Here is a 144,179-nt window from a genome sequence, read left to right on the forward strand (position 1 = left end):
GTTACTTTTATCACTGTCATTACCAATTCTGTATTTTGTATTCTGTATTTTGTATCATTTTTGTATTTTGTCACTAATTATGTATCTTGTATATTGGTGTACACTATTGTCTGTATTATGTACCCCATGTTCGTTACTTACTTTGTACAGCGCCACGGAATATGTTGGCGCTTTATAAATCAATAATAATAATACAATAATAATAATAGATCACTAGAAAACTCACCTGTTGGTTCAGCAACAGAAATGTATTATCATATTTACGTTAGCTTTACATTGCCGTGTGTAGCCAGTGTAGAATGTGTTTGCAGACTAATATTTAGCGGATGGAATTGGCTTCAGCTATAGTCAGGGAAGAAAATGTTTATCCAGTGTTGATTTTTTACACAAAAATACAAAAGTTCCTCAGTTGAATCCTGAACTAAACTTTCTTCTACGTTATCCCATCTCTGTAATGTTCTATATGTTTAAATAACAGCTAGTACGCCTTGTCATCTAACCTTTAGGTTGGAAATGTAGATTTCCGATTCCACAGAAATTCCAGTTTCCGCCATTGTCAATTACCGATTCCACGGATTTCCGATCAGTTTCCGAGTTTGGATTTTCGAGTAGTGGTTTTTTATTTTTTTGCACTCTCTGATTGGCCAAATACTTCTGAGTTGACTCTGCAATGTCTGATTGGTCCAGTGCTTCCAAGTTCTGTGAGTGGGTAAAATTACAGAGTTGTGGTAATGTGGTATTTCTACAGAAATCCGATTTCTGAGTTCGTATTTCCGATTTCCGAATAGTGTTTTTTTTGTCTTCTTTTTTTTGCATTCTCTGATTGGCCAAATACTTCAGAGTTGTTTTTGCATTTTCTGATTAGTCCGCTTATTTTGAGTTCTGTGATTGGGCTAAATTTACCGAATTGCAATAAAGCAGTATTTCCGCAGAAATCTGATTTCCGAGTTCTGTTTCCTGATTTCTGATCGGAAATATGGATTTCTGATCAGAAACTCGGAAATCTCAATCCTGCGAAATCCGAAATGAGCATCCCTACTAACCTTTGTGCTCAGAGCTACAGAATTATTATTATCACAGTCTGTACTTCAGGAGGGCTACTATAGTGCGCTGGTTAACCTCTTGAGGACCATGGTGTTAACCCCCCTAGTGACCAAGCTATTTCCTGCTTAATTGGCCACTGCAGCTTTAAGGCCAAGCTGCAGGGCGGTACAACTCTGCACACAGGTGATTCCCCCCCCCCCTTTTCTCCCCACCAACAGAGCTCTCTGTTGGTGAGGTCTGATCGCGCCCCCCCCCCCCCCCCCCCCCCGTGTTTATTTTCCCAAACCCCCTCCCTCCCCCCAGCCGGCCAATCACGGCGATCGGCTGTCATAGGCTTCTGCCTATGAGAGCCGATCGCTCTCTTGTCCCCCAGGAGGACAGCCGTGTCACACGGCTGTCCCCAGTACAGCGCTGCTGCAGATCGCAGCGCTGTACATGTAAATACACGGCGGTTTCGCCATGTAACAGTCTTCCGAAGGCAGAGCTCTGCTCCGCCCACCAGGCAGGAGATGCGCGCGCAATCTCCTGCAAACTGCTGCCCCAGGACTTTAAGCCAATCGGCGTTAGCTGGTCCTGGGGCCGCGGCCACGCCCATCGGCGTGACGCGCTCGGTAAGCGGTTAAAGATGAACTTGAAAATAACATAATAAATAAAATTGCTAATTTTTTACAATATTCATTTATAAGTTATGTAGCTAATGTTTGTCCATTGTAAAATCTTTCCTCGCCCTGATTTACATTCTGAAATCTGTCACAGACATATTTAGCCTGCTAGGTGATATCTGCGGAAGGAGATACTGTTTACTAAGCAGTTGGAAAGAGTTGTTATTTCCCACAATGCAATGAGGTTCACAGGCAGCAAACTGTCAGGAGCACGGTCCTGACATCACACTGTGGGAAGGTTTTAACCACAAAATCAGCTACACAGATGTCCCTGATGATCTATTTGAGAAAAGGTAAATAGGAATAGCATCTTCCCTTGGGGCACATTTCATCTTGATGCTTTTCTGCCGAAGCAGCACTGGGGCAGGTAAATATTAAACTGCTCCATTGTGCTACTCTGCAGAAGGTGGAAGAGCTTGCGCTCCATATTCGCTTTAGTTATGCTACCCTGTAGCTTGAGACTGTTCAGTAAATGTTAAAACTTAACCTCCTTAGCAGTAATCCAGAGTCAGGCTCGGGATTGAAATCCGCAGCTCAGAGCGGTAATCCCGTGCCTGAGTGAGTTCTATGTAGGAGCTGTTGCAGATCTCTCTGTGGTATGCCTTTTTGTTGTTTTTAGGGTCTAAAAGCTTGTGAAAAAATTTCACTACATTTAGCCCCTAAATCTGAGATTAATCATAACACCAGGGAGGTTTTAATAAAAAATTTGGCCTGCAAATTAGCGGGGTTAAACATGTAACAAAAGAATCTTCCACATAGAAATAGCATGCACTCTCTCTCACCTATTCCCATCAATGTGCTTTAGTTACATACGTATGTCAGACTGCACTGCCCCGTGCTAGTCTCAAGTATGTGCGTAGTTAGCTCCTACAGAGTCATTTTCTATCCATTTGTCAAACAACATCCTCGTAAGATTTGCATCACGGAAAAAAAAGGCTTGTGTAAAGTACAATAGTGTCCGCGGCCAGCACTAGGCAATGCAAACATGTTTTGGGCTGTACCTGGTGGTAAGTAGAAGTAGAGAGCTTTTAGCAGGTTCTGCAGAGAATGGAATGGCTAGAGCTATTATCACTTTCACTGTGCATGCTAAAGCTGAGCAGCTAGTGACAGCGTCTAAGACAGGAAGTGAAACAATGTGCAAGCTTTGGACAGCCTGAGAGAAATGAAACTCTGGTATTTTTTCCAGCAAAGAGCAAGTCAAGTGAAGCTGACCTGACCTTTACTTTCAAAACAATTCTGTGAAGTGAAAAAAATACAGTGAGAAGTTTTTACAAACTTTTTCTCAGTATCTTCTGCAATTTACAAGTAAGCGTGGTTGACTTTCCTTGCTCAAGGCACGCCCCCACATGGGTTTCCTGCAGATGGATTGGGGCAGCTCTGCACCAGTCATAGCACGATCTCTCATGTGACATGTTTCATTTCTCAGGGGCATTTTCAGAGAAAAGCCATTTTATGATGACTGATATAAGTAATCTTTTATATGTATGAAAGTGTGGGGTAGTGTATAATTTCAGCTTACATTTTTCAGGAATTATTCATCATCAAAATTTTGATAATATGAGTACTGGCATTAGAGGAACACTGAAAGTAAGAATTACTAGCACTATAAGGACCTTCATAGTTTAAAAATAATTTGAGATTTAAAGCGTACCGGAAGCGAGTGGTATATGGAGGCAGCCATATTTATTTCCTTTTAACAATACCAGTTGCATGGCAGCCCTGCTATATACCTGTCGCTTCAGGATCCCTTTAAGACTGCATTCTAAACAGCAGCTATAACAGTCTGATGTAAAATCTGCGGCATACAGCTGCAAAACAAACAGAAGTAATGGCCCTTGGAACGTTATATCTCTGAAATGTTATTAGCAGTATTTCCATTGCCAGATAACACTGTTTAGCCTCCTATTTACTTTTCAGAATATCGGGCTGTAAGATTTTCAATTTAGATTCCCTTTAAAGTTTGTAAGAACACTTGTTTATTTGGCGTTTATGAACATGTAGCTTTTTCTTAATCAACTCTGCCATAATGAACTGAGCCCTACAGGAAAGCTCTTCACAAATTATGTTCTTTTTGTTGTTAATGAAAATTAATAAATCCTTGATGGCTTTCCAGGAGTATGTTTTTTTTTTCACCAGTGATCTCCAACTTGGAAGAACCTTAGTAAATTAGGCTAAAAAAAGAGATAAAGTGAGCGTACTCTCTTTTATATGCAGTATATCCTCAACTTTAAGACTACTACTATATAAAGCCCCTTTCATGCTTCAAGCATTGCACTAAAACCCTGTATCCCATCACAGAAGTAGTAATAGCCCTATTGGGCATTCACAGTGATCACACTGCGGTGGGTCCAGTCATGGTGACGCAAGAGCTGCAGTGCGTTGTGCACACTTAATCCAGAACTGTGGCATATAAAGAGTTTGTATGTTCTCTCCGTGTCTGCATGGGTTTCCTCCGGGCACTCCGGTTTCCTCCCACATTCCAAAAACATACGGATAAGTTAATTGGCTCCCCCTAAAAATTGGCCCTAGACTACAGTAATTACACTACATAATATAGACATATGGCAATGGTAGGGATTAGATTGTGAGCTCCTTTGAGGGACAGTTAGTGACAAGATATATATATACACTGTACAGCGCTGCGTAATATGTCGGCGCTATATAAATACTAAATAATAATAATAATATATACCTCACTGTATGGTCGCACAGCAGCGGTAACATGCTGTGCCACTTTTTGGGACCGTTGCGGAGAGACTGCAGAAGAACTGCACTGTAACGTATGAGAAGTGTGGAAGAGGCCTTATTTGACGCTCTTCAGCTGGAATTTTTAACTGACTCAAATATAAGTCGACCCAGGAAAGTTACAGGCAGCACTTAGGGACCATGAGAAGTTAATCGCTGCACATGGAGACCAGGAGGGGTTAATAGCTGCAATTGAGAAGTTGAACCAGGAGCAGTTAACAGCGGCATTACATTAAGTATTGCAGACACTAGCCCCTCTGGGTCCCCATGTACAGCTATTAACCCCTCCTGGTCCCCAATTGCAGCCATTAACTCCTTGTGGTCCCCAAATGTAACAAATTTACATTATACACATAGGTTATAATAAATCGCAAACCTTAATAACACTGCCTTCAGGCGTCTCCTTGCTATTATGCAGCCACAGATCCTCAGGGTCACAGCAGGTGGTTGGGGGGAGGACATGGGAAGCCTTCAGAGGATCTAGAAATTTCCCTCTACCAAGATAAGTTTCTAATTTTTACTGCTCTGGACATCACAGGTTTGTGTAAGGTCGATTTTACACCTGTGGCGAGCATTGAGGTACGATGCTCCGCCCCCTCGCATTGCACCTCAACAACGAAAAATCGATTCACATGACTCTGCTACAGTGTGCGACAAACTTCTTACAAGGAACAAGGAAAGCCTCCCCGCACTCACAATGATCCCAGGGATTCAAATGACACTGTGCTGATTGCCTTGCATGCGACTGTGCCTCCACATAGAGCATCAACAGTCAACCATTTGCTTCAACAGAAAACATGGGCACTAGCGCTTCAGCAATTCATGCGGTTTATTGCACTTCAGTTGTGTAAGAAAAGTATAGCAGCATTGCAAATGGTTATAAAATCATGATACTTCACCCGTCTGGTAGACCTATACTCGTGAGACCCTCCTCTGACAAATGTTTTGTGCCAGCCGGTGCTTGATCACGGATGGCAATGGCGTTGTGCTGTTCCAGCAACAGACTGCAGTGACAGGGTCGTATGCATAGCGCCCCTTCCCCCGCTTGCATGCCCCCTGCACGCCCTTCGCCACCCTTTACTCTGTAACTTATTCTCTGCCGGGCACTGGGATCCTCCATCGTATTTTCATCGTTCACAGATGCCGCCAATGTATTGAAGTTTCTGCATTGCCCATTGACTTACATGCATTTGGTCGCCAAGGAAGCCCCACAGTATTGCAAGGTTGACTTTGCGGCAGATCGGCGGCGGATCTGAAACTTACCGCGCAACGCGACGTACCGCAGTTAGTGTACTGGGCCCCATACACTTTCTTTGCTCTTGCGTTACCCTGCGGGCAGAAAGGTTAACACAACACAAAAAAGTGCCCAAGTGTAAAAGGGGTCTAAAGCTATTTTTGGCCACCCTAGTTTTCAGACAAATACACAGATAAGAGATCAGTTTAAATTATTTGCATTGTACACCCACCTTAACATTTTACAAACCTATAAAATTATATTTTTATTTCCAAGCATAATATGCTTTACCTAGTATTACACTTACCGTAATCACATTTTATTTTTCACTCTTACAGGATAGCATCAGTTGCCTAACACAGCTAATCACCTTGTCTCTTGTAATAAGCCACCGCATCCTGTTTTTTTCACTAAATAAACACAATATTAGATTTGTGCAGTAAATGAGATATTTCCATGAGGTCTTGGTATGCCCATTAGTTTGAATTTATGTTCCATTCCACTTGTGTGTAAAATTCTGGCTGATATGGCGCAGTGGGTTTACTATACGTTTCCTGTGTGATCTGACATCAAGGACGGTAACCAGCTTGCAGCAGACGTGAATAATCATACACAGGAAGCTGTGAGAGGAAGTATTCTCAACCACTGATCCTCTTCGCAGTGCAGGGACCTTGTTTTCTGCTAATAATGGAATATTCCGCCATACATTCTTTGTTTTGTTTTCTGAAAAATGCTTTTATCTATTAATAATATATTTTTTTCCTTGCTGGGGATTTTCTTTTTGATGAACATTTGTATACCCTAGCAGATGGGCCTTACTCATTCTACCAGCAGGGGGCAGTGCTAGGGCTAGAAGGACCAATGTGAGGTTGCATGATTAATGTTAGGTACACACGATGCAATTTCCCGTCAGATCCATGGTTCAGAACGATAATTTCCAACATGTCTGAAAGCTCCTGGTTGATAACGTTATCGATTTTCCGATTACTATTGAACAAAATCGATTCCCCATTAAATATTAATAGGAAGCAGATTGAACGTCTTAAATTATCATTTCGACTCATCGATCTGATGGGAAATTGCATTATGTGTACCTAGCATAGGATTCATGTAGGTCACTGGCCTGTCAAATTGTACCTGCTCAACTAAAGCCTCGTACACACCTTGATTTTTCCTAGCCATTCAGGGTCACCTTTGGCAAGAATCTTGCAAGTGTACAGTGACTCCCAACCACCCCTGATGTGTCAGCAAGAGATCCGGCCTGCCAGATCATCTCGTCTGAGCACAGGCTGCCACTATTTTCTTCCCTTCTATACCAAGTAAGGACCAGCATCTTTTTTTTTTTTTTACTTTTGCACTTTCATTTCACTGTGATTGGCTCACAGTGATCAGGCAGTCAGAAGCCAATGAAAATGGCTCCTGACCGATGCACGGAACTCCAGATCTGTGCATTGATGGAGACGTGCTATTGCGTTCTGTGGACGGGAGCTTGTGTTATTGTTAGTTACTAATGAGGTAAAATTAAGCCAGAAAAATCCTTAAAAATTGTTATATGCACTGAGAAATGTAGTGCATCAGCCCCTTTGCCAGAGGCGTATCTACAGGGGTGGAGGCATGGCATGTGCCAAGGGCGCCTTGTACTATGGGTGCTGCTCCATAGCATCCCTGGTGTTCTCCACACAGAGACAAGATTTTATCTGGGAGACGTTCTGCTGCCTGGTTAAATCTTTTAGGGAAACTAGCTGCCTAACCATTATTTGGGGGATATTTATAGGCTGACCTATTCCAATACTCCATTCTTATAAGCCATGCTTCACTTCACATGTTAAAATATTTGGAGGGCCCCCCTCCCTTCCACGGGGCTGATTTCAGTGTTTACCATAGGTGCAGTTTTCCCTATATACGCCTCTGCTCTTTGCCATATAATAAAAGTCTCCTTCTTAAGCATCTGAAGATTTTAGATGACGCTTGCTTGATTCCAGGGATTTTGTCTTGATCAATGTACAGTGTGTGTGAATGATCTGTTGGCCTGGAAATGTTTGGCCATCTTCCAGTTGCTCCCCGTTGTAAGTTCAGAGATAAACTCGCCTCCCAGATCAAAGCTTTTGTACGGATCATAAAATATGCAATGAAAAATTGGATGCTTTCGCACTTGTAGGCAGGATTACTGCTTTTGTCGATGGGCCCTTTTAGCCACGTTTGTGTGGCTGATCTGGACAAATGCAGAACTTTGAAGTTCAGGCTGGGGAAATATAGTTCAAACGGGGTCTGATGCTGCAGCTGGTGCACGACTGCACACAAAGCTTACACCAGCTTGCTCCAAAATGATAGATTGATTTCAAGTATCAACGCAGGGACCATAAAGAGGGTTATATGAGGTCAGCTGCTGTTTTTTAGTTTTCAGGGATGTTAGAAAAAAGTGTTCAATGTGCAAAGGTTCTTCTCAGATACTGGATTTCTTATTTTTTACCTCTAAAAGCTCCCCAGCAGATTGAGTCATTATTTTGTAAAAGGTGTGTGTGTGATGTTTTTCTCCCTGATCGCGCTGAAAACTCAAATTATCACCTTCTCTAAATCTCTGACTTTGCTTAATTAATGCAATTTAGCCCAGGGAGATTCTTTCTTCTGCTGCTGGTAACAGAGTTCTGAGAAGTTTGCAGAGTGGAAGCTTATCACTCTGCTGGGGCAGCATTCCAGGAAAAAAACAGGAGAGGTGAGCAGCTGTTTCTGCTAGAGTACCATTCACTTGAGTCCTTTTTCAAGTGCTTCCTCTAGCATTTACTCTTGGACTTTAGTATTTATTTCACCTGTGTATGTGGTGATAAGATTGAAATACACATTTGCTGCTTGTTTTGTAATGCAGGATATTGTTCTGTCTATATTCCACAAACAGGGGTGGCTGTGACCTCTGCTGTCTCAGGCAAGCTTTAAAATGCCCTTGCCCACGCATAGCACACACATACTGCGAATGGTACAAGTGAACCCAAGTACTACCAGTAGTAGATCTCTCACCCAAAACTAATTATTAATTGACCATGTAAATTATTCATACTGGCCTATGAAGCATTGATCACAATGAACCTTAAAACTTGCTCCCCCCGAACCCTATGTCCAGAGTATTGCACTCCTTGCCTCATGGATGAGTTGGCCCTGGCTACAATATACTGACCTGTTCTTGTTTATAGAAAAATAAGCTTAGAGCTCAGTGATGACATTTGGTGAGATGAATAGGTCATCAAGGTCACCATCAGGACTCATAAAATAATGTGGATCTCCACAAGGTATAATTTCGGGTTCCTTCTTGAGCCCTCTTTCAATGCAAAATTCTAGGCATTCCCCACTATGGTCTCTTTTGACCTTTTCGTCCGCCCTTACTGCCTAGGAACTGCCAAGATCTTTTTTTTTCTCGTAAATTGCTAGATGTAGGTACTAGAATGGTGACTAAGTAACACTCTCTGGTTGACATGCTACAGTTCCAGGTTTGAACCCCAGCCAGGACACTATGTACAAGCAATTTGTAGACCCACCCCCCGCAATGTTTGTGTGGATTCCACCCAAGTGCTTTAGGGCTGGTACACACCATGCAATTTTCCATCAGCTTGATGGGTCAAATCAATAATTTCCAATTGGGCCAATCAGCTTCTGACCAATAACGGGATTAATTTTGTGCAGTAATGGTCAAAAAATAAAACCCATTATCGATCAGGAGCCAATTGGACAAGCTGGAAATTATCAATTTGACTCATCGATCTGACGGGAAATTGCATGGTGTGTAACAGTCCTCATATTCCACTAAAAACATATTGGTATGTTGACTGGCTTTTATAAAATTAGTCCTAGACAGTGGAACAGACTTTATACCACACTGAAGGACACTGAGGGATTGTTTTACATTTGTATATAAAATTTACAAAATTATGTTCCAATATGCCAAACAATTTGTGTGTATTAATAAGCCCTGATAAAATCCCTGACTGAGCAGTCAGTCTGGCTTTGCTGAGGAATCACTATAGCTGAGTCATTATAGCAGAGCCAGAAGGGGGCAGGCTTGGGCTTAAAAAGACACCAGAGAAGACAGACTCGGCTATAATGATTCCTGAACAAAGCCAGACTGAATGCTCAGTCTGGGATTTTATTAGGGCTGATAACAAGCAGGCTGAGCAGTAAAGAATAAAACAAAGAGCAGGGTAGGTGTTTTCTCTAATGTCCCCACTGATATATATGGTAAAATACATGAGGGTGCTTCGTCTCTGGTTCACTTTAAATACTTGAAGGAGTGTGTAGAGATTCACACATGACCCTGGCCCCCATGATGCAGCTTTTGAATTGAGAACAAATAGTGATGTTTATGTAAGTTGATGTGATTTTCAGTCAGTGTTATGGTCATTGACAAATGCTGCGGTGACATTGTAAGTCTCATTCCTGGCTTAATCCTTCACTGACTTCCCTAGATGGTAGATGAAATTACTACTTGTTTTTAGCAATGCTGCAGGGAATTAAGCGGTATCTAGGTGAGCAGGGACATTTATAATTATGCAGCACTCGGGGGGCTAGTTAATTTTTCATTGGCCCAGCTAAGGCTCGTGTTTTAATGCATGTTCTCAGGAATGTATTTGCAATGCACAATGTTTTATGTATTGCACACAAATTATTTTTAATTGCATAGTTCTACTTCCTTTCTGTCTGGGTTTACAATGCTGCCTTCCTGTGTTTATGTCAGATACTGCTTGACTGCACTGAATGGTAGTATTTGTTCTGTCCAAACTCCTCCCCTTCTTCATCCATGACCCCCATGAAATAGTAAGGGAGGAGCTTGGAGGGGGTGCTAGCCAATCCTTTACTGTGGTCATAGAGCTGAACTTCCCTGCAGGAGGAAGCAGAGGGAGGAGATGGGCATAGATTGTTTGTTTTATGCTGGGGAAGCAACTGTCTTCTGATAGCTTTTTACTTTGTGTGAAGATCTATGGATCACGTGACTGACTTTTCCAAAGTGAATTTCTCTGAAACAGTTACAAATTGTGTTAGTAATACAGAGTAGCCTGTTCAACTTTACTATCAATCAAAACTTGGGGAAGGTAAAGTAGGGATTTAAGCAGTGCTGTAGCAATGGAGGATGCAGTGGTTGAGACTGCACTAAGGCACTTGGACCAGGGGGGCCCACTAGGGGCCCTCCCTTAACTGCAGTATTAGCACTTTAATGGTGCCATGCTTGTTATGATCACTTCTATATATGCTTTGAATAGTACAGTATAATTGTGTTATCGTAAACTCGGGTATAGTAAACTACCTCTCCAGGTCCAGGCCAATCTCCATTTGAAGTCTATGGGAGTAACGCCTGGTATAGTAAACTTGGATGTAATAAAACTTCGGGTATAGTAAATTTGTTTTTTGGCCACTTGTCTCTGGCTACAGTAGAAAGTGCGTCATACATCAGTGTGAGAGCATAAAATCAGGTTGCCTTTTCTGCTGCTCTCTTCATGCTGCTGCTAACAGGTGAGTCTGAGCATCCCTGCACCCACCATCAAAGCTTGTTTTACCCCTGCAACCGTTTCCTCAAAGAGAGCAAAGGTAACTTAGCCTTTAGCCATATAACAGGAAATGCCTGTATCTTCGGTCATACATCTTCTTATACTCCATCTTTATGTCATCTGTAAAAACATGTTTTCTTGCAGTGACGTCTAGGGTAGGTCTAATTGCTTAATGCGTGGTGCTTTCAATTGCCTGAAAAATACATGGAATTATCACTCTTCAAAATCATCTGTAAATAGCTTTCTCAAAAGAGACAGTAATACAGCAGAGTCATAGATGTGATATTTCTAGTAACTGAAGATTCAGATACAACACTTCAAGTTGGACTGGTTACTGGCTGAACCTAGCTAATCCCAGACATAGATGTGCCTAAATCTGCTGCATTGTAATGGCCTATTTAGTGATGAACCACAGAGAAGGGAAGATAAAGTGCAGCTATGACCTATGCCAGGTCCCTTTTCTTTCCAGAAGGTGCACGCTCTGTGCTGCCATCCTCCGGCTTCCGATCAGGTGACAGGAGACCTAATGTAGCGCTGGGGTAGGTAAATACACACTGCTTTGCTGTGCTTACTCTGCAAAGTGAGGAGGAGGTCCCCTACAGTTTCGGGGGCTACCGTTGCGCCAGTGGACCCAGAAGACCTGATGCATTAAATTCCACCCCTCAGCAGATGCCACAAAAGGAAATGGAATGGAAAGGAAGTGGCTGGCTGTACTCACTGTCCTGTTTCTTAGCTCTAGGCCGTACATGTCAAAACATGGCCTACAGAGCAATCTCATTTAACCCGCAAGTAGTTTCCCAACTTTGGATTATGTTTGGTCTTCTCTAAACCAATCAGAACCAGCGTTGTTGCACCAATGGGTTTGGCGTGCAGAGACCACCCCTGGAGTCACAGGGAATCCACAGCAATCATCAAAGGTCCGCACCATCCAATTTTCAAGTTTCAAGTTTCTTTATTTATAGCTCTTATAAAAAGACATGATTAAAAGCAAATCTGCATGATGATATCATCATGCAGATTTGCTTTTAATCATGTCTTTTTATAAGAGCTATAAATAAAGAAACTTGAAACTTGAAAATTGGATGGTGCGGACCTTTGATGATTGCTGGTCTTCTCTAAACCACCAGGAAACTATATTGGAGGTGCAGTACTAGATCACCATGGATCACCATATTAGGAAGGGAAGGGGGTGCACTAGACCAAAGAACCGTATAGTGGGGGTAGGGGGGTCACTAGACACCAGGGAATTATATAGGGAAGGGCAGGAGGGCATTAAACACCAAGGAACTGTATAGGGGAGGGAGGACCACTAGACACCAGAAAACTGCATAGGGGAAGAAGGGGGCCATTAGACACCAGGTAACTGTATAGGGGAAGGAGGAGTCATCAGACACTTAAGAAACCTATAGGGGAGGCAGGACAACTAAACACCAGGGGACTGTATAAGGGAGGGAGGACCACTAGACACCAGGGAACTGTATAGGGGAGGGAGGACCACTAGACACCAGGGAACTGTGTAGGGGAGGGAGGGGCCACTAGACATCAGAGACCTGTATAAGGGAAGAGGAGACATTAGACACTAGGGAACTGAATAGGGGAGGGAGGACCACTAGACACCAGGGAACTGTATAGGGGAGGGAGGGGGCCACTAGACATCAGGGACCTGTATAAGGGAGGAGGAGACATTAGACACCAGGGAACTGTATATGGGAGGGAGGCCATTAGACACCAGGGAACTTTATAAGGAAGGGAGTTGGCCACTAAAAATTGAGGTTGTCCCGCGACTTGGTCCCAGTGTTAAATTTTGGCCCACTTTGTATTTGAGTTTGGCCCCCCTGATCTAGGTGCAAGACTACTGTGTCAGTTGGAATTTGCAACACTAAGAACTATAAGAGGTTTGAAGGAGGGACAACTGATGTATAAATAAGGACCGCTTCAAAAGCAGGAACTATCGCCCTAAAAAAGAGATAGCCCAAGCATATGCACTGCTGTTGTGTTGATAAGGAGATGGAAGCAGTCTTCCCAAACTTTCCATTTGCATTCTCCCTACTGCATTGACAGACGCATGAATGTTTTGTAAAGCTAATCATCTATATTTATTGTGTTTCCTATAGGCTTTTTGTCTTTGGTCTGCCTTAGTACGTCTGCTCAACTTTGTATGTCTTTTGCCAAAGCTAACAGAACAGATCTATAAATGGCCCCTGAATGTAGGAAATATAATTTGATCCCTAATATGTTTCCTGCTACACTGTTTATCATTTCTAGTGTTGGTTTCTCCATTACATGACCATCACTTTCCTACTCCATAATGTTTGTCATCATCACGCCTGCCTCACGTCGGTTACCTGTGTGACAAACACGCCCTCAGGTCCTGGCTCTTTGTTGTGCTGCTGCTGTGCAGTCCTCAGACACGTGCTCAGGCACGGAAAATGGTACAGCATGTTTTATAGGCAGTAGCGTGACACAATTCATCCAAGGCATGCAGGCACAATAAGCGCACACTTGTTTACATTGTGGGTATATGACACATTACGGTAATAAGCATGTTATAAAGTCCGAGAAGCATCTTAAACCGGGAGCGTCTGAATCAAAGCTGGCTGCGGTGACCAGTGGCTGCCTGGCTTCAGGTAATGCTATGTCATGCAGTTATTCTGTGGCAAAGCATTACACCAAATCTGCAGACGGTTAATTATCTGCAAGCTGAGGAAACACGACCTGAGATGAACTTAGAGTCTCCTGAGTGTAAATTCAATTTCAATGCACTTTTTTTTTTTTACTAGATAAGAGCAACTTCTATGTATAATGCTGAAGGGCCAGTTAGTTCACACAAAACTGATATTTCATTGTTTTGTCAGTTGCTAACAAAATGTACCATTTGCTTTTCCTTTGATATCTTGCCAACACTTCAATGGGAAGACCTTCCTGGCTGCCATAGTTTACAGCATTTATTCCCTCTGCTTTAAAAGCATGACATCTACAGCTACAGCTAAGGAAACCACCCCATCTCCCTGCTTAGTGCAGAGTGTAAAGTACATTTCATTTCAGCAAGGGAAGTGAGACCGCATTGTAAAAGGTGCAGAACGTAAGCCTATTTACTATATATAGTAGTGCTAGGCACAGTAAGGGGACTGTTCAGCTTTCATTGTAGCCAGGCTAAAATTCAACAGCCTGTTGTTAATGTTAATGCTTGCACTCTGGGACATACCTCTGCAGCTGTTATAACTGAGAAAAGAGCAGGTCAGAAACCCCCCTCTCCTCGCTCATTGTGATTTTTGTTTACATGGCAGCCTCCATGCTCTTCTCACTTCAGTTGTCCTTTAAAGTGAAAATAAACTAATGAGATAAATAATTGTATGTATCCCCTACTCCTAAAAATGACCTTTTTTCGTTTTACAATGGTTTTATTTTATATTTAAACATCTACAAAGTAGATTGAATGTTTTCTTGACTCTGCTCAGTGGCAGCCTATTAAGTGTTCCTGAATGAAAATGCACGAGCTATTGACCTTTTTCCAGCTCCCTCTGCTCTCAAAAGTTGTATTCTGCCAGGAAAAATTTTATGGCTGTGATTTGCATTATTAGTGATGTTTACTATATTCCACAAGGTACTGACAAGACAGAAGCTGTCACTTCCATGCCTAAAATTAACTCTTTCAGGCAGCAAAATATAAGCAGTTGTGTGTTTGCAGATTTATGTGTTTTCAAAACATTTTATTAGAAGGTATAGCACTTTATAATGTTATGCAATAAACTGTAGGGTATCACAAAACCTTCAATTTTCAATAAAGTATATAACCATCGAATGATAATACAGTGTGCTCTACTCACCCAACTTAATACTACGGTGAGCAGCACAGACTACACCATCATATTAGAAAGCAAATTAACATAAAACAGGTAAAATAATGAATAAAAGAAATAGAATATAAAAGAAAACTAAATTGGCCTTATTAGGCCAAACAACCAGTATAGAACAGAAATAATCAACATGACCATTACTCTTTAGGTTCTGAAATTATGACAATATTCAATTACTCTATTCTTATCCACTTATCACCTTATTGATATTAAATTATAACAAATCCTCCTTTCTGTAGTCCCATAATTCCCAATGAAGGTCAAATCTGACAGATAAATCATGAAGTTTGGCAAACATTCGTTCATATGCTTGATTAGTGTGGATAATCTGGATTACCTCTTTCAGGGAAGGGGTTTTAGGAATGAAACCAAAAAATAATACTCAGGTGGTATTATACCCCACATAAGTTATCTTTGCTCTTTCCCACACAATCCAACCGATGTTGGAGAAACTGCCAATCTGTAGGAACCATAATCCATATATGGTGGGATTGTCCATTCATTAGAATGTGGAGAAAATGCGCTAGATTGATTGAGCTAATCTTGGGATATAATCAGTGGCGTAGCTACAAACCTCTGGGCCCCGATGCGGAATCTGGATGTGGCCCCCCCCTCCGGCAACAACAGCCCCCCCTCCCCCGGCAACACCCGACGCACACACATATCCGCATCCCTATAGACAGCTATAGGTCCCCCCAGTATAGGTAGCCAGGCAAAGGTAAGCCAGTATCGTTGCCCCCGGTATAGGTTAGCCAGGTAGGTGCCTCCAGTATAGGTAGCCAGTATAGTTGCCCCCAGTATAGGTTAGATAGGCAGGCGCCGCCGGTATAAGTTAGATAAGTTAGATAGATAGGTGCCCCCAGTACAGGTTAGCTAGGTGGGTGCCTCTAATATAGGTAGCCAGAATAGTTGCCCCCAGCATAGGTTAGATAGGTAGGTGCCCCCAGTATAGGTTAGTTAGGTAGGTGCCTCCAATATAGGTAGCCAGTATAGTTGCCACCTGTATAGGCTAGCTAGGTGCCCCGAATACAGGTTAGATAAGTAAGTGCCCCCAGAATAGGTTAGATAGGTAGGTGCCCCACAGTATAGGTTAGATTAGGTAGCTGCCCCCCCAGGATAGGTTAGGTAAGTAGCTGCCCCCCCCCCCGGATAGATTAGGTAGCTGCCCCCCCCAGGATAGGTTAGGTAGGTAGCTGCCCCCCAGGATAGGTTAAGTAGGTAGCTGCCCCCCAGGATAGGTTAGGTAGGTAGCTGCCCCCCAGGATAGGTTAGGTAGGTAGCTGCCCCCCCAGGATAGGTTAGGTAGGTAGCTGCCCCCCAGGATAGGGAGGGTAGGTAGGTAGGTGCCCCCCCCCCCCCATAATGGAGGGGGGAGCCGCAGCCGCGAGGAGGGCAGCCCGACCTCTCCCTCCCTTCCTCTCCCCGGGGCCCCCCCCTCAGATGCAGAGTGAGCGCGCACGGAAGCGCTGTAGGCTTAACTCACCTCCCTGCGTTCCAATCGCCGCTGATCTCCTCTCTGCATAGACGCTGAATGATACACACGCTGCTTCCTATTTAGCCGGAAGCAGCGTGTATCACTCAGCGTCTATGCAGAGAGGAGAACAGCGGCGATTGGAACGCAGGGAGGTGAGTTCAGCCTACAGCGCTTCCGTACGCGCTCACTCTGCATCTGCATCTGAGCCTCTTTAGGAGCCGGGCCCGTTGCGACCGCGGGCCCTACGCCACTGGATATAATATCAGACTGGATCCCGGGATTGATTCTTTTTAATCTAGGGGCTTGATTCACAAAGCCGTGATAACTGTTCTCGCGGTCGCGCTAGCTTTTTGCACGTGCTATAACACGTGTAACGGCCTTTGCGCACAATCACTAATTTTCACGTGCTAATGCGAATTTTTGTGTGAAAAACGAGCGCATTTTCACGTGAAAATTTGCAGTAGCGCGCAAAAAACGTTACGCCCCTTATAGCGCACACAAAATGCTAGCGCGATCATGGGGAGAGTTATCATGGCTTTGTGAATCAAGCCCTAGGAGCCGAATCTCTACCCCCAAATCAAAGGTTTCTTCTAGCTTGTCTTACTTTGCAGATTTATGTGAACAAACTTTTTTCTTTCCACTGAACTTAGGTTTTCTGAATTTGACAACTGCATTTCTTAGCTATGATCTGATATCACCCAGTGTTTAGTTAATCCAGGCCAGATGTGCTGGATCACTTGATATCCTGATTGGAGATCTCTGAAGAAGAAGATGCATTTAGTGAATCAGGCCCAGAGTACAGAAGCTGAGATTAGTAAGGTGACCGTTAACTATAATGTGACCCCTGCATGTAGCTGTTTTCTTCATTAAATGACTGTGGCAGCGCCGACACTCCTATGCTTTTTCTTGGCTCTGAAATGAAAGCTTGATATAACTGTTTTCTGTTATAGCAAAAATATCAGGTGGTCTGGTACCACTAATTCAACTTGCAATCACTTCTCCAGAAATAAACATTCTTCAAGAAGGACAGCTGTAAGTTTTAGCTGATAATTAAAAGGCGTCTCATACTGTCAATATTTCTTTTTGCTTGATAGTGTGCAAAAAAACAGAAACCACATCCTCTGGTCCCAGATGTCCCGGCTCTGACCCTGCAAAGGTGATGTGCTAATGGGAAAATATTTTCTCCATGTTTGGGTACATTTCCTCTTGGCAGTTAATATTTCTTTCTTGGCCAATCTACTGATTTTAGTTTTCTACAACCTCTGATTTAACAGCGTGAGCAGGATCTCAGCTTCACAATCTTTTTGTTCTTGTTTTTTTTTTTCTATTCTCTACAAACAGTTTATGCATGGGGAAGATGACTTTTTACCTTTTTACTGCAGCTTATACCTGAGCTTCCTACAGTTGCTGCCTGTAGTATTGTTTATCCTACAGTGACCACTTCTACCAGTGTAAGCACCCCCCCCCTCCCCCCATTGCCAGGGCTGGTGTAAGCCACGCGGGGGACCCGAGGCAAAAGTAACTTGGGGGGGAGGGGTCACCCACCTTACCACCCACCTTACCACCCACCTTACCACCCTCCTTACCACCCTCCTAAGCAAAATTAGCTCCCTGGCCACTGAAACCCCCTAGTTGTCTACCAGTGACTGCTCATAGTTAAGCTTAATCACAGGAGCAGAGGGATCCGGGCACCAGCCTGATTTCCAAATGTCACCTTTATTATGTCTTCATACCAACCGACGTCACAGGGCTCAGATAGAAGCCTAACAGCTGTTTTGCAGGGAAACCCTGCTTCCTCAGAGGCAATGAGTTCCTCAGAGGCAGTGAGTATGTAACTCACTGCCTCTGAGGAAGCAGGGTTTCCCTGCGAAACAGCTGTTAGGCTTCTATTTGAGCCCTGTGATGTCAGTTGGTATGAGGACATAATAAAGGTGACATTTGGAAAGCAGGCTGGTGCCCAGATCTCTCTGCTCTTGTAATTACGATTGGAATTGTTTCTTCTGGCGGCACAGCCTTTTGCACCAATAGTTCCTCAGATTGCCAGTCAGACTTCTAGTGCTGGTTCTTTTCTTTTTTTCATTTTATAGCTGAGCTGCCTTGTAGTAACTCACCTGTCCGGGTGGCTGCTCTGTTCCAATCTTTGTCTTCAGCCATGCTGCCTGCATCTTCTCCATCTGTCTGGCGGCCCTTGGGCCCCTGGAGTAGTCGGGCCCTGGGGCAATTGCTCCCTTGCCTCAATGGCAGCACCGGCCCTCCCCATTGCGTTCCCGCTTCTTGTGCCTGCACAGTAGTACTGGGGGTAGTATGAATCAGCTGTACATGCATGACTGTGTCTACTACCCAGGGCCAGTTGTAGACTTTTTGCTGCTTGAGGCAAACTTGTGAGTATGCGCCAACCCCTCCTCCAATTTGCAATGATTGCACAGCAACTGACAATTTACTCTGCTTCATTTAATGTTCTCACAAGCTGCAGCCCAACACAATAGCACACTGGCTGCACAGCTGGCTGTGAGTCTGTGACAAACTTCCCACTCTCAGTCACTCCATTTCTCTTCAGTCAGGACAGCAGTGCCACCACCTCCCTTCTGCTGTGAAAGTCAAATGAAACACTGCTGCTCTCCTGCCTCCCCCCTCCTCACACACGATCAGACTCCTCACACAGCACAACAAGCTGCTTTTCCCCAATGATGACCTTTTTCACCTTGCTCTCCTCTTGACTGCATGCTGTTAGTGTAAACGCAGTACAAACACGCTGCCCCTGCGATCTCTGCGTGTGATGCAAATGTTTCACCTTGCTTCATGAGAGCACCGGCCCTGCTACTACCCATGAGAATGGGCACATTGCATGGTAAACCAGTGAGCAGGTAGGTAACAGGCAGCAGAACCAGTCCTCCTGCTATTTGTGAGCGATCACCTAGCTTACTAAGTGAATCAACTGGTAATATTTTCCTTTCACTGATGGTAGGTTTGTAAACTGAACTTTAAAAATATCAGTGTAATGACATATTTTGATTTCTTAAAAAGATTCTGAAAAGGAAGTAGGAAATAAGTGTTTCTGATGTTTTTATGGCAATGTTTCTTGAAAATAAAAAATAAAATCTTAACTTTCTTGAGAACTCACATGAGGAACCTGCATGCTGTTTGAATTTTTTTGACCCACTTAAGATATCTCCTGTGCATCAGTGCAAGGCTATAGAAGACTCTGAGACCACAGATGAAAGGTGTAAATCAGGGCATGTCACTGAAACGTGAGATATTTTTCTTCTATGTGTGTCAGTTCTAGTCACTATGGTTGGAAGCGCTCTGGGTACTTACATACATGGTTATATATGTGCAAAGGTGGATCAGAGCATCACCAGGCCGCCTCCGAATGGCCACCAATCAGAGGTGCGCTGAGCCCCCCCAAGAAACTACAAACGCACCTTGAAACCAAAAAGAATCTCTGCATAAACATCAATAAGCAATGCTATTACATGGGGGCAGCTGACCAAAGTTACTTACATTTGTACATGGCGAGGAAAGGAACAGCGCTACATAAAAACAGACTGCATCCTTATGACTACCTGCTTGAGAGTGCAAGCCCCACTAGTGGGATAAAATACACACCCAGCATTCAAATAAAATGCACCTGTCTACCATTGGAGGATGTTGGTTTCTGTAACAGCTTGCATGCAGCTTATTAAGTACTCGTCCCTCCCACTGCGAAGAAGTCATCCCCCATGGGAGGGGCCCTAACACTAGCTAATCCTAAATTATGCATATGCATAGCCTGGGTGTGCTACTAAGTAAAAAAAATTGCGCAAAGGTGGATCAGCGCATCACCAGGCCGCCTCCGAAAGGCCACCAATCAGAGGTGCACTGAGCCCCCCCAAGAAACTACAAACGCACCTTGAAACCAAACAGAAGCTCTGCATAAACATCAATAAGCAATGCTATTAAATGGGAGCAGCTGATCCACCTTTGCGCAATTTTGAATTTTTACTTGGTAGCGCATCCAGGCTATGCATATGCATAATTTAGGATTAGTTAGTGTTAGGGCCCCTCCCATGGGGGATGACTTCTTTGCAGTGGGAGGGACGAGTACTTAATAAGTCGCATGCAAGCTATTACGGAAACCAACATCCTCCAATGGTAGACAGATGCTATCTGTTTTTAAGCAGCACTGTTCCTTTCATCACCATGGTTATATGTGTATCTGCACGTTTACCAGAAATGGATTAAGATGTAATGGGGCTGTAGGCAAGGTAGTAGATTTGGGGCCTCCTTGTGGTCCTTTTGGTAAGCTGAAGTGAGTAGAGGTCAGAGAAGGTGGCTGGTGGGTCCCAGTACTAGCTGTACAGGCACAAAACACTCCTGGTAATGGGAGTGTATCACAGCCGTGTACAGGTGGTGAACCGCAACTGGACGCAACTGAGATATATACCTGGGGACACAGCATAGGAACGGAGGGGTTCAGGAGAACAGCGATGGAGCCCTCAGCAGGCATGGGGCAGGAGAGAGCCCCAGGTATGTATTAAAGCTGCTTATTTCATCATCTCTGGTTTCCTTTAATATAGCCATGGATTGTAAGAATACACCAGTACTTTATGTAACATTTTTAATTGGGTAGCTAAATATATTTTCATAAGCAAACTTGAGAACACTCAGTTCACTTTGTCAGGCATGGTTTTTTGAAAAATGTTGGTAGTTATGTCTATTGCAGTCACTGTTCCCTGTTGCTCGACTTCCTTCTGAAATTGCCCACAACTATCTTGAGAGCGTGATCCAGAAGAATTCTAATTGATTTATCTGTCCCACCACTGTTCCATACTGTTATGTATTAAATAGGTTTAATTATTGTCCTCAATCCTGTCCCTCCACTGGCTTTTATCAGTACAGGTTTAGTTAGAGCTGACAATTTATGGCCCAGGCCAACAACTCGGCCTAGCTAGGTGGCTATGTTCCTATCCTCAGCTGGTAATTTTATCTGCTACTGCTATATTAAAAATCAAATTGAAAATACCTCTTTTTGAAAATGTTAAGGAGGAACTGCAGTGAAAATAATTAATGAAAAAAACTGCTTAATTTTTACAATCATAAATTATAAATAATTTAGTCAGTGTTTGCCCATTGTAAAAAAATGTTTTCCCTGATTTACATTCTGATATGTATCACGTGACAACATTTTTACATTTTGACTGCTGTTATTTCCCACAATGCAACAAGGTTCCCAAAACATATATGCGTTTTTGTATGCATTTTTGATATGCATTTTATGAAAGACAAAAAGCATTTAAAAAGCATTCAAACACAATACATCTGCGTCACCATAGACATTAATTATGTGCGTTTTTGATGCGTTTTGGAAAAATATGCAGCAAGACCTGCGTTTTTAAAAACGCACACAGCAGAACGCGAATATATGTGTTTTTTCATGCATCCCATTCACTTGCATTATGTGCGGTTTCGCTGTGTTTCCTGCAATGCTAGCGTTTCTGCGTAGTGTGTTCCTACCCTGAAAGGGGACCAATCGAATTCTGCCAAGGTGGTACTCAATTGGCCCTTTTTCAAGCTGCACACATTTGCATACAAAGTCACCTCTGAATTATTTGCATGTCATTGACCAGCGTTTACTACTGAAGTTCTGTTTACTGCAAAGGGTGGAAGGAAGTGCTGCACTGATTCCTGTATAACTAAAATACCTAGGCTAATCATATTTACAACCAACTTTATGGCTAGGTTCACTATTGGCATTGCGTTTCCCATAAAAGCAGAAACACAGTGCAGCGTAATGGTAAAGTTGCGCTACACATTATCCGCGTGTTGCAGTGAAGCATACAGCCGATGAAAAGTATGCTTCACCATCATGGAGCTTGCAGGAACCCACAGCAATGGGATGCCACACACCGTGAATGTTGAATAGGTGATGCATTGCAGAATGAGATTATGCATTACAAATCTACTGTTATGTTGCACCACAACACCCCACTGTGAACCTAGTCTGTGGGTCCATTCACACTCGGGCGCTCTGTGCCTCTCATCCATGCTTTGCTGATCACCGCCGATCAGCAAAGCACTGCTGCACCTAGAGTTGAGCCGAAATTTTCGTAATTTCGCATTACTATAATTACGCATGCGAAATTTGCGATTACGATGCGAAATTAGCGTAGCGAAATTGCCATTAAAATCGTAATTGAAAATACCGTAAGCGTAATTTTCAACGCGAAATTTCGCGTTTCGTTCATGCCGTAATTTCGCATTAAACGCTACCGTAATTTCGCATTAAACCGTAACGCTCCGTATAATATAAAAAAGCCGCCGATTTTAAGGGTTAATAGCAAAGCCCCCTTAAATGCTAAGAGCCTCAAATTTGGAGAATATATTAAGGAGATCAGGAGGAATAAGAGGAAAATTTTTTTTTGCAAAAAGACCTTATAGTTTTTGAGAAAATCGATGTTAAAGTTTCAAAGTAAAAATGTATACATTTAAAAACCCGCCGACTTTAACGGTTAATAGCAAAGCCTGCTTAAAGTTTAGGAACACCAAATTCCTAGGGTATATTAAGGGGATCAGTGGGAATAAGAGGAAAAAATTTTTTTTTCAAAAAGACCTTATAGTTTTTGAGAAAATCGATTTTTAAATTTCAAGGGCAAAAATGTCTTTTAAATGCGGAAAATGTCAGTTTTTTTTGCACAGGTAACAATAGTGTATTATTTTCATAGATTCCCCCAAGTGGGAAGAGTTTTACTTACTTCGTTCTGAGTGTGGGAAATATAAAAAAAAAACGACGTGGGGTCCCCCCTCCCAGACCTCTTTAACCCCTTGTCCCCCATGCAGGCTGGGATAGCCAGAATGCGGAGCACCGGCCGCGTGGGGCTCCGCACCCTGACTATACCAGCCCGCATGGTCCATGGATTGGGGGGTCTCGGAAGGGGAGGGGCAGCCAAGCTTTCCCCTCCCCCTCCGAGCCCTTGTCCAATCCAAGGACAAGGGGCTCTTCTCCACCTCCGATGGGCGGTGGAGGTGGAGGCCGCGATTTCCTGGGTGGGGGGTTCATGGTGGAATCTGGGAGTCCCCTTTAAAAAGGGGTCCCCCAGATGCCCACCCCCCCTCCCAGGAGAAATGAGTATAGAGGTACTTGTACTCCTTACCCATTTCCTTTAAGAGTTAAAAGTAAATAAACACACAAACACATAGAAAAAGTATTTTAATTGAACAAAAAACATAACCACGAAAAAAGTCCTTTAATATTCTTAATTAACCATTAATACTTACCTGTCCCTTTAAATAAATGATCCCACGCAATATCCTCGGAAATGTTCTATCAGTTACAATGTAACAAAGTTATTACAATGTAACAACTTTGTTACATTGTAACTACGCCGCACCCGACGTCACTCGCCGCACGGACCCGACAGAGCTCTGAGCTATATAGCTCAGAGCTCTCTAAGCATCTTTGTATTTGGGCTCCAAGGAGCCCCATTGGTCCTTAGCAGACCAATGGGGTTCCTTCTGATTTGAAGGAACCCCATTGGTCTGCTAAGGACCAATGGGGCTCCTTGGAGCCAAAATACAAAGATGCTTCTCAGAGCTCTGAGCTATATAGCTCAGAGCTCTGTCGGGTCCGTGCAGGACGCTAAGTCCCCGCCGGCTCCGCTGCCCTCCCCGCCTCTCCCACATGTCACCCACATGTCACCCACATGTGGGTGACATGTGGGTGACAGATGTGGGCGGGGTGGACAGCGGGAGCCGGCGGGGACTTAGCGTCCTGCAAGGACGCGTAAGTGTATGCGGCGGGTGAGCGGCGAGTGACGTCGGGTGCGGCGTAGTTACAATGTAACAAAGTTGTTACATTGTAATAACTTTGTTACATTGTAACTGATAGAACATTTCCGAGGATATTGCGTGGGATCATTTATTTAAAGGGACAGGTAAGTATTAATGGTTAATTAAGAATATTAAAGGACTTTTTTCGTGGTTATGTTTTTTGTTCAATTAAAATACTTTTTCAATGTGTTTGTGTGTTTATTTACTTTTAACTCTTAAAGGAAATGGGTAAGGGGTACAAGTACCTCTATACTCATTTCTCCTGGGAGGGGGGTGGGCATCTGGGGGACCCCTTTTTAAAGGGGACTCACAGATTCCACCATGAACCCCCCACCCAGGAAATCGCGGCCTCCACCTCCACCGCCCATCGGAGGTGGAGAAGAGCCCCTTGTCCTTGGATTGGACAAGGGCTCAGAGGGGGAGGGGAAAGCTTGGCTGCCCCTCCCCTTCCGAGACCCCCAATCCATGGACCATGCGGGCTGGTATAGTCAGGGTGCGGAGCCCCACGCGGCCGGTGCTCCGCATTCTGGCTATCCCAGCCTGCATGGGGACAAGGGGTTAAAGAGGTCTGGGAGGGGGGACCCCACGTCGTTTTTTTTTATATTTCCCACACTCAGAACGAAGTAAGTAAAACTCTTCCCACTTGGGGGAATCTATGAAAATAATACACTATTGTTACCTGTGCAAAAAAAACTGACATTTTCCGCATTTAAAAGACATTTTTGCCCTTGAAACTTAAAAATCGATTTTCTCAAAAACTATAAGGTCTTTTTGAAAAAAAAAAATTTCCTCTTATTCCCACTGATCCCCTTAATACACCCTAGGAATTTGGTGTTCCTAAACTTTAAGCAGGCTTTGCTATTAACCGTTAAAGTCGGCGGGTTTTTAAATGTATACATTTTTACTTTGAAACTTTAACATCGATTTTCTCAAAAACTATAAGGTCTTTTTTAAAAAAAAAAATGTTCCTCTTATTCCTCCTGATCTCCTTAATATATTCTCCAAATTTGAGGCTCTTAGCATTTAAGGGGGCTTTGCTATTAACCCTTAAAGTCGGCGGCTTTTTTATATTATACGGAGCGTTACGGTTTAACGCGAAATTACGGTAGCGTTTAATGCGAAATTACGGCATGAACAAATACCCATTGTAATGCGAAAATTACACGAAAATTACGCTTACGCGAAATTTCGCGAAATCCTTCTTCATTACGATTATGTACTTACGGCCATAATCGTAATTACACTAATTACGCGAAATTTCGCGAAATCGTAATTAGGTCATTACGCTCATCTCTAGCTGCACCAGCACTGCACAAGTAATTCTATGCGATTACTCTCAATGCAGTAATTGCAGCGACTGAACCGATCACAAACACGCCACATGCAGCATTTTCTAGTCGGTTGCATTGCGATTCTCATTCACTGGAAAATGTGTTCTGTTTTGTGTACATGGTGAAATATATAGCACACAGTGGCTATATATATATATATATATATATATATATATATATATATACTGTCCATCCTCTGATTAAAGGACATCACTTCCTCTCTCTGAAAAGTTCAGGTCTTACGACATTGCAGGCTGTTGATTTAGTGGACCTCTCACAATGCAATAACGTGACTGCCAAGCGAGAGATATAAATAACACTCGTGTTCTTTTTATAACTCGTAGCTGGGCTAAATATAGCCTTCTCTTACTATTCTGCTTCAGTGGACAAAATAAATAGATTAAAAGGAGTTTTTCTGAATGATCAGAGTCACCAACGCTGACAGCACTGGAAGTTCAAACATCTGTGTCTACCGTCTGACATGCTGCTGACTCCCTTCAAACGCTAACGTTCTCGAAAACAAGAAAATTGCAAGTGATTTTATTTTCTACAAGCTGGCACTTCTTCACAAATCTCCCTCCCACATGAGAGAGCGATTAGACCTGTGGTTGCTCCAAAGACTATTTTTTTTTCTTTTTTGGGCTGTTTTTTTGTTTAGTTGTCTGAGTGTGTTTGTTCTTTTAAAGTCTGAGGGTTGTTTTTACAGCTCTGCTCAATGCAGGTGTTTAGAAGCAGTGCACACAAGTGCCAGCACTTTCATGTTTCCTTGTATTTCTGATGAAAGGGGAATTAGGAATCTCGTCCTGACAGCAGCTATTTCTGTTTTAAAATAGAATGAAAGAGTTCAAAAGATGGAAGGGAAGACATGAAAGTAAGGTAGTAGTCAGCCCAGGTGTCCGCGTCGTATAAACTTATAAGACTTGCACATTTTTGTCACATGTATAAATTTCAAATTAATGAAAACACTGTGTTTATAGGTGCAGGTGTATCCAGTGTTATTACACGCTCACACGATACTGTGTTCCAGCTAGCAGACTGCACGAGACACAGGAGGAGACCTGCACAGCTCACATAGCTGAAGATAACCGCATACTGCAAGACTGGAAAAAGTGGGTGATATGAGGCAGATACCTAAATAAACAACTGTGAAAAGGGGTGCAGTGAAAAATGGCGTGGGATAAATAAGGGCGCACGGAGAGGCCGATAAAGTTATTTAAAACGCTATTTACCGTTTTAATCAAAGTGCGCTGCAGCTTACCCCTGCTTCTATTGAAGCCCCGTCATAGAACCGGCAGACTTTTGTGGATGATCGGCTCAGGCAAGTGCCTGCAGCCGCGATGATTGCAGAGGCAGGACTGTGCGCTGATGGCCCTACAGTTCCGGATAGTGATGGGTCATTCGCGAACGTGCTGCGAACGACAAGAGCCGGTTCTCGGGTTTGAAAGAGCCGATGCCTCAGCCACCCCACACAGCTCTGATTTGCTGTGTAATAAAGGGCGCTGAGGCATGCTGGGAGATGTAGTCCTCCTCTTGCAGCTTGTAGGAGTGTATGGGGCGGAGCAGAGCAGTAGCAGGAGGGATTGCCCCAGTCAGAGAAGCAGTCTGGAGTTGTCATGGAGACGGGGGCGGGGCTTTTACTCTGATTCTGAGTGGTGTACAGTGATATTTAATGAAGAGCCGATTCAGAGCCATAAGAGCCGGCTCTTTAATGGGAGCCGATTCAGAAGAGCCGATTCTCCGAGAAGAGCCGGAATTCCCATCACTAGTTCCGGAGCTGTGACCGCTCCTCTGCCTAACCAGCTTGCACTGTGCTCCATGATTTTTGGTCAGGCAGAGGAGCGGTCACAGCTCCGGAACTGTGGGGCTATCAGCCACTGTCCTGCCTCTGAAATCATCGCGGCTGCAGGCACTTGCCTGTGCCGATCATCCACAAAAGTCTGCCGGTTCTATGATGGGGCTTCAATAGAAGCAGGGGTAAGCTGCAGCGCACTTTGATTAAACTGGTAAATAGCGTTTTAAATAACCTGCGCCAATTTTTAACCGTTAAAACGCTAAATAGCGTTTTATAATGTAACTTAATGTGGCGCCATTATTGTACCGGCTGTGCTGTGCGCCGTTATTATCTGCTCCGGTGAAAAGTATATGTGACATGTCTTTCCAGGGAAAAAATAATAATTTTACCCACCTGTATGAAAATTAATAAGCCAGCATTACTGGTTTTACTAAACAGAAATTTGACTTCTTGAAACAGAAAATATTTGCGATGATCCAGGTTGGAGTGTGCATATGAGGTGTCCCACAATGCATCACTGCTCAATATGCAAATGATCCCATTGTTGTATTTATGCTCACTCCAACCTGAATAATCGCAAATGCCTTCTGTTTTAAGAAGACACATTTCTGTTTTGCATATAATTTTGGTCCCTTTCAGCTCCTTACACACTACTAGGAGTTCTGGTTCACCATGAGCTTGCTGGGCAATCTGTATTACTCGTTCTGTGACTCAACTTTACTCTGCTTTCTAACTCAGAAATACAGCCTGGGCACAGCCCCTCCCACAGCCTAAAAAAATTCAATCTGACTCAGCAGATGTGCCACTCAAGTATTATTACTAAGAAAAAAAAGTTGAAAAAGAAGTGCCTGAAATGCTTAGAAACACCCCTGGTTAGTGTGCCAGCCCAAGTGTAAATATAACCCCAACCACCCCCTCCCACCCCCCACTTTGCGCACCTGTACGTTTTGCTGGCCAGGCCTACTTACACCGCTGCTAAATTCATGTACATTTGGCTCCACCCATGGACATACCCACATCCTCGCCCATTTTCAGCGCTGGATCCTAGCAATGCCCCTGGTGTAAAGAACAGATACGGGTATAGTGTACAATTTATAAGGGCCAGTGCACACCAAAAAACACTAGCGTAAAAGCAAACGCTTAGCGCTTTTTGAAGTGATTTTTTTAAGGAGATTCTAGGCATGTGCCTATCAATTTTCTAAGCATGCCTAGCGTTTTTTGGAGCATTTTGATGTAACGTTTTTTATATTTTGTTACAGTAGTGCTGTAACTGAACAGCTTCGGTAACAAAAATGCTTGGAAAATCGGTCGGATCTAGCGCTTTTCAGAGCGATTTTTCACCTCCCTATACTTAACATTGAGGCTGAATTGCCTCAGAAATCAGCAAAAATGCTGCAGGACTCGAGTTTGTGTTTGGGGAAAAAACGAATCGCTCTGGTGTGCAACATCCCATTGCAATACATTAGCCAAGAGGTTTTCAAAGTGCAAGCGTTTTTAAAAACGCTCAGTACCGCTCTTGGTGTGCACCAGATGCAACCTCCCGACACTCTATGGTGTCCCTCATAACACCTGCAGAAGCAGAAATAGTGTATGACACCTGAATCTCCTCTCTGATCCTCTCAAGCCTGTATGGGAGGGAAGGGGGGCTTTATTCATCTGTCTGTCCTGGCTGTTGACTTGGTCACCTTTAGGCCTGGAACCCACTGCAAAACGCTATCGCTAATCGCAAGCGCTAGTATTTTGTATGAGCAGTTGGTCAGCGGTTTTATGAGCGTTTTAGGAAGTGATTTTACAAAGTGTATCAATTTGCCAGCGATTGTGTAGCGATTAGTGATTAGCGTTTTAAAGGGAAGGTTCAGGGTGGCTCTTAAAAAAATAAAAATGCCCATCAACTTACCTGGGGCTTCCTCCAGCCGTGGGCAGCCAGGACGTGCCCTCGGCGCCGCTCCGCAGGCTCCCGGTCCCCTCCGGTGGCCGACCCGACCTGGCCAGGCCGGCTGCCAGGTCGGGCTCTTCTGCGTTTCAAAATGCGCCTCACGGGGGCGCGCTGACGTCATCGGACGTCCTCCGGGCTGTACTGCGTCGGCCACCGGAGGGGACCGGGAGCCTGCGGAGCGGCGCCGAGGGCACGTCCTGGCTGCCCACGGCTGGAAGAAGCCCCAGGTAAGTGGATGGGCATTTTTATTTTTTTAAGAGCCACCCTGAACCTTCCCTTTAAAGTCTGGTTGGTCATTTCAATTAATTTTAATTTTGTTACAGTGTGTGGTAACGTTAAAACGTTAGAAAAATCGCTCCATGCAGGTTTTGATGAGCGATTATGCCAGCGTTTATATACTTTACATTGAAGCGCTAACGCTCCCAAAATGCTGCATGTCCTGCGTTTGCGATTTGAGGAATCGCAAACGCTCCAGTGGAAGTTGCCCCATCCATTTACATTAGCTGAGTGTTTTGGCAAAACGCTAGCGTTCTGTAACGCTCCAAAAATGCTCTCAAAATCGCCCTTGTGGGTTCCAGCCCTCATGGTTTGAACCCAAATGTCTTTTCTGAATAAAAACAAGCTGCATGCTTTCCTTTCTTTCCTTTCATGCATGCTGCATGCTTTCCTCTGAAACAGCACTATGTCCACGTAGCTCCCAACTGTCCCTTTATTGGACAGACAGTCCCTCTTTGGGAACCCAGTCCCTCTGTCCCTCTTTCTTCCTTATTGTCCCTCTTTCAGGACTGATGTACAGATCTATGTAAATATATAACATGTTCTACTAAAAAAATGTGTTTTAACTGACTCTAAACTTTATTTCCATCATCTAAATGGATATATTTCTTATTTTTAAATGTTATAATGAAGAAAAACTGTATTTTCATTTATTCATATTAGTCTATTATAACTTCTGTGGACTGTGCTGCCAGTGTGGAATTTTATTTTTACACTTTTGGTCCGCTTTAAAGGGACCCTGAGCAGTGATCTAAAATGGGGCTTCCTTCAGCCCCTCGTAGTCCGTGAGGTGCCCCGGGCCCCCTCTGTTCTTCCAACGGTGGCTCCATTAGAGTGGTGACTTCAGCCATAGTCTTACACACCTGCCCATGTGCCCGTCTTGCTCATGTGCTTGTCGGCGTGAGCGCTCTGCGCATGCACTGTTCATTATTTCAAAACCATGCGTGTGCAGAACACTCACGCCAATGTGCACACGAGCGAGATGGGTGCACAGAGGGGCCGCGTATGCACAGTTGCACACGACTTTGGCTGAAATCACTGCTCTAAGGGAGCCACCGTGAGAAGAACGGAGGGAGCCCAGAGGGCGCTGGGGGACCTCATGGTCTATGAGGGGCTGGAGGAAGCCCCAGGTAAGTTAATTTGCCCATTTTAGATCCCTGCTCAGGGTCCATTTAAGGTGCAATATTATAGATAGGGTTATCAAGGATAGTGGTTAGAAAGGGGTTAAGGTCAAGGATAGGCATTAGGTACAGGACAGATGGGAAGTGCCAGGGTGACTACGCCATGCAGAGAGACATAGGATGCCAGGACATGTTGTTTTCGGTACTTAAAATGATATCCTGTTAAGCAATGCTTGGTGCCAAATGCCTATGTACATAGCACTGGGGTAAATATTACAAATATACCCTCAAACTCCTATCCCATCATAAACTAGGTGGTTAACATTGATTTAATCAATTTTTGCTAAATACTGTGATGAAACGCGGAAAAGCCGCTGTCTCTCAAGGCGAGGTGGCTGTTTCCGCGTCCAGCATGGCGTCACAACGCGGAAAAAACGCCGCATGCCGCTTAGGCAGAGCGGCGGAATCCGCATTGGGAACGGCGGAATCTGCATTGGAGGCGGCTCCCGCACTCAGTTCACTGGATACATTGCAAAACAGTACTGGTGTGGCTGGGACTGATAGTCCACCAAGATTCAGACTTACACGCGCGCGAGCACAGAGGCAGAGTTTAAATAGCAGTTAGAAGGGTGTCGGCTGACCAGCTGGGTCAGCTGACAAATTCCACTGCTCCCATTGGACCAGCAATTAGGGAGGTCCTGGAAAGGTCCTAGAGTATATATACTGCTGGTTGTTCACTTGCTCGTTGTCTGGCGTGCGATCACACATGTGGGAGCACCCAGATCCGTAGTCAGATCCGCAAGTGTGCCGGGACCAGCTGGAGCTGTAATCCTACACTTAGCTAGATTCTGTTGATAGCTAAAGTACTAGTTTGATTGTGATTATTTGTTATGACTTTTGCCTGCCTTGACTATCCTCCTGAACTCTGATCTTGCACCTCGATATTTCTGATACTCTGTTGCCGAACCCCGGCTCATTCCTTGACTCTGCTTCTGCCTCCTGATTTTGTACCCTGATATTTCTGATGCCCCGTTGCTGAACCCTGCCTGTACTTTGACTCCGCCTTTGCCTTCTGATCTTGTACTTTATCTGTCCGTGTGTGTACGACCTGGCTTGTCCGACCTCGAGAACCGACCTTACTGTTAGAGGCGGTTCCTCGCTCTGTTAGTGATCCTTCCTCCTGAAGGTTACTTTCAGTCTGTCCTTCCTACTGTCAGTCTGACTCCTCCCGTCTTGGAGAGCTCAGGTCTGCGGAAGGAATCTGTGCAGTACTCCTTGCTGCACTGAGGCCTAGTCCTCAAAGTGTTCCTGTTACACCAAACACTACACTCTACTCAGGTGAACAGAGGTTAGCTAGTATATCGGATTATCAGTGATACTGCAGATCACGTATAATCTGGTATACATCTGTATTTCCAGTGATTCTGCAGATCACTGGTAATCAGGTCCTCTCTGTGCTTCACCGATCGTTACAAATACAAACACAAGTTCAGCTTCAGGGGAGAAAACAGAAAATAAAGCTATTGTTTAAAGATCCTCTGCCAGCATAGGCAAATTCTGCAAGAGTTGCTATATTCCCATCCCACCAGGAGAGAACAACTTTTATTTATTGTAACATGTTAAACATGCCTTTATGTTTTGTGGGCTGTGCTGGAGCCGAGTTCCCATAAAGAGATCGGTTATGTGCAACGTTACAACGGTCTTGTGCACTCAGCCTTACCTTTGTCCTAACAGCTCTCACCTCAGGTAACCTTGCCCTGCAAGTCAACACAGCTTAATCCCGTGGCTGTGTCTTCCAAGAGAGTGCATAATCAGCCACTGTCTGTTTATGAGACCTACAACAGCCACTTACAAGAGAGAAAATACTTGCATAAAATGTGTTGTGGGAGCTACAAGCTTATCACATCCACTTACTCAGCGCTGCATGGAATAAACACACAAACCACATATTTGGCAACATCTCTGTGGAATAAAGGGACTTAAAAGACTCATCACAATTAGAGCCAGAAATCATTCCCACCAGAAACAGCTGATTGTATTTTTGTGTCACATTAGATAGATGATTTAGTGAGCTTAATGTGGGAGAGTCTCAGGATGGGAAAAAGCTGTGAAATCTAGTTAAATATACGTGTGGAAGAAGGAAAACTCATCTTTCAATGCCGCTCATTCTTTTGGTGTTTTCTTCACTGGATATATTGTATGCTGCATAGGCCACATAGATCATGGCCTAGGACAGTAAGACTACAAGAGGATGGTAACCTGGTGACCCTGGCATTACATAACTTTGCTAGGGCCTCTGCCCACTGGCAAATGCAATAGGTTCAAAGGAATTCAGCATGCACTGTGTCTGAAATTCAGCAGGAATAGTATCACACTAGTGCACAAAGCAAGGTCCATAAAGACATGAATGCGCAAGTTTGGTGTGGAGGAACTTGAATGGCCAGCAGAGACCTCAACCCATCAGAGCCGAGGGATGAATCAGTGTGGAGACTGCCAGCCAGGCCTTCTCATCCAATAGCTGTGCCTGACCTCACAAATGCTCTTCTGGAGATTGGACAAAAATACTTATTAGCACATTCCTAAATCTTGTGAAAAGCCTTCCCAGAAGAGCTGAAGATGTTTTAGCTGCAAATGATTGGCAACTCCATATTAAGGAGAACCCAAGGTGGGCAATGCTGTAAAAAAATAAATAAAAAAAATGCTACCTGATCCGGGAGGCTAGCTGGATCAGGTAGCCTCAAATCCTTCTCTGCCGCTCCTGTGGCCAGCAATCCTCTACTTTCTGTTTCCATGACCCCTGGGGTGACGACCCTGCAAGCTCTGCTGTCTCATCACAGAGCAGAGTGCAGGGAGGCGGGGAGAGGCAGAGCTGCCCAATGAGAGCTGGAAATGGTGTGTTAGGAACACCCCCAGTGGGTGATTTGCAGAAGTGCCTCACCTTGCAATGGAGACCCCTTTCCCTTGAGATTGCTGACAAGCTGCATGTCGACAATATTGTGGGTGACGGGAAGGAGGGAGGGGGGGGGGGGGGGCTTTCAGGAGCAGTGTACAGGGGAAACAGATAAGAGGCATATCATGGACCAGGAAGCTGAGCCGGGACAAGGTCCTTCAGCACCCAAGGCTGAGACACCAAAGTGCACCCCTCCATCCCTCCCTCCCCAGCCGTCACACACTGATTGCTATTAGACTAAGAGGCGCCCCAGGGCCCCCAACACTCCAAACACCAAAATCTCTAGTTATCTGGCTTGCAGTCACTGCCATGTATCCCCTTTTCTTATTTCTCTCTGCTTCAAATACAGTAGAGGAATGATAGATGAGTGAGTTGCGCGCCCCCTCCTACACTGCTCCCTGAGGCTGGAGCCTCTCTCGCCTCTGCCTCGGCCCGGCCCTGCCAGGAAGCATGCCTCTGTGTCCGATCTGTGTCCCATCTCCCCCCTCTGCGCTACCTCGGGTAGTTTAAAGCCTATAAAGACCAGGCCATGTTTTACCTAATTGACCACTGCAGCTTTAACCTTCCTTTAACCTAGCACTTTGCTAGCTGCGTCAGCACACCGATCGCCGCCGCCCCGCGCTCGATCGCCACTATCCGCCGCGCCGCCCCCCCCCCCCCAGACCCCGTGCGCTGCCTGGCCAATCAGTGCCAGGCAGCGCTGAGGGGTGGATCGGGACTCCCAATGACGTCACGACGTGGGAAGACGGGGGAAGCCCTCCAAGAAATCCTGTTCTTTGAGCGGGCGGGGGGATGCCGCTGAGCAGCGGCTATCATGTAGCGAGCCCTGGGCTCGCTACATGATTTAAAAAATAAATAAAAACTGCTGCGCTCCCTCCTGGCGAAATGAATTAGACCGCCAGGAGGGTTAAGGAATAGTTGCAAGGTCACACAACTCGGCACACAAGTGATTCCCCCCCCCCCCCCCTTTTCTCCAAACCAACAGAGCTTCCTTTTGGTGGGGTGTGAATCCCCCCCCCCCAATCCCGCCCCCCCTGCCCCGTGTATTTTTTCTTTCTACACAAATATTTACATTGTTTTTTTATTAATACATTTTGCTTGTATTACTTTTTTTTTCCTAAAACCCCTCCCTCCCCCCAGCCAGCCAATCCAGGTGATCGGCTGTCATAGGCTTCAGCCTATGAGAGCCGATCGCTCTCCTGTGTCCCAGGGGGACAGCCGCGTCGCACGGCTGTCCCCAGTACAGCGCTGCTGCAGATCGCAGTGCTGTACTTAGTCAAAAGACGTCTAACAGTCTCCCAAGCGGCTCGGAGACTGAAGGGGGGGCGGAGCTCCGCCCCCCAAGCAGGAGATGTGATCTCCTGCAGTAGCCGGCCCCAGGACTTGAGGCCAATTGGCGTTAGGTGGTCCTGGGGCTGCCGCCGCGGTCACACCTGTTGGCTTGACTCGGTCGTTACGTAGTTAAAGAGGAAGTCCAGTGAAAATAATGTAATAAAAAAATGCTTCATTTTTAAAATAACTATGTATAAATGATTTAGTCAGTGTTTGCCCATTATAAAATATTTTAAATCCCTGATTTATATTCTGACATTTATCACGTGGTGACATTTTTACTGCTGGCAAGTGATGTAGCTGCTGCTTGCTGTTTTGGCAGTTGGAAACAGCTGTAAACAGCTATTTCCCACAATGCAACAGGGTTCACAGTCAAGGAAACTGCCAAGAGTACGTACTCAGAATTTCTTTGTGGGAGGGGTTTCACCACAATATCAGCCATACCTGATGGTCTGTTTGTGAAAAGGAATAGATTTCTCATGTAAAAGGGGTATCAGCTACTGATTGGGATAAAGTTGAATTCTTGGTCGGAGTTTCTCTTTAAGCAGCTAAAATAAAATAAGAGTGCTTTTGTTATTTAGTGCCGACTTTTAACCAACACTCACTGGCTGCACTGTTATGTACCACTGTAGGTCCTGGCAACCTGCTCATACTTGTCTCCAGTCATAATCGTATAGTGTTAAAAACGATTTCACAAAAATTAGCATAATTTTTTTAATTATGATTACAATCAGAATAGAGAATCGTGATTGTGAAATAAGGTTATTTTCGTGATAGCTAATTTGTAATTCACAATATTTTCACATAATTATGAAAAATTAAGATTTCTTTTTTCATATTTTTTTGTAATTATGCAAAATTAAGATTAACACGAAAATTAAACACAAACTTATGACTTAACATGAAATTACTACATGACATGAATTATGACGTAATTACGACTTTTCTGAAAATGACGAATTATGATTTTGAGTTGTAATTACAAATTACAAATTTGCAAATGTGAAATTTAGGGCTCAATCTCTATAGAGCAGAACAGGCTACTCAGTATAAATCTGAACAATATGTTTGTATAGCAAGTCCATGTAAAATAATCAGGAATGAAACAGTTAATAATTTTCCTAAAAGAACAGATATCCTTTTAGCTCTTCCCCCACAGCAATTTAGTCCTTCCCCTTTTATAGGCTTCCGTATCTGATTGTCAGATGGGAATATTTCTTGCATGATGTATGTTGTAGCAGGCCACCAGTGTAAAACGATGACTGCACAATATAACAAGCTCAGGACAAAACATTGCTGCCATGCTGTCTCCGTTCCAGGCGTCTTTTTGAAGAAACATACATTCTCCGCGGAGGTTCCTGCACATGTTTTAGTCTCACACACAGCCAATTCAGACATATTATTTAATGCCTCCCTGCCAGCTATCTGGGTGTCCTGCTATACACTGGACCACAATTACCACCCACTTAGAGTAAACTCTGCTACTTGAAAGTTCTCCTTTAAAGTTTTATCAAGTCTCTTCTGTAAAAGGGGATAAAGAAGTTAAAAAGTCTTTTTTATTAAAATAGTATGCCAGAGCAAATTAGTTCAACTTCAAGCACTAATTCATGTTAACCCTTTTCTGGTGATGTTCACACTGGACACATCAAAAACTGATCCAAGAAACATCAGTTTTTGATCCGTGACCCGCCATCAATGCGACAAACGCTTCTATCCGCAAAAATTACTGCAGACTCAAACAGATCCGTTCTAATGGAGCAATTAGAACAGATCCTATTGGTTAATATAGGATCTGTTCATCTCAATAAGGATCTGGTTCGTTTAGCCCTGCTAACAGACCATTTTTAAGGTCAATATGAACCGGCCTTAAACAACCTTGCTGGACAGAGTGTTAGATGTACCTGAACCTATGTAGGTATGTTTTGAATTTTGAGGCCCAGTGTGGTGCCATATCTACAGCCTTACATCAAGTTTACTATAATTTTCCCAGCAATTGTATCCTTACTTGTTCATTGGTCACTCCCCCTCATTTCTGTAATCCATTAACCCCTCTTTAGCTTCCAGAAGATCGCCCATTCCCAGAACGTGGGAATCTGACTACTATTCCAATATTCCAGAATTAGAGCTCTAGGTGTTGCCATACTCACCTGTTTAATAAGTATTACTTCATTGTTATCTTTTATATTAGAGGTACCAAAGATTGCAAATTCTGCTGTAAAGTAGTCTTTCATCGCCTAGTGGAGGATCCAGACAGCCTGGGAGGACGGCGAGGGACCGATCATCCTGAGGCCTCTTGTACACTACATGCAATCCCGATTTTTTTATACGATCCAATTTTTTATTCCAATTAAAAAACGTAGCAGCATGTAGTACTTTTTTTTATCAGAATCAAAAATTGGATTGTATAAATTGTAGTGTGCAAGAGGCCTCAAGGGGGCTGTAGGAAGCCCCAGGTATGTATATTCACCTGACAACTGACTGTTAGCAGCTGACTGCCTGACCTCCCAACTGACTGTTAGCAGCTGACTGCCTGACCTCCCAACTGACTGTTAGCAGCAGACTGCCTGACCTCCCAACTGACTGTTAGCAGCTGACTGCCTGACCTCCCAACTGACTGTTAGCAGCAGACTGCCTGACCTCCCAACTGACTGTTAGCAGCAGACTGCCTGACCTCCCAACTGACTGTTAGCAGCAGACTGCCTGACCTCCCAACTGACTGTTAGCAGCAGACTGCCTGACCTCCCAACTGACTGTTAGCAGCTGACTGCCTGACCTCCCAACTGACTGTTAGCAGCAGACTGCCTGACCTCCCAACTGACTGTTAGCAGCAGACTGCCTGACCTCCCAACTGACTGTTAGCAGCAGACTGCCTGACCTCCCAGCTGACTGTTAGCAGCAGACTGCCTGACCTCCCAACTGACTGTTAGCAGCTGACTGCCTGACCTCCCAACTGACTGTTAGCAGCAGACTGCCGGACCTCCCAACTGACTGTTAGCAGCTGACTGCCTGACCTCCCAACTGACTGTTAGCAGCAAACTACCTGACCTCCCAACTGACTGTTAGCAGCAGACTGCCTGGCCTCCCAACTGAGTGTTAGCAGCTGACTGCCGGACCTCCCAACTGACTGTTAGCAGCTGACTGCCTGACCTCCCAACTGACTGTTAGCAGCTGACTGCCTGACCTCCCAACTGACTGTTAGCAGCAGACTGCCTGACCTCCCAACTGACTGTTAGCAGCAGACTGCCTGACCTCCCAACTGACTGTTAGCAGCTGACTGCCGGACCTCCCAACTGACTGTTAGCAGCAGACTGCCTGACCTCCCAACTGACTGTTAGCAGCTGACTGCCGGACCTCCCAACTGACTGTTAGCAGCAGACTGCCTGACCTCCCAACTGACTGTTAGCAGCTGACTGCCGGACCTCCCAACTGACTGTTAGCAGCAGACTGCCTGACCTCCCAACTGACTGTTAGCAGCTGACTGCCTGACCTCCCAACTGACTGTTAGCAGCTGACTGCCTGACCTCCCAACTGACTGTTAGCAGCTGACTGCCTGACCTCCCAACTGACTGTTAGCAGCTGACTGCCTGACCTCCCAACTGACTGTTAGCAGCAGACTGCCTGACCTCCCAACTGACTGTTAGCAGCTGACTGCCTGACCTCCCAACTGACTGTTAGCAGCAGACTGCCTGACCTCCCAACTGACTGTTAGCAGCAGACTGCCTGACCTCCCAACTGACTGCTAGCAGCAGACTGCCTGACCTCCCAACTGACTGTTAGCAGCTGGCTGACTGCCGGACCTCCCAACTGACTGTTAGCAGCAGACTGCCTGACCTCCCAACTGACTGTTAGCAGCAGACTGCCTGACCTCCCAACTGACTGTTAGCAGCAGACTGCCTGACCTCCCAACTGACTGTTAGCAGCTGACTGCCTGACCTCCCAACTGACTGTTAGCAGCAGACTGCCTGACCTCCCAACTGACTGTTAGCAGCAGACTGCCTGACCTCCCAACTGACTGTTAGCAGCTGACTGCCTGACCTCCCAACTGACTGTTAGCAGCAAACTGCCTGACCTCCCAACTGACTGTTAGCAGCTGACTGCCGGACCTCCCAACTGACTGTTAGCAGCTGACTGCCTGACCTCCCAACTGACTGTTATCAGCAGACTACCTGACCCCCCAACTGACTGTTAGCAGCAGACTGCCTGACCTCCCAACTGACTGTTAGCAGTAGACTGCCTGACCTCCCAACTGACTGTTAGCAGCAGACTGCCGGACCTCCCAACTGACTGTTAGCAGCTGACTGCCGGACCTCCCAACTGACTGTTAGCAGCAGACTGCCTGACCTCCCAACTGACTGTTAGCAGCTGACTGCCGGACCTCCCAACTGACTGTTAGCAGCTGACTGCCTGACCTCCCAACTGACTGTTAGCAGCAGACTACCTGACCTCCCAACTGACTGTTAGCAGCAGACTGCCTGACCTCCCAACTGACTGTTAGCAGCAGACTGCCTGACCTCCCAACTGACTGTTAGCAGCTGACTGCCGGACCTCCCAACTGACTGTTAGCAGCTGACTGCCTGACCTCCCAACTGACTGTTAGCAGCAGACTGCCTGACCTCCCAACTGACTGTTAGCAGCAGACTGCCTGGCCTCCCAACTGACTGTTAGCAGCTGACTGCCAGACCTCCCAACTGACTGTTAGCAGCTGACTGCCTGACCTCCCAACTGACTGTTAGCAGCTGACTGCCTGACCTCCCAACTGACTGTTAGCAGCAGACTGCCTGACCTTCCAACTGACTGTTAGCAGCAGACTGCCTGACCTCCCAACTGACTGTTAGCAGCAGACTGCCTGACCTCCCAACTGACTGTTAGCAGCTGACTGCCGGACCTCCCAACTGACTGTTAGCAGCTGACTGCCGGACCTCCCAACTGACTGTTAGCAGCTGACTGCCTGACCTCCCAACTGACTGTTAGCAGCAGACTGCCTGACCTCCCAACTGACTGTTAGCAGCAGACTGCCTGACCTCCCAACTGACTGTTAGCAGCAGACTGCCTGACCTCCCAACTGACTGTTAGCAGCTGACTGCCGGACCTCCCAACTGACTGTTAGCAGCTGACTGCCGGACCTCCCAACTGACTGTTAGCAGCAGACTGCCTGACCTCCCAACTGACTGTTAGCAGCTGACTGCCGGACCTCCCAACTGACTGTTAGCAGCTGACTGCCTGACCTCCCAACTCACTGTTAGCAGCTGACTGCCTGACCTCCCAACTGACTGTTAGCAGTTGACTGCCGGACCTCCCAACTGACTGTTAGCAGCTGACTGCCGGACCTCCCAACTGACTGTTAGCAGCAGACTGCCTGACCTCCCAACTGACTGTTAGCAGCTGACTGCCGGACCTCCCAACTGACTGTTAGCAGCTGACTGCCTGAGCTCCTAACTGACTGTTAGCAGCTGACTGCCTGACCTCCCAACTGACTGTTAGCAGCTGACTGCCTGACCTCCCAACTGACTGTTAGCAGCTGACTGCCTGACCTCCCAACTGACTGTTAGCAGCTGACTGCCTGACCTCCCAACTGACTGTTAGCAGCTGACTGCCGGACCTCCCAACTGACTGTTAGCAGCTGACTGCCTGACCTCCCAACTGACTGTTAGCAGCAGACTGCCTGACCTCCCAACTGACTGTTAGCAGCTGACTGCCTGACCTCCCAACTGACTGTTAGCAGCAGACTGCCTGACCTCCCAACTGACTGTTAGCAGCTGACTGCCTGACCTCCCAACTGACTGTTAGCAGCTGACTGCCTGACCTCCCAACTGACTGTTAGCAGCTGATTGCCTGACCTTCCAACTGACTGTTAGCAGCAGACTGCCTGACCTCCCAACTGACTGTTAGCAGCAGACTGCCTGACCTCCCAACTGACTGTTAGCAGCAGACTGCCTGACCTCCCAACTGACTGTTTAGCAGCAGACTGCCTGACCTCCCAACTGACTGTTTAGCAGCAGACTGCCTGACCTCCCAACTGACTGTTAGCAGCAGACTGCCTGACCTCCCAACTGACTGTTAGCTGCAGCAGACTGCCTGACCTCCCAACTGGCTGTTAGCAGCAGACTGCTTGAACTCCAAACTGACTGTTAGCAGCAGACTGCCTGACCTCCCAACTGACTGTTAGCAGCAGATAGAGTTGGGCCGAACCTCCGATTTTAGGTTCGCGAACCGGGTTCGCGAACTTCCGCGGAAGGTTCGGTTCGCGTTAAAGTTCGCGAACCGCAATAGACTTCAATGGGGATGCGAACTTTGAAAAAAAAAAATTATGCTGGCCACAAAAGTGATGGAAAAGATGTTTCAAGGGGTCTAACACCTGGAGGGGGGCATGGCGGAGTGGGATACACGCCAAAAGTCCCCAGGAAAAATCTGGATTTGACGCAAAGCAGCGTTTTAAGGACAGAAATCATATTGAATGCTAAATGACAGGCCTAAAGTGCTTTAAAACATCTTGCATGTGTATACATCAATCAGGTAGTGTAATTAAGGTACTGCTTCACACTGACACACCAAACTGTTCACTGAACAGAACAGGTATGCAGTGGCGGGTTCACTAAACAGGTATACAGTGGCGGGTCCACTGAACAGAACAGGTATGCAGTGGCGGGTCCACTGAACAGAACAGGTATGCAGTGGTGGGTTCACAGAACAGGTATGCAGTGGTGGGTTTACAGAACAGGTATGCAGTGGCAGGATCACTGAACAGGTATGCAGTGGTGGGTGGGTTCACAGAACAGGTATGCAGTGGCAGGATCACTGAACAGGTATGCAGTGGTGGGTGGGTTCACAGAACAGGTATGCAGTGGTGGGTTCACAGAACAGGTATGCAGTGGCAGGATCACTGAACAGGTATGCAGTGGTGGGTGGGTTCACAGAACAGGTATGCAGTGGCAGGATCACTGAACAGGTATGCAGTGGTGGGTGGGTTCACAGAACAGGTATGCAGTGGCAGGATCACTGAACAGGTATGCAGTGGTGGGTGGGTTCACAGAACAGGTATGCAGTGGCAGGATCACTGAACAGGTATGCAGTGGTGGGTGGGTTCACAGAACAGGTATGCAGTGGTGGGTTCACAGAACAGGTATGCAGTGGCAGGATCACTGAACAGGTATGCAGTGGTGGGTGGGTTCACAGAACAGGTATGCAGTGGCAGGATCACTGAACAGGTATGCAGTGGTGGGTGGGTTCACAGAACAGGTATGCAGTGGCAGGATCACTGAACAGGTATGCAGTGGTGGGTGGGTTCACAGAACAGGTATGCAGTGGTGGGTTCACAGAACAGGTATGCAGTAGCAGGATCACTGAACAGGTATGCAGTGGTGGGTGGGTTCACAGAACAGGAATGCAGTGGCAGGATCACTGAACAGGTATGCAGTGGTGGGTGGGTTCACAGAACAGGTATGCAGTGGCAGGATCACTGAACAGGTATGCAGCCAGGAAAAGCTAAGCCTAACTAATCTTTCCCTATGAGAGACAGACAGCAGCTCGCCCTACTCTCTCTAATGCAGGCACACGAGTGGCCGTAATGGCCGCCGCTGCCTGCCTTATATAAGGGGGGTGGGGCTCCAGGGGCTAGTGTAGCCTAATTGGCTACACTGGGCCTGCTGACTGTGATGCAGAGGGTCAAAGTTGACCCTCATAGTGCATTGTGGGGCGAACCGAACTTCCGGAAACGTTCGCCTGCGGGAGGCGAACGCGAACCACCGAAGTTCGCCGGGAACCGTTCGCCGGCGAACCGTTCGGCCCATCTCTAGCAGCAGACTGCCTGAACTTCCAACTGACTGTTAGCAGCAGACTGCCTGACCTCCCAACTGACTATTGGCAGCAGACTGCCTGACCTCCCAGCTGACTGTTAGCAGCAGACTGCCTGACCTCCCAACTGACTGTTAGCAGCAGACTGTCTGACCTCTGAACTGACTTAGCAGCAGACTGCCTGACCTCTGAACTGAATGTTAGCAGCAGACTGCCTGACCTCCCAACTGACTGTTTGCAGCAGACTGCATGTGTAACCCGTATGAAACCGCTTGTCCCAGGCTCCGGCTGAGTAGAATCCACCAGACACTGATTCAGATGAAATTATCAAAGATTTATTCGCAACCGAACAGTGGTCACGGAAATTATTATCAGCCAAAACACTTCAATGTCAAAACACTCCTCCCTTGCACATCAAAGGACAAAAATACACAATGGGCTCGATTCACAAAGCGGTGCTAGCCCAGTTAGAGACTGTAGGCGTGATAACCATTGCACCACGCTGGTGAAAAGCCAGTTTAGGCGTGATAAGTTTAGGCATGATAAGTTTAGGCATGCTAAGTTTAGATAAGTTTAGATCGCGCGCAAAGCAGCGCCATTCAACTCTATGCGAAGTGCACCAGACTTTGCTAGCGCAAAACTTTTGATCAGCTGTGCATTGCGGTGCTAAACCAGTTGGTGATTAAACTTATCACACCTAAACTTATCACACCTAAACTTATCATGCCTAAACTGAGTTTAGGCATGATAAAGGGCTTTTCACCACCGTGCTAACTGTTAGCACCGCTTTGTGAATCAGGCCCAATATCTAGTCTTCACTGCCGGTGCACCGGTAAAACTTGCGGAAAGAAACGGTTAGTTACACAGAAATTATAGTGAGCTACAATCGGTCTTCTTGTACAACAATCAACCACTTTACAGCATATACAAATCACAGTATCGATGTTGGGCGCGGGCTGGGGAAAGGGTTGGTCTACTGAGCAATTCAGTCCAGTACCTAATCAGTTCTCAGTCCCTTGCAACCAAGTCCAAGCTATATTGCTCAGCAACACCTTGGGGGAAACTCGTGACAGTTCGCAATATGGTACTGAATAGATGACAGTTAGTTGGTCCAATCAGGACATTCACCTTTCTCCAAGATCTTTTAGACTCTTTAGGTTGTATTTGTAGCACTCAATACACTTTACTCTTAGGCCCCGTTCACACTGCACGCGTTTCCAGTCGCGTTTTGGAAACGCGTGCAGGTGGTCGACACGCACAACATCAGATATTGCATAGAGTGCAATGTCTGATGTTCACACTGCATGCGTTCTGGACCTGTGCGGTCCGGGAACGCATGCTGCACACATTTTTTGTAAAAACGCGTGGCTGTCCCATTCACTTTCAGTGAATGGGATCAGCCACGCAATGCACAGAGACGCACATGACGTGCGTTCCTGTGCGTTGTGTTCTGAACGGAACGTGCCTGCGTTCTGTGGTGTGAACGGGGCCTTACTACCTCCCCACTGGATTGGGCTCCCCAAAACCACAAACAAAATAAAATATAAATCAAATAATCAAAAAGGGTTAAAGCAAAATAAAGATAAATTAAATAAAATATAAAGTGACCGATACACCCCTCTATACCATCAACACCAGCCTCCTACAATACAACTTTCTATAAAGTGACACTTAAGCCAGGAAAAAAAATGAGTTTTACTCACCTGGAGCTTCTACTAGCCTCCTGCAGCAGTCCTGTGCCCTCGCAGCCACTCACTAATCCTCTGGTCCCCCGCTGCCAGCTAGTTTCGTTTTTGCCGACAGGACTAGCCACGCGTAGCTTTCTCCGCATTCCCGACTGTAATTAGCGCTATTGCGGGCCGCAATGCATACCTCCCAACATTTTAAACTAAGAAACTGGGACACTGACCACACCCCTAACCACACCCCCAAGACACCCCCAAGACACGCTTACCATCGTTTTTTGAAGATTTTTTTTTTTTATTAATATTTATGCCCTTATTCTTTTTTTTACTAAATATACCCTCATACACCCTGCCCGTGGGTGTGGAGGAGGGTAAGGGTGCCCGTGGGTGGGGAGGAGGGTGAGGATGGGTGCCAAAAAAATGATCGAGGCGCCAGCCGTGCCTAAGTGGGATGCGGGATGCCGGCCATAGCATTACTACCTCCCTCCCTCCTTTCCTTGAGATCTACCCCCCTGTGTCCCCCATTAGCAGAGTGCGCAGCGAGCGGAGCGGGCTGTCATTACCTGCGTCCATGCACGAGTACCGTGTCTTCATCCAGCTTCCTGCTTCCTGTGACGTCACAGGAAGCAGAGTGAAGCCGTACATCGGTACTCGTGCATGGACGCAGGTAATGACAGCCCGCTCCGCTCGCTGCGCACTCTGCTAACGGGGGACACAGGGGGGTAGATCTCAAGGGAAGGAGGGAGGGAGGTAGTAATGCTATGGCCGGCATCCCACATCCCACTTAGGCGCGGCTGGCGCCTCGATCATTTTTTTTTTACTGCTGCCCACTGCCGCCGGGACTTGGGGGGCTCATACCGTGATAGCCCCCCCAAATCGTGACAGTCCCGACGAGATCGGGGCGGTTGGGCCCTCTGCGCAACGTGTACAAAGCAGGGCTGTGTCAGCTCAGTGACAGTAGGGCCTGGACTTTTTATAAGCAATAGCAACTTGTCTCACTTTAGATCAGCAGCTTTCTTCTGCATAAATAACTGTATTCTCAGCACAAAGTCTCTGTGACTGTACAGCACTCTTACATAGGCAGTCTTTAACAATACCACTCAGGGATACAATCTGGGCCTCTCCAGGTTCTAGTTTGCTATCATCAGCAAGTGACGCTGGACACTGGCTACTAACTGTACAAACTTTATGGCTTAGATGTGGCTCTCAGGCCTATACTCATCTGACTGCAAATGTCTTTAGGTCAAGGTTTATCCGGGTCTGCCGCCTCCGGCCTCCGGGTAGTGTCCGGCCGACTGCCACTGTCCTTACTGTATGGCCGCCGGGTCCCCCTAGCTTCCGGGCGACTGCTACGGCCTTTCTCTGCGCTAGTCTGGGCTCCCACCCTTCTCCACACCGCTCGCTCCTGCTCAAGTCCTCACTCCTTCCACACTCTCTCCAACTCTCCAAGTGACTCTAACTAGTTCCCGCCGGCTACTCCATTCTAGACTCTGCCCCCTGCGCCTGCGCTGTATCCCTCTGACAGGCCATGCGGGGCTCGGGAAAATCCCAGCAAATTCCCCTAGTTTGCATACTGTGGTTGCTTGGCAACAGTCTATGTGACCTCTCCTTCGCTTACTGGCCTTTCTCATGCGCCGTTTTGGTTCTAGCAGCATGAAACTTAGTCTTAAAGGCTCCACACACATAGAAATGCTTAAGTAATCTGTAACCCTCTTGGGGGGGGGGGGGGGGGGGGGGTTTACACATGTCCTTCCAAATGATTGTAAGCAGAAGACTTCCTGACTTCCTAACTGACTGTTAGCAGCAGACTGCCTGACCTCCCGACTGACTGTAAGCAGCAGACTGCCTGACCTCCCAACTGACTGTTAGCAGCAGACTGCCTGACCTCCCGACTGACTGTTTGCAGCAGACTGCCTGACCTCCCGACTGACTGTTAGCAGCAGACTGCCTGACCTCCCGACTGACTGTTAGCAGTAGACTGCCTGACCTCCCGACTGACTGTAAGCAGCAGACTGCCTGACCTCCCAACTGACTGTTAGCAGCAGACTGCCGGACCTCCCGACTGACTGTAAGCAGCAGACTGCCTGACCTCCCAACTGACTGTTAGCAGCAGACTGCCTGACCTCCCGACTGACTGTTAGCAGCAGACTGCCTGACCTCCCGACTGACTGTTAGCAGTAGACTGCCTGACCTCCCGACTGACTGTAAGCAGCAGACTGCCTGACCTCCCGACTGACTGTTAGCACTTGAGTGCCTGATCCCCAGACTGACTATTAGCACCTGACTGCCTGAAATCCCAGCTGACTGTTAGCAGCAGACTGCCTGACCTCCCGACAGACTGTTACCCATGGGCGTAGCAATCACCCCTGCGACCACTGCCATCGCACGGGGGCCCACAGGCTTTTGAGGGTCCCTCCTCCTCCCTCTCCTCAACCGCATATGCAGCCAATTAGCAAAACAACCTCACAAAACCCATGTGCAGGAGCAAGTGTAATGTTTTCCTGCTTCCAGGCGATGCTTCACAGCAGAGCACACTCTGTTGCCATTCGCTGGCTCCTGATCAAGTGACCAGCATGGGGTTCGGGGACCAAGGAGGCCCCATACTATCATTTTCGCAGGGGGGCCCTATTAAGTCTCGTTACTCCCCTGCCTGCTGTTAATCTTAGCAGCAGTGTGCCTGACCTCCCAACTGACTGTTTGCATCCGACTGCTTCAACTGACTGTTAACACCAGACTGCCTGACCTCCTAACTGACTTCTAGACTGCAGTCAGAGGAATGAGGAACTATCAAAGTTAACTAAAATTCTAAATGCCACATGTTTCCAGTAATTACTAGCAAACAGCAATACAAGGGCTTTCTTTTCATCTTTTCATGTTTTATATGAAGAAAATGACATTTACAGAGTACAGTTCTCACTGTGATTTGGAATTGGAACTCATGCGTTTGGCCAATGAAGCAGTTATTAACAGAAATCGCAATGTCCCCACAATACAATTCAATATTATCATAGATGCAAATGCTGCATTTTCCTACTTTTGTGTTTTGGTAAGCAAAAAAGTGCGTACCAAATGCAGTGCTATTACATTTTCTTGGGAAACAAAACAAATTGTTGGAGAAATGCAAACATTGTTGCACCATGGTATTTTAAAAACTGCATGGAACTGCACTGAAAAAGACATGATAAAATCTGGAGAAATCACGATCATATTGCAGTGTGTGCGATCTACATTTTTAGAGAGGGAAAAGTTCCTTAGACATGAAATACTTAATTACTGTAATTATATGAAAACACATTATTATTTTTTTTCTAATGCTACAAATGTATAAGTAACAAGCAGTTTAACCACTTGAGGACCCACCCTTTACCCCCCCTTAAGGACCAGCGCTGTTTGTTTGGATCGGTGCTGGGTGGGCTCTGCAGCCCCCAGCACAGATCCGCGGCCACACAGAGCGATCAGATCGCCCCCCTTTTTCCCCCACTAGGGGGATGATGTGCAGGGGGGGTCTGATCGCTCCTACCTGCAGGCATGTTGCGGGGGGGGGGGGGCACCTCAAAGCCCCCCCCCGCGGCGACATTCTCCCCCCTCTCTCTCCTACCTGCTCCCCCGGGAGATCTGGGCTGCACAGGACGCTATCCGTCCTGTGCAGCCAGTGACAGGCTGTCTTCTGTCACATGGCGGCGATCCCCGGCCGCTGATTGGCCGGGGATCGCCGATCTGCCTTACGGCGCTGCTGCGCAGCAGCGCCGTACAAATGTAAACAAAGCGGATTATTTCCGCTTGTGTTTACATTTAGCCTGCGAGCCGCCATCGGCGGCCCGCAGGCTATTCACGGAGCCCCCCGCCGTGAATTGACAGGAAGCAGCCGCTCGCACGAGCGGCTGCTTCCTGATTAATCAGCCTGCAGCTGGCGCGTCGCTGGTCCTGCAGCTGCCACTTTGCCGACGCACGGTATAAGCGTGCGGTCGGCAAGTGGTTAAAGGAGCTGTAGTGTTCACAAATGTGTTTAACCAACAAGGACATCTATATTTCCTTTAATTACCAAATAAGGCATAAAATATCTTGATTCACAAAAACACAGTGAATTAAAGACTAACTTCCTCAGGAAAAGTTATAGGGCTCGATTCACAAAGCGGTGCTAACCCAGTAAAAGACTTTAGGCATGATAACCATTGCACCACGTTGGTGAAAAGCCAGTTTAGGTGTGATAAGTTTAGGCGTGATAAGTTTAGGCGTGATAAGTTTAGGCGTGATAAGTTTAGGTGTGAAAAGTTTAGATAAGTTTAGATCTCTAAAGTCTCGCGCGCAAAGCAGCGCCATTAAACTCTATGCAAAGTGCACCAGACTTTGCTGGCGCAAAACTTTTGATCAGCTGTGCACTGCGGTGCTAACCCAGTTGGTGCTATAGTTATCATGCCTAAACTTCTCACGCCTAAATTGAGTTTAGGCATGATAAAGGGCTTTTCACCAGGGTGCTAACTGTTAGCACCGCTTTGTGAATCAAGCCTATAGAATGCTCTTGAGGACTGGAAGTGAACAAATGAGTGATGAAACATGTCTAACTCTAGGGGAAATAACTGATTGCCCGCTTGAGTGCCCACAAAGGTTACTAACCTCAATATAGGGGTATATATAGGGATCACATCCTGCTTTTGCGCATGATCATAAATAGCAAATCAGTGCCTTGCTTATCTATCACCTGACCAAACTGATCACATGCTTCTCCATCAGTTCTAGACATGACCAGCACTACCCGTCACATCAGGCCTGCTGACCAGAGATCGTTGATGATATGCAAAGAATTTCTGCTTGCATGAAAATTCAATGCAAATTGCATGCAGCTTGGGAGTGGGCCAAGCAAATGTACTTTCCCTTGATTTTGATAGGTCTGATTCCAAGCTGCATGTCATTCACATTAAATACAGAGGCAAGCTGTAATTATTTGCATCTCATTGACCATCTCTACTGCCTTCGTGGACAGTATTTTGTACTGTAGCTCCAATATGCATGTGATGGAGCCCTAGCAAGGCAAACCACCAAACTGCAATCTACAGCCACGTGAAGGTCAGAGCTGTTTATTTTACTTATTACACCGCACAGAAAAATATTATTATACTCCATGCACACCTTTGAAATGTGACTGCTGTATGAAACTGAAAAAAACAAAATAGCTAAACCTTCAGGCAGACAGTAAACATATGTTAGGAATTGAAGGAATGTGGATGAGATCAAGCATTCTTTCTTTTCCAGTTAATTTGTAAAAAAAAGCGGTGTTACTGGCACCCACACACTATCAGGCAGATCTGCATATTTGGGAAGTCCAAAGAGGAATGCTGGACTCTGGCCAGTACCGTGGAATTTGCATTAGGCAGCCTTAAGAGTCTATGTAGTGACACAGAGGATAAAACATTCCGACCTTGCCTCTTCCAAAGGCATATTTGCTCATTCGTGTTTACTGTAGTGGGCTCAACTATGGCAGAGAGGAGCTCCAATACACACACACACACACACACACACACACACACACACACACACACACACACACACACACACACACACACAGTGACACACACTCACACCACACATACACACTTACAGAAAGTTACACACACACACCACACATACAGTTACACACACTTGCATCATACATACAGTCACATACACATACACACCACACATACACACTTACAGACACTTACAAACACTTGCACTACGCATACAGTGACACACACTCACACCACACATACACACTTACAGACAGTTACACACACCACACATACACTTACAGTTACACACACACACATACACTTACACACACACACCACACACACACCACACATACACTTACAGTTACACACACACACACCACACATACACTTACAGTTACACACACTTGCACCACACATACAGTCACATACACTCACACCACACATACACACTTACAGACAGTTACACACATACACACACACCACACATACACTTACAGTTACACACACACACTTACAGTTACACACACACACCACACATACACACTTACCTACAGTTACACACACACACACCACACATACACTTACAGTTACACACACTTGCACCACACACACAGTCACATACACTCACACCACACATAAACACTTTCAGACACTTACACACACTTGCACCACACATACAGTCACACACACTCACACAACACATACACACAGACACACACAACACATGTACAGTGAAATACACAGACACGTGCACTACACATACAGACACATAGACACACACACACACACTCTTAAAAAACACACACCACAAATACAGTAAGAGACGCACGCACGCACGCACGCACGCACGCACGCACGCACACACACACACACACACACACTTGACTATGTATGTTGTGGATTGCAGAAGCTGTCATTAATAATCTATATGAGTGATTTTGCATTCATGATACTCTGTGAATCGAATTCCAATCTAATTCACAGTACTTTGTGACTGGCTTATCTCATACAGCATAAATTGGATGAATGCCAATAAAATGGATAAGATCAAACAACAAGAACTATATACTGGTAGTTTAAATGTAATAAAAACTCCTGTATATAGTTAAGATGTACTATTTTATAGCATAAATACTGTATATGTATTATGAGGAACAAATTGGTAACGTCACGTGTCTTCATTCTTACACTATTCACAGTGGGATTACACAGCACAGTGCTTGCACCTGCACTAATATGCACCTGCCATGCAGTCCTGTAGTCATTCCAAACCATTATTAATCTAAAATATATTACAAGTGTTGTTTACAGTATAAGTGCTATTAACCAGTTCACACCCAAGGGTTTTTACTGTAATGGACCAGAGCAATTTTTACTTGTCAGTGCTCCTCCCTTTTATTCCCTAATAACTTTATTACTACTTACGTATCACAAGAAAATGATCTCTACCTCGTTTTTTTTCGCCACCAATTAGGCTTTCTGTGGGTAGTACATTTTGCTAAGAATTTTTTTTATCATAAATGCGTTTTAATGGGAAAAAAATGAAAAAAAATAATTATTTTTTCGTTTTCAGCCATTATAGTTTTAAAATTAAACATTCTCGTGTGGTTAAAACAAACACATTTTATTTGCCCAGTTGTCCCGATTATTAAACCATTTAAATTATGTCCATATCACAATGTATGGCGACAATATATTATTTTGAAATATAGGTGTTATTTTTCTGTTTTGTTTTGTTTTTGTTCTGGCCATAATTACAAGCCCCTATATAATAAATTAAATTTAATTTTCCCCCATAAAATATAGATTAAAAAAAGCTGAGTCCCTAAGGCATCTATTTATTTATTTATTTTAAGCTCATTTTTATTTACAAGTGTTTTTGTTGGGGGGGGGGGGGGGGTTGGAAGTGTAATTGTATTAATTTTATTAATAGTGTGTATGTACTTGTATATGTATGTGTAATATACTTTTTGGCCACAAGGAAGTGATCACTTTTTTTTTTTTTTTACATTTTACTAAACTGTAACAGTTCCTGTTTTTATGAATGGACGCGGCCGCTGTTTGCGGTCGCGTCCATTCACTCCAGGCAGTGCAATTGGGTAGAGGACCGCTCGTTCCTCTTCCCCAATCACTCAGCACGGGATCCCGACGGTAATGGCGGCGGTAGCGGCGCACACGTGCGGAGCGGCGGCGGGAACGCGCGAGGTATTAAAACGTCATGTTGCCATTAACAGGCAAAAGCATGACGTTTTAATACAATACATTGCCGTTAAATGGTTAATCAATCTGCTATGTATGTGTCAACATGTGTACTAGTATTGACTGATACAGGTCTATGCTACTAGGGCTGGTGCACACCAGAGCGATTCTGGAGCGTTTTTAAAAATGCTAGCTGAAAACCGCTTGGGTAATGTATGTGAATCAGATGGTGCACACCAGAGCAAACTCGAGAGGCTGCAGCATTTTCTAGATTTCTGAGGCGTTTCTACCTCAATGTTAAAGTATAGGAAAGTGGAAAACTGTGTTCAGTAATAGTATTGGGCGAACAGTGTTCGCCACTGTTCGGGTTCTGCAGAACATCACCCTGTTCGGGTGATGTTCGGGTTCGGCCGAACACCTGATGGTGTTCGGCCAAACTGTTCGGCCATATGGCCGAACTAACAGCGCATGGCCGAACGTTACCCGAACGTTCGGCTAGCGCTGTGATTGGCCGAACGGGTCACGTGTAGTGTTGGGCGAACATCTAGATGTTCGGGTTCGGGCCGAACATGGCCGAACTCCGAACATAATGGAAGTCAATGGGGACCCGAACTTTCGTGCTTTGTAAAGCCTCCTTACATGCTACATACCCCAAATTTACAGGGTATGTGCACCTTGGGAGCAGGGCCGGGCCGAGGCATAGGCTGGAGAGGCTCCAGCCTCAGGGCGCAGTGTAGGAGGGGGCGCACAATTCATTCAGCTGTCATTCCTAATTGTGTTTGAAGCAGAAAGAAATAAGAAAAGGGGATACATAGCAGTGACTGCAAGCCAGATAACTAGATATTAAGGTGTTGGGGAGGTTGTGGGCCCTGTGGCACCTCTTAGTGTAATAGCAATCAGTGTGTGACGGCTGGGGTGGTAGGGATGGAGGGGCGCACTTTGGTGTCTCAGCCTTGGGTGCTGGAGGACCTTGTCCCGCCTCTGCTTGGGAGTGGGTACAAGAGGAAAAATTTTTTAGCAAAAAGAGCTTATAGTTTTTGAGAAAATCGATTTTAAAGTTTCAAAGGGAAAACTGTCTTTTAAATGCGGGAAATGTCTGTTTTCTTTGCACAGGTAACATGCTTTTTGTCGGCATGCAGTCATAAATGTAATACATATAAGAGGTTCCAGGAAAAGGGACCGGTAACGCTAACCCAGCAGCAGCACACGTGATGGAACAGGAGGAGAGTGGCGCAGGAGGAGAAGGCCACGCTTTGAGACACAACAACTCAGGCCTTGCATGAGGACAAGAAGCGTGCGGATAGCAATTTGCATTTTGTCGCCATGCAGTCATAAATGTAATACAGATGAGAGGTTCAATAAACAGGGACCGGAAACGCTAACCCATCACAGATGTTCATTGTTCATGTTACTTGGTTGGGGTCCGGGAGTGTTGCGTAGTCGTTTCCAATCCAGGATTGATTCATTTTAATTTGAGTCAGACCGTCTGCATTTTCTGTGGAGAGGCGGATACGCCGCCGATCTGTGACGATGCCTCCGGCAGCACTGAAACAGCATTCCGACATAACGCTGGCTGCCGGGCAAGCCAGCACCTCTATTGCGTACATTGCCAGTTTGTGCCAGGTGTCTAGCTTCGATACCCAATAGTTGAAGGGTGCAGATGGATTGTTCAACACAGCTACGCCATCTGACATGTAGTCCTTGACCATCTTCTCCAGGCGATCGGTGTTGGAGGTGGATCTGCACGCTTGCTGTTCTGTGTGCTGCTGCATGGGTGTCAGAAAATTTTCCCACTCCAAGGACACTGCCGATACCATTCCCTTTTGGGCACTAGCTGCGGCTTGTGTTGTTTGCTGCCCTCCTGGTCGTCCTGGGTTTGCGGAAGTCAGTCTGTCGGCGTACAACTGGCTAGAGGAGGGGGAGGATGTCAATCTCCTCTCTAAAGTCTCCACAAGGGCCTGCTGGTATTCTTCCATTTTGACCTGTCTGGCTCTTTCTTCAAGCAGTTTTGGAACATTGTGTTTGTACCGTGGATCCAGAAGGGTATAAACCCAGTAATTGGTGTTGTCCAGAATGCGCACAATGCGTGGGTCGCGTTCAATGCAGTCCTAGGCCGAAGAGGTCATAGCCTAGGGTCACAAAACCTGTTTATTTGGGCAATTTCAATGGTGGCGAGTCTGACGTACATAAATCGCAGCAATGGCCGTTAGCAACGTCTGAATCTCACGAAATGTCTCATGCAGGTAGAAGACATATTGTTAGACTTGGGCTCCAAAGATGGGTTCCCTACATCTCTGCAAACCAGAGTTACAGGGCTCCAAATTTGGTAAAATCACCCATAGGCTTTCATTGGGCCTCCTATTTACAGTTCCAAAATCTCACATCTTTTCAAAGGGCAATTACTCAGCAGTGGCAAATTTTCTAGCATTGTAGGGACCCTTAGGGGGAACATGACTGGTGAGTTTCGGGCCCCTAGGCCAAAGAGGTCATAGCCTAGGGTCACAAAAACCTGTTTATTTGGGCTATTTCAATGGTAGTGATGGTGACGTACATAAATCGCAGCAATGGCCGTTAGCAAAGTCTGAATCTCACGAAATGTCTCATGCAGGTAGAAGACATATTGTTAGACTTGGATTCCAAAGATGGGGTCCCTACATCTCTGCAAACCAGAGTTACAGGGGTCCAAAATTGGTAAAATCCCCCATAGGATTTCATTGCCTCCCTATTTCACTTTCCAAAATCTCACATCTTTTCAAAGGGCAATGGCTCAGCAGTACCAAATTTTCTAGCATTGTAGGGACCCTTAGGGGGAACATGACTGGTGAGTTTCGGGCCCCTAGGCCGAAGAGGTCATAGCCTAGGGTCACAAAAACCTGTTTATTTGGGCTATTTCAATGGTAGTGATGGTGACGTACATAAATCGCAGCAATGGCCGTTAGCAACGTCTGAATCTCACGAAATGTCTCATGCAGGTAGAAGACATATTGTTAGACTTGGATTCCAAAGATGGGGTCCCTACATCTTTGCAAACCAGAGTTACAGGGGTCCAAAATTGGTAAAATCCCCCATAGGATTTCATTGCCTCCCTATTTCACTTTCCAAAATCTCACATCTTTTCAAAGGGCAATGGCTCAGCAGTACCAAATTTTCTAGCATTGTAGGGACCCTTAGGGGGAACATGACTGGTGAGTTTCGGGCCCCTAGGCCGAAGAGGTCATAGCCTAGGGTCACAAAAACCTGTTTATTTGGGCTATTTCAATGGTAGTGATGGTGACGTACATAAATCGCAGCAATGGCCGTTAGCAACGTCTGAATCTCACGAAATGTCTCATGCAGGTAAAAGACATATTGTTAGACTTGGATTCCAAAGATGGGGTCCCTACATCTCTGCAAACCAGAGTTACAGGGGTCCAAAATTGGTAAAATCCCCCATAGGATTTCATTGGGCCTCCTATTTACCGTTCCAAAATCTCACACCATTTCAAAGGGCAATGGCTCAGATTGAATCAATCCTGGATTGGAAACGACTACGCAACACTCCCGGACCCCAACCAAGTAACATGAACAATGAACATCTGTGATGGGTTAGCGTTTCCGGTCCCTGTGCACATACCCTGTAAATTTGGGGTATGTAGCATGTAAGGAGGCTTTACAAAGCACAAAAGTTCGGGTCCCCATTGACTTCCATTATGTTCGGAGTTCGGGTCGAACACCCGAACATCGCGGCCGTGTTCGGCCTGTTCGGCCCGAACCCGAACATCTAGATGTTCGCCCAACACTATTCAGTAACAGCTCTACTGTAAAAATATATGAAATCTGCTGCACAAAAACGCTCCAAAAACACTAGGCATGTTTAGAAAATCTCTCTAAACATGCCTAGAATTGCTCTGAAAATCTGCTTCAAAAACCTTTAGCGTTTTGCAGATCTGCTAGAAGTTTTTGGTGTGCACTGGCCCTTAATGTCGTATCCTAACTCATTCAGTAACCAAATGTCAGAAAATTACCGACTCAAGTTTGACCATGTCCACATTCACAATATTCTCTGCCTGAAATTACCGTTTGTGGAAAAGTGGGGTAAAAAAAATGATCAACGTGTGTTAAAATGTCAGAACAAAAATTATTTTAGACTTAAAAATGAGATTCATAATGAAAAAAGAGCGCATTGTTTCATTGTTAATTACAGATTTTTCACTATTTCACTATTTTTCACTTCACATCCAATTACATGTAGTCTAGAGCCTTTTAAGCTGTGTTTGCTGGACAATTTTGTTCCTTAGAAAGCTTTTCTGCAGTTATTCTGCATTTTTAATGAACGCTTAATAACATTTTTTTCACTATTACAGCCTTTACAGACTTTTACTAACATTCAGAAACTTTTTTCTGAATGCGGAAAAAAAGATAATTACCGCTGTTATTTTTCGTTACAAATGTCTTTACCGCACATATACTGTATTATAAATGGAGGCCAATCAGAAGCAGGCAGGGTTCCCATACCTGGTTTATTCTTTGGAAGCAATGTGGTTGATTTGAGCACTGCTCTCAATAATTGGCATTGGATTGTCCTGCATGAAGGTTGCCTAGGAGGCAGCAATGAGTAGTTCTGATCAGGGACAAAACTATATGTAAATGTATGCGGTACATAGCAAAATTTTGATGTGGCACCCAAGCTTTATCTTAGCTTTCTAGTTCCTTCCATGATGTAGCCTAGATTTCTAGTGTATGATTTAGCTTTCCATCTCCTCTCATAGGGGTGTAGTCACTTAACTTTGGTTTCAACCAACAGAAGGGAAGAGGGAGGGGTGTGGCTATAGTGCAGTGATGCAGCGGAGGGTACAGTGGGTGGATCAGTGATGGGGTTTCCAGGTTGTTAGAAGGCCCGTCACTGAAACGCCATCTCATTGTCTCCTATGGGAGGGACATTAGGATTAGAGACAGGGGTGGCACTGGTATGATGCAAGTAAATGATCAAGACTACATTTCCTTCAATTCTTGGGTCAGTACAGATTTGCACATTGGAAACATTTTTTTTCCCAACTCTAGCAAGGATCACATGCAATGGCGTAGCTACAAATCATTGGCCTTCCCATTGTTCACGCCCTTTCCCTTAGTGGCCCATCTTTCAAGGGCCATAAAACAAGTGTGGACATCATAACCTTCACACCCACAGTGTAACCACAAAAACACACGATCTGAAATACTTACCCCTTTATTGGAGGTAGCGAAGTAGTAGTCTGGGCCCCCTTACTGCTCTGGGCCCCCCTACAGGCGCTGCTCCTTTCTAGTTACGCCCCTGATCACATGACCTGATATTACTGCAAACTTGTAGTGGGATTTGAATGCTGCCATCTTTATATACCTCAGAAATGCAAATTTCCCACTTTCCTGGCTTTTGTGCTGATCCTCTGACTCACTGATTATATATCCACATATAAAGTGTTCTAACTCAAGTCTGACCCCATGGGCAGCATGCTTTCTGCAGATGTGTGTGCTTCTTAGACTACTTAAAGGGCAACCAAAGTGAGAGGGATATGGGGGCTGCCATATTTATTTCCTTTTAAGAAATACCAGTTGCCTGGCTAACTTGTTGATCCTCTGCCTCTACTACTTTCACCCATAGACCCTTCACAAGCATGCTGTAGATCAGGAGTTTCTGACATTATTGTCAGATCTGACCAGATTAGCTGCATGCTTGTTTCTAGTGTTATTCAAACACTACTGCAGCCAAATAGATCGGCAGAGCTGCCAGGCAACTGGTACTGTTTAAAAGGAAATAAATATGGCAGTCTCCATATTCTTTTCTCTTCAGTTCTCCTTTAAGACATAGGGCCTGATTCACAAAGCGGTGCTAACAGTTAGCACGCTGGTGACAAGCCCTTTATCATGCCTAAACTCAGTTTAGGCATGATAAGTTTAGGTGTGATAAGTTTAGGTGTGATAAGTTTAGGCGTGATAAGTTTAAGCACCAACTGGGTTAGCACCGCAGTGCACAGCTGATCAAAAGTTTTGCACTAGCAAAGTCTGGTGCACTTCGCATAGAGTTTAATGGCGCTGCTTTGCGTGCGGGACTTTGCGTGCGATCTAAACTTATCTAAATTTAGCATGCCTAAACTTGTCATGCCTAAACTTATCACACCTAAACTTATCATGCCTAAACTGGCTTTTCACCAGTGTGGTGCAAAGGTTATCACGCCTAAAGTCTTTTAGGCGTGATAACTGAGTTATCACCGCTTTGTGAATCAGGCCCATTGTGCTGCACGTTAGCCAGACAGCTGTCATTTTAAAAGAGAATTAATTTAAAAAAATATTTGTTTCCTTCAAGTCAAACATCTGGTCTGTATGCTTGTTCAGGATCCATGATTAAAAGTATTAGCGACAGACGATCAGCAGGACAGCCAGCCATGTGCATTGTTTAAAAGGAAATAATATGGCGGCCTCCATGTCCCTCTCATTACAGTTGTCCTTTAACTGACCATATTACTGATTGAAATGGCAGTTATAATATTTCCCTTTTTATTAGCTTTAGGGGCAGGTAGGAGAATAAAGGAAATATTCTTCTTATTTTATTGTTCATTTTGATAAGTTTGGTCAAAGTATGAAGATCACTGAAGGAAAGTGATTTATGCATTTTGCTGTATGGTTACATTTAAAATACACAAGACTAAAAATTCCTTTTAAAGTTGTGCAAAAAAATAGTTTCCGCCTACTCGTAATTCTTTGAATGCTTGACAAACCATGTTCTTTAAACCAAGGACCAAAAATAATCTTAAGGTACAAATAGCAGAGAAGTTTCCAAATGTGAGAGTCACTCTGTAGTTGTGTGCCCACCTATTACCATCTGCAGGACTAACATTTATCATCAAAAATAGCAGCTTCAAAGCACAAACAGGGGACAGACATGCTCCTCCATGGCAGCAGCTCACTGCTGTAGGAGGATCACATATTTGCAGGGCTGGATTCAAATCCAGGTTTCCTACAGCAAAACCTTGGCATGTGGTATTTTTATATCTGCCAAAGCTAAGGCATTTTAATAAATATATTGAAGCTAAAAAAATAAATATAAAAAAAACGTATGAGGCTAGATTCACAGTGGGACGTTGCATTTTGATGCCACGTTAAAGTCGCACCGCAAGCTTACAACGCAACGCGCCCAAAAAGTGGCAACGCAGCGTTACCGTCACATACAGCAGATACAGTAAAATATACAGGCAATGAAAAGTATGCTTGCAAGTCATTACTGAGCATGTGCAAACAGTCCAACGCAGCTAATAACGTGTATAACGCACTGCATGCATTACTTTTACTTAAAGAGAACCCGAGGTGGGAATTACTTTTACTATTGGGGCACAGAGGCTGGTTGTGCGCACTAAGACCAGCCTCTGTTGCCCCATCGTGTGCCTCCATGTCCCCCCTGCTCGCCGCTATACCCCCCGCATTGCTGGCTGTGTCGCCAGCTCAATGTTTACCTTTCGCTGTCAGTCAGCGCCGCTCCCCCGCCTCCTCCGCATCGGCGCCACCCGCCGCGTCACTTCCCTCCTATCAGCGGGAGGGAAGGGACACGGGCGGGTGCGCCGATGCGGAGGAGGCAGGGGAGCAGCGCTGACTGACAGCGAAAGGTAAACATTGAGCTGGCGACACGCTGCGTGTCGCCAGCAATGCGGGGGGTATAGCGGCGAGCAGGGGGGACATGGAGACACACGATGGGGCAACAGAGGCTGGTCTTAGTGCGCACAACCAGCCTCTGTGCCCCAATAGTAAAAGTAATTCCCACCTCGGGTTCTCTTTAACGTGCAGCGTTAGACACCAACGCAACGTGTGCACTGTGAACAGGGCATTGATTTTTCATTGCAGTGAGTTATTCTGCATTAAATGTTGTTTTAACGCGCGACTTTAACCACTTAAGCCCAACTGGACGAGATTTCTCGTCCAGTTGGGCTGCGCGCACTCCCGCGGGTCGCGCGTGCTCCCGCGGGCCCCCCCGTGCGCGCCCCCGCTGCTGGCCGCTAGATTACCGATCAGTGAAAGGGATTATAAATCCCTTTCGCTGATCGGACCCTCCCCGGAGAAAAGCCGACAGCGTCTCTTCAGATGCTGCGGCTTTTCTGAGCTCTGGGCTCCTTTCTTCTGCCTGGGAGCGAGATCGATCGCTCCCAGGACTTTTTGATTCTGGCCATCTTGTGGCCAAATAGCAAATTACACCTGTAAAAAAAAAAAATTCAAATTAAACATATAAATATATAAGAAAAAAACCTGTTTACCTCCCACACCAAAAAATACCCACATACAAGTTTAAATTAAAAAAAAAAAAAAATTACAATAATAAAAAAAAAAAAAAAAACATAAATAGTTACCTAAGGGTCTGAACTTTTTAAATATGCATGTCAAAGGAGTATATCAATATGATTTAATAAATTATGGGCTTCTAAACAGTGATGGATGCAAAACGGAAAAAATGCACCTTTATTTCCAAATAAAATATTGTCGCCATACATTGTGATAGGGACATAATTTTAACGGTGAAATACCCGGGGCATATGGGCAAATACAATACGTGAGTTTTAATTATGGAGGCATGTATTATTTTAAAACTATAATGGCTGAAAACTGAGAAATAATGAATTTTTTCCATTTTTTTCTTATTCTTCCTGTTAAAATGCATTTACAGTAAAGTGGCTCTTAGCAAAATGTACCACCCACAGAAAGCCTAATTGGTGGCGGAAAAAACAAGATATAGATCAATTAATTGTGATGAGTAGTGATAAAGTTATTGGCAAATGAATTGGGGGTGAAAGTTGCTCGGATGTAAAAAAATGTCAACCCTTCGGGCTTAAGTGGTTAACGTCCCACTGTGAACTTAGCCTAAAAGATTAGCAGTGCAGTTAGTCCCTGACTTATGAACAACCCGCGAAGATCTCGCTGCGTGGCCCCCTCCTGCGCCCCCAGAAACACAACTCCCCATGCAGACTAGTGGGAACACAGCCACGTCTGTGCTTTAACTCACCTCCCCGCTGGAGTAAAATGCTGTCCATCCATCTCTTCACCGCTCACCTCTCTCCCTAGTGGAGGAACAAGGGGACACATGGAGGCACAAGGGGAACAAGGGGAGGCACGATTTGGACACATGGAGGCACAAGTGGGACATATGATGGCACAGGCGGACACATGGAGGCACAAGGAGACACAGGGAGGCACGATTTGGACACATTGAAGCACAAGGGGGACATATGATGGCACAGGGGGACACATGGAGGCACAAGGGGGACGAATGATGGCACAGGCGGACACATGGAGGCACAAGTGGGATATATGGCACAGGAGGAACCATGGAGGCACAGAGGGACTCACGATGGCACATGGGGGCATATGATGGCACTGGGGGACACATGGAGGCATAAGGGGGACATAAGGAGACAAGGAGGCACAGAGGGGTGCAGAGGAGGCACATCAGAACAGAGGTGACACAGAGGAGGACACTGGAGGCAAAGGGGACAGAGATGGCAAAGAGTTCTGACTTAAGAAACAATCCCAACCAATTAAGTCCCCCCAACATAAAAAACGATTCCCCCTCTGTGACGCAACCCAAACCCTTCTACTGCATTCCTCGCCAAAATAATTGATTGGCATCAACATTCTGCATCTGTGTCTTAACCACTCCCCTTTAGCACCTAACCCTAAATTTCCCCTCACCCAAAACAAAAAGAAACCATACTGAACTATAAGGGAAGTCCTGGGCAGAAAATACCCAGTGGTGTTATGTATGCACATAGGGCCATATTCACTAACCAGAGGCAAACTCCCTGCACATGGCAATTTTTTCCAGTACTTATGTTGACTATGTAGCATGCATTGCACAATTATCATGACCTGAATTACCTAGGTAATGCCACACATACAGCGTAATGTGTTACAATAGCAATGCAGGCTTTACCTAGCTAATATGGGTCATGCTAATTGCACATTAAGAACCAGAAAAAAAAGAGGAGCCACACAGCCTCAGCCTATATCTAATTAGATGCCTTGATTTCTGACTTGAAGCTTTGCCGTTCACAAACCACTGAGGTTCCCTCATTAGCCTGCTCATACTGGTTATCGGTTATGAACAGGTTTAACCAGGAGGCTTGCCATGCCACCGTTGCTTAATATGCATTTGTTTATGTGCAGACTAATCCTATATGATTGATGATTGGAGACAGTGATCTCTTGCTGGCCTGCTAGGGTTGACCCATAGTTTTTTCCATTGGGGTTTCAGGTTTTCCCTAATTGCATATCTGGTACAGTGGCGTAGCAATAGGGGGTGCAGAGGTAGCGACCGCACTGGGGCCCTTGGGCCAGAGGGGCCCCGAAGGGTCCACCCTCTATCACAGTATTAGCTCTCTATTGGTCCTGTGGTTGTAATAATCACTTCTATAGATGCTTTGAATAATAATAATCATTAACAAGCTGTTCCCCATCCCCTTCTTGCACCTCTAACACTGTGGTTGTCTTTGGCAGGTTTTGGTGCACCGTATCAATTGTTATCTACAGAGTGCTTGGGGGGGGGGGGGGGGGCATGTAAAACTTACACCGGGAGCCCACAGCTCCTTAGCTACGCCACTGATTTAGTGGTTGTCCTCAGTATAGCTTATAAGTATATCAAAAGAATCATGTTGTTTGTGACTAATGGGAGAATTCAAGGTATTCACCACAATAACTGTCTGTATGGTGTACTGGTTAAAGGCTCTGCCATTGACATGGGAGGGTACGAATCCTGGCTAGGGTCAGTACCTATTCAGTTAGAAGTCCTTGGGCAAGACGTCCTAACACTGCAGGGTGGCCCCTTGAGCCCCCCTTAGTGGCTGCAGGTCTTGAGCACTTTGAGTCCAACAGGAAAAAAGCGCTTTACAAATGTTAGGATTAGGAACTCAATGCTACTAGTATACCAAAAATAATCATTAAAATCTGAGGACACCAGTGGTGCTCACCATTTTGACGCATTCCGCCTCGGACACGCTAAGCCGTGAATAGATTTTCAACCACGAAAATCTGCTTCGGCTTCGCGTGAATGCGGACAGAAATCCGCATTCACGCTCGTGAAACCCGGCGCTGAACTTAGCTTAGTGGTTAGCGGAAATGCGTCAAACTATGTGGAAGTGACACATTGCAGGCCAATCAGAGGGCCCCAGCCAGGCCCTAGCAACCAATCACAGGAGGGGAGCTATGCCCTTCCCTCCTGAATATAAAGCGGCGGCCATGATGGAAAAGCTCTGTCCTTGCTAGACTGTGGTGCTGAGAGGATTATCTCCAGGCCGTTGTTGTTTGAGCAAGTGCATTTATTGTGTTAAAAACAAAGCGGTTTTTTTTGCTAACACTGCTCTTATACTGTACACAGTTAGCTAGTCAGTGAGTGATTGCTGTAGTTAGTTGTAGTCAGTGTAGTGTAGTGGGAGTGTGGGAGTCTAGTGATTATTTAATTGTGTGTAGTGCAGGCAGGTTCAGTGCTGCAGTGTAGTCAGTGTAGTGGGAGTGGGGATTATCTGTGTGTAGTGCAGGCAGGCAGGTTAGTGCAGCTGCAGTGTTCACTTGTATATTCCAGTGACAGTTATACACTTGTACTATTTGCAGGCAGCCAGTCACACCGCCGGCGCCGCCACTCTCTGCCAGCGCTGTTCATTCATTCTGTCAGTGACCTTGTGCCGTGCCCAGTGCCCACTGCTCGCTCGCTGGCATATAAGCATCTCATTACACACTTGTATATTATTTCAGTGACAGTTATACACTTCACTTGTACTATTTGCAGGCAGCCAGTCACACCGCCGGCACCGCCACTCTCTGCCAGCGCTGTTCATTCATTCTGTCAGTGACCTTGTGCCGTGCCCAGTGCCCACTGCTCGCTCCCTGGCATATAAGCATCTCATTACACAGTGTGACATCCTTGTGTGCCCACTGCATCCTTCAGTGACCTAGTTGTATATCCAGTGCCCACTGCTGTGCCCACTGCATCCTTCAGTGCTACTACTACTACCACCAGTATGTTGCCATGGTCCTTCTGTGCTGCTGAACTGACCGCCCGCATTGTCCTCCTCCTCCTGACTCAATCGCTTCCACCAATGTACTCTGTCTGCGTTCACACTGCCCGGGTCACCGGGTGCATTTAATTTTTTGGCCAGCCCTATGACGCTGTGCTGCTACTACTACCACCAGTATGTTGCCATGGTCCTTCTGTGCTGCTGAATTGACCGCCCGCATTGTCCTCCTCCTCCTGACTCACTCGCTTCCACCAATGTACTCTGTCTGCGTTCACACTGCCCGGGTCACCGGGTGCATTTAATTTTTTGGCCAGCACTATGACGCTGTGCTGCTACTACTACTACCAGTATGTTGCCGTGGTCCTTCTGCGCTGCTGAACTGACCTCCCGCATAGTCCTTCTCCTGACTCAGTCGCTACCACCACTGCACTCTGCGTTCACACTGCCCGTGTCCACTGACAACTCTGCTGCGATGTCATTGCTAATTGCTGCAAAAAACCAAAAAAAAACAAAAACAAATTACAAAAACCTCTCTGGGGCCTTTTTGGCGTCAGCCACTCATCCTCCTCCAGCGGTACCTTCGCCGCCAAGTGCCATTGGAACTCGCCTTCACCTCTTTGATTGCTTAACGCGTATATCCCTTTTTAAAACCACGTATTACCAATTAATAGCCCCATTTACAGTGGTGATTTGTCTTTAAAAGCCATTAAAAAAAAAAAAAAATTTTGAAGTTATGTTGCCCCTTATCACCTCGATAATCCATGCAATTTGGGGGATTGTAGCATGTATGGGGGCTTTGTTATTAACGTTAAAAGAAAATCCGCCTCCGGGCGGGAATCCACGCGTGGTTACGCCATTCACGGCAGAAAATCCGCGTGGTTGCGTGGACGAAAATCTGCATGCGGCGGGGCCGAATGCGGATTTTTTTTTTGCAACCACGCGGATTGCCGAATTCGTGGATGAGGCACATCCGAGCATCCCTAGAGGACACTATTAATAAAGTTAAAATACAAGGACTCAAACTAATAACCTCTCCAATCACTAAGGCCCCGTTCACACTACATACGTTGCTGTCCAGATTTCAGCAACACGTGCAGGAGGCAGACACGCACGAACATCAGAAGTGCATAGACTGCACTGTCTGATGTTCACACTGCATGCGTTGTGGACCAGTGCGGTCCGAAAACGCATATGGCACGCATTTTTTGCGCAATACGCAGCTGACCCGTTCATTAAAAGTGAATGAGATCAGCCACGCAACACATACAAACGCAGATTGCGTGCGACCGTATGCATTGCGCTCCGATCGCACGGCCATCTGTGGGTTTTTATGTGAACGAGGCCTTAACCTATTAGGTGGCAAATCCATATTTCACAGCTGTTAGAAACATAAAACTGGTACAGTAGAAGACCCAAACACAGTTTGGTAATTGCTCAAAAATAGGTCATTCCACTTTGTATCCAGCAAACACGTGTAATGATGACTCAGTAAATTTGTGGATCCCGGCTTCAGCAAAAGTAGGTCTAGTCACAGTCTATAAACATGTGTCCTAAACTAGCACTACTCACAAATTTTCATCCTGTGCAAGAGCTGCTGCCACCAAGGAAGGAAGATCACGTATTGCCCATATCACAGTGGACTAGCATCACCTGCACTGAAAGCACTCTCTAAACCTAAAAAATATTTAGAGGCCATGTTAGATGAGGGCAGGGGTGCCCATAGCTAATGAATTTACCACTACACACTTCACCCAAACACTTTAGGACCTGTTTCCACTACATGCAGATTGGATGCTGACTCCAATGAAAGCTTATCGCCTGTTTACACTTAGGGCCTGTTTCCACTACACGCAGATTGGATGCAGAATGGATTCCGAAAAACGGACTCCAATGAATGCCTATTTGCCTGTTTCCAGTAAACGCGATTTTTCTGATGCAGATTTTCCCATAGGCATTCAATGGAGTACGTTTTTCTGCATCCATTCTGCATCCAATCTACGCGTAGTGGAAACAGGCCCTAAGGCTAGGTTCCCACTTGAGCTGGACTCCCAACAGCCAGCAGGATTAGACCGTGTAATTTCTGCTCTGATGGTCCCTTTGTGGTCTGGTTGGAGCTTGGGGGCAGATGCGTCTCCACCATTGGCTATATGAGGAATGCATGGCGCTTGTCCTGAAAAACTGCAGACCGTACAAAAATGCATTCCGTTGTGTGATTCTTTCCATTACGCAAGTGTGAACAAATCGTATTTATAAAATAGGATCTGTTCACTGTCAGTGTTCCGACGCGGTAATACTGACAAAAAATGTTGGTTTTCCGCTATAGTGGGAACCGAGGCTCATGCATATTCAGAACAATTTTCAGGATATGGTAGCACTGCTCTATTACATACCATTATGTATAAAATTAATTACCTCTTCCTAAAAGTACTTTTAGCAAAGTGTACATAAACTGTAGCAAGCAGATGATATTGGCATTTGGCACCAACAGATCCAGTAGCAGTGATTGTTTAATTGTAGAAAGTTTTTGTAAGTAAAACATGACTGATCCCAGTGTTTTATATTAAGACAGGTACATGGTCTTTATTAAAACCATTTTAAATCTGTAGTCGATAAACAGGATGTTTTAACGTTTGACGTTGTGTCTGTGAGAAATGTATACCCTTCTTATTCATTGATTTTCCCACAGAATCCCAGGAGCCTTCTACTTTATTTTTCTCTTATTTCAAATGCAAGCTGAGCAGTTGTGCTGGGTTTGACGTTCATTTCGGAATTCGGATTGTTTTGAACTCAGTTGTTGGTTGGTTGGCTGCCGGCTCAGGCTAAATGTAATTAGAGTGCAATGCCCACACATTGTGATCACTTGCATTTGCGCTGTGACTGTACTGTGCTTGAATACATGCAAACCCCTAGGCTGCTCGTTGTTTTGTGCATATTCGATGAATGCTTATTTATGATTCCCTCTTCAAGATTATTTTGTAGCCCAGAACACCACAAAAAGTTCCCAGTGCAAAGATGTAAACACATTTCTGTATTGGTAGCATCTTCCTTACTTACCTTTGTCCTGAAGACAGCCAGCAAATTCCCCTATGACCTGCACGCATTAGTACATGTCAGAAGAAATAATCTTTTAGCCATAAAATAATAGACTGTGCCATTTTCTTAGAACTGTTTGTGACTGTAGCTTCAGCGATGTCATTTATGGCATTTACAGTGATAAGGAAACGCACATCAATATGCACTAATACGTAATATGCAAATATGAGTGCGTAGTAGAGGATTTTTATGTATGCAAGCTGAAATGACATAATTAATTCAATTCTCTGTATATCTTTTCCCACGATATTCCCTTGAAAACTGTAATGTAAAGCAGATGTTTGATTTAACACTTTATTTCAAGCAGTTGTAGTCCTTAAATCTCCCTTTGAAGCAAACCCAACAGCAGCTGTCAGTGTGTGTATTCCTGAAAGATCTGTAAAATTGCCATGTGCTCCTTGCTCTTCTTACCTGAATATACACACACCAGTTATGATAAGGGAAGCCAACTGTAGCACTGAAGAGGGTCGACTACTTGTTCCACTCCTGCTATACAGTATATGCAAACTGCTTAAAACAACACTGACATCGGACACTGCTGTAAGGAAAACTTACTAGCTGCTGCACTTCTGAGGAGAGTTACATGATCAGCCAAGCAGCCCAAGATAGGTAGGGGTGGGACCTTTACCTCAGGAAGTAGAAGCTGAGATGAAGTAGTGGGAGGAGTAAATGGGCCTGGCTGTTGCATTCATGATGGCAATGTGGTTCAGAGGGAGGTCTGACAGGAGGGTGTTGCAGTAGACCAGGCGGGAGATAAGCGCATGGACGAGAAGTTTGGCAGTGTCCAGGGTAAGGAAGGGTCGGATCTTGGAGATGTTGCCTAAATGGAAATTGTTGGCCTTAGTAATGGTCTGGATCTGGGTGTGATTGAGAGGGTGGAGTCCATGGTGACATCCAGGCAGAGGGCCTGTGAGGTCGGGCGGATGATTGTACAGTTGACAGTGACATAGATGTCAACAGGGGGTGAGATTGCGCAGGGTGGGAAAATGAGTTATTTTTTTTTCCCAAGTTTATCTTCAGGAACTTGGCAGACTTCCAGGATGAGATGGTTGAGTGGCAGGAGAATACCTTATTCATGGTGCTGGAGAGGTCCTTGGTATGATGGTAGATCTGAGTGTCATCTGCGTATAGGTGACAGTTGAAGCCCAGGGAAGAGATGAGTTTGTTGAAAAACTGTTACACCTCATTAACTACTTTCCTTTGCCACACAGCAAATTAATGTTTTTGCAGCACTTACCTCGCACTGTCAGCAGCCCCAGCATTCAGAGAGTGACCAAATACCAATAAGTATGGGCTCCCTTTATGTTCCTTTTACAAGACTGTGGTATGTTAATCCATAAGGAGTTAAGGAGCAGCCCCAATCATAGGGGCAGGCAGACTGGGCGACTGCCCAGAATGCCGCGGGATGGGACGCAGCGGCGGGGGACAGTGGGCATAGTGCAGTAATGAACACACCTTCCGGAATCCCCGAAGCCTCTTTCTTCTTCCTCTCCCAGGCGTCTGTCGTGTTGGTAACAGCACCCCCTGTGAGGACATAACCACATGTACTCACAGGGGGCACTGTTATCAATGCCACAGATGCCTGGGAAAAGAAGAAAATGGAGGCTGCAGGATCCTGGAAGGTGAGTTGTTACTGTGCTATGCCCGCTCTCTTCGGCTTCGCCTATGCCTGGCTCCCTATACTGGAGGCACCTGCCTGGCTAACCTATACTGGGGCAAATATACTGGGCTGGCTACCTATACTGGAGGCACCTTCCTAGCTAACCTATACTGGGGGCAACTATACAGGCTACCTATACTGGAGGCACGTACCTGGTTAGCCTATATTGTGGGCAACTATACTGCTACCTATACTGGAGACACCTACCTGGCTAACCTATATTGTGGGCAACTATACTGGCTACCTATACTGGAGACACCTACCTGGCTAACCTACACTGAGGGCAACTACACTGGCTACCTATACTGGAGGCACCTACCTGGCTAACTTATACTGGGGGCAACTATACTGGCTACCTACACTGGAAATACTGGAGGCACCTACCTGGCTAACCTATACTGAGGGCAACTATACTGGCTACCTACACTGGAGTCACCTACTGGGCTAGCCTATACTGGGGGCAACTATACTGGCTACCTATACTGGGGCACCTGCACAATTTAGCCTAGAAACTGCCCTGTTGAGGATATATATATATATATCCTTCCACAGTATTTCTAATTAATGTGAGCTTTGTTTGCATTCTACCACTTTTTTCCTGTAGTTTTGTGTGCACACGTCCATGCACCTGGGGGCACTGAGGATATTTGACACACGCATATAAATACAGTATATACATAGAACACTAAACTCTTTATGACCAAGATATAGTCTATCTTGTAGAAATGTCAGAAGAATATCAGCACTCACAATTACTCCAGCTGTCAGCAATGTTTATTAACTAGTGAATAGGGATGTGCAATATAATGTAGAGAGTATTAGAGCACAATGGGTTTCGTTTGGGTGTTAATTAACAGAGCTAAAATTTATCTGAAATAAAAGTCAGTGCTAAATTTAGGAACAGGTAAATATATCACTAAAATAAATTGATAATTCTAATGACCGATAGACACGATAGTCATCAGTGTTTATAATGCTCCTGCAGCCAACACACTCACTGCTGCTTGTAGCTATCATATAGTATGGTCATACATGCCTGCTTCAAAGGCTGAAGAGAATGTATACAACTGTATACATGCTAGACAATCCACAGCCAAGATAGTTGTTCAGCACCACCATGGTTGAGAATTTAGCTTATATACAGCTCCCCCCCCCCCCCATGTTTATTGACAACCAATGAATAAAGATGGAATGAGCGCACTTTTCCTCTACTTACCGCCCCCTGGAAGCCTATCGCTTATGCAACACCCTGTTGTGCCTCCTCCCCTCTCTATTAAACAATCATTCTGCATAGTGCTCATGCCAGATCTGTCGCTCTAATGATTTATGCATGATCATTTAGGGCAACAGTTATTTTGCGTGTCTACACACTTATGCCTAAAGTAGAAGCCCTTGCTCTGAAAAACATTTTCCCTCTTAATGTGGTCTCTGGTCATGACTTTTAAAGGACACCCGAGGTGACATGTGACATGATGACATATGTACGTACAGTGCCAAGCACACAAAAGCTATGCTGTGTTCCTTTTTTACTTTCTCTGCCTGAAAATGTTCAAAATCAGGTATGCAAGTGGCAGTTTCTGTCTGGGATGGGACCGGGTCAGACTATAGTGTAACCCTCGATGATAAGGAATTACAGCCATAAAACATTTTCCTAGCAGAAAATGACTGAGAGCAGAAAAGAGATACAGAGGCAATAGTTCATAGATTTTAGCTCTTAGTACCAACTACGTAGCAATCTGCATTACTTAGGCAATGTTAATGTTGCTAGGGTAACATGCCTAACGCTACTTGCATGGCACACGTTACCCTAGTAATGCAGGTTGTGCTAATTGCACCATGCATGCTATGTAGTGGGCTTAAGAAACAGCAAGGTTGATTTACTAAGCTGTGTTGCTCAGGGGCATAACTAGAAGTTACCGGGCCCCCCTGCAAGAATTTGAGTGCCCCTCCCCCCTGGGTCCCGCTCATGGCCGTTTTGGGGGGCAGGTGGGGTCGCAGCATGAGGGGAAAGCATTGCACATCAGCGGGGAGGGGGGACAGTCCCAACCCCTCCCTCACCTCGGGCTCTACCCTCTGGGCTCCCCTTCCTGCATCTATCTTAGTGGCAGCAGCGGCGGCAGCTATAATTACCTCCATTCACCACCGGAGGTCTCCGATCTGCAAGGGCTTCACATTACTTCCTGTTTTAACAGAAAGTAATGTGAAGCCCTTGCAGATCGGAGAAGGAAATAATGTGAAGCCCTTGCAGATCGGAGAAGCCCTTGCAGATAGGCGACCTTCGTGGTTAATGGAGGCAATTATAGCTGCTGCCGCTGCTGCTGCCACTTAGATAGATGCAGGAGGGGGAGCGCAGAGGGGAGAGCCCGAGGTGAAGGAGGGGGGGACTGTCCCCCCTCCCCGCTGATGTGCAAAGCTCTTCCTTCATGCTGCGACCCCTCCTGCCTCCCCAAAGGGTCATGAACGGGCCCCAGGGGGGCCCCGAGCCCCCTCGCGGGGGCAGGGGCTGCTTCCCCTATTGTTACGCCAGTGGTGTTGCTACAGCAGAGCAGCTTAATGACAGCAGAGAGCGTTGCAATTCCCTGAGCACGCTATGCAACCATAGTGTGCACAGTTAAATTACGCTGGGCTCAAATACTTTAAAAAATGCTTTGTTATACTTAACGAGCTCTCCACTCCAGTAGCTTCAAAGTACGATATACTTTGATTGGCCCAATAGCCTGACTGTCACTTGATAGTCAGGCTATTGGGCCAATCAAAGTGCAGGAATATCGTACTTTGAAGGTACTGGACCCGCCAGGCTCCAGGCGGGTTCAGTGGAGCGCTCGTTAAGTTAAGCCGAATACACTGCATGCACCGCCTCACCGCTGCCCCCTGTTGTATAAATGCGGGTTTCATTGCGTTCGGCACTCGTTCCAATATCCCTCACCGTTACTGCTGTACACCCGATCGACCACAATGGCCTGTCAGGTCTGACATTTTGTAGAATGTCCGATCGATAAATGTGACCAATTTCAGCCCGAAATTGGTTGCATCCTCGATTGGTCTCTACCGATTTTCATCTGATTCAATAATAATTATGGAATCGGATGGTTGATCGGCTGCCAAGTCGAGAGATGTATGGCCACCTTAATTTAAAAATGGGATAAAAGGGTGAATTTTTATTGTTTTATCTTCAGCCTCTTGCAGGCTCCTGCATGTGGAAGCATCACAACCATAATTTCAGGGGAAAGATGCATCAGGAAGAGTCCACAAGAGTCCAACAGCAAAAACACACAAAACAAAAACAAACAGAATCATAATGAAAATGTTACATTCAGCTGGCCTTCGAGAGCATGTTTGCGGAGACAGTTCCCAAACACTGAGATCAGCTACACGTACAGATCATTCTGAAATGAAAACAAGGGTTAAGAGGTAAGCCTGTGTATTCTGCAGCTTTTGTGTCGTGTCTTATGTCAGCAGCGGAAAGGTAATACAATGTTTAGTGAAAGTTAATGTCTCACACTCAGCAAGCATGTGAGAGCAATACTGTTACATAAGAGTCAGCGGGGCTGCGTGTACTGTGCAGAGCCAGGCCTTCCCACTGCCTGCCTTTTATCTAAGGCCTCCCAGGTTAGCTAATTAGTAAAGTGGATACTGCATAACTGTCACATTTTTGCTTCATGGCTAGCTGGAGAGCTGGGGATAAAAACATGTCTGCAAATTGTGCTGATACTTTCATTTTTAGTGTTATGATTTTTACTATTACATGGCCCAGCTATAAGATTGCTCAGAGCGAGAGTGAAAAAAAAAATCATTTTACAACACATAATCAGCTTGCCAGAATATTTCCAATGTGAATAACTTTAATGGCAAGCGTTAAGGTAGAACTCTGGGCATTGGTGACGAATAAGCATACTCACCTCTCCTGATAGACCCTCTATTCACCTGTCCTCCTGACCAATGAAAAAAGTAATATTCTCTGTCGCAGGAGGATTCCTATTTTTTTTTATTTTATTTTTTTTACAAATTAACAGGAAGCACTATGCTTCCTGGCTACCGTGACCAGCGGGGACGGGATGAGCCTGGATAGCAGTGCAGAATTTTGTCAGGAAAGGTAGTGTTTTTCTTGCGGCGAGCTTACATTGCGTCCGATTTGAGTTTGTGGCTGGCATTTTGCATTGCAGCTGTGGAGAAATGCAGGTCGGCATTTTGCATTTGCAATCTGGCAAACGCATTTTGCAGTTGTGTTCCATTTCACATTGTAAATGCATCCTGCTAATAACAAGAAACCAAGATCAGCAGCACCACTCTTGAAGAAATAGCTCTTTATTCAGACACATAATTAAAATCACATGCCAAAAAATGGCCCCAGTGTTAGACCAAGCACTCCAATAGAGATAGGAGTGTGCTAAAGCTGATATGACCCTGATGCCCAAGGGTCGCAGATTCAAGATACCAAGATCAGCAGCACCACTCTTGAAGAAATAGCTCTTTATTCGGACACGTAATTAACATCACATGCCAAAAAAATGGGCCCATTTTTTTGTCATGTGATGTTAATTACGTCTCTGAATAAAGAGCTATTTCTTCAAGAGTGGTGCTGCTGATCTTGGTATCTTGAATAGGCGACCCTTGGGCATCAGGGTCATATCAGCTTTAGCACACTCCCATCTCTATTGGAGTGCTTGGTCTAACACTGTGTGATCCAACTACTAACATGCAATTTCATGTATCTGTAAACGTGGCATTTTCTCCTGCAGTGTGAATGGGCCCGAAGCGTTAAGCATTAGGTGGTGGTGGTGGTGCTGGGGGAGGAGGATGGGAGGGTTCATGTGATAATGATGGCCAGGTTAGTCTGTAGTAAAATATTGGTAATGTAAATTCCAGATATTTTTATTGGTGGTGGTGGCACCATCCGGCGCCCAACTCAAATGGTGATGGTTGGGCGCCAATGTTTTTATGGACTGTGTGAATTTCTATTGGTACACTGTCGCCATCTGGCCACTGCAAAGGCTGTACAGGAAAATGTCTATTCTGGGGCAGGCCACACTTGGATGTGTGCTGCCGCTGGTCTAGCACTCAGGCAATCAGTTTTCCTTTCCCAATGTCAAAATTCCAATTAGATGCTCTTTATAATTGGTTGTGCAATCAGATCATTCTGTATTACTATTTCTACACCTATAGGTACCCACCCACCGTTTGAAGTGCCATTTGGGCTTTGATCAGTAAATAATATCAGTAAATATTATACAGTGGGTTGCAAAAGTATTCGGCCCCCATGAAGTTTTCCACTTTTTGTCATATTACTGCCACAAACATGAATCAATTTTATTGGAATTCAAACATTTTTTACAAATAAATAACTGCAAAGTGGTGTGTGCATAATTATTCGTCCCCCTTTGATCTGAGTGCAGTCAGTTGCCTATAGACATTGCCTGATGAGTGCTAATGACTAAATAGAGTGCACCTGTGTGTAATCTAATGTCAGTACAAATACAGCTGCTCTGTCAGGGCCTCAGAGGTTGTCTAAGAGAATATTGGGAGCAACAACACCGTGAAGTCCAAAGAACACTCAAGACAGGTCAGGGATCAAGTTATTGAGAAATTTAAAGCAGGCTTAGGCTACAAAAAGATTTCCAAAGCCTTGAACATCCTACGGAGCACTGTTCAAGCGATCATTCAGAAATGGAAGGAGTATGGCACAACTGTAAACCTACCAAGACAAGGCCATCCACCTAAACTCACAGGCCGAACAAGGAGAGCGCTGATCAGAAATGCAGTCAAGAGGCCCACGGTGACTCTGGACGAGCTGCAGAGATCTACAGCTCAGGTGGGAGACTCTGTCCATAGGACAACTATTGGTCATGCACTGTACAAAGTTGGCCTTTATGGAAGAGTGGCAAGAAGAAAGGCATTGATAACAGAAAGCATAAGAAGTCCCGTTTGCCGTTTGCCACAAGCCATGTAGGGGACACAGCAACCATGTGGAAGAAGGTGCTCTGGTCAGATGAGACCAAAATGGAACTTTTTGGCCAAAATGCAAAACGCTATGTGTGGCAGAAAACTAACACTGCACATCACTCTGAACACACCATCCCCACTGTCAAATATAGTGGTGGCAGCATCATGCTCGGGGGGTGCATCTCTTCAGCAAGGACAGGGAAGCTGGTCAGAGTTGATGGGAAGATGGATGGAGCCAAATACAGGGCAATCTTGGAAGAAAACCTCTTGGAGACTGCAAAAGACTTGAGACTGGGGCGGATGTTCACCTTCCAGCAGGACAATGACCCTAAACATAAAGCCAGGGCAAGATCTGAAAACTGCTGTTCACAAACGCTGTCCATCTAATCTGACTGAGCTGGAGCTGTTTTGCAAAGAAGAATGGGCAAGGATTTCAGTCTCTAGATGTGCAAAGCTGGTAGAGACATACCCTAAAAGACTGGCAGCTGTAATTGCAGCAAAAGGTGGTTCTACAAAGTATTGACTCAGGGGGCTGAATAATTACGCACACCACACGTTGCAGTTATTTATTTGTAAAAAATGTTTGGAATCCTGTATGATTTTCCTTCCACTTCTCACGTGTACACCACTTTGTATTGGTCTTTCACGTGGAATTCCAATAAAATTGATGCATGTTTGTGGCAGTAATGTGACAAAATGTGGAAAACTTCAAGGGGGCCGAATACTTTTGCAACCCACTGTATTTTGAAATGGGGTAGACCTCAGTAGCTCCCCCCTTGAATGTGGTGATGAAGGGTTAAATGCACACTGTTCACCTTTGCATAACTATTTCTGGGAGCGATGTGGGCAGATTACATATACAGTATACCTTAAGTATTTCAGCATTTCTGCTAGTTTCATTCTGTTTACATTAACTTCAGGTCTGCTTTATAGGTGACTGCTCTAGTATCAGCTTTCTCAAAACCACAACTCTGAATTTGGGTACATTTGAAAAAACGTACAACAGTAAAGACAGTGATTTGCATTTGATGTAAATAACTTATCTTTCCATTTCATTCACCAGCCATCCATGATACAGCACAATGGGCAGTGGAGTGAAGCCCCTCATACCTTTCTGCATGCCTGCTTGTCTCCAGCTGAGAGTCAAGCCCACTGTAATAACTTTAGTTGGAGTCTGCTGTGAGTATGCTGCACTCATACATGGTGAGTTTTTTAAGTTTTCTGCACAAATGGCTAACCTATTTTAAATGTATAATCCAAACCCATTTATATACCTTACGGTGGCCATAAATCTAGTGATGAGGGGCAGATTCGACCATGAGACAGATCTCTCTCCAATTGAATCTGATTGGAGAAAGATCTGTCAGCTGCCAATGCGCCGCGGGCCTATTCCCAATCAATTTCTCCATGACATCTTGCAGGAATGGGCTTAGTGATGCTGCCTTGTCACCTCATACCCCCTGCTCTGCCCCCCCAGTGTAAAATGTGCCCCATGCATGAATACTTTACCTGTTGGTGGCTGACGCTGGCTCTGTCTCCGCACTCTTCCTCACCCCATGTGGTTGCCAGCATAATGTGGGCGTGTGTGTGATGTCACATGCAATACACTGGCAACCATGTGGGGCGTGTGTATGTGAGGAAGAGAACGGAGACAGAACAGTAGCCACTAACAGGTAAAGTTTTCATGCACGGGGGGTGGGGCGGGGGGGACATGAAGGGGCAGTTTCATCACATTCATCCCGATATTGCATGCCGTTACTGCCACCCACCCAATCGAGCACGCTGGCCCGACATCTTGCAGCATGTCTGATCGATACATGCAACAATTTCAGCCAGAAATTGGACCCATCGTCGATCGGGCATGCTCTTGGTCACACCAATTTTTTTATCCAATTCGATTATAATAATCAATTCGGGTGGTTGATCACCTGCAAGTCACCTGACGAATGGCCATCTTTAGGCTGGAAAGTAAACAACACAATTTTGTTTGTGAGTGGCGTATTCTAAGAATTGTACTTGTAAAACGTGCAAAAAATACAGCAGATTTTGTTTTGATATGGCTGGAAATAAATCTGATGTATGGCACCTGATATAATATTATCAAGGTTAATATTATCAAGGTTCAAGATGAAACACTAAATCTATATGATAATTTTAAAGCACATGCTGGCACACTGGCAGCATGTTTAGAAAACACTGTTACATGTAGGATGAAGCACATGCTGGCACACTGGCAGCATACATGAGTAAACGTCTGCCCCCGACACAAAGCACTATATTATTATTCATGTGATATATGCAACAAAGGGAGCTAAGAGGCTGGGCTGCTCGAGACCTGCAATAATCATTATGTATTACAAACTCTGATGAAATAATATCTTGTTTCAATAACACTGGATTACTGTTCTTACTCCAGTTCACGGATATCATTTCACAGAAACAGCACATGTCGGAATCACAACTGAAGCTCAGCTGTAGCCAGCAGGTAATATTCAGGGAGATCTCCCTGTAACATAACTCCGCTTGCAAAGTTCTTTTTTTTTTCTTTCGTTATTTACATTATAAAGCAGAAGCTATCCAGCTGTAGAAAAACAAATGTCTGGGTTCATATCATTCCCTAGTTTTTGGTGGAATGCTATGTTATACGATTGTAAATACAGTAGATTTATGCTGATTTTGTAGGGCTAGTTCACAGTGCTCAGTTGTGTTGCAGAAGAATTCTGCATGTCAACTCCCTGCCCATACAATCCTGTGGGCCTGTTCACAGTACTGCATTGTAATGGATCATGTTATTCTAACTCTCTGCATACAGGCTTTGTATTAAAGTCTATGTACAGTGTCCACTGCAGTTCACACTCATTATAACGCTGCCCCCTTTCCCCCTTTTTTATGGTTAGCTGCATACAAGTCACATTTGCAAGCAAGTTCCCAAATCTTTCGGGGATATTGAACTTAGGTTAGGGTGGGTACATATGAGAAGCCTGCATAAGGCGTCCCCAGGGCTGGATTTCTGGAAAGGCCGAAAGGCTTGGACCTTGGGCGGCTGCAGCCCAAGGGGGCTCCTGGACATGAAAAAGGAGTTGCTACATATGAAAGAGGAGGATGACAATGGGGAGCAACACATGAAAAGGGGAAACTGATGCCCAAGGAAGCTGTTCCTGAAAGAGAGGGGCTACAAGTACATGGATGATACACATGGAAAAGGAGGGACACTGCTGCACATGGAAGGCCATCCACAACATACTTGGCCTAGGGACACAAAAAGTATAAATCCGGCCTTGGGCATTCCTGCTAAACATGCATTGCAACCTGTCTGCAACTGATGTTTCTCTTAAAAAGTGAAAGAAGAGGTCCCCGATAATAAGTTGTATTAGTTAGTTTTCAGCACCTGCTGCCTGCTTCAGCTGTATTAAGCACAGTTGGGCCTTGAAGGCCATACAAGGTGACATATAAAATCCATCTTTGCTTACCGGGGCTTCTTCCAGCCCCTCAAAGTTTTCTGGGTCCCTTGCTGCAGCTCTGATGCTCCCCAGTGTCCCACTTGCTGCCAGTAAGGCTTCTGCGCATGTGCAGATGGCCACTCATGCACAAACGTCACTGGTCGCCTGCGCAGGTGCAGTACTAGGAATGCTCATTCGGATTCCGCAGAAATGCAATTTCCGAAATTCCGATCGGAAATTGCATTTCCGCATCGGAATGCGGAAATCGGTAATGCAAGTGCTGTAGGCGGATTACCACCGGAAATCGCAGAAATTTCCGCCGGAAATCGCGGAAATTCCACCTGACTTTAACATCGATTTTCTCAAAAACTATAAGGTCTTTTTGAAAACTTTTTTTTGCATCTTGTTCGGTTTAATAAACCCTGAAAATTTGGTGTTTCTAGGACTTAAGGGGGCTTTGCTATTAACCGGTAAAGTCTGCGTATTTTTTACTGTAATGTAAAATGTAGAGAATCTGCATCTGCCTATTTTCTGCATTTTACATTACAGTAAAAATCTGCCAACTTTAGCGGTTAATAGCAAAGCCCCCGTAAGTCCTAGAAACACCAAAATTTCAGGTTTTATTAAACAGAATCTTCTGAACAAGATGCAAAAAAAAGTTTTCAAAAAGATCTTATAGTTTTTGAGAAAAATCGATGTTAAAGTCGGGCGGAATTTCCGTGATTTCCGGCGGAAATTCCGCATTGGAATGCGGAAATTGGTAGCTGAATCGGTATTTGGCAATGACGGAATGCGGATTTACCGCAGAATCGGAAATTGGCATTCCGACCATCCCTATGCAGTACTCACCCGATGACGCCAACCCTTACAGGCAACCAGCGGGACACCGGAGAACATCCGTAGCTGTGGCGAGGGACCCAGAAGACATCCAGGGGCTGGAAGAAGCCCCAGGTAAGTAAAGATGAATTTCATGTGTCACCTCACATTCATGTGTCACCTCACATTTTATGCAGCCCCAGGCAGCCAGTGTCAGTCAGGTGCAGCTTTGTTTAACCACTTCGCTGCCCGGGTACAGCTCCTTTGGACTTCAGTTCCCCGCCCGGAGCGTAGATATACGCACCCCCCGCAGCTGCCGCTGCTGTCCACGCTCCCGCTCGCATGTGCGCGCGCTGATGCACGCCACCGGCCGCTCGCTGGGAGATCAATGAATGGGAATATCCATTCCCGTTCGTTGATCTCTGCCCCCCAGCAATGATCGGCTGCTTCTATGAGAAGCAACGCGATCATTGTGAGAAAAAAAAAAGTTTCCCAGCCTCCCCGAGGCTTCCGACGCTTACAGGACGCATTCACAAAAATGTACTGTGGCCATCTTGTGGCCAAAATGTAAAACTACACCCAAAAACATTTTTCACATACAAATACATTATTTTACAATATAAATTAACTCATTAACTCCCACACTCCCCAATTGTTACCATTTTTTTTTTTTTTGTAATAAAAAAATAAATAAATAAAAATTACAATAAAAAAACATAAATAGTTACCTTAGGGACTGAAATCTTTAAATATTTATATCAAGAGGGTATAACATTGTTAGTTTATAAATTATGAGCTTGTAATTAGGGATGGACGCAAAACTGAAAAAAATGCACCTTTATTTGCAAATAAAATATTGGTGCCAAACATTGGGATAGGGATATAATTTAAATGGTGTAATAACCGGGACAAGTGGGCAAATAAGTTACATGGATTTTAATTACAGTAGCATGCATTATTTAAAAACTATAATGGCCGAAAACTGAAAAATAATGATTTTTTTCCAAATGTTTTCCTATTTTCCTATTAAAACATATTTAGAATAAAATAATTCTTGGCATAATGCCCCACCTAAAGAAAGCCTAATTGGTGGTGAAAAAAACAAGATATAGTTAATTTCATTGCGATAAGTAATGATAAAGTTATAGGCGAATGAATGAGCGCTGAAAGGTGAAAATTGCTCGGATGCTGAAGGGGTAAAACCCCTCAGTTGTGAAGCGGTTAAGATTCGCTGCCATTTATTTTCTACTGTATACACACTTATTATAACTGGGTTATGCAACTGACCACTGTAAACCTAGCCTTAGGCTGGATTCACAGTGGTGGGTTGCATAACGCGCATGTGTGAACTGCAGTGGAGACTGGCCATGGACTATAATACAAAGCCTAAGGGCCGGTTCACACTTGCGGTTCTCTGCCAAACGGACCGGATGACCTGACCGGATCCGGACCGGATCCGGATCGGAACCGTACGGTTCTGATCCGGATCCGATCCGGATCCGGTCAGGTTGCATCAGGTGTTCATCAGGATGCGATCCGGATCCGTTTGGCAAAAGATAGTAGAAACCGAATAAAAATGTTGGGGTCTGGGAGGTCAGCAGAAGGTGGACCTGTGGAATCAGGCCCTCCGCTGTTTAGCACTCACCTCCACCTCCGACATACTGCCAACATCTCCAGCACGTTTAAAGTCACTGCTGCTCCACTCCAAAATGCTTGCCCATGTGTCCCCATCCAAAATCGCCGCTACAATACGCATAGGAAGTGGGGTAGAACATCCGAATTTTTAGCCAGTGTGTTGTGCGCTCTCCGGTTCTCATTGGTTTGTATTGGCCTGGATGGTGCAGTCCGGCTCCGCTCCGGATACGGCTGCCGGAGGAGCCGGACCAAAAAATAGCGCATGTTGGGTCTTATGCCGGAGTCCGGATCCGGTCTGGACGAAACGGACGCATGTGAACGGACGCATAGGCTTTCATTGCTATGCCGTGCTTCCGTTCCGTCCGTTCTGCATGCGGTCCGGCTCCGGCACGGCGATTCCGGACGGCGACCGCTAATGTGAACCGGGCCTAAGCCTGCATGCAACGAGTTTACTAATATTATTACGCTGTCAGAAAAACACTTATTTTGACCTTCATTCGAAATTTAGATCACCTTTTCTTAAGTAATATGTAATGGGCTGCTTAAAGTTATAAGTGTGGCAATGCAATAATTAGCACCTGGTCTTAGCTGTGTTTTTCATGGCATAAATACCATTGCAGGTCACTGCTAAGCCCCAAGTGATTAATAAATACAAGATTTTCATTTGTCCACTGGAAAAACAAACCATGTTTTTGCAACCTCCGTATCACCCTGGACACTTTAGCCATGTCATGTAACTCCTCCAGATGTCACAATGCCAATTCACTATGCTAAATGCTGACAAGACAAGGAGACCTCACAAACTGGTGTATTGTAAGAGGAAGGTCACAATAACTTCATCCACAGAGATCCCAGGGACACTGCAGATTCCTTCCACAAGATAAATTAACCTAATACAAGTGGGGGTGGGGGAATGCGAAACAATGCAGTTGTCCTGCGGGTACAAGAATAAATATATGCAGTAGAATCTAGTTTAGTAAACTCTCATATGGTATACCTCTAGGTGTAATAAACCCAGTCCCCAGATCCAGGTCTCGACCATGCACCTGTATGAATATACAATGTATGACGAATCCTGTATAGTAAACGTCTGATATGGTGTAAACTACTTGGCCTTGCACTTGGAATTTACTATAAAGGGATTTTACTGTATATATTTACACGCACACACGCATACACACACACACACACACACACACACACACACACACACACACACACACACACACACACACACACACACACACACACACACACACACACACACACTCTTTGGGAGCCCTGTCCCTCTGTCTTCCTCATTTGTCCCTCTTTCAGGACTTTGTCCCTCTTTCTATGTATATATATGTATTTCTCTACTTAAAATGCGTTTGATTGACTCTAAACTTTATCCCCATCCTTTAAATTGATATATTTCTAATTTTCAAATGTTAATATGAAGGAAAATGAACCAGGACAACATATTTTTCTTATGAAATCTTTATGGTGTTCATGACTAGGGGTGTGCCAGGGGTGTAATCAGGGGTGTGGCACGGGTACTGCTTAAGTGTCCTCTTTCTCATCTCAAAAAGTTGAGAGATATGTGTATATAGTCGAGTATAAGCCGACCAGAGTATAGGTCAACGCCCTAACTTTTACCTTAAAAACCAGGAAAAATTGGTTGTTTCGCGTATAAGCTGGGGGCAGGAAATGCCACAACTATAACACCACTCAAAACCATGACTGGCCACGATCATACACGGGAAAAGCAGCATAAAGTTAGCAGATAGCAATAATAGGTTTACAAAATGAATGATAAAAGTAAGACCATACATTTAATGGGTTAACTGTAAAGGTTATAACCATAGCAACTAAACAAAAGCAAATAAAGCAAATTACCACAGTGACCATCACCTCAGAATCACAGGTTACAGCACAAAATACCATGCTGGCAGGTTACCTCACACCACAAAAAACTCTTCACCTCAGCACTGCTATCACAATATGCCATATGACATCCTGAATGCCCTCTCCACCATATACTGGTGAAATTATGGTTCAACTGATTTTTTTTTTCCCTGACAAGTCCCTCTCTCCCGCCCAGAGCACGCAGAACATATGTGCCCCAGAGTGCCTCCTTGTCCCCTGCATGTGTATCCTGCCATATGCAGGATGAATAATGGTGCAGCCACAATTTAAGGGTATGTGAGCGGTTCCCCCCAGACTCCCCCGCCAATGTCCCCCGACAGGGCTGGGCCGAGGCATAGGCTGGAGAGGCTCCAGCCTCAGGGCGCAGTGTAGGAGGGGGTGCACAATTCATTTAGCTGTCATTATTAATTGTGTATGAATCAGAAAGAAATAAGAAAAGGGGATACATAGCAGTGACTGCAAGCCAGATAACTAGATATTAAGGTGTTGGGGAGGTTCTGGGCCCTGTGGCCCTCTTAGTCTAATAGCAATCAGTGTGTGACAGCTGGGGTGGGAGGGATGGAGGGGCGCACTTTGGTGTCTCAGCCTTGGGTGCTGGAGGACCTTGTCCCTGCTCTGTCCCCCGACCATAGGCTAACGCAGGGGGGGATTACAGCTGTCCAGAATCCCCCCTCAGACCAGGGCCGGTGCAGTGTCTGGGGACAAGCAGCTGAGACACCAGAATATCTGCAGGTATCCTACAGCACACAGCGCTGCCCCCTTTCTTTCCCTGCTACAGTTGACTTTGGATGGAGCAGCAGCGTGTGTAGAGCATGGAGCAGCCCCGGGGAACTTAACAGAGCACAGAGCCAGGTATGAGCAGAGCCCTGGGCCCCTGCTAGGTGAATGCTTCACTTTCCCCTTCGTTACCAATGTCAGCAGTCCTCATTATTATCTGTATACAAACTGCTCCTGATTGATCCCATTGTTGATCGGGAGCAGATCAGACATTTAGGAAATAATAGTCAGATCCTATCAGTCGGACATGAAATTGCATTATGTGTACCCAGCATGATATCCAACCATATTACTATACTGTATTGTGCGTGGCTGAGGGAGACCTTTCAGGAATCCCCCCCGTTGAAAATCCTGAGTTTGCCAACATACACATGCTAAATAATAATGCTGCTACAATTTAACAGAATGTGATTGGCTCTCACCCCTCCCCCTGAGTCTCTTACCCCTAAGAAAGCGATGTGACGGTTCCTGGACGGTAATATACAGAGCGGTACTCGGAGTTCAATCATCGGACCACGCTGCCTGAAAGACTCTCCGCACTATGACGTCCTGCAGCAGTGCATGTAATTAAAGGCGCCACTAAGGGGCGTCATAGAGCAGAGACTCCTTCCGGCAGCGTGTTCCAATGAATGAACATTGAGTACCGCTGTGCATATTACTGTTCCGGAACCGACACATCACTCTCCAGTGGGGGTAAGAGACTCAGGGGGAGGGGGAGAGCCGATCACATTCTGTTAAATTGTAACAGTATCATTATTTAGCATGTGAATGGTGGGGGACACTGGCAGGGGAGTTGGGGGAACCGTTCACATACCCTTGAATTGTAGCAGCACCATTATTTATCCCACATATGGCGGAGGGCACAGGCGAGGTACGAGGAGGCACTTGGGAGCACATATGTCCTGCACTAGACTCGAGTATAAGCCGAGCCCCCCACATACACACACACACGTGAGCGCCCGCTACGCAATACCACAATTTGTATTTCCTCAACCCCGCCGGCCCAATGATGGTATCGGGCGCTGACATTGAGTATTTCTTTCGCTAATCAGGCACCTCCCAGTGCCCAATTTTACCTTTTTAGCCACATATCCTGGCTTTGCAAATGAGGGGGGTGTTGATGTTTAGGAGGGGTGGTAGAGTTAGGCGGTGGTGGGGGGTCTTACGGTTGGACACTAGGGCTGAGCTCTCAGATTCCGAATTTCGAGTTTGCCATCGGAATTTGGCAGTTCCGAGTAAGCACTCGAAACTCGAAAATTCTGCAATTCCGAGTACCGAATTCGTGTTTACATTGAAGTCAATTGTGCTAAATTCCGTGGTGAATTGTGAAGCCCACTTACATGCTATCAGCACCAAATTTGGCATGTATATTAAGCAGATGAGTAGGAACATGGTAAAAAATTTTTTTGTGAAAAGAGCTTATAGTTTTTGAAATAAACGATTTTAAAGTTTCATAGGAAAAATGATTTTTAAAATGTGTAAAATGACACTGCTGCAGAGCAGGTTACTGCATTCCGAATTCTGTATACATATTGTATACATTTCATGAAAACAGAAAGCGTGGGGTCCCCCCTCCCAAGCCTCCTTAACCCCTTGTCCCCCATGCAGGCTGGGATAGCCAGAATGCGGAGCCCCGGCCATGTGGGGCTTCGCACCCTGAGCTATACCAGCCCGCATGGTCCATGGTATGGGGGGGCTCTGGAGGAGAGGGGCGGCCAACCTCTCCCTCTCCCCCAGAGCCCTTGTCCAATCCATGGACAAGGGGCTCTTCCCCACCTCCGGTGCCCCAGGAGGAGGTGGGGGCCGCCGACGTCCTGGGGGGTTCATGGTGCCATCCGGGGTTCCCCTTTAACAAGCGGACCCCGGAAGCCGCCCCCTCCCCAGGAGAAATGAGTATAGGGGTACACGGTACCCCTTACCCATTTCAGCAGAGTTAAAAAAAGAAATAAAAACACGACAACGAAAAAAGTCCTTTATTGTTCTAAATTAACCAGGGATACTTACCTTGGGATAATCTCACGCCAGTAACCTCAGGAGTGGTCCCACGCCAGTATCCTCTTATGACATCCCACCTCCTTCCCACACTGGCGAACTCCCACCACTGAATGGTCACAGTCAGCCTCTGCATCTGTATAGCAGAGGCTGAGAACACGAAAATTTTGCCTTTAAAACAAGAAATTTCGGCAAACAGTGATGCAATCAAAATGGCCACTGGGAAATCCCCGATCGCTGGAGGCCACACTAGAGTGGCGAAACCAGTGATTTTTCACATAGATGGTGGGTCCAGGTGACCAGAGCAGGAGGGGCCCTAATCCCCTGGACCCACCATCTATGTGAAATAACGCATATTCTGACACTCTGAGGTGGCCTCCGGGGAACGGGGATTCCCCAGCAGCCATTTTGTTTATGACACTGTTTGCCGAAAATTCTTGTTTTAGCAAACAATTTTCGTGTTTCTAGTTTATGCAATACAGATTGCAGAGGCTGTCTACAGCCATTCATCCCCAGGAGTTCTGCAGGATCGACAGGTGCGCGGGACCTTCTAAGAGAATAGAGGGGGGCACAGCGCAGGAAGGTGGGAAAGTGGGCACAGAGCGGCGGGGAGGGGGGGGAAGCCTCCCCTCCCTCACCTAGGGCCCCCCCTTGCGCACTCCCCCCCACCTCCAGAATTTCAGCCAGCCAGCGGTCTGGTATTCTGCACTGACACTGTCCAATCACGCTCTCGCAGTACTTCCTGTGAGAGCGTAATTGGACAATGCAATGCAGGAGACCAGACCAGCAGCGGCACACAGAGCTCTTCTCTCGGTAAGTGATTCCCGCTCGCTGCCGCTGCTGGCTGCAATTTTGGAGGGGGAGCACGGAAGGTTGACCCTAGGTGAGGGAGGGGGGAAGGCTTCCACTCCTCCCCGCCACTCTGTGCCCACTGCCCCCCCTTCCAGCATGGGGGCCCCCACTAACTGGTAACCTGCCTACCTGAACTGGGGACACCTATAGACCTGGGTATATCTATACTGGGGACACCTATATACCTGCCTACCTAAACTTGGAAACTTGGCAGCGAGCGGGAATCACTTACCGAGAGAAGAGCTCTGTGTGCCGCTGCTGGTCTGGTCTCCTGCATTCCATTGTCCAATTACGCTCTCACAGGAAGTACTGCGAGAGCGTGATTGGACAGTGTCAGTGCAGAATACCAGACCAGCGGCACACAGAGATATCGCTCTCGGTAAGCCGCTCTGCTGGCTGGCTGGAATTCTGGAGGTGGGGGGGAGTGCGCAAGGGGGAGCCCTAGGTGAGGGAGGGGAGGCTTCCCCCCCTCCCCGCCGCTCTGTGCCCACTTCCCCACCTTCCTGCGCTGTGCCCCCCTCTATTCTCTTAGGAGGTCCCGCGCACCTGCCGATCCTGCAGAACTGGGGATGAATGGCTGTAGACAGCCTCTGCAATCTGTATTGCATAAGCTAGAAACACGAAAATTGTTTGCTAAAACAAGAATTTTTGGCAAACAGTGTCATAAACAAAATGGCTGCTGGGGAATCCCCGTTCCCCGGAGGCCACCTCAGAGTGTCAGAATACGTGTTATTTCACATGAATGGGTGGGTCCAGGGGATTAGGGCACCTCCTGCTCTGGTCACCTGGACCCACCATCTATGTGAAAAATCACTGGTTTCGCCACTCTAGTGTGGCCTCCAGCGATCGGGGATTTCCCAGTGGCCATTTTGATTGCATCACTGTTTGCCGAAATTTCTTGTTTTAAAGGCAAAATTTTCGTGTTCTCAGCCTCTGGTATACAGATGCAGAGGCTGACTGTGACCATTCAGTGGTGGGAGTTCGCCAGTGTGGGAGGGAGGTGGGATGTTATAAGAGGATACTGGCGTGGGACCACTCCTGAGGTTACTGGCGTGAGATTATTGCAAGGTAAGTATTCCTGGTTAATTTAGAACAATAAAGGACTTTTTTCGTTGTCGTGTTTTTATTTCTTTTTTTAACTCTGCTGAAATGGGTAAGGGGTACCGTGTACCCCTATACTCATTTCTCCTGGGGAGGGGGCGGCTTCCGGGGTCCGCTTGTTAAAAGGGAACCCCGGATGGCACCATGAACCCCCCAGGAAGTCGGCAGCCCCCACCTCCTCCTGGGGCACCGGAGGTGGGGAAGAGCCCCTTGTCCATGAATTGGACAAGGGATCTGGGGGAGAGGGGGAGGTTGGCCGCCCCTCTCCTCCAGAGCCCCCCCATACCATGGACCATGCGGGCTGGTATAGCTCAGGGTGCGAAGCCCCACGTGGCCGGGACTCGGCATTCTGGCTATCCCAGCCTGCATGGGGGACAAGGGGTTAAGGAGGCTTGGGAGGGGGGACCCCACGCTTTCTGTTTTCATGAAATGTATACAATATGTATACAGAACTCGGAATGCAGTAACCTGCTCTGCAGCAGTGTCATTTTACACAGTTTAAAAAACATTTTTCTTATGAAACTTTGAAATCGATTTGCTCAAAAACTATAAGCTCTTTTCACAAAAAAAATTTTTTACCATGTTCCTACTCATCTGCTTAACATACATGCCAAATTTGGTGATGATAGCATGTACGGGGGCTTTACAATTAACCGCAGAAGTTAACACTATTTAATTCAATAGAAATGCACTCGGTACACGAAATTTTGACGAAATCGGAATTCAGCTGTTCCGATCAGCCCTATTGGACACCACCGGCGGGGTTCTTAGGATTAATTGTAGTGATATTCTGCTAGCGACAATCCCCTGTGGCCTTTTTTCCAGGCGACTTTTTCATGTATGCCAGATGCCCTTTTGGGGCAATTTACTAACAGTAAGACTGTTACCTATCTTATTCCACTAGAGTAGCACATTATGCGATAAGCAAAACTCACAGTACATGGGGAATGCTTGAATCGTTATACCTGCAAATAACTTTATGCATATTCTCATTGAGAACACAGAAAAATATAATTTTGTACAAAAAAACGCATGAAATTTGAAAGTTAGTGAGATGTTTTTCATGCAACTTCATTGGTATTTCTTTACATACAAACCTATTTCAAATTCTCAAAATTACCAACCAAAACTTCATATGAAAAAGAATAGAAAAATTGCAAATGCTGAATCATGCATGCAAAAAATGACATGCTTTTTTCTGCAAGGACAAGTGTAATAAAGCAGGTCATCTTGGCGCATGGACGCGAGCGTGTAGGGCCTAATATGGGTGCTGCTATAGCTGCAATGCTTTAGTCTGCAGCCTGCACATGTGTAATCCAGGTGTCGGCAATATCCAGACCCCGAATTATGTGTCCCCCCCCCCCAGTTGCAATGATTTAGAGGTGGGAATAGTATTTTATGCCACCAGGAATTTCGGCTGTAGTAGGGTCAGCTGGCATTCAGCTCACCTTGCGCCCAACTCGCCAGCGGCGATACAATACATACGCCACATATAAACCTTCCCTTACCATAAAGTTTAATTTTTGCACATTTCGATGTGATTGTTTAATACTATGCACATAAACTCATGATTATGCATTTGTTCACATTTCCATATACAGAGAACAATAAACGTTGTGTAGGTGATACCTTTAATGAATAACTGTACAAAATTTATTTGCAAGCTTTTGAAACTTTAAGTTGCTTCTTCAGGCATTATACAGAACTGTATCAGAACCATAAGAACCATGGGTCTAATCCAGCTCTGAAACATGCCTGAAGAAGAAAAGGTGTATATTGTGGCCATTTCTACATAATTGTACATAAAATTGCAATACTGTTATCAAAACTTATGATATTGTGCACATTTCCACTTAATTCTGCGTCACTCACATATATCCCCCGCCCCCTTCCCCTCCCCCCCAAAAAAATCTCTTGCACATCCATAGTCAAGAAGTGTTCTTGATTGGCCCAAGTCTGAGCCACATGAAAATTGCATCAAACTTACACGATTGCCACAATCAGTAGCATCCTATTTGCCTCCTGCACTAGGATGTCCTCCATGTATATAAACCACAAGTGATGGGAAAGGTGTCGGCAATGTGTTGCAGGTATCAGAAATTAAATTGAATTTTCATTTTACAATTTTTGGCGCATACCAATGAAGGTAATTTATACAAAAAGTACATCTTCTTAACCAAAATTTGCATACAAATATTTGTGCAAAACGCTATCTTTCTTCATCTCTTTTTACTTGCAGTGAAAAAAAAAGTCATACATTGCGCACAAAAATAAAGCATCTGATCTGCCATTCCAGTTTTAAATACAGAGAAATCACAAAATGCAACTCGCATATAAATACACAAAAATGATGAAGCTTTTGAAATACAACACATGTACAGCAATCACATTTATGGAGAATCACAAATAACACATGGTTTTCTTAACAAGTGTGACCCCTGCCTCATGTGATTTTCAGAAAACGCTACCAATGCACTAGTAATTTATTTCAATGGCATTGCACTTTTTGTGCAATCATATGCAATTTTTCTGCATTTAAAATTCAGACGACAGGTCTGCTTTTTTCTCGAGCAATGTGCTATTTTTGTTTCAGTGTAAGGCAAATGGAATGCAGAAAAATTGCATTTTGCACACAAAAAATTGCTTGAGATTTTTGTTTTGTTTTTCGCAAAAAAATGAAAATCACAAAATAACATTTTTTGAATACAAATGCCTAGACAAATTGCACAAATGCACACAAAAATGATACTGGAAAACACCCGAAAAATCAAACACCCGAAAAATCGTGAATGCAGATTTGTGAATGCGGAAAATTGCATGCAGAAAAGCTAGGACAAATGTGATTTACCTGATAAATGGTTATTTTTTTTTTTACTTCATCCATAGATGGAGGGCCTGTTTCCACTACACGCAGATTGGATGCAGAATGGATGCAGAAAAACTGACTCCAATGAATGCCTATGGGCCTGTTTCCACTAAACGCGATTTTTATGATGCAGATTTTCCCATAGGCATTCATTGGAGTCAGTTTTTCTGCATCCATTCTGCATCCAATCTGCATGTAGTGGAAACCGGCCCGGAGTCAGATTCTCATGCATACCTCTGCCACACGTGTGCGACTTGCAAATGAATCCTTTCATTTAAAAAAATAACAAGGGTCAAACCTTAGGAGAAGTGGAAGTCCGTATTTTTGTGTGTATTTACATGTAATGTTAAAATTAGACAACTGGTCAGTAAAATGAAGACAGACTCTCCTGATGTGAAACACTGAAGTGTTGCTCACTGAGAATGTGTCATTGTAGCAGGAGGATGACTGACAGGGCATGTTATGACTCTGGCATGCAGTGACTCAAGCTATCAGCCCAGGGCTATAGAGCCCAGGAGAACCAGGAAAGTGGGTTGAACAGACAGGAAAGTTAAAGGAATATCCCAGTAAAAACATTGTCGCTTAAACTTGGTATTTAGTCTGGAAACCTATTTTGGCTCTTGACCTTTTCACACAATAGCAGCAGTGATGTTTCCAGCAAGTTATTTCTAACCTGTGGGTTATTCCAAGTCTCTGTCTAGTGAGCAGACAGCAAAGTGTTGTCTAGCAGGACAGATTGCTCACAGACAGTAGTCAGTCATCGCAGGGTCAGGAGCACAATGGCTTTGCATTGCTTGCTCCTGACTGAGGTAAGCGTTTTCCACTCTCCTGAAAGGGAAACTGTTGCCGTTCTGTAGGGCTTTCCCTGCTGAGTCAGACACGGACTCCTCTTTGTAAATTCGGGACTCATTGAATTCATAAAAGTAAAAATATGCATAGCCAGCAAGACTGTAATTGGGTACTTGTCTCCAAGAGGTAAAAATCACCTTTTTGTATTGTAAATAAATAGAATACATCTATGGACAGTGGTGTAGGGATCACCATAGCAGCCATGTGTCAGAATGTACACAAAGACAAATGTTATTTTATGTCACCTTTTGGTGGAGCCAAAATGGTCTATACACACAGATAGGCCACCAGTATAACAAGTTAGAACTCTTTACGGAAGAAAAACATGCAGGGATAAATCATACCACCATACCACTACCAGAGGCGTAGCTATGGGTGGGCAAGAAGGACATATGTCCTCAGGTGCAGCACTGTAAGGGCGCTCAGCACAGCTGCTGAACATCCATGCATGTGAGAGGCGGTGCGCTGGCTGCCCGAAGTGCCCCTTCTTCTCCCCCTCCCTCTGCAGAGAAGTGCAGAAACGTAACGGCAGCAGAGCTGGCACATCTGTCTATATAAACAGGAGGAAGGGGAGTAAATCTGACTATATAAACAGGAGGAAGGGGGGCACATCTGGCTATTTAAAGTGTGCACATCTTGCTATGGGGGAAGAGGGCACATGTGGCTATCTAAACAGCATGTGTCCATCTATCTCCACCCTTGACAACGCCCATGTTCTGATGCATGTCCACGCCCATTTTGCCCGGGTGTGTGGGCGAGGGGACGATGCAAAAATTGTCTTTGTCTCCATGTAACGATTGTGGAACTTTCTCCGTGATCAGCGCACAACGCGTGCGCTGATACGGCGGAAATCCTCCACAAGCGCATATTTGCAGGCACCCAGCAAAAGGTGCTACGCACCCGTAGAGGGAAAATTCCTGTTGGCAGATGGCGCTGGGGAGTGCAGAGGAACCAATCCTCTGTACCTCCACAAATGCCAGACAGGAATTTGTACGAAGCGCAGAACGCAATCGCAAGAGAGGCGATTGCGAATGAGAACGAGCAAAGGGACAGGTTGTATGTGTGTGCGCCAATCCAGTCGCCACCCCGCGACCGCGCACACACAACAGCAGATATGAAATAGGAACGCGATCGCGAGAGGTGCGATCACCAGACGTGACACAAGGCAGATCAGGACAGAATACGAGGGTAGCAAAGGCACAGTAAATAATACAATGAGAAGATACGGAAAATAACAAACGCTAGCTAACCGCGAACACCGCACTCATTCGCAACAGTGCACGCGGTTATGCGCGGTCTCCACGTGATAAGCACAATAGAGACAAGCGCGCCTAACTAACCATTAACAGACAAACATGAAACAGAGGACGCGAGCGCTTGCTTAACGGTTACCTCACTGAGCCTCCAGCAAGCGTAGCAGACAAAACAGACACACGAAAACAGGGACAAGCGAGAGATAGGATCCACAGCACTAGCGAAAAGTGGCTAGCGCGATCCAAGTACAGAGTAGCAGAACAGAAGGATCCCCAGCGCTAGCAAAAAGTGGCTAGCGCGATCCCAGAAGACAGAACAGAAGGATCCCCAGCGCTAGCGAAAAGTAGCTAGCGCGATCCCAGGAGACAGAACAGAAGGATCCCCAGCGCTAGCGAAAGGTAGCTAGCGCGATCCCAGGAGACAGAACAGAAGAGATAGCTGGTAGCAACCGCTGCACCAGCTATACTCCAAGAACAGAGATCAGAACCATTTCCTGTCAACCACCATAGGGACAGGACAATGGCAACAGGCAAGACAAGACAGAACAGGCAATACAGATAATACAATCCTAACTGCACTAGGGAAATCTGCCTAGCGCAGATTCAGGAATTACTCTAAGCTGATGTTCAAACAGAGAGCAAGGCTGACACCCCACCAGGAGTGTTACATAGGACAAAATCCTTATGACCAGCGAAGCATTGTGGGAAAGACATAGTACTTATAGTACACGCCTCCAATGAATGTGGGCAGGCAATTTGCATGACAACGTATGCAAATTCCTCTGCAAGCACAAGCTGCAAAACTGACAGAAGCTCTTCTTTCCAGAGTCCTGCAGCATGCAAACCTACACAATGGTCAAAGGGCTGCCTGCCTGCACAGGCAGCTGAACAAATCATCACACTCCGGGTGCTGAAAACCATAGCTACGCCTCTGCACACCTTCATTAGGTAAAGCAACATACTTAGAATGGAGAGGGACACAGAGTGAATACAGGAAATCACAATACTACACAGATCTTTACATCATTCTACAGACAGTAACATCTTGTGGTTGCTTTACAATACTGCAGTTTAGGTAATAATGTTAAACCTCTTACACATTTTCTATACTGTCTAACCCTGTGTAATTTTGGCAGTTTGTACAACTGACTGAGCAGTTTGCCACTCTGTATTTTGTTTATGTGCTAATGATCTGATGCTTATAATGAAGACAGCAGCACAACTTCCTCTTTTTAATTGCACTTCATTAATAACACACCTCCTTTCATGGTTTGGCATTCATGACAGCACATCATTTCATTTGGCACAGCTGTAGAGAATTAATCTTCATTTCTTTTTTTTCTTTTTACCAAACTTGATTAATCGTATTGCTCCAGGCTGGATGTGTGTGACATCAAATCTATGATGCACTGTATTTAGGCAAATGTGTGAAATATTTACTAGACTTGTTCTTTAAAGTGAAAAATCTGCAAAAACACTTTGTTTACCTTTTAGGTCGCATTCACAGTGGGACGTTCTGTCAGCAATGGCCTAATGATAAGTGAGGTGCTTATCATTAGGCCAGAACTACTGCGGTTGCGCAGTACGCTCCGAACCACGTGGCGGTGATTGACAGTGCCTCCAGGTCGGCCTGACGTCATCGCCGGGGATCGGGAAGCTTCACAGGCGAATGGCTCACTGTGGAGCTGCAGCGAGGGACATGCTGGGAGCTTGGGGCTGGACGAAGCCCTGGATAAGTAGCACTTATTGTTCTAGAAAACCCCTGATGACTCCTTTAAATCTCCAACCCAGGGAAGGGAAGAAGGAAAAATGTAACCATCTAAAGTCTTTGGCTGGCAGTTAATCAACCAGTTTCTAATCAATACATCAGTAGCTAGTTTTGTTTTCTCTCTGGGTCAGTGTACAGGGCCGAATTTGGACTCTTTACCGCCCAAGGCCACTGTCACAAGCTGCCCCCTTTTGTATAGGTAGCGAGCTGACCCCTCCCCCTTCCCTCCAGTATAGGTAGCCAGATGACTCCCTTAATCTCTCCTTTTTCCACCCCCTTCAGTATAGGTAGCTAGCTCGACTCCCCACCGCAGCAGCCGTCAGTGTCATTCACATCTCCGTTCATCTCCAGCACAGAAGTTTCCTCTTCCTTTCTGTCTCAAATTCTGTCCAATTTACATTTCCAATCTTGCCCAAGTCCATAGCCGCTAGCCACAATGCAAATGTGCACAGAGAGCAAGGTGGCTGCGCTGCACAGGCCGCTGGCAGCAGAGCACCGCGGTTCAGGTGCTCGCCTGATCTCCCTGCATTGCAGCATTTGCAAGCTTGCACCAGTTTAGCCTGCTACTTTGGTGCCCTTGCTCCTGTGGGGCCCTAGGCCATGGCCTAGGTGGCCTTTCCCTAAATCCGGCCCTGTCAGTGTACATTTGGAAATTTGCATGGACAGTCTTCTGCTCTTCACACCAGTAAAGACCAGCCGTTTTTCTAACACTTGTCTCAGGGTGCAGGAAGTAAACAGACCGGCCCCCCTGCAGAGATCTGTCAGCTGCCCAAGAGCTGAATTTCTAGAAAAGTCATAAAGGCCCGGGCCTTGGGCAGCTACAGGCCAAGGGGGCACCTGGACTTTAAATGTGGTTGCTACATATGAAAGAAAAAGCTGCAAATGGGATGCAACACATAAAAAAGGGGATGCTAGTGCTCAAGAGACGTGTGCATAAAAGAGAAGGGCTGCATACATGGATGATACACATAGAAGAGGGGGCTGCACATAATGGGAGGTGCACTGCTATATATGGAGTGGGGGTTGCCCCAACATACTTGGCCCCACCATCACAGGGGTGCACTGGGGTTAGGGGTGCCCAGTCCTATACACAATGCAGAGTAACAGCAGAGCTTTATACATTACCTAGGGGCGATACAGAACCCTTTTCCCTTCTTCCTTTGCAAGTGCTGTGCAGTCAGCCAGTCACCATGTGGCTTTAGTCCCATGTCATGTGACAGAAATGGAAGCCACATGGTGATTGGCTGGCAGCACGGCACTTGTAAATTGAAGAGGAAGTAAAGATGAGCTGTATCACCACTGGGAGCAGGTAGTGTATAACCCTCGGGTGCCGTTCTGTACAGGCCCATCCAGTGGCTTAGCAATAGGGGGTGCAGAGGTTACAAATGCACTGGGGCCCCTGGACCAGATGGGCCCTCCTTCATACATCTTATTAGCTTTTCATTGCTGCTATTCTGGAAATAAACACCTCTGTATCTGCATTGCATAGTGGTTATCCTTAATAAACGGTTTCCTTTCCTTAAATACAACCTCAGATACTGCAGGTGTACTTAATAGGTTTTGGTCCTCCTTGTGAATAGAGTACTTGGGTGCCACATGTAAAACTTGAACCAGGGCCCTAAGCTCCTAAGTTACACCACTGTGCCCATCCCCCATGGCTCCCCCCACCCTGCGCCCTGCAATGGCGGAGGGGCTTTTGTTATGCCCCTTCTGACAGAGAGTACAGTATAAAGCTGACTATAGACGTAAAAGTATTAGGCTGGCACCCAGGTACAGCCTCCTCTGTCTGCACATTAACCCACAGATGTTTTCAGCTCTCTGTGACAGCAGATGGTCAACATCTAACTGAAGTATTAGGTTTATGGGCACATTTACTGTTACCAGGCTTTTCAGAGCACTAAATGTTTTGAAAAGAGGTTACATTTTAAAATGTCTATGAAATATGCATTTGTGAAATGTCCAGTGTTCACTTTAGTTTGTAACTTGACAGACAGGCGGGATCGGGGTATGCTGGAAAGTGAGTTCTGTGCTGCTGTGTTGACATGAGGTCATTAAAGTGTCTAGTCGTCCAGAATAAGACGGCTGGGAATACTGCTGTGTATGTGTCTGACTGCATTCAGATGACTAAGACTTTTAGAGCAGGAAGGTAACTGCGAATTTCTCGAAGACTTGTCATCATCGTATAACACCTGTCTGGAAGCTGGGGTGGCTGACAAATAGCAGAATGACTCTTACTCCAAGAACTAATTACTCTCCGTAGTGTCTGTATTTCTGTCTGTGCAACTTTCCCTGGATGTTTCACATACCATCAACCTTTGTTAATCATGTTTCTCACACAGCGCTTCATAGTTCATGCCCTGAAGCTGAGCTCATTCCAAGACCCTCTTTATAGCGGGAACTTTCTGTCAATGTGACAAATAAACTCATCCTGCCATTATTATCAGTAATATTAATTATGTAATGCATCTAGTTATTATGCACCGCCACGCAATAGACAATTGATAATAGCTAGGAAAGTGATCAGATGCGAAATAACGCAAACAATGATGATGAAGTAGTGCTGCTGAAAGCCTTGTCAGCCTTTAGCAATTTATGTTGTACATAGTTATGAAAGTCTGACAGGCTCATTTTCTTTTTAATGCATATAGGGCCTGAAGCAGGTGGGTTTGGCTCACAAGGCACCGCTATATCAGTAATACTATAGTGCGCAGGGCACGTTGCTGCAACTCGGAGGGGGAATAGTATTTAACACTGCCGGGAATTTGAGTGGTAGCAGGGTGAGCTGTCATAGGGCCACATTCATTCACCAGCGGTAAAGTCGCCATGCGCATGTAGAGGTAGCGCATTGCAATTTTAACAGTACTTGTTGCACAGTTGGCGTGAACCGTGTTACCTGTGTAACGTCCGCTCTTGCTAGAGTGAAACACACTATATACATAGCATGACTTGGATTGCATTGGCAAAGTCAGTGTTACTGAATTAATTCGGGTCGCATGGTGAGCACGGTGTATTAGCGTAAGTACTGGTAAAATTCCCATGCGCTCCATGCTCTTAGTACAGTAAATATGTTCAGAGGTCGCCTGCTTCTTGTGGTCTAGTGTGGGTCGGATTGCAGGGAAACGGAGCCTGGCGGGGGCAAACGGGGGCAGCGATCCTGGTGCCTCTTTTCGGGCACTTTGTTTTAACTCGGGTGTATTAAAGATCTGGCATGCTGATCTGAAATCTCCATATGAACTTGGCAGACACTTGTATCGAGTGGTTGCCTTGGTTTGGTTGAAGAGATTCATTTGTATGTAAACTAACATTATTGGTATTCACAGAAAAGTTGTGTACAAACTCATAAAAAAATCAAAAAACACACACAAAAGTTTGCACAAAAAAACAATATAAAAATTACAATCACATTATCATATATGTGGAAAATAGCATGCATAAAATGCTAATACATAGCAAATTATCCCTAAGGGCCCTGGCCTGATAGAGCGCTTTTAGCCACATTTCAGAATTGCCGGTAATTCCAGAAAGTTAGGCTAATAAAAAGTTAATGTAGGTGAGCCTACAGGAGCCATTGCGATTTTCCAAAACCACAATCGCCTTGCATGCAGCATTTTTTGGAGTGAATTAATAGGGGAAAACAGGGCCCAAAATTCCTTTCCTATAAATCACTATGGTAATCACGCCACTTTTAAGTGGAAAAATCAAACTCAGCCTTCTGAGAGCGATTGGAAAATTCAAATGGGCACCTGCCCTATAAGAAGAGATGATGTGAAGCAAAACCTAGAGCTCCACTTTAAATGATCTAAATTAACTTCATTTGTACTTGCGAAAAAATCATGATATGAAAGTTTGCATAGAAATGCAAACAAAAATCAGAAATATGCGCATAAAAGTTTGTACAAAAAGACTCCAAAAAATTGCAAAACGCAGATTCGTGCAGTGCATGAGACACACATGCAGAAAACGCTAGGACAAGTGTTAATGTCTCGTTATGTTGGGGTCACATTTACATATGCAGAAAACGTTGCCGTCTTCCGTGGATGATTTTACGCATCTAGTGCACATTTTAATGCCTGCTTCAGTCACCTTAGACCTCAGGCACATGCCTCAGTCTATGGTAATCATGGGTGCTTTGCAATTGTATGCAATGGACACTTTTTTAAATGTGCAGGAATCACGATAGAAAGAAACATGGAGAAACGCGCATAGCCATTGAAAAATAACGTGTGATTTTGCATTTTAGGCAAGTGTGATCCCAGCATTAGTGTTTTGGTAATGCATGTGTGCCATCATCATTGTGGAGGTTAAAGTGTACCCTTCTTCCAGCCCCCTGCAGCCTGTCAGCTCCCATTAGGCCCGGATTTACACCATAGGAGCCTATAGGCACAGATGTCCTGACACCCTAAATTTTGCCCTCTGGGAACCCAAAAACCCCCGCCGAACTGCACCACAAGTGGGCTGGCTGGCCCAGCTGTCACTTCTCCCTTGCCCATCATAGGTAGCTACAGGTGTCCCCTAGCATTAGGTAACCAGAGGTAGCCTCAGTATTAAGTAGCTAGTGGTGCCCTCGACTGAAGGGAGATCTCATCACTGGAATGTCGAGAGCTGGATGAGCAACCTCTCATTTATGCTCAGCTTGGGACTCAGTATAGGGAAGGAGGGAGGTGCTAGGGGAGTGGAATGAGCTCACTTTCCATCATCAGGCGCCTGTAGGCACGTGCCTACAGTGCCTTATGGTATATCCGGCCCTGGCTCCCATGGTGTCTTCCTGATCCGATCCATTCTCCTGCTGTCAACCAAATTAAACTCTGCAACCCCTCTGAACTGCAAGCTTCTCCGCATGTGCTGTCCTGGCTGCGCTCCTCCCCAGAGGCACTCCAGAGTCCGGGAGCTTTCTGCACATGTGCAGTTCATACAGACTTGTAACTATGCAGAACATTCCTGGCCATGTGAGCAGGATCAAGGAGACTGCAGCCCGGAACAGCGCATATAGATTAGCACCTGGGTCGTGCATATAAATTTGGGAAGGGACCGGGAGCCATGGTGAGGGAGCTGACAGACTACAGGGGCTGGAAGATGCCTAGTGAAATCCTCATGTCATCCCGTCCTTAAGTGGGCCCAAGTGATCATGCAGGTCAGGAAAATAGGCATTTCTAACTGCCATTAGTTATAAAGTAGGCAGAATCAATAGTGCTAGCTATGTGGATTATGGATTATATAAATAAGAGCTTCTTTTTAGAACTTTTTATTCAGAAAATTATAATACCTAGAACTACTGACTAAATACCAACTCATTACCTCAAAAAAGGGATTTCTAAAGACTTTTATGTCATATGTGAAGGAACTCCCACCTACTCCTTGCAGGGAAAAGGCTAAATAGTACTAAGTGACTAGTATATCATCCTTTGATGTTAATTTAACAAGTTAAGTGAGTGAGTAATTTGAAGTGAATTTCTGTTAAGGTTTGAATAATGAAAGTCTCACATCAGTGACAAATCTCCTCACAAAGGGAAAATTTCCAGAAGCAGAAAATGGACTGAGATACAGATGAGTTTTGTTTCTTCCTGTTTCAGAAAGGGTATATGCAGAAGCCCCCTCACACTGGCTGCACTTATCAGTAGCTCACGAGTTAGTTATGTATGTCCGTGACTGATGACATCAGGACTTGCAGCTAAGAGGATCTTGTGACTTGTCCCCTTGCCAGAGAAGGCATGTGCCCTGTATTTTGCAGCTGCAGTCACCGACCAGAGGCAGAATGTGGCCTTTGTCTGCCATTCCCGGTATGTGTGACTAAGCTGGATTATCATTGTCAGTGTGCTGCTGTCACATGCTGGAGACACCAAGTCAAATTAGCTAATGAATTTCTTTATTTTTAGAATGCTGTTTTTGGCTTTCCGTCAAGCGTTTGCAAATTTGGTGTGTCCATTTATAGTTCTACTTTCTGCAATTCATTAATTACATGCAATAAATATATAATATGTATAGCCAAACTATATCATAAGCAAGCGAACAATGTGTTCATTAAAAGAAACGCCTTGTAACCAGCCAGTAATAATCTTTAACTATGTACACGTGGCGGATTAACCTCTGCCAAGGGAGCCAGTAAGGGCCACCTCGGCCGAGAATCTAGCTGGTGTACAGAACCCCTCCACCTAAAGATCCGACGTGCTGGATTTTTATCAATGTCCGGCTCTCGAACAAGTCCTGAGTACAGGGCAGTTTCAAGGCTTAATAGCTCTCAGGGCAAAATTGAAAAAATTCTACTCCCTCACATTCAAGCACACTGTTGTGATGTGGTAGCCAGAGGGAGCCCCCAGTACAGGTAGCCAGATGTGCCCCGAGTATTGAGTAACCAGAATGGGCTCCCACCGGTATAGTTAACCATAGAGTGGCGCCGTATAAGTAGCCTGAGAGCATCCCCCACCCCATATAAGTAACCAGAGAACCCCCAGTATAGCTAGCCAGGGAACCCCTCCAGTATATGTAGTAAAAGTGCGGAAGCAACGTATCTCTCTGGGATCCACATATCCACATGCGACCCATCTTCTTCTTACTAGAAATCCCATCTCATTGCTTGCAGCCCTTCCTGTGATCATATACGCGTTATGTGATCAGTGTTCGGTTTTTGTGATTATTCAATCAAGTGGCAAAAACTATCAAAAATTGAAATGTGTTTGGCCACCTTTTGATTGGCCAATAACTAGCCAATTTTACCACCATCATGTAGTGTGCAGGCCAACAGATTTTGAATATTATAAACAGATTGTGTAGGTAAGATTGTGTCGATACGCTCGCATACTAAGGTGGCAAAATTGGTCAGTTATTGGCCAATCAAAATTGAAAGTGTGTACCAGGCTTTAATTTTCTGCTCATACAATCTGTCTGATTTAAAAAAAATGATGATTGATTGGTTTACCATTGCATCTTGTGTGTGGCCATCATTACACATGATAGGTGGTTTCTTTTGTTTTTAACACTATGTGGGTAATTCATCATTAACGCAGGTGTAAATAAACCAGAACAAAAGTGGCACAATCTTTATACAGTTGAACAGATGAAACCTTTTAGTTGCCCTAGGCAACCACTCCATTTTGCTCCAGTTTTCTTTGCGTCTTCCTTGATAAAGTGAGACTCATGTCAGTAAGGTTCGGTTCCCACTTGAGCGGATGCAAAATGGACATGGTAAGCTCCATCCATTTTGCATCCGCTCCATGACTTCACATCCAAAGCGTTTGCTGATCACGTATCCCACTGCCGGTTACTCAATCACTCTCTGTACCCAGCCCAGTGGCCAGCAGGAGCATGGGGCTCTCCATAGGCTGCATTAGACCAAATCTCCCTAGCAACAGGAAGAATTTTCCTTTGACCACTATGAACCAATGAGAATTCTTCCTGTTGCTGAGGATTCCCATTGATGTTTTGCAGCCCAATGGAGATCCCCATGCTTCTTTTCTGAGTACAGGGAGTGATCGGCGGGCGGGACGTGTAAATCAGGGCAGATGCGTTACCCCCATAGGCTATATGGGCACTGCGTCCACCTGCCCAGGATTATCCCGGCCAGCTTACTACAACAGATCTTGCAGATTTGTTGCAGCGAGACAAGTGTGAACAGCTCCTATTTATAAAATAGGAGCAGTTCACTGTCAGTTTAGCGATGAAAAATGTCCGATCTCTGCTCAGGTAGGAACACGGCCTAAATCATACAGAAATGACAAACAGCTGTGTAACAGGAAAATACAGTAAACCCATTTGTAGAATAAAGCCTTGTTCACATCATTTAGCGCAGATGGATGTGCGATCGGATCGGAACGCAACGCGTCCGATCGCACGCCATCTGCGCTACTATGCGCTGCGCTGCGCTGCAGATCCCATTCATTACAATGAATGGGATCTGCGCTGCGATTACCAAAAATGCGTGCAGCACGCGATAGCGCAATCGCGCTGCCACGCAGCGCATATGATGGGAATGGTAGAAGGGCTGTCTATGCCCTTCTACCGTTCTTGCGCGTCGCACACTATACGCGCTGCCAAAATGCGCACGACAGCGTGTATAGTCTGAACGAGGCCTTAAGGTGGCCACACACGATACAATAAAATGATCCAATTTTACGGTAATTCGATAAAAACGATCGGATCTCCCGAAAAAATCGAAAGCTTTTTTTTCATTCGACTGAAAAATCCGATCGAATTTCCCGTTTTCTTCGATTTTAATCGATCCGGACTGCCAGATATTTTTCTTCAATCTTTCTAAAGATTGTATGGTGTGTGTTGGATTGTCAATTTATTAATATACACATCTTAGCAATTTTTTCAGAGTTTCCAATCATTTTTATGATAATTGGGGGAAAAATTGAACATACGTGTGTGGTACATTGGTCATATTTTTGAAATGTTGCAATCAGTCAGAAAAATTGATTGCAATTCTTAAATTGAACAGATATTTAAATAATTGTATGGTGTGTGGCCACCTTTAGAGATACATAGGATAATGTTATTAAATAAATCAAATACATAGTTACAAGAAAAGTAACACTAAACAAAAAAAGATATGGCTTCTTTGTCCCAATTATTATTTCACAGTTATCTATTGCTATTCTACAATGTATCCTTCTGTAGCTTAGGAGATAGCACTAGCAAATAATAATTTGCAGAATGTATGGTAATGGCCATATTATAATTTCTCACTCCAACAATAACTCTAAAATAAATTCTGTGGAATAGCTACCAAATTAATAGTTTTTTCCCCCTTCTGTAGGGAAGCTCATTGGCGTCTGTGGTAATAAATCTAGTCTAGCGATACTACCATAGATCTCACTGTATTTCTTACCGCTGGGAATATGCATGATCAGGGTTTATTTCCTCTTCACATGAGGTCATCACTGTAACATAAAAGACATATGCTGCACAGATTGTTCTCTCTCCAGCCTCGCTCCCCACCCTCTCCTGAATTCTCATGGCTGGGTTTCCGTACTTTATCTAAAAAGATTCACGGGAATTTTTTTTCTTAAAACCAGCCATGCCTCTTATTTTTCTAATTAAAGTATTGTACCTTCAAAGGAAAACTGTAAATTTTTTGCTATGTGGGATTTTAAACCAAACACATATTCAGCTCTGAAATGACTTTTTACATTTTCTAGTTTTATAATCAGGTCTATCTGAAATATTATCAATAAATATTTTATATATAACACACAAAGCCAATTTTTTAATTATTATTTACAGTGAACTCAAGGCATTGCTAAAATAAAAAAAGTATACTTACCTAAGAAAAGACAAGACTCTTTTTTTTCTCCAGCGGCTTCCCATGTCCTCCTAGAGACCACTGCCTCTGCAGTCGCACTTGTGCATGAGCGCGGCTGTACTGCATCTATGTGAGTATGGCCACATCCGTGCAGTAGCACAAAGCCGTTCATGGGTGAGAGGCTGCGGCTTACTGTGCAGGCACAGTCGTAATTGCCATGAGAACATATTCGACAAGAGTTTGTTGGATATGTTTAGAGGGTCAGCGTGTGGCAGTGGTGGGGGGGCTCGACTATCCAGAAGCTTCCCTCTACCTAGGTAAGTATTTTTTTCCAAACCACCTTAGGTACACTTTAAGGCAATTTATTAAAAGATGAATTAAAAAAACAGCATCCCCCAATCTTTTTAACATTTATCCAAGGCGGATTCGGTGGGGGGGGGGGGGGGGGGGGGGGGGAGTAGGGGGGGGGGGGCGCAAATGGGACACAGAGGCATGTTCCCATGTAAATTGCTCTGTGCCGCTCTCTGCCCCTCTGGTCCACTCTGGGGCTCCCCAAATCTACAGCCAACTTGTTGGTAGACTAACGGGGAGGATCAGAGCAGGGACAAGGTCCGCCAGCACCCAAGGCTGAGACACCAAAGTGCGCCCCTCCATCCCTCCCACCTCAACTGTCACACACGGATTGCTATTAGACTAAGAGGTGCCACAGGGCCCACAACCTCCCCAACACCTTAATATATAGTTATCTGGCTTGCAGTCACTGCTATGTATCCCCTTTTCTTATTTCTTTCTGCTTCATACACAATTAGGAATGACAGCTGAATGAATTGTGCGCCCCCTCCTACACTGCGCCCTGAGGCTGGAGCCTCTCCAGCCTATGCCTCGGCCCGGCCCTGGGGAGGATTGTCCATTGCAAGAGAGGCACTCCTGCAGAATCCCCCTTCCCCACTGCTTCCCTGCCTCTCCTCACCCCTCTTCTCTGAGCTCTGCGCTCTGAGGAGAGGCACAGAGCTCTCTGCAGCATCGTGACTCTGGGGTTGCCGCCATTTTTATTTTTCTTTTAAATGGAACATGGTGCTAAGATTATGCAGGAGCAGGGAGGAACAGCTGTAAGAGGCTTTACCTAATCTGGCCAGCCTCCCCGAACAAGTAGTATGTTTTTTTTCACTTTCACTTTAACCCCTTATCCCATGCAGGCTGGTTCTGCCAGAACGGATAACCTCAAAAGTGTGGGGCTCTGCTGCCGGAATATTACCAGCCCACATGGTTCTTAGCAGGGGTGGGGCAATTCTGCAAGAGGAGGGGCATAAATCTTCCTCTCCTCTTGCAAAGCACATTTGCACAATGCCATACAAACTTGCCCTACCCCATTCTACCTAATATGATGGCACAAAGCTTCCCCCCTCTTTATAGCGGTTATTCTTGTATCACTGGGTAAACACTAACAAATGAAATTTAGCTAAAAGCTATATAAAAGATGTGTGGTCATGGTGCTGGTGTCTAAACCATGGAGCAGACAGTCAGTTGTGGCTTTACATAAGAAACCTACACACTTTACATTTATGTTGCCCAAAATGATTGTTTGTGACAATAGCTGTACAGAAACACTAAGCAACATGTTCTGTAGTTTGGAGGTAGCAGGCAAGCGGGAGATGTTCTGCTGTGGAAACTTTAAATGATTATTCAGGCCAGCGTTTGCTCTGAGGTGTCCCACAGTGCATCACTACTAAATATGCAAATCCTCCCTTTGTTGTCCCTGATAGCTAACCACACCTCCAGAACCCTTGGAATGCAATGATGTGTCAGTTTTTAATTGTACCATTTTTTTTTTTAGTAAGAGAGCTTCTTGGTCCTCTTTGCCCCTTACACACTCCTAGGATTTCTGGTTCAAGGCACTTTCTGCCACCCCTGTCACCCTCCATCATGCAGATGCATGTCACCAGCTCAAACATGCAAAACCCACATAAAAAAACTTCTGTCTATTAATTAGCACATTCATTTCACCTGCCAAATCATTGTTATGCTATTCAGACCTCTTTTGTAATGCTAATCAGCAGTGCCCATTAAGGTGCCAACATTACCATCCATCACTTTCTAACTGTATAAGAATTCATAAAGCTTAGTGCTGTAAAAATGGATCTAAAAACGGCCATGCTCCTTCTCTATGATAGCATTTACACTGCAGAATTGCAATTTTTATAAGATCGCAAATGCACTCCATTCAGCATTTTGGGAGAGATATCGCTGCAAAATTGCAATCGCTAAGCACTTAGTGATTGCACTTTTCGGTGTGAACCAGGGCCCACTCACACTTAAGCGGGAATTGCGCGATTCCTGCTAATCACAAAACGCTAGTGTTTTTTTAAAAATGCTTGTGCTATTGTAGCCTATGGCAGTGTTCTCACTGCCGTGATTGAGGTGTTTTGTGATTATCGCTAATCGCAAACACGTTACCTGCAGCGTTTTGCCGGCGATTATGGAGCGATCGCAATTAGCATGTATAGATCCGCTAATTGTGATCGCTAAATCGCAGAAAAATTACCCGCGGACAACGCTAATGCAAATCGCTAGTGTTTAGCGATTTTAGGTGTGAATGGGCCCTAATACCTTCTGTTTTAATAAGGCAATTTTCTGTTTTACATAGTGAGAAAGCAACATGTACTTTTTTGCATACTCCCTGCTCTGTATATCTAGTGTAACTTTCTTGAGAATTTCACTTGAAGCCTGTATTTAATTATAAAGGGAGAGGTCTAACAAATTCATGTTGACAGTTTCCAACAGCTCTTACATCATTCATAATACAGATGAACTTTGATGGAACATTCAAAGGCTACAAATATGTTCTCGTCCAAATAAAACAAACAAAAATCACGTTTCCTTCAGTATTACACTACTTTTAAAAATATAAGTAAAACATATTTTTGCTCATGTGTACCAGAACTTGTACAGACACACAAGATAAGTTAACCATTCCATTTGCATGGCTCTAATTTGCTAGTCATATTCATTTGTTAAAATAAGAAGTGACCACAGAAAAATTACCACAGAAAATTGTAGCCTTTTCATCTATCGGCTGATAAACTGATCACATGCTTCTTCTCCTCGAGCAGCACTAAACAGCAATAAACTCATGTGATCTAAACAAACTCACGTGGGCTAAACTGACCCATGTGATCTAAACAAACCAATGTGATCTCAAAACTTCAGTGCATCTAGAAGTGACCACAGAAAATTGGAGCCTTATAGCAGCTGATAAACTGGTCACATGCTACTTCTCCACGAGCAGCACTGAACAGCAATAAACCCATGTGATCTAAACAAAACCATGTGACGTGTCAGAAATTTAGAAACACAAGATGGTGGCTGGATGTCATCCAACAACTATAATGCAGAGCAAGGGCACGAGGGTAAGGTCCAATAGCTTGCAGCAGGGAGAGAGATATTCGATCATCAGATCTCTGCAGATAATCCAATCTAATATAAAGTGGGGCAAAGGCATTTCACAATGGCAAATGATCAGTGTCAATTGGATATCAATTGTGTACAATTTCAGATATATATTGTATGCTCTGGATTATGTTCTCCAGCATAAAGATTCACACATATGCTAGTCTGTTCTTGGATGAGATGGATAATCCGATTCATCTTAGCCAAGTATTTAGTGTGTGTACAGGTGTCTCCCAAGGTCTGGAGACGTTGCTTAAAGGACAACTATCAAAGTTAACCAATATTTTAAATACCACATATATTTCCAATAATTACTAACAAACAGAAATCAGAGGCTTTTTTTTCCTATCTTTTCATTTGTGTGAAGAAAAAAATGACAAAGAACAGTTCTCAATGTGGGCATTATTATGGAGAACTGTGCCCAGCACATGCAGCATACAGAGACAGTCCTCACTGTCAGTAATCCTGTGAGTAAAATTTGTGTTTAGAATGATGTAAGGCAGAAATATAGCTTAAATATTCTGTAAATAATCATCAGCTGCAGCTCTGTGCACTCCTGTGTCTCTCTGCTTAGAAGTAAACAGTAAATCATTCATCTGTGAATAGTGACAGAGAGGTGAAATCTTCCCAGATGGTACAGCACAAGCTTCGATGCCCACACAAGTTGATAAAGCTATTTTTTCACACAGACTGTGATGAGAGACCTCTGAAAAGCTTTCTAGTGTTGCTGGCTAAAAGCTCTATAGGAATGTGGGGTTTACATTAAAAGTTTATTTGATACCTGATCCAAATGATCTTTAAAGTGAACTAGAGACACCCTCATGTATTTTACCATATATATCAGTGGGGACATTAGAGAAAAAACCTACCCTGCTCTCTGTTTCATTCTTCACTGCTCAGCCTGCTTCTTATCAGCCCTGATAAAATCCCTGACTGAGCATTCAGTCTGGCTTTGCTCAGAAATTATTATAGCCGAGTCTGTCTTATCTGATGTCTTTTCAAGCCCAAGCCTGCCCCCTTCTGGCTCAGTTATATTGACTCAGCTATAATGATTCCTGAGCAAAGCCAGACTGAATGCTCAGTCAGAGATTTTATCAGGGCTGATAACAGGCAGGCTGAGCAGTGAAGGATGAAGCAGAGAGCAGGGTAGATAGTTTCTCTAATGTTCCCACTGATATATATGGTAAAATACATGAGGGTGGTTCATCTCCGGTTCACTTTAAGCAACAATATACCACCATTGAGTACATTGTTACCCTCTTTACTCCCCTGCCGGAAGCTGCTTTGTCATGCACAACGCATCCCCCCCCCCTCCATAGCAACAAATGCATCACTATGTCAGGTACATACAGTGCAATTTTCTGACAGATTTACAATCAGATTGATTATTTCCATGTCTGATCTGATTTCTGATCAATTTTACAATCGATTTTCCATAGAAGTGAATGGAAAATCGATTGGAAAACCGATCATAAACCAAATGGGACATGTTGGAAATAATCGATCAGACAGTAAATCTGTCAGAAAATTACATCGTGTGTACAGAGCATAACAGAGCATAACAACTAAACTGTCTCTCAACAAATTCAGTAGCAATCTGCTTGGGCAACAAGCATGGTAAGAATGTACCGGTATGTACTTTTTTAATGAATTAATATCCTGCCTAATATTATATCAGTAGGCCTATTGGGCATATGCACAAACGTTCTGTAATGTTGCCATGCACAAAGAGTGCCATGCAACTTTACTGTCACACGGACAAAGTAATGCACATTTCTCAATTGGTGTGACCTGCATTATGTATGTAGTGCAAGTGTTACTAGGGCAATGCACATTGCGCTACTCACATAGCTTGCATTACTTCTACAATGCTCATGTTACCTACGTACTTCATACTTACCTATACATTAATTGTGCAACACACGCTACCTTGTCAGCATAAGTAATGGTACAAATGCCTTTCACCCTCTGCACTAGGCAACATTACTGGAGTTTACTTAATATGGTCTATTCAGGGGCGTAACTAGGCCCCACCGGGCCCCTCTGCAGAATTTGAGCGGGCCCCCCCTCCCCTGTGGCCCGCTCGTGGCCATTTTGTGGGAGCTGGAGGGGTGGCAGAATGAGGGGAAAGCCTTGGCCACAGTCTGCGGGGAGAGGGGAAGTTCCCCCCCCCCTCTCCCTCACCTCAGGGCTCTCCCCTCTGCGCTCCCCTCCAGCTAGTTACAGTGTGTGGGCAGCGGCGGGCAGATAAATACCTTCTTCCGTGCGTTCCATCGCAGACTTCTCGCTCTAGCGGCTGACGTCACTAACATCAGCCGCTAGAGCGAGAAGTCTGCGATGGAACGCACGGAAGAAGGTATGCGCAGGGGCTGCAGGGCCTATTGTTACGCCACTGGGTCCATTGTATCAGATATGCAGACATCAATAAAATGATGTTTTTGTATAACTACTTAATGTGCAAAACTGTTATAAAGTTTTAAACAATGTATATATATTTCTTCACTTGCATTGTTATCCATTAAATAATATGGTCCAGTTTTCTGCTCCCCTCTTTGATAATGAATGCTTTATCAGCAGGATAAATGAAGCAGCGTATAATCTTGATTACAGTGGTGCTTGGGTGTGACAGCTGTTCTACTTGTCATTGTGTCACTTAGCGTTAGCCTTGTCCTTAGTGAAGCAGGCATGTGTGCCGTACCTGTCCTCAGACAAGGTGTACCAGGCACCATAGCCATTACTTGGTATTGATCAGGTTGAAATGCTTCTGCAAACACACTGCATTCATAAAAGTATGTTAATATAGTATGTATAACCAATAATTCATCACATCTGTTTTTTTTTTTTAAATATACAGTGCAGACCCCAAAGCTTCTTTATGTGCAATACAGACTAAAGCTTGGACAAATTCTATAATAGACAGTGCTTCGAAAAATGTAAATAGAAACAGATTGAGAAGATTTCCAAATCATTTAAACATATGCTTGTTTTAAATTTAATGGCACCAACACATATCAAAAAAGTTGGGACACGGGCATTAAAACGAACAGAAAATGTGTGTAAGCCGAAACAAAATAGCAGGTCAGTTTATGATTAGGTATAAAAAGAGCTTTCCAGAGAGGCGGAGTCTCTCAGAAGTAAAAATGGGGAGGAGTACACCACTCTGTCATACACTGTGTGGGTAAATAGTGCAATAGTGAAACAATTTTACAATACATTTCCTCAATATAGCATTGCAAAGAATTCAATGATTCACTGTCTACAGTACTTTATGTCATTGAGCTCAGAAACATTTCTAAAAACCAGTGTCGGCGAGCACAGTTACTGCACCTTCAAATGCAAGTAAGTAGCCATACAGAAACATGATCCAGAAATACTGCCATCCTTTGTATGCTCATTTAAGCAAACTTAAGCAAAATAGTTGCATAGTTTTAAGAATAAAAATATTTATTTATTGCATTTATAAAGCGCCAACATATTACACAGTGCTATCCATTAGTTAAGGTTACAGACAATATTTAGGGGTGACATACAGCAATAAGACAATACAGGAATACAAGAAAGACCAGATCACTCAGTACAGTATGAGTACAAGGTAATGCTTAGTCAGTCCCTGGATGGGAGCATGGAGATTAGGCAAGTTAGGTTCACTCAAGAGTGCACTCAGATCCATAGGATGCGTGTACGGTGATGGAGGTGCATGAACAGGTAGGAGACATAAGGAGGAGGACCCTGCCCGAAGGCTTACAATCTAGAGGGAGAGGTGGGGACACAAAAGGTTGGGCACTAGAGTTCAGCTGCAGGTTTAGAGCACTAGTGAGGGGGTGGGGTAGGCAAGAGTGAAAAGGTGGGTTTTGAGGGCCTTCTTGAAGATGCTGAAGGAGGGGGCTGCCCTAATGGGGGGAGGTAGGGAGTTCCTTTTTGGAAATCATAGACTATACGCCAGACTCCATCTTGTTATCAGCATACCAATCAAAATGCAGCATCTGTGATGGTGTGGGGCATGTTAGAGTACACAGCATAGGCACTGTGTACATCTGGGAAGGCAATACTGAACAAAATAAACAGGTTTACCCCATATTGCATGCATTGGGCCAGAATGGCACTATAGCAAAAACGTTCAGGTCAGGGGCCCCCCATCCCCGCCCCCGCAAAAATGAAAGCATGAAGCCCCCTTGTTTCCCAAACCCCACGTGTTCGGGAGCTGGCAAATGGCAGCAGAGAGTGTCCTGCTGGGTAGTCGTGTCTGGAAGAAATTACACATACTCCTGCACACATGTTTTTGTGAGAGAATGGGGAGGAAGGTTTTCTGATTGGCTGCTTTTGTGGTTGGGTAGAGTGGCAGGGCCCCCCAGTGGCTAGGGTCGCAGGGGTGATTGCTAGGCCCATGGTTCCAGTGCTGAATTGCCTGTCTGCAGTCCAGACCTGTAACCTATTGTACACATTTAGCATATTACGAAATGAAACATATAATGAAGAAGATCTTGATCAGCTGAAATCCTGACTCATGTAATAATGAGAAACAATTCTTACTGCAATTTGTCTCCCCAGGTCCCAAACATTGAGGCTGGGTTTACACCGGCAACTGATAACAGCTGATGTGTTTTAACTGACCAGTTGTTCTGTGCTGTCTCTTTTAGTGGCTGTGCATTTTCATCCCCTTTTCTATGTATTGTGTCCAGAATGGAATCAAAAATGCTACAGGCAATGTATTGTGAAAAAATGCATTAGATGTAAACTGAGCCACAGTGAAACATGGGAAATTTTTCGATTCTGCCCATCAATTATCCATTACGTTATAGCAGATTCAATATAACCCTTAGACCTTGTGCATTTCAGCAGTGCTTTGCCGCAATGCGAAAATGCGTGCAAAAATGCTTGTAATGATTTTCTATGGGGCGGCTGCATTTTCAACATGGCGTTGGAAAAAAAGAAACAACCTTCACTACTTTCCCACACAATGGATGTGATTCCTCATTGAAATAACTGACTACTGTAAAAAAACGCATGCATGAAAACACACACAAAATGCACATATCATGTGTCAAAATGTCTGCAGGAAATCAGAGCTGGGACAAGGTCCTCCAGCACCCAAGGCTGAGACACCAAAGTGTGCCCCTCCATCCTTCCCACCCAGCTGTCACACATTGACTGCTATTATACTAAGAGGCGCTCCAGGGCCCCCAACACCTTAATTTCTAGTTATCTGGCTTGCAGTCACTGCTATGTATCCCCTTTTCTTATTTCTCTTTGCTTCAAGGACAATATAGGAATGATAGCTGAGTGAGTTGTGTGCCCCCTCCTACACAGCGCCCTGAGGCTGGAGACCCTCTTGCCTCTGCCTCGGCCCGGCACTGCAGGAAGTAGTCTGCGGTTCTGACACGATTGGGATCCCTGCCTTACTAGTGTTGTTAAAAAGAGAGGTTATGCCACACAGGTGTGAGCAACTGAGCAGCATATCCCATGCCCTGTTTTCTGAAATGTGTTGCTGGCAGCCTGGCATCATATATTATAGGAAAACATAAAAAAAATCTTAGTTTCAGAATTTGTTATGTTTTGTACTGTTTTCGGTTAAACATATATGATGCTTGTGAATAAAATCAGAATGCAATAACTTACATTTCTACTGCATCCCAAATTTCCCTGCATGTTTTTCAATGTAAAATGAAGAAATATTTTCAAAGCCCACTTAGGACAATACTCTCTCTATACTCACAGTGGGGGTCAGGATTACACTGCAAAGATGTTCAGAAAAGCAAATAGAACGTTTCTTGAAAGCTCTGCTATGTCTCTTGTTGTACTGGAGGGAATTCCTTTAATTTTACAATGATTACATAGATACAATTTAGCTACAAGAGGATTTTGATGAGTTTCCCACCAGTTGGTGTCTTTTGTAGATCTGGAAAATGTGCATCTGATTGACTGTCTCTATGCTACTGGGGAATCGTAAAAAAAGCTCCGAGATCTTTTACTGCCTACCTTTATGTGTTTGGTTGTTTTTGCCTATTTATGGCTAACAGCACACCTTTTAACTAAATATAAAATCAGTTCAAATTCCACCATTTTGTCTGGCACTTATTTGTAAGGACCACTGCAGGCCTGCATATGCATACATGGGGACACAAAACCTTCTCACTGGAATCGCCAAGAGGAATAAGAAGGCCATACATGATTTCATTCTTCAGCAGAAAAAAAAGTCAAGTTTTGGTTGGACTGATCCTTGAAAGTGTTCAATCTCTGGGGCTTGTATAGCAAATGCTGCTCTATCATCAGCCTGGTCTTTTGTTCTCAGTTCAGGTCAACTGTGACTTCAATCTCAATCCCACAGGAAGAGTTATCTCCCAGTCTCCTCACTCCTGCCCTGGAGGTTAAGCTCGGTTAATCCTTTAGGAAGCAACTGATCATAAAAGTGTCCACTTTGCAGGTTCTTTCTTTACATAGACCAACTACAAATGCACATTATAGCTACTTATTGTCAGTAGTAGCAATTTCTACTACCCATTCTAAGGCCTAATTCAAACTGACTATTTTGAGGGAGGAAAACACAGCATTTTGCTGCTGTAGAAAGCCAAGAAAACCGCTATTGTGTTAATATTTGAGCCAACATGTGTGCAGATAGGTGAGAGCAGCTAAAAGATGCAGCTTGCAGGGTGTAAGGAGTCAGCAGGCCGCCGCCACTGGCCCTGCCACTGACTCACAGTAGTTGCCTTCCCTGCCACTGACTCACATGCGTGCAGGACAGCAGGCGGAGAATGCGTCTCAGTGGGTGCTCCGACAGTAGTCACGTGTCTCGCCAAACTCCGATTGGTGGATGCTTGTATTTGAATCTGCTGAGCGCTTCTGTCTGTGCCCGTGATAGCCTATGCTAGCTTGTAGCTGAGATTGCGTTCACACCAAGTGCCTTGTCTTGCTGCAGATTTCTGTCTATCTCTTGACTAAGCTTCTTGCAGAATTCATTACCTGTTGCCGACCCGGATTGCACCTGACTACGTTTCTTCTGATCTCCTGTTTTTTACCCGGCTTGTACTTGACCTTGCATCTTACTGGATTTCCTGTTGCCAACCTCAGACTGTTAAAGGACCTTGCATGAACGCTGCCTGCCCTGATTCCGGCCTGTTTTGACTATGCATCTGTATTGTGATTACACTTTCGTCTGGATTGCTTCAGCCCATAAGCCTCAGGTGACTATTCAAGTATACTGTGTTTGCATTACCTTGCTGTGTTTGGTGAATGCTATTTGCCAGGTTGTATGCTACATCTACCTGCAGGGTATTGTAGTTTGTTATTAGACAGGTGTTAGGGCTGGGTTATTGGTCAGTCATATGAGCATACAGTCTGACCTATAGCAAGTAGCCAGACAACCCTGACACAATGTTTGGGTCGAGTCAAATGTCAACGGTGCACTTACAGTCTGCCGTGGCATTTTCTAAAATGAACTGTGGAGTGTGAAATTATAGAGGTAGCTAAATACCTGGTTACAAGGAGGACTTGAATCTTGGGGTGTATATGCAACCCAGTGGCCCTAGGGAGGGTTGGGAGAGAGGGAGTCAAGAGTGGATAGAGCCACATGCCTTAGCTAGAGCCTGTGAAAGTCCATGGCTCCCAGTGGTGCATATAGTAGCTATATAGTGCACTAGGGTCAAGCTGGCAAATTTCGCAGATACATTGATACACCGTGAAAGCCGCATATTTGTGTAAGGTGAGATGTTTGCTAATTTGTGGCCTATATTGGAGTTCGAGTTGGCTATTTCCCTTATTACATCCCACACCACACACATTTTTTCAGGCATATATTCAAGGTTTTTACTTTTTTTTGTGAAAAAACAAGACTATAGCATTTTTGCCAAAATTTCTTTTAAAGCAAAGGGAAGGGTCTGGAAGGAAGGCCCTTTCCCCTCTCGGTGTTCTCACTACCTTGCTGTCCACCGGTGAAGTTACGCTCCCTGCAGGAGCCCTCTGAAGGCTTTGGGAGCATTTGTGCCCCCAAGTGCTCACAAAGTCGGTGGCTCCGTACGGGCATCTACTTTGTATCTACACCAGATCTGTATATGCACATGCATTTTGTATGGCAGTAAAGCGTTTCAATAGGGGCCAAGCTCACATTTTCCAGTTCTTTTGAATGCATATGAAGCTACATCCTCTCTTTGAGCACATGGTACATTTAGGACTGGTCACATGCGCAGCCTTGTTGTGCCTCTATACTGCAGTTGTTGATCCATCTGTGTGCCAGCCTCTTTTCTTTTGCTTCCTGCAGTTTTTATCAATCAGTAAGGATTAGTTCACACTAGCGTGCTTTGTGGGGAGTTTTCAGTTCTTTGCTGATTGACACAGCACTTTGCTGATCACCAGCACCTCTAACCTTATGTGAGCATTCTCACTGCAGCTTTGCAATTTGTACAAAATGCAGCATTTTTGGAGTGTACGTTTCTCGTTACCTGAATAAAATCACTAAGCACAATCACAGAAAGTGTCATTGCAGAATCGGAAGTGTGAACCAGCTCCAAGTATTATGACATGAAAGACAAGAAACAGGCGTCACACATGAACCTCTCTTCATCATAATAAAATGCTATACATAGAAATGGCACAATTCCACAGCAAAATGTACAGTGCGGTTGTTAGGCAATGCATCAGAGTATTACGTAAGGCAATTAATACGTTAACATCTACTGCAAGAGAGGTAAAGGACACTGGAATTTATTTCTCCATATTTACCTTGAGGGAGACATTTTTCATTTACTAATGACTTGTGTGAAATATGTGCTGAAATAGTACAATTCACATGGTAGGTAACTTGTGTAGATATATGTGAGATCACACATACACCTGGCTCAGGCTACAAAGCCTCTGAAACATGATACATTACTCAGGTATGTATATAATGTCTCCCCCCGACCCCCGCAAACATTACAACATATATAAACATATAAAGTATCAAGATTCAAAGTCGGCTGTACTGAATACAGAGATGTGCAGTTCTTATTTCGGAGTATTTCACTTGATGTAGAGACAATTGTATGCTTAAAGTTACTTATGATTATGGCCCTATTCAGTCAGTTCTGGTCATCATAGTGGGAAATGACTGGGCTGGCGAAGCCATTGGGTTGGATTTGCTTGGCTATTACAATTTGAATTAGATTGTGGAGATTAGTTACTGTTTGAAATACATTCAGGGCTCTTTCACACTAGCTAACGGGTGCACAAACCAAATTTTGTGCAGGCGTTATGAGCACGGCATGATATGTCGGGAAGTTGGAGTTTGACGCATATCAGCAGCTAGTTCTAATTCACCCGATGGGAACGTGCATATGTCATATGATTAAAAGGTCCCAGAGGCATTACAATTTAACGCTCTGGAACGCTTTGTCTAATGTGAATGGTAACCTGAAATTCAATAGACTTTCATGTTACCTTTCTCACTGCATCATAGGTGCAATCGGTCAAAATGGACGGAACAGCTCCTAGGGCTTGATTCATTAAGCTACACTGCTAAAGCAGCGTAGCTTAATGCGAAGGAGCACTTGTTAATGAGAAGGAGCGGCTACTATGCATGCTTTACATAGCAGCACTTGCTACTATGTGTGCCTTCCTTAGTTACGCGTGTTGTTTACATAGTTGCTTTAAATGCGGGTGGTCCTGTGAAATATTGCGACAGTGATACTTCACTAGCGGCCTCTACTATGTTAACCACCCTGGCGTTCTGATTAAATCGCCAGGGTGGCTGCGGGAGGGTTTTTTTTAAATAAAAAAAAAACTATTTCATGCAGCCAACTGAAAGTTGGCTGCATGAAAGCCCACTAGAGGGCGCTCCGGAGGCGATCTTCCGATCGCCTCCGGCGGCAAGAGATAACACGGAAGGCCGCAATGAGCGGCCCTCCGTGTTTCGCTTCCCTCGTCGCCATGGCGACGAGCGGAGTGACGTCATGGACGTCAGCCGACGTCCTGACGTCAGCCGCCTCCGATCCAGCCCTTAGCGCTGGCCGGAACTGTTTGTTCCGGCTACGCTGGGCTCGGGCGGCTGGGGGGACCCTCTTTCGCCGCTGCACGCGGCGGATCGCCGCGCTGCAGCGGCGATCAGGCAGCACACGCGGCTGGCAAAGTGCCGGCTGCGTGTGCTGCTTTTTATTTGGTTAAAATCGGCCCAGCAGGGCCTGAGCGGCAGCCTCTGGCGGTGTTGGACGAGCTGAGCTCGTCCAGACCGCTCAGCAGGTTAATTAACATATCGGTCACAATACTTCACAGGACCACCTGCATTTAAAGTAACGTGCATTGCTTTGTAAGCAATGCGCATAACTGAGGAAGGAGCGCTCTTTGCATAGCAACACAAGCTGATATGTAAGGCGTGCATAGCATAGGCGTGCACTCCTTTTTAACAAGTGCTCCTTCACATTAAGCTGTGCTGCTTTAGCAGCACGGCTTAATGAATCAAGCCCCTAGTGTGAAAGGACTCTTAGCTCCTCTTCCATATGCATGTTCCACAGTATGTGCATCATGTACATATAGATAACAACATTGCTACATTGTAGCAGACCGCACACTTTATGGCATACTTTTTTTCTCATATTTTTTTATCTTAATTTGTGACTAGACGGGCCTTAGTCAGCCAACTGTGATCTACTCTTGGCCATACTTTGTATTAGCATCCATATGGCATTGTCGGAACATTACAGTTAGTCGCTGAGTGGCATGTGTGGTATGGCTAGGAGCCCATGGGCTTGATTCACAAAAGCGTGATAACTCAGTTATCACACCTAAGAGCTTTGCATGTGCTAACTAGGGTGCTAAGTAGTTAGCACGTGCAAACTACTTAGCACTGTAGTTAGCACGTGCAAACTACTTAGCTCCCTAGTTAGCATGTGCAAACTACTTAGCACCCTAGTTAGCACGTGCAAAGCATGTTAGCACGTGCAAAGTGGCTTTTCACTGGCGTGCTAACACTTTGCACGCTTTAGTGATATCTATTTGATATCCAGAGAAACTAACCTGTCACAGTTGCTGCTTCACACACCCAATGCTGTAGAAATCTACCTTGTGCAGCCAAAGCATACCTGTAAAGGCTCTTTTGGCATAGGATGGTTAGGTTTAAAAAGAAAATAGTCTTTTATAATATAATTTTGACCACCTGGCTGAATAACCATACATGCATCCATACATCCATCCATACATTTTTAACACAGGTCTGCATTAAATTCGAATAAAAATTTTCCATAGCTCTACATATATGTCTTTTAGGGTCTTTACATAACGCGGTCATGCTGTAGGTGCCATTTGACTGAAAACAAAATAACACCCTACTGAAAGCATTCTATTTCAGTTTGGATGATTTCTAACTTAGTGCTCAAGAAGCGATCCTATAAGTCCAAAATACTTCACATTCTTTGTGAATTAAGCTCAGCTGTCTAACTGCACTCCACATCTTTTGGATTTTTTTTTAAATCTCTTCTTATTCTTCTCCAGCTGACAAGCAGAAAAATAAAACTCTAGTCACAAATCCCACATACCATTACTGTACTAGCAATGCTCATTCTCATTAGGTTACATACTATAATTAGACAAGTGATGAAGAAAGTGAATGCTGAACATAACATACTGATGGAACAGAGTGTTCTGTACACACAGATAGGCACCCAGTATAGCAAGTTAGAACTCTTTACTGAAGAAAACATGCATATATATCATACACCAACATCAGGTAATGCTGCTGCAACACAGAGTGAATACAGGAAATCACAATACCCTAGAGATCATTGCAGCACGTTTACAGTGTCATCTTGTGGTTGCTTTACTATATTGCAGTTTGGGTAATTCCGCTGATACTGCCAGTACAAACAAGTGCTCATCGTGTTTCAAAGAACTACGTCCCAATACTTAAAAGTTGTTTTTTTTCTTTTTATCACTTTAAGCCAGAAAACTAAGAGCAAGTTTGCAAACACACATGAAACCAGGACAAAGTTCTGTCCTAAAGAACAAAGTCGTGCAAGGATTTCAAAGCGTGTGGTTCAGGGAACTCACCTGCAAGATTGATGTGGCTTATTTAGCATGGACTAGTTGGTGTGAGGGGTTGGAGAAGAAGAGACAGTAACAGATCTGACAGGCAGCACTTGTAACCTGATGCTCGGAGCCCAGGTAAAGCACCTAACAGCTGTCTTGTCAAGAAAGCCCTGGCTATCCCATCTGTGATGAACAGCTCTGGACATGAAAGGCTCTTTGTGAACGTTTTATTTTAACAAGTTCTTTTTGTGACTTGCGGTCCTTAAAAGCTTCAAAACAGCCAGTCATAATGAGTCATTTTAGTTTATTAATAGTTTCAAAGCACTGTCTCACATAGCCCTACAAATACACTTAAGGCTTGCGCTGAGCAGCACTAATTTCTAACTGCCTTTCAGTAATAATAATGGGTCAGCGTGACATGATTACATCTCATTTAAATCATGTACAACACGGCATTGCCAGTTACTGGAATCAGAGAGCTAAAGGAAGCTTAATATTGGGCTAAGAACTGGAAAAGATGTCAACAGTACACAATGCCACAATATATAACCCAGGAGGATTAAACAGATTTTAAAGACCTAGTTCAGCCGCTTTTTTTATATTGTTTAGGTTCAAATTATGAGCTTTGCACGGTGCCTGCGCTACAATACATGCATGCTGCAAGACACACTCTGCATCAGGGATCCATCTGAAAATGGCTCCTGAGAATAATGGCGCACGGTGTTGCCGCTAATCCGTTTGCCGCTTATCGCTATTTAACGTTAAAGCCTTATTGTTATTTAACGTTAAGACCTTATTGTTATTTAGCGTTAAAGCCTTATCGTTATTTAGCGTTAACACACAGAACCCTCTCTGTACTAATCCCTAACCCCTAAACCCCCCCTGGTGGTGCCTACCCCTAACCACCCCCCTGGTGGTGCCTAACCCTAACCACCCCCTGGTGGTGCCTAACCCTAAGACCCCCCTGGTGGTGCCTAACCCTAAGACCCCCCTGGTCGTGCCTAACCCTAAGACCCCCCTGGTGGTGCCTAACCCTAAGACCCCCCTGGTGGTGCCTAACCCTAAACACCCCCAGGTGGTGCCTAACCTTAACCACCCCCCTGGTGGTGCGAATCCTAACCACCCCCCTGATGGTGCCTAACCCTAACCACCTCCCTGGTGGTGCCTAACCCTAAGACCCCCCCTGGTGGTGCCTAACCCTAACCACCTCCCTGGTGGTGCCTAACCCTAAGACCTCCCTGGTGGTGCCTAACCCTAAGACCCCCCTGATGGTGCCTAAGCCTAAGACCCCACAGTGGTGCCTAACCCTAAACTTGACAGTTTTACATTAAATCCATTCACCGTTTTGCAGTTAAATAACGTCTGCAGTTTGGGATCAGTGAATAATGGCGCACAGCGCCTATGCATAGAAATGGCGCCGCATTAAAAAGATACGCTTATCGCTATTTATCGTTAGCACTGCATAATAATGGCGCACAGGGAAAAAAGAAGAAAAACGGCACACACTAACGTTATTTATCAATAGTGGCACACACTAACGTTATTTATCAATAGTGCCGTCCATTTTCCAAACAGCAGACGTTATTGCCCACAGTAACGTTATTTATCAATAGCGCCCTACATAAGCCAAACTACAGACGTTATTTAACTGCAAAACGATGAATGGATTTAATGTAACACTGTCAAGGTTAGGGTTAGGCACCACCAGGGGGTCTTAGGGTTAGGCACCACCAGGGAGGACTTAGGATTAGGCAACACCAGGGGGGTGGTTAGGGTTAGGCACCACTGGGGGTGGTTCTTAGGGTTAGGCACCACCAGAGGGGTGGTTAGGGTTAGGCACCACCAGGGAGGACTTAGGATTAGGCAACACCAGGGGGGTGATTAGGGTTAGGCACCACTGGGGGTGGTTCTTAGGGTTAGGCACCACCAGGGGGGTGGTTAGGGTTAGGCACCACCAGGGGGGACTTAGGATTAGGAAACACCAGGGGGGTGGTTAGGGTTAGGCACCACTGGGGGTGGTTCTTAGGGTTAAGCACCACCAGGGGGGTGGTTAGGGTTAGGCACCACCAGGGGGGTGCTTAGGGTTAAGCACCACCAGGGGGGTGCTTAGGGTTAGGCACCACCAGGGGGGTGCTTAGGATTAGGCACCACCAGGGGGGTGCTTAGGGTTAGGCACCACCAGGGGGGTTTAGGGGTTAGGGATAGGTACAGAAAGGGTTCTGTGTGTTAACGCTAAATAACAATAAGGCTTTAACATTAAATAGCGATAGGCGGCAAACGGATTAGCGGCAACACCGTGCGCCATTATTCTCAGGCGCCATTTTCAGATGGATGCCTGCAGTTTGGCTTATGTAGGGCGCTATTGATAAATAACGTTACTGTGGGCAATAACGTCTGCTGTTTGGCAAATGAACGGCACTATTGATAAATAACGTTAGTGTGTGCCACTATTGTTAAATAACGTTAGTGTGTGCCGTTTTTCTTCTTTTTTTCCCTGTGCGCCATTATTATGCAGTACTAACTATAAATAGCGATAAGTGTATCTTTTTAATGCGGCGCCATTTTTATGCATAGGCGCTGTGCACCATTATTCACTGATCCGCTGCATCAGTGGCATAGGTACATTTCATAGTGCCCCCAAGTGAAATTTTGATTCCCCCCCCCCCCCCCCCCCCATGTTCACACTTCCCTTGCTTCCTCTTAGTGCACTTACCGGTGTTGCGGCTCATCTCACAAGGGTTATAAAACAATTGCGGCCATCATGCTCTTCACACCCATAACATCGGAGGAAGGGGAGGATAGTAGCTGCCCCCCCCACAGCTCTGGATGCCCCGCTCTGCACATTGTAACATGCATTTTATTTTTCATAGCATGAACAATTGCTATATTTATTGCATGTGAGATGTGAACATGCAGCAATGCAGCACGCAACAATGCAAATTTCATGAATGCACCCTATATATCTGCCAGGACAGTCACAGGCATCCACTGGGAGAGTGAAAATGTCTGGCTCACTGTGCCATTCTAGCATGTCAGTATGCAGCCACATCACTGCCTATACATTGGAGTTATTTCCTTCTCCTTTCCTTCTAACAGTGATAGGAGGGGCTTTCACATTTGGATTCACTGTATTTATTGCACATCCTACTTTTAGTACACTAGAGTAGGTACAACAGGTCAAACAGGAGGCCTGTCACACTGCCAAGGCTAAAGGCGTTTATAGGCATATGCAGAGAATCAGGGTACTTGTGAACCACTGGCAGCACAGAAATAACGAGAAGAGTAGTTACATTGTATTTAGTTAAACTGTAAGCATTTGTTCACCATTAGTTGGCATACCACAGGCATCTGACATTCATGTATGTTCCTGCAAAAGACGGCAACCTAGCTGATCAACTTTCTGGCAGGCATTGCTTGTTCACTGGCAGAGATCTTCTCTGCTAAAAAGAAAAGAACACAGATGGTCATACAACTGTTAATTCATGCATATAGACACCATAATACAAGTCGTTGTAGATCTTTGCCTTAAAGAGAACCCGAGGTGGGTTTGAAGAATATTATCTGCATACAGAGGCTGGATCTGCCTATACAGCCCAGCCTCTGTTGCTATCCAAAAACCCCCTAAGGTCCCCCTGCACTCTGCAATCCCTCATAAATCACAGCCACGCTGCTGACAAACAGCTTGTCAGAGCTGGCTGTGTTTATCTCTATAGTGTCAGTCTGCTGCTCTCCCCGCCTCCTGCAGAACTCCAGTCCCCGCCTGCATCCCTTCCCTCCCTGCTGATTGAAGGGAAGGGATGGGGGCAGGGACCGGAGCTATGCAGGAGGCGGGGGGAGCAGCTGAGACTGACACTACAGATGTAAACAGAGCCTCACAGCATGGCTGTGATTTATGAGGGATTGCAGAGTGCAGGGGGACCTTAGGGGGGTTTGGGATAGCAACAGAAGCTGGGCTGTATAGGCAGAGCCAGCCTCTGTATGCAGATAACATTCTTTAAACACACCTCGGGTTCTCTTTAACTTATAACTAGTGCGTACAGGGGCGTAACTAGGAATCACTGCCCCCCCTGCAAAACTTTGGATGGGGCCCCCTCCCGCCATACCACCCCCCCCCCCCCTTCCCTACCAGAGGCGGCCTTAGAGTACGCGGGGCCTGGGGCATGTGTCATATGCGGGGCCTAGAGCCATAAGTGTAGGCTATATACTATACCACCACACTCACGGGCTTGTCCACCTCTAATGCAGTATGCCTTATTATTGTTTTAAAACGTGTTAAAGGACACTAAGCCAACCAATATAGGAACAATTACAATACAAAATGTAATCAAATGGCCAATAGCACTACCATTTGCCATTTGATTTTATTAGGTATTGTAATTCTGATATTGGTTTAGTGGCCTTTAACCAACTGATGGGTTCTAGGCTGGCCTGGGATGGGTGCTAGGCTGAATGAATCAAAGGTTTCGGATTGATCCCATCAAATTGGCTGGTGGTAATTCTGCCATTAATGGATGTGACCGATCGTTTCTTACTGATTTCTACAGAAACGATCGGCTGATGTAGGGTTGGGGGAGAGGGGTAGGGAGTGAGAGAGAGGGGAAGAGTGGAGAGAGGGGGTGAGACAGAGAGGGGGAGAGAAAGAAGAGGAGAGAGACAAGGAGAGAGAAGGGGGGCGAGAGAAAGGAGGAGGGAGAGGAGGGAGAGAAGAGAGAGAGAGGGTGGAGGGGAGGAGAGAGATAGTGGGAGACACGCACACACACACACACACACACTGTGTCCACTCTGCTACCTGTGACAAGTTGTCTGGGGGACCTCTCTCCTGTCTTGACACATGACACTGCTGGTGGCTGCTGCCTGGGGGGGCTGAGCTGGCTCAGCGCTGTCATTCACGCAATGTAGGCAGAAACGATGGCACACCGATCCTCTCCTACACATTCCAGCTTACACAGAAGCAGCACATTAATTACGTGCTGACTGTGCTGATGGTGCATCTCTGCATTCTCCCTTCCTGGCTATCTAGCCTGCAGGGACGTGTACAGCAACAGCACACGCTGCTGATGGGCAATGCAGCCTTTCAAATCCCCCTCCTACCCCAGTCCTCACTAGCCTGCGTGCATACCCAAACAGCCAGGGGGTGGGGCAACACTCTCTCCTGAATGGATGAAATTGACCCAGAGGCAAGCCAATCTAGGTAGTGAGGTGGGGGGTCTCGGAGTCGGCAGCTGAGCATGGAAATTTTCTGTGCCGGTAAAAATATATAATACTGGTTCCGGCTTTGTGTAAGATTTACCGGCTCCATGGCAACCCTATATGGTGGGCATGACATGCGGGGCCCTCTTCAAGTGCGGGGCCTGGGGCGGTCGCCCCACTTGCCCCCCCCCAAAGGCCGCCTCTGTTCGATACCTTCCCCTTTGCTTTCTGCACAGGTAAACTGAGAACAAATGTTATTCAATTGGCACATTTGAATGTGTTTTTCCCATGCAGATTAAAATAAAAAATAAACCTGACAGCATGCATTTTCCCTTATCAATTACATTAGCTTCTGTGGTAAAATGTGTATGTTTTCACTCATACAGACACACATGGTGTGCAGAAAATGCATACAGAAAACTGACAGTCAAGTGTGCTCCCAGCCTCAGCTTATTACACTCACTCTGTCCTCCTCTGATGGAGCAGAACTGGCTCTGCAGACTTCTCCAGCATCACTACAGTACAGAGCACTTGGGGAGGGGTAGAGAGATTGGGGGCTGAGCACCTTACAGAAGAGCCTGCTGCACACTGAATAGGGACTGTCTACAAATCTTTGTCTACAAAACTTTGTATGATTTCTTATCAGTGGCTGAGCAGATGCAGTCATTAGAACAATTGTGCAGAGAGTAGAAAGCTTTTTATGTCTGTGCCCAGACTCCTCAAGCATCACTACAGTGCACAGCACTTGGGGAATGGTAGAGAAGCTGGGGGTAAGAGTAGAACAGCGCTATACACAAGACCTTGCTGAACACTGAATAGTGAATGTCTACAAATTTTTGTCTGCAAAACTTTGTATGATTCCTTATCAGTGGCTGAGTAGACGCTGCCATTAGAACAATTGTGCCGTGAGCAGAACTTTTTTTTCTCCGTTCCCTTAGTTATCAGTCTCTCAGGAGAGGGACCCCTGTGGCTTCTGCCCTCCCCTGCAGTGCATTCCTTGCAGGGTCTATTGTTACGCCCCTGAGTGCATGTAAAAACTATATGCATAGATGAATAAGGACTAGGCCTAATCATTCAGCTATTTTATTTTGTATACTTAAAAAACTACCACCCAAGATGAACTGTAAAGTCTGATGGGACTCAAACATTGAGACTCCTAACTGATGTTTTTATGTGGGCTGCTTCTATAAAGTACATTACTGTAATTTTACAGCACCATGGCCCATATTCACAAAAGCACAGTAAAGTTACTGTGTGCAGGGAATGCACAACATCTATACTGGTACTCACAGTGACAAGGTAGGGGGCACTGCGCAATTAGCACGACACTTGTTGTCTGGATAATGCAAGCATTGCTAGGGTAACACGTGCACTGAATTAGCATAGCATGCCTCCACTTAAAGGATACCTTAGTCCATATGCAAATTTAAAAATGGAGGAAGCAGGCATGTGCAAGAGTTCTCCTCATGCCCACCGCTCCTCCCAATCTCCTCCTTCCCACTCCATTACAGTGTAATGACCCTCCAAAGTTATTTCCTGGTCGGGAGTGTTTGTGAGGAATGCGCAGGCGCTGACTGGCGACGCATGCCTTTCATCATGGGCCCGAGAGCGCTCTGCACATGTGCACTACATCGCAACTACATAGTGCACGTGGGAAGAGCGTTCCTGGCTGCAGGAGCCTCCTATCTCTCAGGACCCAGCAAGAAGGTTCTTACACCACATATGGCTATTACAGCTGAGTCTCTACTTTATATAACGTGCAGAGTGCAGCAATAAGGATGAGACTTCTATTTCTCCAAAAACCACCCAAAATGAGGCAGGGAAAAGATTTAGGATCTGAACTGGAATTACAAAATGGTACAGAAGTCCCTAAATTGAGCTCATCGTCATCTCTCAGAAGTGGAAACTTCAGCATTGGAGGTAAAACTCCTATAGGAAAAAACTTCTTGTATTGTTTTTTACAGGGGTGAATCTGGGTGAACGCCTGGTGCTAATGCTGAAAAGAATGGAGAAGAAGAAAAAACACACAAGCAGTAGGGCCAGCATCTGTGCGGTGCTGACAGCTGGCAGATGGCGTTGTGTGGCTTACTGCTTTATAGGTGGCCTGCAGGAAAAAGGGGAATCAGTTTTCATGAAACACTGCTTTTTACTCCAGATACCTACCAGCTTTTTGTTCTCTTTTGCAAACTGATGCCGGTACTTGCAAAACATATGTTTCTAAATCTTGATTAGATCTCTTTTTATAGATGACAACATAGCTAAGAAAAAGATCTTTCATGTAAATGTTTCAGTGTGTCCATCAACTTTTATAACTTATAGCAAGTACAAATAAGTAATGGTCATGAACACAGATATCACGGCCTCTTACATTACTCTTGCTATTGTTAAAGGACCTCTTTATAAAGTGTGGAGCTGAAAACAACATTTCCATTTTCTGTCCATCACTTTTCTAAATCTGATCACAATTCTTTTATAATGCCAGATTTATAAACGAGTGATCAGATTTTGTTTCCTGGTGATCAGTGCCGTGTTCCCTAGACTGAAAAGCTGGTGATTAGACTCTCCATTCTCTGCAAGGAAGTAACAGATTGTCAGCCATGAGCGGTATTACGGTGTGCAGCCAATGGTCTTTCATTATGGCCTTGTACCACTATTTCTTAAAGTGAACCTCCGGACTAAAAATCTACTCAGCAGAACTGAAAAGGCTTGGTGTTACTTTAACAGGTTCACAAGATCAGAACTTTGTTTTTCTTACCAAAGCATCATTTTTAGCTGCATTTTTAACTAAGCTCCACCTATCAAAGAAAACTGCCCGGGCTTTTTTTCCCTGATGCTGTGCAAAGCATGATGGAATTTCCTATGTTGTTATTCACGTTGCCTAGCATCTGGGAGGGGTGATAAGCACACAGGACAGTTGGAACTGTGTCTCATGCTCCCTGTCACCTCGTTTCAACCAAAAAGCCAATGGCTGCCCTCATAAAATCAAACATTTGCCTGTTCTTTTAAAACAGGGTGGGTAAGAGATTATATTACCTATCTATTTTAATTAACATAACTAATGTAACTTAATGACAGTATGTTTGTTTAGGCTGAAGTTCCTCTTTAAGCCTCATACACATGCTTAATTAAAGTCCGCCACCCCCCCCCCCCCCCCCCTGCATAGCAATGCAGCGCATCATCAGCTATACAGGGGACTCACGTCTGTGCAGCCCCTCCAAGCGATGTCACTCAAGGGGATTGAGTCCCGATCTCTGACGGGCAACATTTATCAGAGGTGTGTACGCACCTTAGTGACATAGTATGTGTAAAGATAAGCTGGCTGTCGTCAGGGAGTGTACCACTTCCGGGTGGTCCTGTTAGTAGCAATGGCACAGCTGTAGTATGCGGAAGCCACTCATATAAAACATTTTGTGGACCAAGCAACAGAATATTGGAAATCTTTCAGCAGCCCACATTTAGCCAGGGCTAGCACTACCATAGAGGCAAAGTGTACTGCCACCCCTGCTCCCTGCAAAGTCGTGTCAGTATAGCAACTCATCTGTCATGGCACATTGCTCCGCCTGTGCTCCCCTTCTTCATCCCTGCTGGCTGGCTGTCATTACACGATCACATGGACAGGCACCCTTGCAAGGATGAGGATGAGAGCACATGGACTGGAACCAGTGCTGGACTGGGGAGTGGTAAAGCTGAGGAAATCCACTCGCTGACCAAGCAGCAGTTATCATGTGTTGCTGCTCACAGTGAAGACTTGCTACAGGTTTCTACTGGGAGTGATAACACAGGGGTTCTGCTGCTTGGCCAGCAGGTGGATTTCCACAGCTTTTCCTCCTCCCAGTCCGACACTGACTGGAACAGAGCATTGGGACAGGTGAGTTGATATGCTGATAAAAAAGGTGCAGAGGCCCCGGGGAGCACAGTAACGTTGAGGAGAGAATTATGGGGGTGGGGAAGGGGGGTCGTAATGGAAGGGGGTTTGGCCGGCTTAAGGGTCCTGAGGGCTTAATATATGGGGGGGGGGCAATGTTAACTTTCCCCCTAAATCCCATTGTGGCTTAAACCGGCTCTGCGATTTGCAGTACTGTTCAGAATGCAAGAGTTTTTGAAAAAAATATATGTGCATGTGCAATAAAACGAAATCCAACCCTGATTATCATTTCAGTAATGATAATTCCACATAGATCTTGCATTGCAGTGGTATGCAAAAAATGATGTATGGTAGGCTGCTACCACTTTGATCATAAGACAGGTATTATGTTATCCTAAGAAAAAAGCCTAACACCTTGAATGATATAATGTATCACTTTCTGATACATAACTGAAGAATTATTTCATCGTCTTTTGTTTCAATCCAGTAAATAAGGCCGTACTTTTAAAAGACACACATTAAAAGCCGATCCCTGGGTTACGTAGATTTCTATAATGGTCACAATCTCCCACATTGGCCTACCTTTGAAGTACAAAGGCTTGAATGTAAAGTCAAGAAGGAATGTCACCTGATGAGCTGCTTGATATATGAGAAGACAACAGGTTCAAATGTATGTAAATCCCTCAGTCAGCAGACATCAAATAGTTACACTATCACGCATGCAGGGCTTCTTGTGTTTGATCAGGAGACTCTTGAATAAAGACTCACATCTCTGTTAAGCATTACAGTGTTTGTTTTCTAAAGAAGGGTTTTTATTATTATTGTTGTTAATATTGCAAGGAATACAAACATACAAGTTTCATTTCCACTTATCATTTTCTCTTAGATCTATGCTACTGTTTTTATTTTCTATAGAGAACTGCCGTTTGTTTGCCTGTAACTTAAGGATTTATTATTTGTAAAGATGGTGTTCAGCCTGACTGCTAGAAAAGTGCTGCTGCTTGGCAATTTTTAGTAGGATCATCATTTTAATAAGATCATAAAAACGATGTTATTTAAAGCACACCTGAACAAGCATATGAAATAAAATACCTCATATAGTGGTTCGTATACTCGGGGTCAAATTTCTGGAAGGGCAACAAAGGCCTAGGCCTCAGGCGGTTGTAGCCCAAAAGGGGAGGCTGAACATGGAAAAGTAGTTGGTTGTATCGAAGAGTAGGCTGTTAATGGAAATGGGAGCTGCCACCATAGGGATGTCTGATGCCATGTACCTGAGAGGGATTGCTGCACATGAATGTTACACATGGAAGAGGAAGGGGCTGCTGCACATTTAAGGAGAATCAGAGAAAAATTGGCATATGGGAAAAAAGCATAACTTTGGCCTTTTGAAAAAATAAAAAGTATATCAAGGAAAAGCGCTACACCTCACTATAGAATGCACTTCAGTGCACTCACTCAGCTGGAACAGCTCCTTCTATATATATATATATATATATATATATATATATATATATATATATATATATATATATATATATACAATACAATGTCCACAGAAGGCAGCGCTACACAACTTAAACTATGGGGCAATATATGCTCTAAAAGTTCATATAGGCTTTATATGATCCACATCCACTTCTAAATGGTTAGTCTTCTTATTGTTCTCAGTGTTTTCCTAATTCTTTCTACTACCTCCACCAACACCCCGTGAGCTGACACTCACCGGACACAAGGACCTCCACTCAGGTGTAGTAAAGCCTTGGGACACTTCGATAACTTTGGCCTTGTGTACACTTAACTAAAGAAACCTCTGGATCTGGAGAAGTGTCGGCTTTCACCTGCTCAACCCCTCCCCCCCCCCCCCCCCCGTTCCATGTCACCATGTCACTCCCCGCTTCAGGCTTGTGTGACTGTGTTCATGCACTGATGCCAAACTGCATGCACTCAGACTGGTGGTCACATACTCGAGATCAGAACAGGACCATAAGGCACTGGGATTTAAATTTATGTCACCAGTGGCGTACCAATAGGGGATGCAGAGGTAGCGACAGCACCAGGGCCCCTGAACTAGAGGGGTCCAGTAGGGGCCCTCCTTCAACTGCTTAAAGAGGAACTTCAGCCTAAACAAACATACTGTCATTAAGTTACATTAGTTATGTTAATTACAATAGATAGGTAATATAATCTCTTACCCACCCTGTTTTAAAAGAACAGGCAAATGTTTGTGATTTCATCAGGGCAACCATCTTTTTAGTTGAAAGGAGGTGGCAGGGAGCATGAGCCATTGTTCCAACTGTCCTAGGTCCTGATTACCCCTCCCAGCTGCTAGGCAACAAGAACAACAACATCAGAAATCCCATCATGCTTTGCACAGCATCAGGGGAAAAATACCCGGGCAGTTTTCTTTGATGGGGCGTAGCTTAGCTTTTAAGCCGCTAAAAATTAGGCTTGGGTATGAAAAACAAAGTTGTGATGCTGTGAAACTGTTAAAGAAACACTAAGTCTTTTCAGTGCTGCTGAGTAGATTTTTAGTCTGGAGGTTCACTTTAATTAGCTCTTTATTGGTGCTAAGCTGGTAATGACCCCCTCTATATGTGCATTGATTAGTTGTAACCATTAACCATTAGACTGTTTTCCTCCCCAGCCTACACCTCTCTGACACTGTGGTTGTCCTTGGCAGGTTTTGATGCTCCATATCAATATTTATATATCGAGCACTTGAGGGGGCCCAATGTAAGACTCACACTGAGAACTAGAACTCTTAAGCTACACTACTGTATGTCACAAGCCACTTGTTTTTCAGCTTCCTATTTTGCAAGTCTGATTACCTTTTTACATTTTTTTTTACATTCCTAATATTTTTGCTTTAATGCAGATGCTGTCCCTCCGGTCCATAAAGGCACTTCCTTTATGCTACATCATGTCCAAAATAGTAATATTTACCCATACTGGCCTTTTTTTTTTAGATCTATAAACTTTATTCCCATAAAGTACTACATGTATTTCGCAATAGTCACTAAGAATCTGTTTGAAATTTAGCCATTTTACTTTCAGTGTCCTTGCCCTTGAATGTATTATCCCAGTCTACCATTGTGTAGGCCTAAGGAAATTCTATTTAAGTGAATGGAGCTGAAGATCGCCAATTTAGGGGAATTACAGTACTAGCGGTCAAGCATTGATTGCCAGTGATCGAAAAAGACCACCAGTTTATAAATATGGCATTATGAAATTGTTGATCATATTTTTAAAACAGGAAAACAGAAAAGTGTGGATCTGAATTCAGATGACCACTCTTGGAGGTAGCACATAGCTAGAGATGATCCCATGACCAAGTTAGACTTCGTACTGGTAAAGTTTATTCCCGTTTTTATTTTTATGCAAACTGTCTTGTGTATCTTTGGAATGTTTACTTTGTTTTTGTAAATCTTTTGTATATATTATTTTCTGCACTGTTCCACTTTTTTCTGGAATATTAAATCTTTATTTAATAAGTTTGACTTCTGCTGTACTAGCCCAAACTCATAGTCTGGAGAGACTGCAGTGTAATTTGCATTACAAGTTCAGTGCCTGATTGTGCCTTGCTATTGTGTGATTGTATTGTGTGTGTGGCGTTCCCGTATTTGGCCTAAAGCGCAAAAGCTGACCCAAATACGAAAGCGCCGGACTGCGTGCAGGCCACTCGACAGTTGAAGTGTCTAGCAGCAGCTAGTGGTGGCAGTGAGAAGTGTTTTGAGGGGTTACAGCCTTGTGTTAGCTCGAATAAGGCTGCTTCCCCTCTCAATCTGGTCAAACCCGCAGTCAGGAACTGTATCTGCAGGCGTGGTTCGTGGCCGGTTCCTGACATAATTCCTGGATGGTGTAATGGTTAAGGGCTCTGCCTCTGACCAGGGTTTCGAATCTCGGCTCTGCCTTTTCAGTAAGCCAGCACCTATTTAGTAGGGGACCTTAGGCAAGTCTCCCTAACACTGCTACCGACTATAGAGCGCGTCCTAGTAGCTGCAGCTCTGGCGCTTTGAGTCCGCCAGGAGAAAAGCGCTATATAAATGTTATTTGTCTTGTCTTGTCTATAAATAGGCCTTTTAGATCTGTGCATTTGTTGCCATTTTAAATGTGAAGATCAGGTACATTCAGAATATTTAGGCTCCTTTCACACTATGCACGTTGTGTTGCAATAAATGCGATGTATAAAGCGCATTGGAAGTATGCATCACTGCCATTGTAAATGTACACGTTGCCCTGTAAATGCACTGCATGCTGCACGTTATCCAGACAGAACCCACTGCTGATGTGAGCGTACCATAGGCATGTAATTGCATTGCGATGCAGTTATATTGTCCATTGTGATGAAACGCAATGGAGGCAGTGTGAAGCAGCCATGGACTTTCAAGTACAGAAGGACTTGAATTCGGAATTCTAAAGAAGTCTAATGACTTCAGGTGTAGCCACCGGATGGGGGGGGGGGTTACTTACCCAGAAGTCTCTGGGACGTCGGCGTTTCATTACGCATCATAGGCGTAATGAAAGCTGCGTTGCATTACTCACTACCGCACTTCCTCTTTCAAGCTGGAAGGAAGAAGCTAGATAGTGAGTGGTGGAATGCAGCTTTCATAACGCGTATGAGGCGTAATGGAACGCAGACGCCTGGACTCGAAAGCCCAATCCCTATGTGAAAGGAGCCTTACTTAAAGAGACACTGAAGCGAAAAAAAAATATATGATATAATGAATTGGTTGTGTACTATGAATAATTACTAAAAGATTAGCAGCAAAGAAAATATTCTCATATTTTTATTTTCAGGTATATAGTGTTTTTTCTAACATTGCATTATTCTATAATATGTGCAGATTACACAACACTCAGCATTCAAAATGAGTCTTTCAGAGCAGTCTGTGAAGTAATGAACTCTCCTCTAGCAGAGGAAAAGTAAACAGTTCAATTACAGTTGAGATAATAAAAGTCAGATAACAGCCCTCTCCACGACTAAGTTAGTCGGAGAGCTTAATAGCTTTTTCCCATAGAGATAACAACTGGAGTTTCTCAACTCTTCCTGTACTGGAAACAATTAGACTGATGTATCTGATCTTAATGTTTTTTTTCTTAGCTGTACTACACATACAAATCATAATATCATCTTTTTTTTTTCGCTTCAGTGTCTCTTTAAAGAGACACTGAAGTCTCTTAAAAATCCTGTTTAACATTACTGTCCTAATTACTGTCCTAACTAAAGCGCAGCATCCCTGCGGCTGTAATCTAACTAAATCTCCCCTAACTCCCCCCCTCCCGCTCCCCTGCAAAATCCACAACTTTCTTGGTCATGGATTTTGCTGCTGTTGGAGGCAGAACTTTCAGCCGCAGCTCTGCATCCTGACGCGTCTAACAGCGGCGGATCTCCGCCTCTCCCCCGCCCCTCTCAGTGAAGGAAGACTGAAAGGGGCGGGGAGAGGCGGCGATCTGCCCCTGATAGACGCGCTGAGAGGCAGAGCTGCGGCTCATAGCTCTGCCTCTCACGGAAGCGATGCCCGGATTGCCCCCCGGGGAGTTTGGAGGGATTTAGTTAGATTACAGCGGCGGGGATGCGGCGGTTTAGGTAGGGCAATACTATGCAGGATTTTGTAATAAAAAGAGAATTTTTAAGAGACTTTAGAGTCTCTTTAAGCTTTTGTATAGTTTGGATAGGGATACAAACTGTTTTGGTTTTCCATTGCTATTGTTGTATGTGGCTAGGATTTTCCTGACTTCCTGACTAGACAGGAAATTGGTTAATATTGTCAGCAGAGTCAGATAAATCAGGGGATTTTTGTTTTTTTTTAGTGAAGAAAAGCTGAACCTCTGTCATGTTTTCATGTCTATTAATCAATTCCTTACCCAATGACCACCCCCGGCTAAGATGAGAGTCACAGGCCCATGTTTATTAATCTCTGAGATCACTCCTGACCATATAGAGCCAGTGTCATGCAGCAAAATGGGCTTGGGTTCTTTTAAATATATTCCTCTACTGCTCCCTGGAAATCAACATGAGTAAATCAGGGCCAAAGTGCTTATTATTATTTTATTTATATAGCGCCATCTTCCATAGCACTGTTCATAGTGCAAAAGTTAATTTGAGGTTTGAGATATCACTAGAAATGGTACATATATGATAAATTACAACAAAATAAGAAACAATAGGAGGACGTCCCTGCCCTTTTGCGAGTGATGGAGATTGGAGAAAGAAAGGAATTTTTCAAAATGAAGACACGGGCAGCTGTAACAAACAGGCAGAGGATCTAAAACTATCTCACTAAAATAAAAAAAAATTCATGTACAAACACAATTGCCCCAGGGCCCCGACCACTGCCGGGCCCCCCCTGTGGTCTCCCCCTGACTGCTCCTGAGGCCCCAGGGCCCCTGCATGATCTGAAGCTGCCTTGTAATAACCTCACCTGTCCGGGCGGCTGCTCCGTCTTCATCCCCGCTGCCTGCCTCTTTTCCATTATCGGGCATAGGTCTTTACGGGGTGCAGACAGAGTGCAGAGGGTGCAGCTACCGGGACAGGTGGGTTATTACAATGCAGCCACACAACGTGCTGCGTTGTGGGATCCAGAGGCTTCTCCTCCTGAGGGGAGCTTTGTTTCCCTACAGGCTTACTTTAAAGGGAATCTAAAGTGAAAATAAACTTATGATATAATGATTTGTATGTGTAGTGCAGCTAAGAAATAAAACATTAGGAGCAGAGACATAAGTCTAATATTGTTTCCAGTACAGGAAGAGTTAAGAAACTCCAGTTGTTATCTATGCAAAAGAGCCATTGAGCTCCACGACTTTCAAAGTCACAGAGAGCTCCTCTTTTGAAGCTTGTTATCTCAACTGTCAGTCACTGTATTTTATTTTCCTGCAGAGGACGGTTCAAAAGTTCACTAGCCTGCTCTGTAAAATCATTTAGAATGCTGAGTAGTGTGTAAACTGCAAATATTAGAGAATGATGCAATGTTATAAAAAACACTATTTAATTGAAAAATGAAAATATAATAATGTTGTCTTTGCTACTAATGTTCTAGTAATTATCTGTACTACACAACCAATTCATTATATCATAATTTTTTTCGCTTCAGTGTCTCTTTAAAGATCAGTACATTAACTATAGCAATATAGTCGGCACCACCATAGTAATTAATAATAAGCTCTATAATGTATCATGTTGCAGATACAGGCTATTCTGCAGCGACAGACCACTGTTTCGGAGTATTCTACCCTTTGTCAAAGCTGCTCACCAGAGTTTATAATTATGGTGGTGCCAACTTTTTGCTATAATTACCATTAGTAATTAGTAACCATTAGTAATGCGTGTTATACTACTTGTGCTGTAAAATTGCAGTGCGCTGCCGGTGCACAGCAATGTTACTGCTATTTAGTGATTGGGTGAGGGTCTGAGAGAGCACTGGGAGGTGTGGCCACTTGTGGGTAGTCTGAAAGGTCAAAGCAGTACTCCAGGTTTGGCTACATCTATGGCAGTAGCAATGGTAAGGGTGCTGGTAAGTAAGAAATGTTTTCATTCTTCCATTGTTATAAAACAGAAATACTGTATGAACCAGATGGCATATGATAGCGTATGTACTGCAGTAAAGGGCCTGCTGTCAGACAAGCAGACTGCAGCAACAGTTGTACTCAGTGTACATGTACAGACTGTTCATAGAGAGGAAGCACCAATAAGGCAGGGGACAAACTTGTCTTTCAGTTTTCCGCGTGCATTTTTCTGCATGCATTTTTGGCACACCATGTGCGTTCGTATGCAGAAAAACGTGTGCGATTTTTCACAGCAGCTAATGTAATTGAAAGAGAATTATCCTGCAGGATGTCAGTTTTTTTTCCTGCACACGAAAAAAAACGCATTAAAACAGAACTGAGATAATAAAAAAAACAGTGTTTCACTTACCTTGCAGCCTTCCTGTCCCGTGCCGGTCCTCCACGATTCTCTATTCTTCCACCGCCAGCCGCTTTCGGTACTATTGTATAGTCGATAGCAACTGCGCCTGCATGCCCCGAGCCACGTGTATCTTTCTATTGCAGGACGCTATTGCGAATAAAGATACGCGTGGCCCAGGGCACGCAGGCACAGTTGCTGAGTCCATGGAAAGCAGCTGGCGGTGGGAGAACGGAGAATCGTAGAGGACCGTCACGGGACAGGAAGGTTGCAAGGGGCTGGCAGAAACCCCAGGTAAGTGAATCTCTTTGTTTTTTATTATCTCAGTTCCACTTTAAGGGCTTGATTCACTAAACGGTGATAACTGATAACACGCAAAAATCCTAGTTTGCGAGTGAAAATTTCGCGATTGCATGTGAAAAACATTACGCATGTTATAACGTGCACAAAACTTTAGCGCGACCGTGATATCAGTTATCACGGTTTAGTGAATCAAGTCCTAAGTGTGAACTAGTCCATTGATTAACATGAGTTCTCCTGTGCAGAAAACGCACAGGAAAACAGTAAAGTCGTTTTCAGGTCTTTTCGGAGGGGGGATCTGTAAAGTTCAGAGCACATTTCAGCACAAGTGTGGTGAGAAAACCCCCAGGTTGTGCCAAGTGTAATATACTGGGCATGGTTTAGAAACTTTGGTGAAAAGAAACCTCAAATTTGTTCTTAGGCCTTTTATTTTTAACCTATACTATATTTAAATGTTTTAAAAATTGTCACAAAGCTCTAAAAAAAGAAACAGAAGCACCAGGCCCCGCGGCCCGGGCTCACCACGTCTGCCTGTGTGACACATCCACTGAGAGGTCACCCAAGCTTTCTCCCTCTGCAAAACTAATTGCTGGGCCTGCATTAAACTTTGTAGCTGGGCTGAAATTATGCTGATTTATCTGAATCCAAATCCTCTGAATATTTCAGGATGGCTTTGATGTTCGTTTATAGGGAAGATGCATAAAATAACCACTTCAATTACACGGTTCTCTTAAAATAGAAGCAACGTTACTATGTCGAAAGCTGCTTTCAATTTTACAAGCGATTTAAAAAAGCCGGTTAGTGATTTAGGAATGTCCCAGAGCCACATCACAAAGACAAACGGATAAGCAGGAGACAGTGCCTTTTATATATGCAACTGTACTTGACTTATAAAACATCCTGATAAAACATCCTGATCTTCACACCTAGTGCCAGCAGCAGCGCGGCGAGGAAATATGAACTCCTGTGATCTTCAGGATTAATCAGCTGCAGCGGTTATGTTCAGGTAGAGTTTACAGGAAACTCACATACCCTCTTTTACCTGTGGAGAAGGGGTTTTCCGTGGCCTCATCTGCACTTTTGGTTATCGTTCAGAATTGCATAAGAGGGCTGCTGCTTTTTATTATATTGTAAATGAACCTCATTTTTAAAGTGTCAATTTGCCCATACATCTAGCATTGCATAGGCAGATTTACCAGACCGATCTCTCTCTGATCAAATGTGATCAGAGAGAGAGATCTATTGCCTGCCCATACACTGCAGACTGATTCCCGATAGAGTTCAGCATGGAATCTATCCGGAATCAGCCTAGCAATGACGCCTGCCAAGCTACCCCTGAAAGTAAAATCTCTCTTTGTTATTTTTTAGTTGAAAAGTGATGGAAAGGTATTTTAAAACGAAGATGAAAAAGTATCTCCTAGGAGAAAACTCAGGTGAAAAAGTGAATTGCATATGGCCCTATATATTCTGTAAATTGCTGCAGAAGATGTTCCTTGCATAGCTCTATTTCCTGTTTAGTTGACAGTGCAGTTTTACTGGAGAGAAAGCTGTCCAGACCACTCCCCCTGTCCCATCATCACTCCCATGAAGTTGACATAGAGGAGCTGAGAGTTGGCATAAGCCAGTTTTTACGGTCCACACAGAATACCTGACCCCTCCTACAACCTTCCCCTACTGGTAAAAGACTGAATAGCTGTGCCCAGCACTGCAACTAAAGTCTCATAATGATAAGAATCTGCTGTGCTGAAGTGCCGGGCACAAAGAGTTAATCTGTTAGCTGGAGGAAGAGGTGGGTGGGGTTGCCCTGTGTTCAGCAGTGACAGCTGCCTATGTTACACCAACTCCTCTAGCACCTTCTAGTTTTTGTGAAAGAATCTTGGGTCTTGTTTTTAAAGGAGCTGCATCAAGTATGGAAATTGCATGATTAACCGCATAGTCCTTTATTCTGGGAGGGTGAACAAGGGCTTTAAAAATTGTTTTGTGAGTTCCCGCCTTTCATCTTAAAGTGCTCGCAATAGTGTAAAAAAGAAGTTTACGAAAGTTAATAACAAGTGGTATTGCATTTACAGTATATTTCATAAGCGTCACATGCGTATATCAAAATCAATGGCTTGAGCAGCTATGCTATCCAATGTATCACACTGCTTTTCTTCCACCACCGAACTCCGCCCTATGCATTCCATCTAATCAGGACTCATTTAGGGGCAGAAGCATGCAGGCAAGGTTCTCTGAGCTAGTGTTGCATTCTGCAGTACAAAGGGAGCTGCATTGGGAGATGGGAGAACGGCTGATATTTGAAGAGATTGATGCAGAGGTCTAATATTGCAAGGTGGTACACTACATAAATAATTAATATCAGAAATCATTCAATCAATCATTTATCTAATCTACCACACGTTATATAGTCTAAAGCCAGCATATGCCAGCTTGACGATTGGATATGCTCAGTGTTTGTATGTTTAACATTTATTAATTTCAAGCAAACAATCCATGAGCAACAACATACTAACCTAACAACATGCTAACCATACATACTAACAGAAAAACATTTCTTTGTTACAGCTGATACAAATCCTAAAATAAATCTGCACTGCTTACCATATATACTCGCATATAAGCCGACCCGCATATAAGCCGACCCCCCCCCCCCCCCTACACACACACTTTTACCTTAAAAAACAGTAAAAAATGATTGACACCCATATAAGCGGGGTAGGAAATGCTGGCCGCCTTATTCCACTAGTGTGTCCCAGTATAGCTGGTATAGTGCCCAGTATAGCTAGTATAGTGCCCCAGTATAGCTAGTATAGTGCCCCAGGATAGCTAGTATAGTGCCCCAGTATAGCTAGTATAGTGCCCCGTATAGCTAGTATAGTGCTCAGTATCGCTAGTATATTGCCCCAGTATAGCTAGTATAGTGCCCCAGTATAGCTAGTATAGTGCCCCAGTATAGCTAGTATAGTGCCCCAGTATAGCTAGTATAGTGCCCCAGTATAGCTAGTATAGTGCCCCAGTATAGCTAGTATAGTGCCCAGTATAGCTGGTATATTGCTCAGTATCGCTAGTATATTGCCCCAGTATAGCTAGTATAGTGCCCCACATGTACCATATATACTCGCATATAAGCCGACCCGCATATAAGCCGACCCCCCCCCTACACACACACTTTTACCTTAAAAAACAGTAAAAAATGATTGACACCCATATAAGCGGGGTAGGAAATGCTGGCCGCCTTATTCCACTAGTGTGTCCCAGTATCGCTAGTATAGTGCCCAGTATAGCTGGTATAGTGCCCAGTATAGCTAGTATAGTGCCCATTATAGCTAGTATAGTGCCCCAGTATAGCTAGTATAGTGCCCAGTATAGCTAGTATAGTGCCCCAGTATAGCTAGTATAGTGCCCCAGTATAGCTAGTATAGTGCCCCAGTATAGCTAGTATAGTGCCCCAGGATAGCTAGTATAGTGCCCCAGTATAGCTAGTATAGTGCCCCGTATAGCTAGTATAGTGCTCAGTATCGCTAGTATATTGCCCCAGTATAGCTAGTATAGTGCCCCAGTATAGCTAGTATAGTGCCCCAGTATAGCTAGTATAGTGCCCCAGTATAGCTAGTATAGTGCCCAGTATAGCTGGTATATTGCTCAGTATCGCTAGTATATTGCCCCAGTATAGCTAGTATAGTGCCCCACATGTACCATATATACTCGCATATAAGCCGACCCGCATATAAGCCGACCCCCCCCCCCCCCTACACACACACTTTTACCTTAAAAAACAGTAAAAAATGATTGACACCCATATAAGCGGGGTAGGAAATGCTGGCCGCCTTATTCCACTAGTGTGTCCCAGTATCGCTAGTATAGTGCCCAGTATAGCTGGTATAGTGCCCAGTATAGCTAGTATAGTGCCCATTATAGCTAGTATAGTGCCCCAGTATAGCTAGTATAGTGCCCAGTATAGCTAGTATAGTGCCCCAGTATAGCTAGTATAGTGCCCCAGTATAGCTAGTATAGTGCCCCAGTATAGCTAGTATAGTGCCCCAGGATAGCTAGTATAGTGCCCCAGTATAGCTAGTATAGTGCCCCGTATAGCTAGTATAGTGCTCAGTATCGCTAGTATATTGCCCCAGTATAGCTAGTATAGTGCCCCAGTATAGCTAGTATAGTGCCCCAGTATAGCTAGTATAGTGCCCCAGTATAGCTAGTATAGTGCCCCAGTATAGCTAGTATAGTGCCCCAGTATAGCTAGTATAGTGCCCAGTATAGCTGGTATATTGCTCAGTATCGCTAGTATATTGCCCCAGTATAGCTAGTATAGTGCCCCAGTATAGCTAGTATAGTGCCCCAGTATAGCTAGTATAGTGCCCCAGTATAGCTAGTATAGTGCTCCAGTATAGCTAGTATAGTCCCCCAGTATAGCTAGTATAGTGCCCCAGTATAGCTAGTATAGTGCCCCGTATAGCTAGTATAGTGCTCAGTATCGCTAGTATATTGCCCCAGTATAGCTAGTATAGTGCCCCAGTATAGCTAGTATAGTGCCCCAGTATAGCTAGTATAGTGCCCCAGTATAGCTAGTATAGTGCCCCAGTATAGCTAGTATAGTGCCCCGAGTATAGTGCCCCAGTATAGCTAGTATAGTGCCCCAGTATAGCTAGTATAGTGCCCAGTATAGCTAGTATAGTGCCCAGTATTACTAGTATAGTGCCCCAGTATCGATAGTATAGTGCCCAGTATCGCTAGTATAGTGCCCCAGTATCGCTAGTATAGTGCCCCAGTATCGCTAGGTAGTGCCCCAGTATCGCTAGTATAGTGCCCCAGTATCGCTAGGTAGTGCCCAGTATAGCTAGTATAGTGCCTCCCGCCTCCCCTCTCCTCCGCGGCCGCCGCTGCTTTTACCTTAGCCGGCGCTGCTTCTTCTATGCCCCTCCTCTCTGGCTCCGTAGCGGCTTCCTGTAGTGGCGGATGCTATGGGAACCGCTCTCTCTCTACTGCAGCCGCCGTGAAGAGCGCTGCAGTGAATTACGGAGCCGGACAGGAGGGGAATAGGAGAAGCGGCGGCGGGTAAGGTAATTACAGTGGTAACGGCGTCCGCGGGGGGTGGGGGGGGGGGTGGTGGGTGGTGATGTGTGTCATTGTGCGGGGGGCTCGGACCACCACCACCAGACTCGCATACAAGCCGACCCCCCAACTTTTGACCCACTTTTTGGGGGTCAAAAATTCGGCTTGTATGCGAGTATATACTGTATACTTCCTGATTCATGGAAGCAGAAATATTGTTAACATCTTGTGCTTTCAATTTAGCTTATCTGTCATCTCTGCCATGGCAGTCATGTGACACAGGGGAGAGATCAGATTACAACTTGTGATTAGACACAGATGAGGGGGGGATTAGACAGGCTAAACTCTCTAAATACATACAGGGTGCATTTCTCTCTGTTTTCCTTCTGTCCTGTGCAAGAGTTCAGGTCTGCTTTATATAATTGTTCCGGTTTTAGGATTGATGCACTTAGCATTACCTTCTTATCATGCAAAACATCTCCTTTTTTTATCTTCCCTATACGAGTGTGGAATACATAACTGTCATTGCCTACGTATATTGCATATCAATATAATACTGTGGCAATGATACAAATATTGTGACACATCCATTCTTCAGTTCTGTTATGTGCGTCTAGTAAAAAGTATTACGTGTATCATTTTATAAACAGACTTGAATGGTATTTTAGTGCTTTTTCTGGTTGCAGTTTTTACACAGATATGTTACAATGTAAAGGATTACAACACATGTTGTATAATTGTCACCCATATATGTGTAATTGGTGTTGGATTCAGGTGGCAGCTTCAGCAATGATATTTGTACAGACAAGCTGTCTACAGTGGGGTAGCTAGAGACTATGGAGCGCCATAGCAATATTTTCATGGGGCCATCAGATTTAGGCACTCTTGAGCAATGCCACCTGCCCCTACCCTATGGATATAAGTTGACTGGGCAATATACATTTTCTTGCAATGTACGCTGCATAGTCTAGGGGCACTGAGACAAAGTCAGAGGTTGGAGAAACAAAGGAAAGTTTGTGGTGTCAGCACTCCAACTGGTCAACCACTCTTGCCCTGCAGAACCACAACAGGGATAAAGAAGGAGATGGCACACCACAAACTTCAGCAATTCTGCTTGTGTTGGAGCATGCAGGTAGCACGCTATATGTTTCTGCTGGAGCCCTTCCTCAGATGTGAGACAACATTTATTGTAATACCTGTATGCTCCAATACAAGCTGAATTGTTTAAAGCAAGCCTGTAATGGGGGGGGGTTAAAGGAAGTTAATTACTTAAAGGAATACTGTAGGAGGGTCGGGGGAAAACGAGTTGAACGTACCTAGGGCTTCAAATGGTCCCCCGCAGACATCCTGTGTCCGGGCAACCACTCACTGATGCTTCGGCCCCGCCTCTGGTTCACTTCTGGAATTTCAGACTTTAAAGTCTGAAAACCACTGCACCTGCATTGCCGTGTCCTCACTCGAGGACACGGCAGTGCAGGCGCAGTGGTTTTCAGACTTTAAAGTCTGAAATTCCAGAAGTGAACCGGAGGCGGGGCCGGAGCATCGGTGAGTGGCTGTGCGGGAACAGGATTTCTGCGGGGGACCATTAGAAGCCCCGGGTAACTTCAACTCACTTATCCCTGACTCCCCTACAGTATTCCTTTAAGTGGTGAGAAGCCTCTGGATGGTCCAGAGGCTTCCTGGATCCTTTTTGAGGCCACTGTTCTAGTGCAGGGTCCATCTTTTCTTCTGGCTATGCTTCTGGCCTGAACAAGTGACTGGGCATGAGCTAGTAAGGCCCATGCATGAACAGTAGAATGAAGCTGCTCATTCACTAGTGCCTAATTCTCCTGGTCATCTGCTGAACCCTTCTACAGTGGGAATGCAGCCACAAGAATGCTATAAAACAAGCTATTGTTGAATTGGTGTAGAGGAGCCCTGTGCTGGATTGGTGGGCTGCAGGAGGTTCAGGGAAGCCTCTGGACTCCAGGGTCAGAATCCTCCTGATCCCTCACCATCATTCCGCTCTTCTTTCCTCAGCCGCTGTGCCCCACTGAAAGCTGGCCAACTGGGCCAGTCGTGGGCGAATCTGCACTAGCAATTTTTTTGAAATCTTGCAAGTGCAAAATTCTTCTGGCAACAGCAGAGCGATGAGGTGGTTCGCGGCCTGGGGCCACGCATACAGCTTTCAGAGGATCACAGTGGCTGAAGGAAGAAGAGCGGAATGTCGGGGAGGGACCAAGAGGCCTGCAGGGGGATGGAAGAAGTCCCAGGTAAGTTAAACTGGCCACCTAAATGTCACTTCAGGTTCCCTTTATGTGTTATATACAGGGCCGGTTCTCTCTTGAAGCAAGGTAAAATATTTGCATCAGGCACAGAGATTACAAGGGCAGCATTCTTGTACTGTGTTTACACTAACAGCGTGCAGTCAGAGTAGGAAGAGAATGAGACTCACAGCCAGCCAGTGTGCTATTGTGTTGAGCTGCAGCATGTCATGTGAGAACATTAATTGAAGCAGAGCAAATTGTCGGGTGCTGTGCGATCATTACAAATCGGGTGGGTGGCGCATCCTCACAAGTTTGCCTCAGGTAGCAAAACGTTTAGAACCGGCCCTGGTTATATAGTCTGCAAATGTGGCCAGGCTAATAATGCAGTTGTTAATTTCAGCCCCATTTCAAGATACAGGTATTAAACAGAAAATCAGATCATCTGGGTCTATACTCTTACTGCTTGAAAAGTGTATTTCTTAAGGATTCCCACCGGTTGGAAAGTGTTCCCTCTCCACTGCTCCACTTCACATGTATCTCTCTGCACTCTGTATGCCGTTCACACTTGTCCTAATGCAGGGTAAGTGGGGAGAACAATGCTTTTAGCCAGTAATCAATCAAATCAATCCACCCAGTTGACCGCTGTACACATGCTAGATAGAGGTGGTAGTTATCGTCTGCCTCAGTCGAGTTTCATCTAGTGTCACTCACTACACATCAATTGTATGTATCTGTACTTGTGTTGG

The 144,179-nt window shown here is 45.0% G+C and overlaps 1 long non-coding RNA gene across 2 annotated transcripts; it reads left to right on the plus strand.

The window, feature by feature from the left end:
- Positions 1-26,729: 26,729 nt before the first annotated feature.
- LOC137553481 (uncharacterized) lies at positions 26,730-112,865 on the plus strand. Of its 2 annotated transcripts, none has more exons than XR_011027258.1 (4): positions 26,730-26,790; positions 76,011-76,150; positions 77,364-77,432; positions 112,784-112,865. It is a non-coding gene; the product is annotated as an uncharacterized lncRNA (long non-coding RNA). The 2 variants fall into 2 exon arrangements; XR_011027257.1 differs by lacking the exon at positions 26,730-26,790 and adding an exon at positions 72,203-72,418.
- The last annotated feature ends 31,314 nt before the right edge of the window (positions 112,866-144,179 follow it).

Source organism: Hyperolius riggenbachi, chromosome 1 (assembly GCF_040937935.1).
Source record: "Hyperolius riggenbachi isolate aHypRig1 chromosome 1, aHypRig1.pri, whole genome shotgun sequence".
In the NCBI taxonomy this organism is placed as follows: domain Eukaryota; kingdom Metazoa; phylum Chordata; class Amphibia; order Anura; family Hyperoliidae; genus Hyperolius; species Hyperolius riggenbachi.